The sequence below is a fragment of the Drosophila innubila genome (assembly GCF_004354385.1).
Source record: "Drosophila innubila isolate TH190305 chromosome 3R unlocalized genomic scaffold, UK_Dinn_1.0 2_E_3R, whole genome shotgun sequence".
Lineage (NCBI taxonomy): Eukaryota > Metazoa > Arthropoda > Insecta > Diptera > Drosophilidae > Drosophila > Drosophila innubila.
Genome location: NW_022995380.1, coordinates 3,827,108 through 3,944,730, shown reverse-complemented (window position 1 = coordinate 3,944,730; position 117,623 = coordinate 3,827,108). Strand labels below are relative to the sequence as shown.

The 117,623-nt window shown below is 35.9% G+C and overlaps 11 protein-coding genes and 1 pseudogene across 18 annotated transcripts; 6 read left to right on the top strand and 6 right to left on the bottom strand.

Moving 5' to 3' along the window:
* The first annotated feature begins 5,808 nt into the window (after positions 1-5,808).
* LOC117789426 (myosin-G heavy chain) lies at positions 5,809-25,438 on the top strand. The gene is made up of 10 exons (XM_034628450.1): positions 5,809-6,011; positions 10,710-11,626; positions 19,319-20,010; positions 20,698-21,452; positions 22,006-22,225; positions 22,298-22,566; positions 22,632-22,793; positions 23,024-23,219; positions 23,304-23,390; positions 23,560-25,438. Exons 2-10 carry the CDS (start codon positions 10,777-10,779, stop codon positions 23,734-23,736), a joined length of 3,408 nt encoding a protein of 1,135 aa, XP_034484341.1. The 5' UTR covers positions 5,809-6,011; positions 10,710-10,776; the 3' UTR covers positions 23,737-25,438.
* Positions 25,439-27,019: 1,581 nt separating this feature from the next.
* LOC117791214 lies at positions 27,020-30,161 on the bottom strand. Its single transcript, XM_034630904.1, has 4 exons — positions 29,967-30,161; positions 28,664-29,062; positions 28,423-28,595; positions 27,020-28,330 (listed from the first exon to the last, which is right to left on the bottom strand). The coding sequence occupies exons 2-4, from the start codon at positions 29,050-29,052 to the stop codon at positions 27,774-27,776; spliced, it is 1,119 nt and encodes a 372-aa protein (XP_034486795.1). The 5' UTR covers positions 29,053-29,062; positions 29,967-30,161; the 3' UTR covers positions 27,020-27,773.
* Positions 30,162-31,712: 1,551 nt separating this feature from the next.
* LOC117792274 lies at positions 31,713-33,871 on the bottom strand (annotated as a pseudogene).
* A 42-nt stretch (positions 33,872-33,913) lies between these two features.
* Positions 33,914-34,790, top strand: LOC117790712 (mediator of RNA polymerase II transcription subunit 21). 2 transcript variants are annotated; one of them, XM_034630250.1, is made up of 3 exons: positions 33,914-34,038; positions 34,113-34,518; positions 34,659-34,790. In XM_034630250.1, exons 1-2 carry the CDS (start codon positions 33,997-33,999, stop codon positions 34,497-34,499), a joined length of 429 nt encoding a protein of 142 aa, XP_034486141.1. In that variant the 5' UTR covers positions 33,914-33,996; the 3' UTR covers positions 34,500-34,518; positions 34,659-34,790. The 2 variants fall into 2 exon arrangements, with proteins under 2 accessions (XP_034486141.1, XP_034486140.1); XM_034630249.1 differs by lacking the exon at positions 34,659-34,790 and having other exon boundaries at positions 34,113-34,627.
* A 1,009-nt stretch (positions 34,791-35,799) lies between these two features.
* LOC117790964 (protein ANTAGONIST OF LIKE HETEROCHROMATIN PROTEIN 1-like) lies at positions 35,800-37,263 on the top strand. Its single transcript, XM_034630584.1, has 2 exons — positions 35,800-35,948; positions 36,005-37,263. Exons 1-2 carry the CDS (start codon positions 35,870-35,872, stop codon positions 37,138-37,140), a joined length of 1,215 nt encoding a protein of 404 aa, XP_034486475.1. The 5' UTR covers positions 35,800-35,869; the 3' UTR covers positions 37,141-37,263.
* A 999-nt stretch (positions 37,264-38,262) lies between these two features.
* On the bottom strand, positions 38,263-38,915 carry LOC117790654 (stress response protein NST1-like). Its single transcript, XM_034630156.1, has 2 exons — positions 38,826-38,915; positions 38,263-38,745 (listed from the first exon to the last, which is right to left on the bottom strand). Exon 2 carries the CDS (start codon positions 38,730-38,732, stop codon positions 38,280-38,282), a length of 453 nt encoding a protein of 150 aa, XP_034486047.1. The 5' UTR covers positions 38,733-38,745; positions 38,826-38,915; the 3' UTR covers positions 38,263-38,279.
* A 407-nt stretch (positions 38,916-39,322) lies between these two features.
* LOC117791362 lies at positions 39,323-40,309 on the bottom strand. Of its 2 annotated transcripts, none has more exons than XM_034631092.1 (3): positions 40,180-40,309; positions 39,949-40,125; positions 39,323-39,891 (listed from the first exon to the last, which is right to left on the bottom strand). In XM_034631092.1, the coding sequence occupies exons 1-3, from the start codon at positions 40,238-40,240 to the stop codon at positions 39,413-39,415; spliced, it is 717 nt and encodes a 238-aa protein (XP_034486983.1). In that variant the 5' UTR covers positions 40,241-40,309; the 3' UTR covers positions 39,323-39,412. The 2 variants fall into 2 exon arrangements, with proteins under 2 accessions (XP_034486983.1, XP_034486981.1); XM_034631090.1 differs by having other exon boundaries at positions 39,949-40,117.
* A 2,351-nt stretch (positions 40,310-42,660) lies between these two features.
* LOC117790398 lies at positions 42,661-51,279 on the bottom strand. Of its 6 annotated transcripts, none has more exons than XM_034629837.1 (7): positions 51,160-51,279; positions 49,971-50,076; positions 48,809-49,194; positions 48,632-48,743; positions 48,379-48,518; positions 46,101-47,643; positions 42,661-44,946 (listed from the first exon to the last, which is right to left on the bottom strand). In XM_034629837.1, the coding sequence occupies exons 2-7, from the start codon at positions 50,015-50,017 to the stop codon at positions 43,833-43,835; spliced, it is 3,342 nt and encodes a 1,113-aa protein (XP_034485728.1). In that variant the 5' UTR covers positions 50,018-50,076; positions 51,160-51,279; the 3' UTR covers positions 42,661-43,832. The 6 variants fall into 6 exon arrangements, with proteins under 6 accessions (XP_034485728.1, XP_034485726.1, XP_034485729.1 ...); XM_034629835.1 differs by having other exon boundaries at positions 51,120-51,196; XM_034629838.1 differs by lacking the exon at positions 51,160-51,279 and adding an exon at positions 51,124-51,141.
* Positions 51,280-54,329: 3,050 nt separating this feature from the next.
* Positions 54,330-67,501, top strand: LOC117790399 (tyrosine kinase receptor Cad96Ca). Its single transcript, XM_034629842.1, has 10 exons — positions 54,330-54,484; positions 58,256-58,512; positions 59,431-60,252; positions 61,798-62,044; positions 62,211-62,299; positions 65,965-66,104; positions 66,174-66,279; positions 66,379-66,518; positions 67,072-67,213; positions 67,277-67,501. The coding sequence occupies exons 1-10, from the start codon at positions 54,358-54,360 to the stop codon at positions 67,499-67,501; spliced, it is 2,295 nt and encodes a 764-aa protein (XP_034485733.1). The 5' UTR covers positions 54,330-54,357.
* A 3,072-nt stretch (positions 67,502-70,573) lies between these two features.
* Positions 70,574-71,481, top strand: LOC117792264. Its single transcript, XM_034632325.1, has 2 exons — positions 70,574-70,751; positions 70,853-71,481. Exons 1-2 carry the CDS (start codon positions 70,574-70,576, stop codon positions 71,479-71,481), a joined length of 807 nt encoding a protein of 268 aa, XP_034488216.1.
* Positions 71,482-73,608: 2,127 nt separating this feature from the next.
* Positions 73,609-107,876, top strand: LOC117792226 (coiled-coil domain-containing protein lobo). The gene is made up of 9 exons (XM_034632280.1): positions 73,609-74,187; positions 74,257-74,385; positions 105,305-105,664; positions 105,726-106,440; positions 106,498-106,679; positions 106,740-106,955; positions 107,017-107,238; positions 107,302-107,496; positions 107,565-107,876. The coding sequence occupies exons 1-9, from the start codon at positions 73,768-73,770 to the stop codon at positions 107,808-107,810; spliced, it is 2,685 nt and encodes an 894-aa protein (XP_034488171.1). The 5' UTR covers positions 73,609-73,767; the 3' UTR covers positions 107,811-107,876.
* LOC117792227 (protein distal antenna) lies at positions 77,152-80,368 on the bottom strand. Its single transcript, XM_034632281.1, has one exon. The coding sequence runs from the start codon at positions 80,366-80,368 to the stop codon at positions 78,206-78,208; it is 2,163 nt and encodes a 720-aa protein (XP_034488172.1). The 3' UTR covers positions 77,152-78,205.
* Positions 107,877-117,623: the final 9,747 nt, after the last annotated feature.

Genomic DNA, 117,623 nt, shown 5'->3' with positions numbered 1-117,623 from the left:
CAAAGTTATTGATTGCAATTTGAAATTTTCATTCAATTAAATTTAAATTTATCGGCTTGGCGCCAGAAGCTTAAACTATCGGCGAATTAAGGCTGCCACACAATTCAAATACTGTGGCGCCTCCTTTTGTCTGTTTTGCGAAACACTAGCCAGCAGCTATAAAATGGATCTAAGCCGAACTCAACGAACTCTCTCATTCGTTCGTTTTTTTAAAATTTATTTTTAGTTTACTGGGCAATTTTTACGAGGTCGTCAAGCCTCGAGAAGAGAAGCTTTATAATTTAATTCTAAACCAAAATAAAAATAAATTTGCAATTCGGCAAAACTCTAAAATAAAATCAAAAACAATGTTCTTAATTCTAGCTTTAAAGTTAGTGACATGACCAAAATAAACCGCAATTTTGCAGTTTGATTTTGAGCTTTTTCTAGAATCCAAGGCTGCCACACCATTTTTGGGCTTAAGTTTTTCACCCCGTTTTCGACCTCAAAAGAACTTTGTGATTCCAATGAATGAACGAACAATGGGATTGGAACCAACTGAACTTTATGCCAACATTTGCAATCAGGGATTTTAGTTCGCTCGTTCACTTTTGCGATTTAGTTCCATGGAACTTAATGTGAACGATTCGGGCAAAAGATGGCTGCTTTATTTTTCATGGAATTTTTTGTTGCCGTAAAATGAGTACGTTCTGTGTATTAAAACATTGTTGTGTGAATACGTGTGAGTACTAGTACTTAATCGTGCTCAATCGGCAATTGCAACTAAGCTGAGGTGAATAAAAGAGTAAATAACAAATGTGTGACAGGTAGCAAGAAAAGTGTCGAAAATTCCACAAAAACCAGCAGCCAGTTGTGGGCCACATATAAAAAAAATCCACTGTGTGTGTGAGTGTGCGTGCAAATGTTTATAAATAATTTATAATATTCGAAATGAAAATGTGCATGTGTACGATCGGTGCTTGATGGTCGACCAGCGTCGACGTCGTCGTTGTCGTTGTCGTCAGCAGCATCAACGGAGCAGCAGCATTGGAGGCGTAGTGGAATGCCAGACAGCAGCAGCAGTCGCCGCAGCAGCAGCAGCAGAGCAATAGGAATCAGGTAAGGTGTAAAAATGTGAATGTAAATATATGTATGTATGTGTGTGCTTGTGTGTTGTGTATGTGTGTGAGATTGTCAGATTTTTGTGTTGTTTTGACATAAGGACTACCCAACGCCCTTTTTGAGCGTCGCGCTGTCTGTCTGACAATTGTATCTGTGCGTGTGCGAGTCCATATGTGTGTGTGTGTGGGTGAAAGTGACGAAAGCTTGCGCAAAAAGGATAAAGCAATTGAATGGCAGGCTGTGTGCTCTGTGCCAATAAGAAGCAGCTTCCAAGTAACGCAATTTGTGTGCTATCTTCTTCTATCTACTGTTTTTGTTACGCACTCAGGGACGCGCCTTAGCAGCTGTCTGTGTTCGTTTGTGTGTGTGTGTGAATGTTTGCATAATTTTCATTTGCTAAATATTGCGTAAATTTTGCGATGATGATGTCAAAATTGCATGCAAACATAAAAACAGCAACAAAATTGGCAAAAAATACAAATTTTTGTTGTTGTTCCATTGATGAAGAGTACAAATAAAATATAGTATGTGATAATACATACACTAGCTTTGATTTCAAATCAAAACAAGCTTTATGCTTGTTGTCTGAGGTCAAACTATAGTCATACATAAATGCAAAAGATTTTTTTTTGATACATATGTAATATTTGTATGTATGTATATGCACATCTTAATATTGATACATTTGTATTTGTGTATCTTATTTGACATAGTCAAAAATAAAATAAAAACGAAAGCAAAAACAACGGGCGCCAATAACAACAACATCAACAACAACACTCAAAACAACGCATTTTTCTTCATCAAGCAGCAGCAACAACAACCAAAACACCAACAACAACAACAGCAAAACAAAAACACGTTTTACAACTCTGCGCTCCAATGGCGCGCAATTTTGTTGCTTTTGTTGCCGTTTTAGGCTTATTGTGAATAGCAAACGAGGCTCCACATTCACACACACACACAAAGACACACACACAAACACATGCAAAACAAGCGGCAGCTCCATGAATGACCAAAATTCAATACAGCAACAGCAACAACAACAACAACAGAAAACTGCAAACTGTGGAAGCGGCAACAACAATAATTAACGGCAATAACCGAAGCGTAGCGCATCGTAGTTTCCGCTGTAGTATGTATATGTATGTGTGTAGTTTTATTGTTGTTGCTGTTGTCGGTTTTAGTGGTCAGTTGGTGCGTCGCAGTCGTCGTCGTCGTCGTCGGACTTCGGCAAACATTTTCGTGCGCTGACGTCACGCATTGAAGTCGGTAGCTTCTCTTATTTTTGTTGTCTTTGCAGCGGCTACGTTGACGTTGACGTCGATGTCGGCGGCGCCAAAGCTTTTGGTTTATTTATGTATTGCAATTCGCGTGGGCGTTATACCCAAGCTCCTGTCTGTCAGACTGTGTGTGTGTGTGTGTGTGTTTTAGAGTGGAGGAATTGCGTGAACTTTTTTTGCATTAGTATTTGTATGTATTTGTTTTGTTTCTTGCTGATCTCGTAATGGTCAAGTGTAGAAACGTTTTCTTTGTTTACTTCTTTTCGAGTAAGTTCCCTTTATTGTGAGACCCAGTACTAAAAAGTACAAAAATGTCTATTAAGTTAAGTTAAGTGATATTCATCATAAAGTACATACATATACACATTTAGTCAACTAATTAAGTTGCAAAATTACAAATAATAAATAACATACTTATGATAGTATCAAAATCGGTTAATATACTCGAAAGGTATTCAAAAATCATTAAAGTTCCTGGCTGTAGCTTATCCTACTTGCTTGCGATAGTTTTAACGTATGACGCGATTAAATTTATTTAGAGATAAAATACAGAATAATTAATTTATAAAGAAATTAAATTTAATATTAAGTGTAAAATTACTTATTTAGTTAATTTATGATTATTGCTAACAGTTTACAATGCAAACTTTACACTTATAAAATTAAAATAAAATTTGTTAGAAAGTTAACAATTTGTTTATTATTATCATCTTTTTGCATTGCTGGACTTAATATAGTCTATATGCATTTTATTTACATACATATATTCAGATTATTGCACTGTCAAATTACTTTTTTTTTATCATATTTAGCTTTTAATAATTGTAATCAATATGGCATTCATTATTGATTCACAACAATAATAATGTTAATAAAAGTGAGAGCTTATCGTTATCTAAAGACTGTGCATAGTATTCAAGTGTTTTTTTTTTTTTTTTATCAATTATCATGATGCGTGGGCTTTCATATGGAATATGGAATATAGCAGCACCTGTCGTTATCGCTATCGTTATCGCAACTACCACTAGACATGCCAGTGAGAGAGAGAGGGGGAGAGTGAGAGAGAGCGATACATACAGCTAAAGCAAATACAATTTAGTTGTTGCTTTTGATTTCATTTGCAATTTTTGCTTTTCGTTGTTTGTTTTTGAGGTGCACATACTTGCATATATACATAAATGTGCAATACGGGTATATACATGTGTATATTTGTACATATGTAAGCAGTTTATTTTGCGCGTGCATATTTGACCTGTGCTTTTTGCTTGTTTGTTTGTTTGTTCCTCTTTGTTTGTTTTGTCTGAAATTTGTGCACATTTTATTTTTAGCACACTTTGGGAGCTCACAATATGTGTGCACATGCACGTCATGTGAATGTGTGTGTGTGGTAAAAGGGCTTTATTGTTGTTGTTATTGTGGGTCGAATTCCATTGCAAGCATCCTGCGCATGTTGATGACGTCAGCTCTCAATTTCTCTTTATCTCTGTTTGTTGCAAATGCAATTTCTCTATTCACATTCGTTTGCTAATATTGCACAGTTAGAGATGCTTATCTGAAATGGGCGGAGGCGGGGCGGTACGAAGTGTGGGGGCGTAACTGTGGCTTGCAGTCGCCAAGTGCTAATTGCATGCGCTTGGAAAAAATGCGCATTAAACGCCAGAAGCGAAAACTGGCAAAATATCACGAAGTGAACGCGACACCGCACAACATAAATAACACACATACCCTGTAACCATAAATTGCCTAACTAGGTAATGCTAAAAGAATACAAATTTGTTTAACAAATAGTATTATCTACGATTTTTTATTGATCCGACCGCGATTATGAACCGATCCAATTAAATTATCTACCCCTCGAACTTGAAATAAATAGAATGTTTGCATAAATTGTATACCTTATATTTGGTAAAATATTTAACTTTATTTAGATTCGTTTCTAAATTTCTATTTTTCGAAACAATAATTTAGGTAGTCCTTAATAAAAAAAAAAAATGGAAAACAATCAGGAAAATAAAATATTTTTTAACAACAATATATATATATATATATCATAGATCTCTTAACTGAAAAATAAGAGTTGAGCCAATAGGTTTCAGCTCATACAGAAAAAAGGGTATTCACATACTTATTTGCAAGATTATAGCTGTCTGTTCACGTAAACGCACATTGCTTTATAACTGAACGCAGGGTATTTAGTAGCCCTAACCATTTCGTTATTGTTTTTATACTTTTCAATGCAAACAGTAACAATAACTACAACAACAACAAATTGCCTGCAAATTACTGTGAAATGTAAACAAGCTAAACAAAAGGGGCAAAAATTGACAGACGAGACATGTCAGACACAGCAACAATATCAACAACAATATCAACAACAATAACAACAACAACAAGTTGAAAATTAATTAAAATTGCCAGCAGCAGGAAAAACAATTAGAACGTATGTAACGAACTCGAAAAGGAATAGTAAAAGTTTCAAAGGAAAACGAAATTGAATTGTAGATAAACTTAAATAAGCAATTTCAAAGGAAACAACAAATGAAATAAGCAAAAATTAATTTTATATACAATGCCTTTGTTTAATTTGTTTTAATATGAAGCATTTTATTGGATAATTTAAATTAAGAATTTGAAATGCAGCCTCTACTTTATTCAAAAGGATTTATGTATATGTCTTTTGCGTATTATCAAAAAAGTATTAATAAATTAATAAATGCTTATAAAATACATATTAAAATAATTTGATATTTGATTTCAAGCTTTCTTGATATAAACAACATTTAAAACTAAGCTTTTAAATTAACAACTGTCTCGCTTCCACATTAAAGCTTTCACAGAGTCGTTGTCCACATTTAAAGCCAAATGTCGCATTTACCAGCAAATTAAAAAAACAAAAAAAAAATCGACCTTTTCTGACTTCTTTATTTTGTCGGCCAACGAATTTGGTCATAAACCACTAAGAACAAAAAAAAAAAAAACAAATAACTTGAAATGTCCAAAAGAATCGCACAAAATTAAGCAACATTTTGTTGCTTTTGTTAATTAGGCTTTCGCAATTAATTTAGACGGCAACATGTGCTATTAAAAAGTAACAGCAATTAATTTGTGTAGCATGCGATAAGTATAAGACGTATACGATATTTATATACAAGCAAAACTTCATACGTATCGCATGCGAGAAAAGTCCAAGGATGACAAGACGCAAAGTATCGATATGTATAAGACTTTTACTAGCATAGCTGCAAACGTATTGCATGCGAGAGAAGTGCAGCGCAGCCAAGACGAAAACGCACTACTCACACACATATACACGCGCGTGCATAAAGAAAGCTCGACTCATTCTCTCACTTCGTAATGCGCTCTCTCTCTCTCTCTGTCTCGAATTTGAAAGCTGCTTCAACTTAATGCCGGTCGCGACTTTTCAGTCAGTTGGAAACTTGCAAGCAAAGCGCGCGGTTTAAAAAGCTCGCATCGCACATGCGCAGCTGACTTGAAGCGCAGTTGAAGTCGCGCGTCGCGTGTTAAAATTATTGCCAATAATCAATTGCAATTGTTTTTTGATGCAATCGCTAATAACAATAATTAAAGTGTGCAAATGCATGAAGCATTTAAGAGCCAAACCCGATTGTATAATCAGCTATAAAATCTTTTTAATAATTCAATGCATGCAAAGTGCGAAATTTGTGTTGTTTTGCCCTCAAGGAAACAGCTCTCTTTCAATATGCAAATTATGCTCCTAATTAACATGTAAAAGCTGTCAAAACATTTGCAAAAAAATAAAATAAAATAAGCTGTAGATACTATGAAACTATATAAATATGATATATGATTTCTATTTATTTTGTGCTTATTTCTTTTTGTGAACTTGAAGTGGCTTTTTGGCTATCTGGTGGCGCAATGACCTTTTGTGTATCTTTTGGATGTTAGCCAAATTATAGGTTTTGGGTCAATAGTGTTATGCTGATAGTATGGCGTGAAATAAAACATACAAGTTTATTGATATTACGAGAAAAATTAATATTATAATAGCATATTTAAAGTCAATGTAAATAAAATGTATTTATATAGAGTACTAATATTACGATTTCACTAATTGCTAGAATTTATGTATTTTAGTTTTGCATTGTCTTATACATCCTTACCAAGTTTATTAAAGATCAGTCTACTTTTATCATTTAAAGATCAGTTGAAAATTTATAAACCGGGCATTTCAAGAGTATAAAATTCAAAGCTTCGTAAGCGGCTTTTTACCAATTCGTTTTTCAGTTTGAGTTGCCTGGTAATTTGTTTATAAGTCTACCTCCGCCGCTGTTTCCTCTCACCTAATCAACGCACAACTTCTTTCAATTGCATGAATCATTAGCTCGTGCAATTGATTTCCACGCTAATTTCGGAACGACGTGCAGAAATTGCGAGACAAGACTTTGACAAAATGTTCGTGGGTTGTAGCTGTTTTAGCCGCCAGGTTAAAGCCATTTTCAATTTTCCGGCGCATTAGTCATCGCTTCGGGTTCGAGTTGAAGCCTTAAACTGTAACTAGTTTTCGCCAGCTTGTCTCTCTCTTTCTCAGTCGTCTTGCCAATTTTTGTAGCTAATCCACATAAAATATCATCATCCTGAGAGAGTTGCCAAGAGCCAAGTGAAAGTGGACAAAAAGCGCCCGTCTAAATAACAACAGTTACAACTTCAATACAACAACATCAACAATTGCAGACGCGTGAATTAATTTTTGATGTTTTTTTAACGGCTGTTTGTGCATTGCTTTTTTATTTATGCACATATTTTCCATCTACTTAGGCAATTTGCCATTCACTGCACACGGCCAAAAACCAACAAAATTATAGAAAGAAGAAAAAGTTAAGAAACAAAGCAAACAAATATACGTTAACAACAAATAACCAAATGAATGCCCAAGAGCCAATGGCGCATTTCATTTTTCAATTGCGCATGCGCCGCATTTCATTTAATTTTTTCATTTTGTTTTATGCTTTCGTCTTATTTCATTTTCTTTTTCTTACACTTTTCAAGTGTACGTGTTAAGACGGGGTCTTTTAAATGGCTCAAAATGTTTGTAACGCATCTTTGAAGCTAATTTTCTGTTATCTTTCTTGGCTCTCAACCAGATATATTATCTTAGTAAATAAGCAATATCTCAATATACAAATAATTTCCGCAATTGATCATTGGACTCTACAGCGTTTATCTCATTATTATCCTTCGTGGTCACATTATATCAAGTGTTCAAAGTATTCTTCTTCACATACATATTTAATATGCATTTATATTATACTTTCCTTCTTTAAAGTTAAGGAATTGTTATTACTTTCAATGAAATTAGTGAATAAAATCTTCGTTGTACTCCACAGAAATGTTTTTTCAAAGAGGCATTTTGTTAAATGTATGTCTGGCATTTAATTAATTGTACACTTTTTAATTGTTAATCAATTTTAACTGCAACTCCGACCTGCCAACGGCAACTGTGCAACGCCCTACAAAAAAAAAATGTAAAAAACCGCAACTTTCACTGCTTAAATAATAACATATAAATAAATGTGTATGTATATATATTTGCTACTTATGTAGTTATACCATAAATATATATGTATCTCAGCACATATACATGCAACAGATAAAGCCGCGGGCTTACCAAAAAATGAAAAATAAAAAACTTTGCGAGCCTGAGGATATCCGCTGCGTGGTGCTTCACGCATTTTCATTGTTGTTTTTGTTATGGTTGTGGTATTGTTTTTATGGTCTTATTGTTTCATATTATTACCTACTTTGTTTTAACTCAAGATCAGGTTTTTTTCTTTAACTTTTATTTTGATTTCGCTTTTCATTTTGCATTTTGTCTGCGACGACGACGACAACAATAACAAAACTTGTTGTGTCATATTTTTGTTTTTTTTTTTCTCCTTGTTGTTTTTAAATTAGTTTGTTGTTGTTTTTATTATTTATTCAACTTGTGCCTCTCTTCTTTTGACGGCACTTGAATTTTGTTGCACGTTTTTGTCCGTTTCCGAAAAAGAATTTAAAATTGGGTCTCTTTCTCGATAAGCAATCACTTTCCACGTGCTCAATTTTTAGGTTCAGCTCATTTCCATAGTTAATTGTTAACAGACGCCCTCCAAACGTCTCACATTTGTAGATGAGAGTTCTTAAATGTGTAGAAAGTGAAAAGCTCTTGGGAAAACATTAATTAAAGCGGCATTAAATCTTGAAATTGTTTTGAAAAGATCAAGTTCATCAGCAAAGTTAACTGAACCCAAGTTGAACTTAGAAGTTAGAAGCCAACCAGTTTAAAAATGAAAATAGGCTAGTTATTTAAACTTGCAAATGAAGCGACTTCAGATTAAACTTAACTTACAAATTACAAGTCTATATCCAAATCCAAAAATAAAATAAATAAGTAAAGATCTGTCATAAATGTAGTAATAATGATAATTAAGACTAGAACCATACAAAAATAGGTTTTTTTTCTTTCGAAACTGGTTCACTTGAACTGCTGTTCATATACTATTTTTGAACTTGTGTCCTCGCCTATTGTTACATTTTCTATTATTTTAACTCTCTGGCTTATAAAAACAATGCACTATCACAAATTCACACCCAATTAACACCATATCCAGGTCCACATGCCCGCCAGACATTCGTATCTCGTATTTACAACTTGATCAGCACATTGTGTCGACACTAGTAACATTTCACCTGATTATTCGCATGCTTTCCCACAAGCTGCATACCTGCCTTGAATAAAATATAATATATACATTTACATTTATTAGTAACTATAACAATGGGCGTTGTCTGCGTTCCCACGCCCAAAATAATTTTGTATATAAAGATATATATATATATTCGTATATATAAAGATGTATTTGTGCAATTTGTATGTACGCTTTTTATACGTACATACGTTACACACAATTCCCGTAAATTCCAATTCAATTCAAGCGACTTGAATCGTGTTTTCCCAACCCACAATTTAGTTGTTGGCGTTAAAATAATATAAGAGGCTCGACAGCTAGATACCCAGTCATTCTGATTTATATCATAATTCATTTTTAATTTTTTGAGCTAGCATATTTAATAGTTGCTATATCAAGAATACACATATACACATATTTTTAAGCCTTTTTTTTTGAAGCACAACCCCAAAAAGATAATTTACTATTTTATCCACTTTAATTTATTTTTCCATTATTAACAAATATCTTATAAAAAATGTATACATATACATTCTTTAAAGGTATAACAGTGTAACAAGATTTTCTTATTGTACAGGGTATACAATGAAAAAAGCTAAACTAACAGAAACTTTAATGAAAAGAGCACAATACGTACTCCAACTATTTCTATATGTATTTATTTATTAGATGTGCTTTTAGCCGAGTTTTTCGTGGCTTTCAACTCAGTCACAGTTACAGTTAATGTGGCAAATTGACTTCGACAAATGCCAAAAAAAGGCAACACAATGACTATTATTTCTACTCAGTGAGTAGTTCTCCCTCCATTGCCGCTGCTCCATCTAGTTGACAAATATGGAACATGCCTCGGAATCAAAACAATTTCTGCTGTTTTCGCTGCTTTTTGTTTCACTTTTTGCTATTTTTTTTTGCGCTTCGGATTTTCTCCATAGATATTTTCCATTAGAGCTCGTCTTTTTCTTCAGCCGGGTATTATCATCATTTGTAGTTCCTTTATTGCTTTTGCTTTTTCTACATTGATTTTATTTTATCTTGCCTCTTTTGTTGTCGGGGGGACCAAATCGAAGCGCTTTAAAAAAAAAAAAAACAACTTTAATTAGTATTATTACAAAAGAAAACAATTTGCAGTGCACATTGTTTGCTTCGGCATTAGCCTCAATTCAACTAGGGCAGAAGAAAAGAAAGAGAAGAGAGCAGATTCCCATTGTGGATGGATTCAATTGTTCATAGATATTCTTTCTCAAGTTTACATATTTAAATTAAATAGATAAAACTATCGTTTAACGCGATTTGTTTTTTCTTTTCAACGAGTGTCTAAATTTTGTGACTGTAATAAATAAAAATCCTTTACCTAAAAAGTATTTTAAAGGTCAGATTCAAAATACAAGATAATAATTTATAATAATAAATAATTAAGTTAACATTGCAAGGGCTTATTACATTTCTTTTAAAAATAGTTGAAAGCACTAAGTGTTGCGAAACATAAAGTAGAAATAATCCAAAGTTTAGCTGTCGCTTTAATATAGTGTCATTGCACCATAGAGGTACAAATGTATTTTAAATCAAACATTGCGCCACCAAATGCTAATTGAAAACTAAATAAATATTTAATCAAAAGTGAAGTGTTGGAAAAAATAATTAAATAAGTAAAGTTGGAAAAGGGCAAACGAAATGCCGCATGGAACATGGTGACAACAATAAAGATAACCTGCGATGGCGTCTTCATCCAATCCAATTCGTATCTCACGCCAACGCAAACGAATGCTGGAAAAGGATCAGGATCAGTATCAGAACTAGGAGCTGCAGCAGCTGCAGTTGCAGCAACAGTTGGCAGCAGTCTGAGCAACGAGAGTGACAACTCACAGACGAGCAGTGGCAGTCAAACCACTGGTAGCAGCACCACAAATATCAAAAAGTCAAATCGATCCACCTGCAGTCGGCATCATCGAGGAGGAGCTGCCTCAATCACAGGATCACAGGATACGCGCAGGCGTTATTATTATTTTGGCAGCAAGGATGTCTATTGGTGCAAGCAGAGTCTGACCCGCAGCACCAGCAGCTTGGGTCACCGAGAGGCAATTGCCACTGCCACAACCACCACCAGCAGTGGCCAGTTGATTGCCAAGGCTCGTCGCCGACCTCTTCAACTGTGCAGCAGCTTAAGTGCCGCCTATGCACCGCCAAAGCGCAAGGAATTCTACTTTTGTGATAAATATGCACCAACGGGAAGTGGCTCTGGCAGAGGCAGCACCACATTCACCAACCCCTCATCCACATCAACATCTGCTCAGCCTATCGATGTGCGATTGCTGAACTTTCTGCGCAGTGCACAGCGCAGATTTCAATCAGTAACAACAACAACAGCAACAGCAAAACCAAAGTCAGAATACAACAACAACCGTAGCAGCAGCCGAAGCAACACCAAAGAACGTTCATCCGCCAGAAGCAACAACAACAACAACACCAACAACAACAATAATAGCAACATCAGCAGCAGTTCCTTGCCACTTATCATCAGCACAGATGATTGGTTTGGTTAGTAACAAAATTAAAATTAATTTATTTTATAATCAACAATATGTTCTTTAATTATTATTCAGATTCTAAAGATATTAACTTCGAATTTACTATTGGAATAATTCCCTTTAAATAATGTATAAATTATCCTGACTAGAAAGTTCCCATAGAAAGTTATCTGAACTTTACTTTAAGAACTCTTTGAACAGTTTATCAAAAAACTATCGCTGCAGATTATTATTTCAGTTATAACTAAAACTTCTAATCAATTATTAAAATTTGCGCACTTAAAATTTGATTTTAATGTCTTAATGATTATTAGGTGCATAAAGTTTTTAAATAAGTTTCAATTCTATTTAGATATAATCAGCATAATTTTTTTTTTTTTTTTTTTACCATATTTAAAGGTATAAAATCAAATAGCTGAAATTGCAACAATATCAATACATCATTGACTAGTTTAGTCTTCCGATAAACAGGGCAAGTGATTGAGTGCCCTATTATCGTGAGGTGTAAAGGATCTCTTATTATTTCGTCCCAAGCTTTTAAACTGACAATATTATTAAAAAACACCGCAGTAGACGCAAAAAAAGGCACATACATATTCTAAACAAAAAGCAATAACTGCAACTTTAGTTAAATTCCCACTGGGTACAAACACTGTTTAAATAATGTTGATAGGCTTCTCAGCTCAAACTTGATGCTAGGAAAACCAAAACAAATATAAACAAAACTCATCCACAAAATGTCGTGTCGAGGTGCTGGGGCTGCCCATTTGATGCTCTGCCCACCTGACACACCTAGTCAGGTAATTAGTACTTATATATAGTACAGATACAGATGTAGGTGTATGTATCAGGTTTGCATGTTTGCCTTGTAACTTGGCTTCCTTCTTCCTGCTGTCCGGGTGTCTGCCGGCTGTCTGTCCGGTTGTCTGCTTGCGGTTTTCCTGCGCCGCATCGCATTGCATGCAATATGCAAATTGTTGGCCAAAGAGCCAGCGGAGCAAGTCCCCTCATATTAGGTCTTATGGAAACTCATCATGTGGTAGTATCACGCCATCATCATGATCTTCATCATCGCCATGCAGTGGGACGCCTATCGTTTCATTCATGCCTTTTGTTATGCTACTCCTGACTGACTAACTGAGTTGACTAAAGTTACCTCTTTCTGTCTTCCATTATAATTTTACACTTTCCAGCTCGAAACTACACGAAATGATTGTGATGTGCCTCCTTGTATTTACATACATACATACATACATGTCTGTGTTTTCCCCTCTTCCTGCACTATGTTCACCTTGTTCCTTCCTTAACTCACACACAATGAGGAAGCAATACAAAAGATTCTCACGTACTTGTTACCTCTATAGGTGTTGAACTGTATTTTCTTTCTATTCTTCCTCTTTGTCTTTCAACTCTTTCTACTCTATTTTATCAAATACAATTTCTTCCCTTCATTCTCTGTGTGCCGTGACGTGAGTTTGCCCCTAGGGTAGTCTGTCAGTTAGCTAGTTAGTTGGCTTACTAGTTGTTGGGCACACATCACAGAGCAGAACACAACTTCTTTATAATAGGCCAAACAATTGCTGCTCATCCATCCGAAGATTAATTACTCCTTAATATTTGCTGTAGTATATATAGTAAGAAATAATATAAGCAAAATAAGAAACTCAATATAGAAAGGCAACGCAGAAGCCGCCTATTTGTTTAAATTAATCCAAATTAATTCATAATACAGGTAATAGAGGCCATCTTAATAGATTAAAAAAGGGTCCTTTTCAGATACATTAATATTATCTCATCAAATCATAAATCTTTTTATTGCCTCATCGAGTGGTTCTTATTGTACCCCTTTCAAAGTGGATATTACGTCTTGCAATTGAAGACTACGGACTGTTAAAACCCAAAACCCACCATCAATGTCAACCCAAAGCAAAGGGGGCTCTTGACTGGTTTCGATGTGATACTTTAATGTTGAATTTGGTTTACCAAGCGCAACGATGGTAACTTTATATGCAGTGGAGCACTTGCGACATTGGGCACAGGGCTGCTTGGGGTTTTTCACCATTTTTGTAATACCCTATAACCAATGACAATGTAGAGGGTGGTATTTATTTCAGAAGTCAAAACATTTCCAACAAGACATTCCCAATGAAATTGATAAAATTGTGATTTAAATCTACAAACCTTAAAAGCTTACATATTTTCAAACATATGAAAGTGTATTATTTGAGTCGAGTACACTCGATTGCAATGTTTTTATTTATTCTGTTATGATGTATTCTTTTTTTGCGGTCCAAAATTCTTTTTTCAACGAAAATGCAGCATAAGAAGCACTCTGAATTTAAAAAGGAAAACACAAAACGCAATCACGACTAAAAATTATCAAAAGTATAATATAAGCAATAGTATAAAATATATGATTAATATTATATTCTTTATAATTGTTTGATTTTATATTAACAGATTCATAATATAACAAATATAAAATTGTAGATTTTATTTCATTTTGCATTGAGTCTCTTACAAATCTTTATCTACTATTACAATCGATACTGTGTCAATTACTTATTTTCAAATAACTTTCTTAGAAATGGTTAATGGAAATTCTAAAATGATTGGGCAATCAGCTAGTTGAATGATTTTTTTAACAAGTTTATAACTTGAATCATTGTTAAAGTACATACTATTAATATGGGAAATAAAAATTATTTTTATTTTATTTTATTTATTTATATATATATTTATGCACGACTAAAAGCAGCCGGCATAGAAAAAATTACCAAGTATAAAAATTAAGTAAAAGATTACAATTAAAAATAAAATTAAATATAAATTATGAGCTGTAAAGAAAAAAAATTTAAGTTAGATCTGTATATTTCTAAGCTTAATAGCATTCCTCGTTTATAATTGCTGCACATAACGCACTCTTCCTCAATAAATTACGTAAAATATTTATTTAGTTTTCATTTCAAAATCAAATTATCAGTCAGTAATTTTAACTTTTTTTTTAATTAGCTCTTTTGGCTCGTTTGCAATTTGCACAAGCTAATGAGAAGCATTACCTCATCCAAAGCACATCCAATAATATATCCATATAAGTACTGCGCATTTTGCACCCACAGCACTTCCTACAGTACATTACAAAAGTGTGTGTCTCCATTCAGAATATAAGCAATAATAATATTGAAAATATGAGGCATAAAAACAATTGTCAAGGAATCATTTAGGTTTATGCGAATTTTTTTATGTCCGGAAGATGATTGTTGTTATTTTAAACAATTTTTTTTTTCAAATTTATGTTTATTTATTTATTTTGAATATTTTTTTGTTGCACCGAAATTACAATACAGAAATAAACATAAGAACAGCATTTTAATGGATCCATTGACAGCTGGGCAATGCATTGTGGCTAATATATGTATAATTAAATAATATTTAAGATCATTTTTCAAGCAATTTAATTACACCTTATAAAATACTTTGTTTGTGGCCTTAGGTTTACTAATAAAGAGATTCCCTTATTTATTTAACACTTTAGAATCGCGCAACAATCAAAATAACAAAACTAAAAATAAAAAAATGAAAAGTTTAGTTAAGCAATTGTTTTTGTTATTTTGTTGTATTTTCACAATCATTATTTTTCTTTGTTTTTGTTTTGAAGTTTCGCAAGAATCTTTACGGCTTTTGTTTACATTTCGTGCGTGCTTTTTGGCAGCGCGGCCAACACGATGACGATAAATCGATAACACGCAAGCGATAAAAAGTAAAGTGCACACTAACATTTTGGCAATATTCAAGTAAAAAGGCAAAGTGTGAACTGAGGTGAAGTCATCTTGTCATATCATGTCTTATGCGGGTGTCGCCAGCTTAACGATGACAGTTATTTACCTAACTTCCCTTCCTCCCTCTTTCATTTCTGCTTGTGTTAAAAATTACATTCAACACTTGCCTGAGTCGACATCGTTTGTCCGTCAAGCGTGTACAATGTACATCGTTGAATCTATATACCCTATATAGTAAATAAATGACTCATGCCAAACGACATCAAAATGCGTAAATTATGAGCTACAAAATTGGAGATAAAAAGAGACAGAGAGAGGGAGACAGTCAGCAATGGCAACAGCCTGCTTGGCGACGAAGGTCAGTCAGGCTTCAATAAACTAGGCTTAAGCAAGAGTGAGATGCGAAGGAACAATGCGGAAAACTTTTGCTGTATCCTGCAATACCCTGTAATACGTTAAAAACTTCGAAATATTTTTCAGAATCAAATTAAACTTTGTTTAAGTTGAATCTATTTATCTATCTGCTGATATCGATATATAGTCATTAATGACTTAACACAATCAAGGGGTGCCACAGAAAGCGAAACCAACCGAAAATCTCCTGAATCTCCATACGTTTTTAAGAGAGTTTCGGTTGATTTCGATTACTGTGGCACCCCTGTAAAAATAAAATATTTTATTTACAATACAACTCATTTAAACTTTCAAGTGTGTATAAATTACGAGGTATAAGCATTGTAAGCTTGAGTCAGATATTGACAATGTCAGAACGGTCATATCATATAATATTATCACTGAGTAATAACAAAATGCACAAAGTTCTCCATCTCTAAAAATGACTTGTTGTGCAGACATATATTATAATATAATTGCGACAAGTTGTTTGTAACAGGGAAAGTAAAAGTTATAAATTAAAAATAAAAATTACATACTTAAGAATTTTGGATGAATTTTTGAAAATTTTCATGAATGATTATAATTTCTTTGAGTAATTTTGTAAAAACCTTGCTTTAATCAATAAATTTGAGTGATCAAAATATAATCTCATACATGTATAATCATTTATAATTTATATTTATTTTTTATCATAATAAATATCAGTTTCAATTTATTTGCCCGTATTGTTGCATTTCCTTATCAAGTGACACAAAGGACTACTCATGGCAAAAAGATATTAAAATTATTCATTATCTTCGGATTAATTCACTTGATTCTCTTGGGAGTGAATAATATTGGGAAAAACTTATATCCGTAAGCCCTAAGCTAAATGTAATTTTAATCAAATATACAATCACGGTGAAAATGCAAGGATGTTTTTGAAAATTATCATTATGGAGTTATTCTTTTGTATTTATTCCTTGTCGCAAACTCTGAATCGTTACGCTGAGCAGAAATTAATCCATGCTCAATTTAGTATAAACTCGTTTCTGGACAACTGTGAATTCCGAATAATTTTATTAAATTACAAAAGCAAAGTTACTAAAAATACAAATTTAATTTTCTTTGCTTTCCTAATTTTTGTTTCCTGGGTTCTTGTATTCTTAGTATTATTTGCGAATGCCTTTATTGGTTATGAAATATTGACATTCTTTTAGAATCTCTCTCCCGAAATCACTTGTTAAATAAAACCGTTAGGGCAATTACAATTCGGTGCCGCATTGTTAGATAATAATTGAATCGGTTTGGCGTGACTTAGATACAGGAAACAGACGATGACGATAACCACAACGATGGCTATGACGATTACGATGACTGCATGCAATTCCGTTTGCTTCGTATTTTGTATAGTCATGTTAAAAAGCCAATTTCAAATGATATATTATCGAGACTGTGGCTAATTGCAATTGCATGAGTCTGAACAATGTACAGACAAACGGATGTGGATCACAATTTAAATTGGGCAAGGTCAACCAAAAGTCGGGGTTGGTGAATTTGGTAGGCTTTTACCCGTAATCTAAAATTGGTTTAAAGTCTTAACAACCTTTCACACAATCAAAACGAACACCATGCTAAAGACTCCCACGATAAATCTCCGAGACTTCTCTATTATCGTGACTAGAATTAACAAATGAATATGGAAAAGCGTTTCCGCAATGAAATTTACATACAATTCGGAAAATTAACCAAACTACAGCAACGAAAAAAATAATTAAAGTAAGCATTCCCCAAAATACACTTAAGACTCTATTGCGAGCAAATCTCAAAACAAAAGTAAGTACATTTTTATCGCTTTGCGAATTTATGGCTCAATTCCAAATGAAGTTGATGCCTTGAGAATTTTAATGTCAAACCCCGTATGAATCATAGCATCATATAATTTGAAGCGTTTCACGAAATGTAATCAGCTAAGGAATTGCTTAAAAAACTTGTCCAACTTGTAATTGGTCTGTAATTTATGTAAACTAAATTCTTGAAACTATTGTAATAGCCTCTAATGCTTAAGTTTTTCTAAATTTTTTAACAACTCTATATTTGTATTTTCTAAAACTCCACAATATGAATTATAATTTGTCAAAGCGTTCGAGACGAATCTTTTGATTATAAAACAATAGCATTTGGTTTTTTTTTTAAATTGACATTAATCCAAATTGAGCAAATGTTAAACACTCTATTGGTCTGCCAAAACACCTTATTTGTGTATATTTCACAGTTACAGGGTATTAAAAATACGGTAGCTCAAGTTGTTCACAAATTGCGCAGTAAAAGCTTTAATTATGCTTGTCACATGCAAATGTTTTACATTTGCCAAAATTACTTACTCTTTCTCTCTTTCTAATTGTCTCTCCCTCTCACTCTTTTGGGCATTGCCATTTGCTGCGTGGGCGTTGCCACTGCGTTGATTGTCATAGGCTTTAGTTTCGACATTTTCAGTTGATCAACAATTAACATACCAACAACAATTTGTATGTAGTCTATATGTCAGTGCATGTATGTGTCTGTGAGTTACTTACATATATGTAACATACATATGTGCATATAAACCGCTTGAGTAATCATTGTTTAGTATAGTTAAATCACTGATTAGGCAAACGTGCATTGGATTAACTAATCATTCGAGTGCAGTGTGAAAGACATTGATTTTATTATCGCACTTACAGCTCTGATAAACAAGAGACTTGTCGGTTTGATAAAATGCCATAAATAAATGAATAACTTGAATAATAAATGTGAATTGTAATCACAAGTTAATTCTTCACTAAAATAAGTACAAATGCGATTAATGATTTAATGATATTAATGATTTTTTTTTTAGCAAAAAAATTAACAATATAATTGTAATAGTCATTTAGGAATTCAAAACATATAATTAACAAGTTAAGCTTTATAGAAAAATTTATATTATTTACTATATATGATTATTTTTATATGAAATGTGAAAAAATTCAAATAATTGCAATATTTATTTCACTAAGTCAAATCCAATTTAATGGCAGTAAGATGGTTTATAATCTGAAGAAATTTGCAAAAATCCTTTATTTAACTGAAGTTTTTAACACCATTGATAAAAAAAAAGTATTTAGTTAGTCGTTCTTATATTAACAGATCAGCGAAATACTTTATAGGCAACTGAGCTCGTTGTGAATTTTAAATGAGCTGCACTTAAATATGAATTTGAACTTGAAATCCTATTAGAGAATTCATGAGTAATATTTGAGCTGATTGTTGCTAATGAATATTTGCTGTATGATTTATGCATATTTAATGAGTTAAGCAAATAATAACAAGAACATTTGCCCATTGTGCGGTGCCTATTGTGAACCAGTAAATAGTTAACAATTGCTGTTAACTAAATTTGAATGTGTGAGTCTATTTGTGAGAGGTTTTGTGTGTGGTATATCTGTATTGTGAGTGTGTGTATTGTTGTGATTAGATTAGCAATTTGGTTAACAACTGATTAAAACAAACACATTTGACTTTTGCAGACGAAGAAGCAACAGCAGCGAAAGCAACTGAAGCAAAGTCCAAGGAAACGCAATCAAGGAAAACAAGGACAAGGGCAACCGGCGAGGGAGGTGCTCTGATAACCGTGGAAATTAAACAGGGTCAACTGCAGCACAAACAGCAACAGCAACAAGAAACAATTGCGGCTGCTAAGCCGCCTCAAACATCAACAAGTAGAACAGAAATAGGAGCAGGATCCGGAACTGAAAAGGAAGGAGAAGGAGAAGCAGTAAGGAAAGCAAGCAAAACGGTAACCTCAACAGGTGACAATATTGTCGACAGCTGCAAAGTCGAGGATATGAACAGTCACGCGACCGCCACACAGAACGGACAAACAACGGTCGTTGGACATCATCGCGGATTCTCGCAGCCCTCAGTCGCCGCAACAGCTGCGTCCGGTGGCACATCTGGTGATCCATGGTATCTGCAGGCCACCGGGCATCAAATGCCGCCAACAGCCCCCCTGCGACACAATAAACGCCCTGCGCCGCAGCCAAATTCAATGGGTGTTGGCCTCGGCGTTGGTGTTGGCGTTGGAGTCGGAGGTGGAGTCGGAGTCGGAGTTGCTGGCACATCGTTGCTGCATCAGCAACAATTAAGCCAATCACAACCACATATTGTGCCACCAAGCATACCGCCCCATCATCATCATCATCATCGCGACAACAATTTGGTAAGTGGATAAAGCTTAAAATTCAAATAATTCGCCGAATTAACGAACACTTTGAAAATTACTTGGGCTGGGGAAACTTTTAAGTATGTTTTATTTATTTTATAATTCAACATTAATCAGTTGAACATTAGGAATATAACTCAGCTACTTATTTCAATAAAATCTGTCAAAATTAAATTAATAGTGCTTAGGCTGAGAAAGTTAGTAAGCTGTAAAAGAAATTCTTATTATATCGCTGCAGAAAGTAATATAATTTTGTCACGACAATTATTAAATATTTTTGAACTATCGTACAAAAAATGATTATGATTTTAAAAAGTATTATTATTATTATCAAATGAAGACATAAATTTAGTAAATAAATTCAATTCATACTAAAGGGCTTGTTTGACTAGAAGCAAAACGAGCGCAAAATGAAAAAATCCATACAAAAAAACAAAACATTTTTTTTGTTTAGTTTTAAAATTAAGTTTTTTTATCTGCTCTATTTTGAGCGAATATATCACAATGTTAATAAGAGTTGTTAGTTATTAGACTCACTTTCAGCTCAATAAAAATGAGCCATAAGTCTTATCAGTAAAAATAATTAGATATTTACTTATCAATTGTCATAAAAAAAGTGATAATGATATATTGATTGTGTAACTTACTTACTTAACTAACAATATTTGCATCATTTTGTTGCAGCACCAGCCACAGCAGACATCAGCAGCAGCAGCGGCGGCAGCAGCAGGTGCATTGCATCTGTCATCGCATGCATTGAATAGTCATAATTTAATCAACAATCATTCGCCAAAATCGCCCAATCAAACGCAGCAACAGCAGCAGCAGACGACGACAATCCAACAACAACAACAACAGCAACAACAACAACATAGCATATTGTCAACATTTGCACCTTCAGCAGCAGCTGCAGCAGCAGCAACAGCAGCGTCACTTGCTCAATCGGAACAGAGTGCATCGGCGACTGCAGCAGCTGTTGCTGCCGTTACACAGCAGCAGCAGCAGCAACATATGCAACTGCTGGCCAATTGTGCCACTAGCAATAATCTAATGTCCTCCTCGCTAACGTTGCATGCCCCAGTGGGTGCATTGCCACCGAAAAGTTTGGCGCACAGCAACAACAGTTGCACCAGCAGCAGCAGTAGCAACAACATGTTGCTTCAGTCCTCACAGCCAACAGTTGCCAGCACCAGTGGGAGCAACATCAACAACAACAATAACAACAGCAATATCAGCAGCAGCAACAACACTACAACTGGCATGTCCACATCTCTGCACAGTTTTGATATAAACGGCGGCAGCATGGACAAATGGACAAGTGGCTCTACAACGGCCATGAATCATGCATCTCTCTCACCCACTAGTGCACCACAGCAGCACCACCAACAGCAACAACAACAGCATCTGCGCAAGTGCGAAGTCAAACTGAATGCAATGCCGTAAGTATTAGAAATAATTCTGTAGATTTTTTATATATATATCGTAAGCATTTATTTAAAATGTTTTTTTTTTTTGGATTTATATTAAAAGTTAGATTTAATAGTAACATATCAATATTTAAAATAAATATCATAATAACTCTTATTAACAATTTTTATTATAGCAATAAAAAAATAAAACCAATCATCTATTTTTTATATTCAAAATATATATATATTTAGAATTTAATTTAATTTAGTCTAGTCTATACATGCAAAATTTTATTGATGCAAGCAGACAGATTAATAATACATAAACCTACTCACAAAAATTGCTTAATCCCTATTAAGTATAATTAGTTTGTTGAGCTCTGATATATTCTTATTATTTTGTTAATTTAAATTGCAAATAATAGTGATTTTTAATTAAAAGATAATAAGGATCTAAAATAAAAGTTTTTTGTATTTTTCTGATAATAATGCGTATTTAAATTTAGAAATTATTTCAATAATTTTTTTTTTGTGTTCGACGAAACAACCAATATAATTCTGAATATATTTTCTACTAAAACAGATGGTTCCATGGCAGCATAACCCGCGATGAGGCGGAACATTTGCTGCAACCACGCGAGGATGGGCTCTTCCTGGTGCGCGAATCGACGAATTTTCCCGGTGATTATACGCTTTGTGTTTGCTTTCAAGGCAAAGTGGAGCACTATCGTGTCAAATATCTTGAGAATAAGTTAACCATTGATGATGAGGAATACTTTGAGAATCTGGGACAACTTGTTGCCGTAAGTTTATTTGAGATATTGGCATTTGTAAGTAATACTAATAATCCTTGTTATACCCTCTTGTACTTGCAGCATTATGAGGCAGATGCGGATGGTCTGTGCACGCAGCTGATCAATTGTTTACCCAAATTGGGTAAACAAGAGTTTTGCATCAACTCCAAAGAGTTTGTGGACAAGGGTTGGGTCATTCCTGAGTCGGAGCTGCAGCTGAGGGAGAGTATTGGCAAGGGAGAGTTCGGGGACGTCATGCTGGGCATATTGCGCAATGAGAAAGTCGCTGTCAAGATGCTCAAAGACGAGGGCGCTGTGCAAAAGTTTCTAGCCGAGGCATCGGTCATGACGTAAGCATCCAAGTGATAAAAACGAATAAAACAGTTCTGAATCTTAAGTTTCTTATTTGTTGCAGCACGCTGGAGCACGAGAATCTGGTCAAGTTTATTGGCCTTGTTTTTACCAGCAAGCATCTGTACTTGGTTACGGAATACATGAGCAAAGGATCGCTGGTTGATTATTTGCGTTCTCGTGGACGACAGCACATAACCAAAAAAGATCAAATCAATTTCGCTTTGTAAGTGTTGAATATGCCACAAGTTGGTGCACAAACATGTCGACAAAAAAGAACTTTTAGTAATGGGATTTTAATTAAAAAATTTAAAGAATTATGTATAATTTAAAATTAGAAAGTGAAAGTGTAAGGGTAACTAAAATATTAAAATATTTGGCATTAGAAAAAAAAATTGTAGCCTAGACAAAAAACTTGTAAAGCTCATATTGAATAATTGTACATAAATTTTACAGTGATACTGCCTCTGGCATGGAGTATTTGGAGGCCAAAAAGGTTGTGCATCGCGATCTAGCCGCTCGCAATGTCCTCATCTCAGAGGACTGTGTGGCCAAGGTATCAGATTTCGGTTTGGCACGCGAAGAATGCTATAATCTTGATGTTGGAAAGCTGCCCATCAAATGGACGGCACCCGAGGCACTTAAAAATGGCGTAAGTTGGGCAATAAAAGAATTATCTGTTATCCTATCAAAATTATGGCTTTCTAATCACCATTTGATTTATACATTTCTCTAGCGCTTCTCCAACAAATCGGATATGTGGAGCTTTGGCATACTCTTATGGGAAATCTATTCATTTGGACGTGTGCCTTATCCCAGAATTGTATGTGTACTAAATATTAACAAGCAAGACAGGAAGATTTTATATCCTTGCAAAGCCCTTTATGTCAATTTTATTATTGCACACGTGACAATATTTAAATACATTTTGCATAGATATAAAATAGATACAATAATTGACTTCAATAATACAATGATTATTGCACTTTTAGCCACTGGCGGATGTGGTAAAGCATGTCGAGGTTGGCTACAAAATGGAAGCGCCTGAGGGTTGTCCAGCCGAAATCTATGAGATGATGCGTCAGGCGTGGGAATTGAATCCAGCAAAGCGGCCAACGTTTGCGGAACTCAAAGTGAAGCTGCAGCACCTGAACATTGCAACGGCGTGAGATGCAGATGAAGAAGCAGCTTTTTAGATTTAACAACTAATGAATAATGGATGGAAAAATATTAAAAGGACTTCATTTAACACTGACATTGACATTGACACAGAACACTCAACACTGAACGCAACAATTTTTCGTACCAATAAATAAATATATTTATATATATATACATATATAGACGTATATAACTAATTTACAACAATTTATTTACATATATAATTTATGCAATAAGTTTTTTGTAAGCGAAACCCAACACAATCAAGCAATGTTAGTGAGTTGCGCCCAGCTAACGATTTAAATACTAAAATATATATCGACATTTACTTACATTATATATATACATACATATATACATAATAAAGGTATATATACTGATATGCAGCCCTGTATTTCTAAAATGATTAACCAACTGCAAGCGAGAAAGGGCAACTGTGTAGTTTACTATTTACGATTACGATTACAAAATTATTAATTATTATATACATACATATTATTGTGTTAATTGTAGTATCCCCTCTTAACTTTCCTCATTGTATACATTTCTTTCTCTCTCTGTCTATATATATATATATGTTATAGAATACGCATACATATGAGCGCCCAAAGCAGGACAGTTGTTAGTCCTTGTCAGTGGGCGCAATTTCGTATAACAATATTGTTTATTGATCGTTTTCTTTTTTGCTCTTTTGTAATCATTTTCTGTTTGTAGCACAAGCGACACAGCAACAATAAAACTTGTACAACAAGTTGCTGAATAACAACAAGAATATAATAATAAATTAATCAAATTAGTTAAATTTAGTTACATTTACACCTATATATTTCTATGTCTTATCAAAATGAGAGAAAATTCAAAAACAAAACAAAAAATGGCAAATTGGAAAATCGAATTGAAGAAAAGCGGCTTTTCGCTGCGCGTCCTTAAAAAAAAAAACAGCAACAAGAAAAGAAAATGAAAGAAAGAAAACACTTGTGAAAATATGCATTACATAAATACTACTATATATTAACATAAAGTTTAAAGAAAACTCTTATATACTTAGCATATGTGGCATGATTAATGTTTAATAATCATAAATAATACTTATTAAATTAATACGCGCAATTTTCCATGTACGTACGTCTATGTATAACCACGAGTCCCAATTGTTTAATTACTCTATCTGTCTATATCTTTGTTTATTACATACTTCATTTTACCAGAGGAATCTCTTTGAAACTTATATATATGATATATCAAAAAACATTCATATATATATTAAAACGCCGCTTTAAAAATATTAGTAAAAACAATAAGAGAAATTGTAATTTATTTATAATTATATATATATTGCTTAATACTTAAAAATTTATATACTTAGTGTTCTATGTTTCGTTTTCCATAAGAAACCTGTACAATTTTTTGCTTTAACATTTACTTTTATTTTATGTACAACACTCACACACATATACTATATACACACACGTTCACGTCCACATACATTTACAATTAATTTAATTTTAAAGTTATTACTTTTTTAAAATATAAACCGAAAACAACAATTTTGTCAAACAAATTTATAAGTTAGCAAAAAGAAACAAAAGTTATACACAAAAATTTGCACGAACACGTAATACTTAAATGAAATGGATAGTAAAGAAGTTGGAGTTGAAGTTGATGCTTGAAAGGGATATGAAAACTTTTAATAAAAGTAAAAAATTATAATTCCGTACTGTTTTTTATTGGGAAGTTTGGTAAGAAGATAAGAATAAAAGAAATCCACAAATTGTTATGGGTTGATATAAAATATATATTTTTAATAAATACGAACTTCTCTATTCTACGAAAAATTCAATCAAATTTTATTTTAATTTAGAATTTACTTATTTATAAAAAGGCAGAGTATATTTATTGAAATTCACAGAGTCAATTGCGGCCAATTTAAAACATGATTCTTTGGTTAAAGTGGGGCACCTACTTTAGCGATATATAAAGTACATTTGATGTAACTGGCGAGAGTAAAAACCGGTAAACGCATATTTGGCTGTGTAAAGTTTCTTTTTTTGGCGCTGCAGCGCTACTTGAAATAAACTGGCAACTGTTCATACATTTAAGCAATATTTAGAACGCTTCATAATCAATTTTTGTAAGTATCATACTGCATGGAAACAAAGAAAATAAATATTATATTTGTCTATCTTTTTTATACCAAAACTTCATTTTAGACCTATCTTTCCTATTGCAGCTTTATGATATAGAGGTCCGATCCAAAAATAGAAACAAACTTGATCTCGTACGGTTTCCAGGAACCTACATACCAAGTTTGAAGTCTCTAGCTTTAATAGTCTCTGAGATCGGCGCGTTCAAAGAGACAGACAGACAGACGGACATGGCTAAATCGTCGCGGCTGTTGATACTGATCAAGAATATATACACTTTGAGGGGTCTGCCACGTCTCCTTCTGCCTGTTACATACATTCTGCCAAACACAATATACCCTCACAGTTTCTTACGACAGCGTGTCGACTAATATGTTCATAAGCTTAAAATGCTTTTTGAAGCTGTCATTCTCATTTAACATATGTTGGTTATTTTTTTCACATTTTGCAAGCCAAATAAATCGGGAAAGGAATGGATTCAACTGCAACTTCCACAACAAAACTACACAAACCTATACATTTTTATACATTACTTCCGTCGCTTTTATACAGTTTTTTTTCCATAAAAATTAATGATTTTTTATACGAATGTCAAAAAATAAGAAAATTAGGAAAGACCAAAATTATAAAAATTATTATTTGGAAATAAAAATTAGGAAAAATAAATTGGGATGACAAAAATTAGGAAAGTCAAAATCAAAAATATTTGATTAAAAATCGCGTGATCGAACCATTCATTTCAAAATCAAATTTGTGTTAGACGTCTGATTTCAGTAGGAATGTAAGACATAATACCATAATTCGTAGCTTTGACTTTCCTAATTGTTGTACTCTGTAGATTTTTCTTAGATCAATTTCCTTAATTATGATTCTGCTTTTATTTTCCTTATCTTAGCGACCTAAAATTGTATTCTTTGTTTTTGGATTTCCTTATTGAATATTAAACTTCATTGAATATCTGACTTAGGCATATTTTGTCATGCCTTTAAATAGTACTGAAAGTTTCACGATTCTTAAAAATTTTACATTTGTTGCCTTACCAATTCCAAACAAATATACATTTTTAATAAGCGGATAACATTTGTAAATTTTTGTATCACAGTATAGCTGAAAATGTTTAAAAACGAATTCTTAACATTTCGGAAGGGAATGTGTTTATATTGGTATCACATATACAAATGATCTTAAAATACTTATATTAAAGTATTTCAGTCGTCAATAAATATTTAAAATTTACGTATCTTAAAATCTAAATAAAGTGAAGTCAACATAATAAGTCTATTGCTTAGAATTAAGCAATTATAATTAGCTTTGTAGCTTATTTGATTTAAAATAAAGAAATGCAAAAGAATATTACTATGTTAAATACATATTGTGAACACAGTTGGATTAGTGTCGGCAGTAAAAAGTATTTTTAGGATATATAGTTCGGTTTAGTGGAATCGGCGGAGCTAGTTGTATATCTTATATCTAACTCACATCTTTGCCGTTTTTTTAATGTGATCGATCGACATTAAGGATTACGGGTTACATTTATTTTCGATGAATTCACTTCCTTCTTCCATAGCCTTGTCAATAATGCTTTCTTCAATTCGGCGACTTTAAGTGGATAATGCTTATAGATCAGCCATGTTCCGATGCCAGAGAAAATCAATAGCAAAATAAGACTGATCAAGAATAAAAGTGAACTAAAATTATCATTATTATCTTTAACTTGATCCTTTTTGGGGATTTGAGGTGGTGAGCTAAGTAGAATAGGAATAATAGAGAATATAAATTAAGCAATAATAATTAGCTTTGTAACTTATTTGATTTAAAGCAAAGAAATGCAAGGGAATATTACTATGTTAAATACATAATGTCAACACTGTTGGATCAGTACCGGCAGTAAAAAAGCATTTTTAGGATATATTGGAATTTTCCTTAGCACGCGAGTCTCGCTTAGGTCGGGGTGGTGGAATCGGCTGAGCTATTTGTATATTTGAGATCTGACTAACATCTTTCCCGTCCTTAGTTTTTTCAATGTCATCGATCGACATTATAGGATTATGGGTTAAATTTACTTTAGATGAATTTATTTCCTTCTTGCCTAACCGTGCTAATAATGATTTCTTCCATTCGGCGACTTTGAGTGGATAATACTTAAAGACAAGCCATATTCCGATTCCAGAGAAAATCAATAGCAAAATTAGAGTGATCAAGAATATAAGTGAATTGAAATTATCATTATGAACTTCAACATGATCCTTCTTAGGACTTTGAGGTGTTGTAGTGACACGGATTGTGGGTCGAACAGGACGAATTGGAGGACGGGCATCTGATGTTAATGCAATATCCGAACATGCTCGAAACTCCTCCTGAGGACCACAGCCAACTGCACCATTGCCATCGTCACACATGCCCCAATTATTTCCGGCTACATAACTCCATTGTAGCACACACTGATTACATAAAATCTCTGCAAATGTAAATTAAATTAAAAAAATTATTACAATAACAAAAATTATATTAATTTAAATACTTTTAATACAAGTTAAACTCGCAAATTACCTGGCAATTGAGCTTTAATTTCATAAATGCGACTACCATTACGTGGGTAGAATCGGGTATCCAAATCTGTTGGATTGCGCTGTGAGGGTGAACCACTAATGATTTTCAGTACATTTTTATCTAAACAGATCTGCTTAGCGCTTGGTTCTGGACATAATCGGAACTCAAAATATCTGCAATTAAAAATAATGCATAGTTCTATTAAGGATCTGAATATGAATATTTCGACTTTTTTGATTACCCCATGTGACTGGCGGTCAGCTCAACCCGAATAGTCATGTCGGAACCGGGCAAATAACTTCGAACAATGACACCCTGTCCCCATTGACCACCATTTTCATGTGGTCGTGGTACAGGCAAGTCCCAAGCATCTCCACATTCTCCGCACTTTCCATCATTCTTCTTCCACTGGCGAGTAAAGCCACCGCAAAATAGTTCATGATCATTATAGTCCGGCGGAGTTTGAAATCCATAACGCCAAGCTGATGCTCTACTCGGTGGTTCTATAAGTCTTCCATGTGCATCTCCGCTATTAACATAGCATGAAATAACTATGCAGAAGAGATAAACACATATTTGTGCACTAGACCTGTTGTGGTCCTTGCTGCGAGTTGATTCCCGCCAATTCATCACTTAGCAACTACAAAGAAGAAAAAGGAAGATGCAGTTAATTTATACAGTTAGTCAAGTAATATTTTGATTTGCAAAAATTTCTCAGAACAAGTTCTAAAAATAATAAATAATGAGATAGGAGATGGGTTTAACTATTTCATAAAAACAAGATCATATATGATAATTTTCTTATTTTTTTTCAAAAACACTTCCCAAATATGCATACTTATGTAAATATGTACGTGCTCATGAGTTTACATAAGGAACACCAAATATTTTTAGAACTTTAACGGTTTCACTAATTTAATGCACAAAGAAAACAAAAAACAAGAAACAGGTTTTAAATAAAAATAAAGTTAATGCTATATTTCCTTAAGTTGACCGCAGAACCAAAACCAGTCTGAGGTGCAAATAACTCGAAAAAAGAGCGCGTCATGCATAAAAACATCCTTTTGTGGATACAATTTTAAATTGTTGAAAAGTTTTATTGAAAGACAATACGATCAATGCGAACCGAAGACAATAATTAACACATTACATTATTAAAGTGCAATCAAATTTTACTTTCATTGTTAACTTTCACCCATACTTGGTACAATAAAATTCGTAACTGCATGCTACTGTAAATACATAATGTAAACACTGTTGTGCATTTATATAGATTATTTGTAATTATGTTTTAGTATGCATATATGTATGTAAATAAAATTATATTCAAATGTACGTCTATACATTTAATCACGAAAACTTGCACAATTTTATATACTTTTGCATGTTAATATAAAAACAAAAAATAAGTACGAGTATATACGCATTGTCTGGTGTTGCTCAAGTGTACTTGGCATATATGTACATACTTATATACGCACTAGTATTGTGCACGAAAAAGTGTTACTCACATAAATTTGACTGCTAATTAAGAGAATTAGTACCTTTTTTTTGAAGTATTACTATTATTTCTTATGCGAAGATGCTTTTGCTAATTCTTCTGATACGTTGTATTTGTCTTTAGTCATTCAATGCAAAGTAGTTCACAAATTTGTTGTTGGGCTTTAAGAAATTTGCCTTTCACTACACAGATATTAACTGAGTGAAGAGCAGCTCAGTTGTCACTATTCACAAAATAAAATTTTTCGTCCAACAGCCGCAAAGACCAAACCAATACTGAGTATGTTGGGAACCAAGCATGCGGATTTCAGTTACTTTTTCGGCTCTTTGAGTTGTTTAACTGGTTTGGAGAAATTTTTATAGCAACTGAAGAGCGTCGGTTGAATGAGTATGCTGGAAAAAAGTTATGGTTTCAAGTTGTACATACGCTGTCTTCAACTTCAACTTCAGCTTCATCCAATGTTACGTGCCTTGTGTGCGACATGTTGAGAGTGGTCATGGTTCAGAGCCCAAGGAACCACAGTACTGCTTTTCGTTTCCAGAAGTATTGGGCTTAGGTAACTTTGAATTGTAGCTGTCTTCCCGCCATCACCAAATGTCTTAAACAATTAACTCGACACGACGCGTCGTCGACATATTAAGTAATTAAATAATTGGGACATATATAAATAACTTGATGTTATATTTACTTTCCTCCTATTACAAAGTTACTCTACCAATTAGTTGTATTTGGATAATACTAACTTACATTTCCTTATAGAAAATTTGTTAAGCTACTTTTTTTATTTAATAAATGCAAGCGATATTAAAACACTAAAAAATGCTATAGTGAAAAATTTTAAGAAAATAAATTTTTCAACAAAAAAGCGGAGACTAGGAATTGATTTAGATATAAAGTTTTTATAAGTTTTTATTTTTCGATTAAAAAGGTCGATTAAAAGTCTGGCCCGGACTGCAATTGCAAGAACCTTTCCTTTTATATAGATTTAATACTTTTTTATTTTAGTTTTTATAATGAAAAATATGGAATATGTTTAAAATTAAACTGCTTCTTTTGAAATTGAATTTGCTGTGGGAATTTTTTGACAATTTGTTTCTAAGAGCAGCAGTTTAAAAAAGACCGTTATATTTAAATTTTATGTCAACTGTGGCGCCACCTTTCGGAACTTAGTTCGTTCTTTGATTTGATTTGATACAACTTTAACTGTCAGCTAAAACGTAAGGTAAATCTACTCACTATTTAAACTTATTAACATTTTGGGATCAAAAAGTGTTTAGATGCAAAAATGTTCTCCAAACAATTCTAATAGTGACGCCAAATTTTTTCAAAATCTTTTCTGCTATATATTTTATGATTTTTTGAAAATTTTAAAAAATTACTATGTGTTAATAAACGAATTCATTATATTTCGGAAGCGAATATATTTATATTGAAATCACATATACAAATGATCTTAAAATACTTTTATTAAAGTGTTTCAGTCGTCAATAAATATTTAAATTTAATGTATCTTAAAATCTAAATAAATTGAAGTCAACATGATAAGTCTATTGCTTAGAGTAAAGTAATAATAATTAGCTTTGTAGCTTATGTGATTTAAAATAAAGAAATGCAAAACAATATTACTATGATAAATACATATTGTGAACACAGTTGGATTAGTGTCGGCAGTAAAAAGTATTTTTAGGATATATAGTTCGGTTTGGTGGAATCGGCGGAGCTAGTTGTATATCTTATATCTAACTCACATCTTTGCCGTTTTTTTAATGTCATCGATCGACATTAAGGATTACGGGTTACATTTACTTTCGATGAATTCACTTCCTTCTTGCATAGCCTTGTCAATAATGCTTTCTTCAATTCGGTGACTTTAAGTGGATAATGCTTATAGATAAGCCGTATTCCGATGCCAGAGAAAATCAAAAGCAAAATAAGAGTGATCAAGAATATAAGTGAACTGAAATTATTATTATTAACTTCAACATTATCCTTCTTAGGAGTTTAAAGTGTGGTAGTAACACGAATTGTGGGGGGAACAGGACATCTGATGCTAATGCAATATCCGAACATGCTCGAAACTCCTCCTGTTAACCACAACCAAGTGCTTTAGTGCCATTGTCACACTTGCCCCATTGATTTCCGGCTCTATATTGCAATTGTAACACACACTGATTACATAAAATCTCTGCAAATATAAATATCAAGAACAAAAGCATTAATTTGAATACAAGTTGATATCACAAATTAACCGGCAGTTAAGCTTTCATTTAATAAATGCGACTACTATTACGTGGGTAGAATCGGGTATCCAAATCTGTTGGTTTTCGCTGTGGAGTGAACCACTAATTATTTTCAGTACGTTTTCATCTAAACAGGACTGCTTAGTGCTTGGCTCCGGACACAATCGGAACTCAAAATATCTGAAATAAGAAATAAATGCATAGTTCTGTTAAGGATCTCTGAATATTTAGACTTTCTGCCTACCCAATGTGACTGGCGGTCAGCTCAACCCGAATAGTCATGTCGGAACCGGGCAAATAACTTCGAACAATGACACCCTGTCCCCATTGACCACCATTTTCATGTGGTCGTGGTACAGGCAAGTCCCAAGCATCTCCACATTCTCCGCACTTTCCATCATTCTTCTTCCACTGGCGAGTAAAGCCACCGCAAAATAGTTCATGATCATTATAGTCCGGCGGAGTTTGAAATCCATAACGCCAAGCTGATGCTCTACTCGGTGGTTCTATAATCTTCCATGTGCATCTCCGCTATTAACATAGCATGAAATAACTATGCAGAAGAGATAATAACATATCTCTGTGCTTGACCTGATGTGGTCATTGCTGGGAGTTGATTCCCGCCAATTCATCACTTAGCATCTACAAAGAAGAAAAGGAGCAGTGCAGTTAATTTATACAGTTAGTCAAGTAATTGTTTTGACAGTGCAAGCAAATTCACATATTGCTAAATGTAAATAAGTTTTTCTTGGTTACTGTCAAGTAATTGGCTTATAGAAGTCTGTAGGCCAAATTTCGATGCCCTAGCTCCTATAGACTATTGTTTATTCCAACGATTTTTTTTATATCTATCTTGACAGAACCGATTCATGCAGTGACAAAATTATATGTTAAGGACAATTTATACTTTGATTTTGCGGAATTTTGAATGTCCTGTTCCTAACAATAGCTTTAATGACAATCTTTTCAGGTTCGGACAAAAAATACTAAAAATATGCTAATAATACAAATTTTAAGAAAAACAACTTTTAAACCCCAATAGCAGGGATTAGGAATTGATTACCATATACAATTTTTAAATATTAAAAAAAAAAAAAGACATTTAAAATAATTTCTTTTTAATTTTTATAAGTCAAAATATGGAATATGTTTAAAAGAAATAATAAATTTCATTGAAAAAGCCCGTTATATTTAAATTTTATGCCAACTGTGGCGCCCCCTTGTGCCTTTCGTGAGAAACATGAGTACGCCGACTAACATAGGTAAATGGCAGCACTGGTCAGCAAATTAAGCCAGATGGGAAATTTTTACTGGATGGGCAGCCTGAAAAACAACGGCACATTTTGTTCACTGAACTAGTCGTTCTTCAGAGTTGGCGCGTAATTTTAATTTGCGTATTGAAAATGCCAAAAATGACATAACTTTGCAATAAATTAATTATAAAACTACATAAAATTACGGTAGTAGCTTCAATCAAGGTTTGAGGCTTTTCATCCTAAAGGGATAGAAGCTGCCAAATTTAATTCTGAAAAAATATTAGAAAACGCAGGATATGCCAACAAAAATTTTTCAAAAATTTTAGAGATTCTAGCTTCAAAATTAAGAAATTGTCCAAAGAATGTGGAAAATTTTAAAGTTACCAATTTTGACATTTGACCCAAAGTGGTGCACACTTCCAGATCAGCGAATTTAACAGGGTGGCAGCCATTCGGCCGTGTGGCAACATTTGGGCCAGGTGGCAACGTTTTTGGTGGAAATGACCGAACGATTTGATACAACTCTAAATTGTAATCAACAAATGTTATTTAGTTAAAATAAGAAGAAATATTAACTATGGCAGACAGACTAACGCAACTACAGGATACTGTGAATCAAGTATATTGCTCGAACATTACTAGATGTTTTCAAATACATATAATTAGCGTAATTAATTTTTTCATTTTGTTTAGCAAGCCGAACACTTTTGCAATGCTATTGGAGTAATTCAGCAGACCTCGTACCCAAGCAAGTTTGCGAATTTTGACAGAACTGGCTCCCAGACGCCTATACAAAACCCGCCGCAGGAGGACTATGCACAGTTATTTGCGCAGCTGATTGCACGTTGCGCTAAGGACATTGACACATTAATTGAGTCATTGCCCAATGAAGACAGCTCCATTGAATTACAAAACTCTAGTCTTAAAAGGCTCGAAATCGAGAACCAAGAAACTGCCGAGCAACTGGAACAAGTCGTTCAAAAAGGAGAGCTCTTACTGGAGAAAATCCAGAATGCGTTGGGAGACATTGCTCAAGCTCAGTTAGATATGCAAATAACATTAAAACCTACTTTGCAGTAATCTGTTAGTATGTAGTAATAAGTTTTAACATATGCCTTGATAATAAAACGGTGTATTCTAATAACTTATGTTCTATTGATAAACCGACTTTACAAATACCCAGTTTATAAAGCAGCTCAACTCTCAAATGCCTTATTTTTTAATTCCTTATTTTCAGAATTGTAAGCTACTAATTTTGCGAATAAATCTTGTACTAGATTCGGCTAAAATTTTACATCAGTGACCAACGTATTTCTTATTAAATGATCGCGTTGATGCGATGTTAACGACCTCAAACCTCTCGAGGTAAAGTAAAGGATTTGGTTGCAATCATTCAAAAATATTACGAAGACGGCTTAAAGCATGTTGCCTTAATTTAACCACTGCAAACTGAATTGAGATTAAGAACGGAAATTTATTTTTATTTTTTATTAACTAAGAAATCAAAATTAAATGTTGTCAATAATAATAATAAGTAAGTATTTTTTGTTTTAACATGTCGTCCTCCACTAAATTTCATCATGGGTACGCACCAGATTTCCATGCCGAGAATTACTGATATCCAATTTTGTGTCGAACGATATTAACTTTAATATACTATACATTATGGTATAAAGGTACTTCTAATAGCCCTTAAAAATACCTTTACATATGTCTGGTTTCCATCCTTTGGAAACTGTAAGATTTAGCGATTTTCGGGTAACTAGGTATCCATCGATTCGTTTTTGTTTTTTTTTAATTTTATCCATAAGGCTCCGGCGGCGTCATCCGCTTAAATAATTTAAAATTTGTCCCCTCCAAATAACACCCTCTTATCGCATGAAATAGGTGAGTTAGTTACCAAAAGTCTTGTGTATGCACTTTTTTTATGTAAAATATACCTTTGTGGTCACACTACACATTTTGCATAGAGCAGCTGATGGGCGAAACCAATGTGAATCTGCTTATGGAAGACCTTAATTGTGTTTTAATTCAAAATTTGGCATATCGCAGAGTTTAAGATAAGTCTTAGTAGTTGCATATGTAAATCAGCTGATTTTTTTATACGGCTTGAAAAATGACCGACGGGTTTCTTTAAATCAATTTAGTTGGCTTAATCAAAGTAGCTTAAGCCAATGTATAAACATGGCAAGAATCGATGTGGCTCAACTCGATTTTATTTTAAACGACTTAGCTGGCGTATAAACTTGAAAGGTCTGCACAGTAGGGCTGCATAATCATCGATATGTTAGTGGAAGCATCGAAAACAGAACAAAACAACGTAAATACGTTGCAACTCTGGACAATCTGCTGTTTTTTTTATTTACATCTTGGTTGCGTTGATTTTGAAAATTTATTTGACTTGTAGACTGAATTGACTGAAAACGACTGTGCTACCAGTTCTGAGAAAAATGCCGCTTAAAAGAGTCAAGGATACTGCCTTAGAATTTAGAGCAAACGAAACAATTCGTGAAATTGAACTTGTAGAAGGTGTGTATAGAATTCTGTGTTGATTCATTAATTTGTTTATATGAGAGCATTTCCAGATGTTTGTCACCCCAACCAAATTGATTCTGAAATTGACGAAATTATGGATGACTTTCTAGACGATGTCATGGTCATTTATTTTTGCCGCCGGGGAATTGGCCTTAAAGTGCCCAAACCCATTAAATGGCGGTACAATATCCTAAGTTCATTTAATGACGAACATTTTTATCAAATGCTGCGCGTTTCACGAAATCAATTTGCGAAATTGGTTTACTTGATAAAAGGGGACAAAGTATTCGCGAGATATTCAGCTTCTCATAGGCAAATGCCAATAGAGTTACAGCTTGCAATTGTGCTGTTTCGTCTCGGATCATCCGGAGGCAACGCCTCAGTGCGAAAAATAGGTGAAATCTTTGGAGTTGGTAATGGTGGAACCGTGGTGAAGATAACTGAAAGGATGTTCACAGCAATTTTGCGTTTGATGCCACAGTATATATATTGGCCTGATGTTGTCGAGCGTCAACAACTTGTAGAGCGCACGTTTCAAGAGTTACCACACTGCGTCGGATACATCGGTACCAGTGAAATAAAGCTATTTGAGAAACCAATCGAAAACCATAAAGTTTATTTATCTCGCCAACGCATCTATTCTGTGAAGCTACAAATTATTTGTGACCATAAATTACGCATTAGAGACACCGTTGCTGGAAGTCCGGGAAGCTACCCCGACTATAAAATTTTTATAAATTGTCCAATTGGCATAAGCACTGAGACCTATTTGTCGGGAGAACAATGGGTTGCAGGGGACTCTGCCTACCCACCGTCAAGCTTTTTGGTTACCCCATTTCCCAACGATTCACAGAAAATGAGTCCAAACAAGCTAAGATTCAATCATAGACACAGCCAGTACCGCGCCAGAGTTCAGAACTGCTTTGAGCTCCTAAAGGAGAAGTTTTCTAGTCTTAAGGAAATACGGCTTCGATTAAAAGACAAGAAAAGTGCAAAATTTCTATGTGAGTGGATTCTTGTGTGCTGCGTTCTTCACAATATTTTATTAGAAGATTATGACCCTCAAAATCTTGATAAAGAATTAAATACGAACTGCACTAAACGCACTGAGACTGAATCCTGTAAATTCTATTCTTTAGCATCTGAAAGCAAGCGTGAATTTCTTTGTAAACAAATGTTTGCATAAAATATATTAACACTATACACACAGCAGACGTTACAACGTTGCAACGCGTTGGTTTAAATTAAGATCTCAAACATGTTATATATGTTATGTGTAAAACTAAAATAATAAACAATTACGAAGATATGCAGTGTGCCGTTTTATTAAAAACCTCTGGTCCCCACATACATTTATAGTTCTGATTTATATTTCAGCTCAAGTTCTAACTTGAGAATTCGCTCCTTCTGCTCCAACTCGAGTTGCTTAAATTGAAAATCATTTTCCATTCGACGTTCCTCCAGTTTGAACTTGCGCTCGTCCAATTCTAGCTTGCGCACCTCCAACTTCATCATGCGATCTGTCTTGGCAGCTTCCATTTTCATCTTTCGTTCCTCTATATCTAACTTCCATTTGTCTGTGGCCAGAATGGAAATACTATTCGCATAGTTCATTTTGAGCTAATCCTGACAGTACTTTGTTGTTAAATAAAAAAGGTCGCAAGTTTGAAATATAAACGAAACTCACACGTGTCTACAAAGTTGGGGGGACTCCAGAAACTAATTTACAAGTAAAAAAGCTGTACGCAGCCACGGTTGCCACTTCACGAAAGTTTTTGTACCAGACTTGTGGGTGTGCTTTTTGATGTTTACTAAAAAAATCGATTTTTATTTTAATATAAAGTAAACTCAGATTAATTAATTCGATAGATCGACCTTTCGGCATGTTTGTTCTAGTTTATTATATTTGTACTTTGCGATAAAACTATATCAATAAACTTTTAAAAAAAAAGTAATACAATAAATAATTATATAATTATTTCGCGACTGATATTAAAAATGGCCTCAATTTACATAATACCTTTTATGGGCCTCTTTAAAACTGTGAATTTAGGAGTAAAAGTGTAGTGAGATGTAAGTTTTCATGTAATAATTAAAACATAAACTTTAAATAAAATTGAAATCCGATTAAGCCAATAAAATAAAATATACCAACGAAATAAGAAAAAAATATACTACTTTTGGTCCAAATGTACGCCGAATATGGCAGCCGTGTTTGTAGCTGTGCAGTGTGGCCACATTTAGATTTGATCTCTTCAAGTTTTAGAGTCTGAAAGGCATTTCTGTTGAAGTTTTAAATAAATTTTCATATGTGCATTATTGAATTTATTGCTGTTCTCTGTATTTAAGCTCAAGTTCTAACTTGAGAATTCGCTCCTTCTGCTCCAACTCCAGTTGCTTTAATTTAAAATCATTTTCCATTCGACGTTCCTCCAGTTTGAGCTTGTTCTCCTCCAATTCTAGCTTGCGCTCCTCCAACTTCATCATGCGATCTGTCTTGTCAGCTTCTGTGTTCGTCTTTTGTTCTTCCAATTTGAGCTTGTGCTCCTCCAATTCAAGCTTGCTTTCCTCCAGTTTCATCATGCGATCCGTCTTGTCAGCTTCTGGGTTCGTTTTTTGTTCCTCCATTTTGATCTTCTGCTCCTCCAACTCTAGCTTGCTTTCCTCCAATTTCATCATGCGATCCATCTTTTCAACTTCCATTTTAGTCTTTTGTTCCTCTATTTCCAACTTGCGTCTTTCAACTTGCTGCATCCATATGCTCTGCTCATAGTTCATCTTGAGTTAATCCTGACAAGACTTAGTTGCAAGAGTGGAAGATAATCTAAACACGTAGCCACAAATTTGGGGGACTCTTGAAAATAATTTTCAAGTCGAGCAGTTGTTCACAGCCAAGGTTGACCACTTGACGAAAGAATTTTGTACCACATTTATGTGGGTTTTAAAGGTCCGTATCGAGTAGACCAGAAATCGTGTTGATAGGTCTAAACTCCATATATAAAACGGTGCCGTAATAGGATGAATTTGACAACTATTTCATAGAAAACTTTCGGACGGTGAAAATTTCTGATCTCCATTCGGGCCATTAATATGATATGTACTAAATAAAATATTATTTTTTATTATTTATATTTGGTATTCGCTTAAAACTATAACAAAATTAAAATAAAATAATAATACAAATAATAATGAGCATATGTAAAGATATGAAGCTAATTGTAATAATTAAAATCCGATAAAGCTAAAAAAACCTAAAATCTGTAAAAGAAAGTGATTAAACATACCAACGTAATAACAAAAAAATATACCAGTTTTGACCCAAATATACCGAATATGGCAGCCGTATTTGTAGCTGTGCTGTCCCTACATTAAGATATGATCTTGTAAAGTTTTCGGGTTATAGCATTTCTGTGTAAGTTTTAAGTAAATCTTCATATGTGCATAACGTGTTAGTGAATTTATTGCTGTTCTCTGTATTTAAGCTCAAGTTCTAGCTTGAGAATTCGCTCCTTCTGCTCCAACTCCAGCTGCTTTAATTTAAAATCATTTTCTATACGACGTTCTTCTAATTTCAGCTTCCGTTCCTCCACTTCTTTTGCAAACAAAAACTGCTCCCGCTGCAGCTTAAGTGTCTCTCTCTCCAACTTGAGTCGATCCTGACGAAACTTCGTCCTGCTTGCCTCCATTGACATCAGCTCTGTAATATAACAGTTCTCGGTTTCTTCGTTCGCTTTCTCGAGGAATTCGGCGTCGGGGAAATCATCCATTGTAATCGGGGGATTAATCGTCGATTCCTCTTCGTATTGTGGCATGTCGTTTGTGAGCACGATGCTGCCCTGCGAGCCCTGAGAGTCGCAAACAATCACTTCTATTTTGTTGCCACCCGAAAATATACTGTTCAGTTGATCGTAGTGAGGACATATTTTGATCAATTTTGCTGTTAATATTAAATGTATGAATTATGTTACAATACTCTTAAATCATTTTACTGTACCTCGCAGGGCGTCGCCTTCTTCCATTTCATCCCCAGCAGACTTCCTGTACGTTTCGGCCTTTTGCCATCCGTTCTTTAAGTGACGAACTTTATAACGAATTAAGTTCCAGGTCGCATCTATTTTGGTCGCGGATATTAGATTTCTATAATAGGATTGTGCAGTTGGTTTCTGAAAATCTAGCATGTTAGCGAATTTTAGTCATAGCAACTCAAACTGCGCGCCATTTTTACCTCTATATTTCGGTGCATTTGCATATAATTCAATATAGTTTTGACTTCCCTCTCTGACCATTTCTTTGGTTCAATCGGCCGATTGCGCATCATTTTAGCCACTGCGATTAAGCAATAATTCCTGGTTTATTTATTTTAATAAACAAAATTAATTGTTTTGATTTGCTTTTTTTTTCATTTTTGTTTGCGAACAAAAAAACAGCTGTTGACGTAACTTCAGACTTAATATATCGATTAAAATATCGCATCTCTAGTGTTGCAACACTGGCAAACTCAGAATTTAAATTTAGTTAAATGCAAATTTAAAAATTCAATAACTTTGAAAAAGCTTAATAATTTGATGAAAATTAAAAATTCGAAACTAGATAAAATTACGGAAAACATTTTAATAAAGGTTTGAAGGTCGTCACCTCTCGGGGAGAGAAATTACAAAATTCAACTCTAAAAAAAAAAAAAAATATCAAAAAATTTTGAAAATTCCAACAAAAATTATGCATAAATTTAAAAAAATTCAAGCTTTAAAATTAAGTAAAATTCCAATTTAGTTGAATTTTCAAAGTTGCAACTGAATTTTTTTTTATTAAATTAGAACAAGTTGCCAGATCGGCAAATTGGCATCCTTTGGACCTGCTCAAAGAAACCGTCGAAACGCAACAGAAAAGTCAAATTATTATTATATTTATTTGTTGGACAAAATCAAAAGTATACCCGCCAATGTCCCAAGTAAAAGGTAACTAAATTATTGCAATAATTTGTCGTTTACTATAACTAAACTAAATTATTGCAATAATTTGTCGTTTACTATAACTAAACTAAATTATTGCAATAATTTGTCGTTTACTATAAATAATATAAGAATTTTAAAAAAGATGCAATTTCGCCGCTACTGCTCAGATGTTAGCAACAGTTTGCGAGATATTTATTATTATTGTATTATTACGTTTTATAAAGTTATTTTTAACATTAACATCTATCGAACTAAAAGGTGACAGCGATGACTCCGTTGTGGAAATTCCCTGCAGCCAAATTATTCGTTAGCCGCATTAAGAATGACGATGATGATTGTTTATTGAAAGAGATCAAGGATGAACCAAGATGCTCTACAGCAAGGAATAGCTAAAGCACAATCTATGAGGAGTGATGAATCAGTTGTGGAAATTCCCGACAGTCCAATATACCCCGGTGATAATGCTCACTATAGTCCACTTGGGAAGATCAAAGCTGAGCCGACAGAAAATGAGAACAATCCGTCGCCGTCTTATGCAGATTGCAAGAGTGAACTTAACGAGGAGAAACCAGGTCCATCTCTATTAAAAGAAGCAGGCCTTAAAGCTGACATGTGAGCGATGAGAATGCCATCTATGTGAGCGACGAGATTTACGACAGAGAGAAGGCCAATTTCTATGCGCTTGTCCAGGAGACGATTTCCGCTGAAAAGCAACGTGTAATACTGGAAAGCCAAGGCAAGGATAAAAAAGAGCTGCTCCAAGCTGAAAATGAAGTGCTCAAGTTGAATGAACGCCTCGAACTGATGTCGCAATATATGGATAACCTGAGGACAGGAGATCAAGATCATGCGGCTAAGTTAGAGAAAGAAACCCAGTTGGAAACTGATGAGAAGCCCAGTTGGGCACATCTCTATGCGGGCGTCAATCGATATCGCCATAAGGCTGAGGGATCGGTGGCCGAGTTTTATCAACATAAATCCAACATTATATCCGGCCTAAAGGTGAGTACAAAAAAAAAAAAAGTATGGTACAATGTAAAAATAGAATCGAGTGGAGAAAGAAATAAAAATCGAAAGATTAACTAACTATAAAAACAAAAAAGAAAGGGTATCTTTGTTACCCTTGCATCTGCGCTGTATTCAATTTTGGCTGATCGTTCCTATGACAGCTATATCTGCAAGATTTTTGTATTCATTTATTTACGTTTTACACCTGGTGCAGACGACAAAAACTTTTTTAAAAAAGAAACAAATGTATGAAAAGGAGAAACAGTAAAGTTATAATATTTTAGAAGTAGCAAGAAGATAAAAGTACGCCTATAGAACCGATTAGGTTTAAGGCTTTTTATATTCGTGTGCTTTGGGGAAGGTGGCAAAATAGGGTTAATATTTCAAACGACGCTAATATATTGAAATTATGTAAATACCGGGAGAAGTAAAAAACAATAATTTTTTTTTGTTTGAATTTATAACTAAATTTAAAGTTAGAAAAAAAAATTGAAAATATCTCAAAAATAAATATTATTTTCTTATATCAAAAATATAAGGATCTAGAAGAGGGGCAGCTGCTCCATATCTGAGAATGCCCTTGAATCGAATTATAATACTGTTATGAAGATATGAAGACAAACTTTCCTATAATTTTACTGTTTTGCCTTATTAAATCGGAATAGTCGGATTGTCACTCAAATATTTTAATTGCACTGATCTCACTTGTCTTTGCTGCATTTTGAAAATTAAAAATGCAGAGAACATTTTTTTGACACATTTTTAATGCAATTTTCATAATAAAAACCATTTTAAACAATAGATAATTCTTGTGCGATGAAATTAAAGGACCCCAAATTGTTGTTATCAGGAAACAACAATTTAAGATACATTTTAATTGAATTGAATTGAATGCGATATGTGTTTGCACATTGCATTTTTGGGTAAATAATTCAAGTGTGCTCTCTAATGTTGATTGATAGAATTTAATTAATAGGCTTATGGATAAGCATACATAAATATGTACGATGTATTCTACACATTGATATACTTGTACATACATACTTATGTACGTATTATTGTTTGCTCTAAAATTCGTATTTATGTTTACATTTATTTGCTTATACTACTAGTTAGAAAGCAGGCCCTGTTAACTAGTTTAGAGTAAGGTTACAGTTCTACAGTTTAGTGCAGTCTGCGCGGTAGTATGTACTCTTAACGGTATATCTGTATGTACTATACTCACAATAAGAATACATGTCTAGAAGTGATATCCATTAAGATTAGTAAGGCTTCATCAATAGGTTTTATACATTCATATCTAAAATATCAACAGTTTCTTATGTCTAATTTAGTTTAGTACAAGTTCTTAGTTTCTAATGCTATTATAATGACGAACTTTTCTGTGACTCAAATCCGCATTTGCATTTAAGAAAATCTACAAGTTCGACCCGAGTCGAGCTTAGACGACCAGCAGATACCCTGTACTTAAATTACTCGTATATATTTAATTACTTGAACACATACAACGCACTTGCTACTTAGTTGATACTAAAATTAGTTTCTTGCATAGCCTCTGCGTTTTCTTTCCATCCTATAGTTTTAAAGTATTCACGATAGAAGATAATTTATTAAACTATATATCTGTTTTAATAAGGGGGATATAATCTCAGATTAATAAGAATTTGTATAATCTTTATGGGTATTCCTGTCTTGTGAATACTTATTTACATTATAAAGGGTTGAAATTAATTTGTAGAGTACCTTAGCATTTAGCTTTAATAGTTTGACCTTTCTAACTTTTAGATACATAGTTTTTTACGATTGTTTAGCTATCATGTGGGTATTGTACAATATGAGCTTGGTTTAGTCCTGTATGATTCGTTCACATATAGAGCTCCTGCTGAGTGGGCAGCAGTTCCTTAGAGGAATCCGTATGCTAGCACTTCGGCATGAAGGACTTGCGGGAAGGCAGCAGGCACATGATGGATAGGGCCATAACCATGTGCCAAATAGAGTGTACGATGTGATAGTTCTGCTTGGTCTGAAGAAAGGCATAACATACCAGACCCACCATTACCAGCACCATTCCGAAGGGCATGAAAATAATCAGGTAGCGTCGAGCTGGAAACCACTTGCGAGTCTTGGCGCAGCGTAATCCCCAGCTGGTGGAAATGAGACAGATGCCGGTTAGGGCTGGAGCTAGGAATACCCAGAGACTCTGCTTGTTGAGCTCTGTGCCAAAGGCCAGCAGGATGGCTCCGAACATGTGGAGCAGGGAAACAAAATGCTGGGGCAGATGGGCCATGGCAATAAGGGTCACCCAAATGGCCAAGAGGCCACAATAGAAATCACAGAACTGCAGTACACCGATCTTGACCAAACAGAAACTATACTCATCTTCACCCGAGTCGCAGGCATGATAGAAAATCGAGAAGAACATGGCAAAGAAGTAGATGACACCCTCGGTGTAGTAACGACGTCTGAATGCCATGTAAATACTCGGAATGAAGAGCAGGTTGCTCAGCGTGAGCAGCAGCAAGGCCACGAGAATGGATATGCTCGATGGCACCTGGGAGTCCTCAGTGCAGTCCCAGCCACGGTATCCCTTCATGCAAACGCACGTGGAGAATACAAATCCGCCGGACATGTAATGATAACAGCGTCCAAAGCGACCACAACGACCTGCCACACATGGACTGGATGAGATCGAAAAGACCACCGAGGTATTGCAGTTATCCAGGGCAAAGTGTTGCTCCGTCGCCGACTTGTGATGAATCTCGAACAGACGTGTCATTTCCACATAATCCGGCGTACATTTAAAATCCATCATGCACTCTTTCACCTTCAGCGTCTCCGTTTCGTTCATGCTCGCCAAACAGTCCCTCGACCTGACGCATCTCTCATATCCTTCAGCGTTTCCGGCACAGGCGCAGGGAACTCGCATTTCCCGAAGCAACTCAGCGTGTTGACGCACGAATTCCTTGACGCTGTCAATAATGGTAACCCGTGCTGTTTCTGCCCCATGGCAATAGAGACCCATCGTAACGTACCTGTAATTAAAGGCACATGGGAGAAAAAATGTTGACTTAATCACAATAATTTAATGTGAAAATACGAGTGGTATTTAAAAAGTTAATTAGGGCATTCAAATAACGTAATATAGTTGTATTTGTCAAAGCTTAAAAGACTCGCAAAGAACTTAAAATTCAACTTAAAAATATAGAACTATGGTTTTAAGTCTGCCGTGAAGCGAATATTTTTTTGAATTGTAAAAATCAAGGCAACTATTGCAACTAATCTGCACATTTTCACAAAAACATGTTACATTTGTTTGTCTATTAATCTTTATTACCAGAATCAAAGTGTATTCTTTTCATTTCCTGTAACTTGTTAGTGCATATTTCGTCAAATCATCATTGTCAGGGTTGCCAAACAAAAAGCCAGCCGAAAGTCTCCCAAAAATGTATGGAGGGTTTCGCTTTCTGTGGCACCCCTTTATAATACATAAACTCAAAAATTAAGTTACGCTTAATACGAGAAAAAAAACTAACTAGAAAATGTTTCTGGCAGAAAATTTTTCACAAGATGTGAGTTTTTGAATAATTTTAAGATTAAGATTGCGGTTGACATATCTCTAACAAAATGCTCATACGTATAATAACACCCTGTACTCGTAAAATTAAAGGCTATATTGTATTAGTTGCTATGTATGTACATTAGGGTGGAGCAAATTTGGCTTTTTTTTATTTTCGAAAAGGCTGTACCATCAATGGATGATACGATATATACATTGTACATACGTCTAAGAGAGAAGGGGGCGTGGCAGGCCCAAGGCTATATTGTGTCTATGTGTACGAGCACGAGACTATAAGATAGAGAAACCAAATTTCGCATACAGAGTTCGATGAACAGCTCAAATATATTTAAGATTTTCCCCACGCGCATTTTTCCCCCGCAACATAAAAAGACCCGTGTAAATACAGGTAAGAGTAAGAGACTCTAAAATCAGGATACAAACGAGTATTTTCTCTACGGACTTTCGTTTTGTTTCACACATTTTTGCCCCGTTCCTTTCCCAACTTACACTATAAAAGCTAGAGACTCAGCACTTTGTTTATATATCATAGTTTTCATAGTTTTATCTATAGTTTCTAGTTCTATATCTACAGTTGTTAATATAGAACTCTTGGTCGCTTGAACTTACCAGAGCCCACTTTCGGGAAAGGGCACATGTATAAGACCCATGAGATCGGTGTTGTTCACAATACTGGAGGCATGCATCAGACGCTGGCCATAACGGCACTTATCCGGCCAGGTGGGAACTCCGGGTTCACCTAGATGCATGCAGACAATAATCTGCATGCTCTGATTGTTGCGGGACATCTGTTCCTGGCCCATTATCAAGGTATTCTCATCCAGTCCAGCGACTAGCTTCTCGGCCAGAATGCCGCCTCTCTCTGATGGCGATGAAGTCGTTGGTTGTGGAGTCTTTAGTTCGTTGCTGAACCGAAGATCATGCTTCATGGAGATGGCAAAGCTAAGAGTACCACCTATATCATATACATCACCCAGTTCAAAGGCAAATCCTGCTGCAGATTGGGCGGTCAAATTGAGTAGAGCAGGAACAGTGCCATTTGTATCTGGCTGCAAATCAAAGTCGAACATGAAGAACTCCCGATAGCTCTGCCGGAGTAGGGAGTAAAAATCCATTCCACGAAATCGCACAGGACGCCAAGAATTTTCAGCATCGCTGAAATTTGTGAGTGGCGATTGTGACTTGGTGGTGTCAACTTGTGGCTCCAATTGTTGGAAATCTATTTGCAGCATATACGAGACACTGTGGACTTCGTTGCTTTCAGCTTCGGTTCTGTTTTGTTGTCGCCATCTCGACTGGGATTGTCTTGAGTCGACTCGATTCATTCCAGATATTGATTCCGTTTTCGGAACAGCATCTCCGGCTGTTACCTTATTAAGAGTTGGAGCGGAAAGTGGTGCCGGACCAGGCCAAAATTCATCGGGTGTGCTTAAAAACTTGAGAATGGCATAGTGCCATGTGCTGGGCTGCACATAAAACTCTATTGAGATTTCCTCCGTCTGATTTGGGCTTATGACCGTTCGGTGTATGTAGTTATGTTCGTTGCCATTCAAACTTTGGCCCCCATTGCAGCTGGGCGGGAATGCGTTCGCCTGGATCTGAAAGCTGACGTCCGGACACTGAACACACACTTCGCCGAATGAGATGCGTGCGGTCGCCACACCAATGTCGTCCGGCACATAGAACTTGTAAATTATTTCATTGTTCGTGGTCGACTTGGTGTTGCCATAGTTGTTGTTGTTGCTGTTGATGATGTTGTTGATGTTGATGTTGATGTTGTTGCTATCGTTGTCTCTGTGTATGTCAGTTTCTGGCCTCGACCCCAATATGGCGTTGGTCGCGTTCTGAACTGGCCCTGTGTCATATAGGGATGTGGCATGCAGTTGTGGCGACTCCTCATCTTGTTGCATCGGCTCCTGCAGTGGCCCAATGTCCTCAAAAATTCGACCACGCTCCTCTTCAGGCGTCGGATTGACTAAAATTGCATAATGACTTTTGCCGCTCCTGATGCCTCTGTGTGGCTCTTGTTGGAAAGGGCCAAGTGAACTGGTTAGATTGCCGTTATCCACTTGGCCATCATTTATGATAATCGGATAAAAACGTGACACTGATAACTCAGCCAGCAACAAGGTATCACACGATGCGGCAAGTCCTGAAAAATAAACAAAAAATTCAAATAAAATAAGAAAACTTTAATCAAGACATATTCGGAATATATCCTGCGGCCTTAGATACCCTAACACTCACTGACTTTTACTGCTGAAAAAAGCACAAATTTGGATTTACTGATGCTGAAAAAGTTGTTATATCCTGTTCGGTATTGTGAAAAATTGCATACTCTTATTTTATATACTCTTCATGAATTTTCTGGAAAATCGAATATCTTTTTTGGTAAGGAAATTTTAGTAAGGAAATAGTTTCTTGCATAACATTCGCATTTTATTTTCGGTCGTGAGAAAATCAGGGTAGATCCGACCTTCCTTATATATATAACAGTATGACAAAACCGAAGCTCTTAAATTTTCACTTTATATTGTTTTTTTTTTTTTTTGACTTTAGCTGTGGGAGGTCGGTATTCAATATTTAAAATAAACATGATCTGCCTGTTCTTCTGAGGTTTCTACATATAAAATTTGCTGTAGATATCTCTTACCACATCTTACATCTGTTCTTTTATAAGGTGCGACGGACAAAAAGACAGACAAACATGACTATATCTACTAGGCTGTTTAAAAATTTTAGTATATACTTTATGTGGTCTGACACGCCTTGTTACACCTTTTATAGTACATACATACAGTTCACAAACTCAATATACCCGTAGCACAGGATATTAATACAGTTACAAAATCTTTAATATAGGGAAGAGTTGTTTATCGGTTATTACCTTGCTGCTCAATGCGATCATTGTTGGGATCTGTCCAACTGATAAAAGCTACGGCAAACCAACTGCCAGTTTGAGGACCTTGTATGTCGATTCGCTGTTGTTGCTCATTCGATTGAAACTGCAGATTATATACCTTAAATCTAAAATACAAATGAAGTATTAATTAATGTATTTTAATATCATATACGAAATAAATAATCTTTTAATGTAGAATCTTAGCTTATGGAAATAACAAGAATCAAGCCAAACTCACCTTTGGTCCGAGTCTAGAAAATTTTTTGGAAAAGTTATATTTTCTGGACTTATCACTGGAAAACTGTTCGCTTTCAAATGTAGGGTTACGTCCTTAACTTTGCACTTGCTCTCTGAAGATATATATATATATATATAGGGTAAGCTTGTATAGATGAACATTTAAATGTTTACTTACGAAAGGCACTTTTGGATTCTTCAAAAGCCTTAAAACTAAAATAAGCAGCTCGTGAATCTGGTGGAACTTCGAAATGGAGTATCGAAACATCTTTGTAGGAGGTGTACTTGAGAAGCGAGTTGGATGGCAATCGAACGGTAAGTTTCTGATCTTCTCTTCCATAAGTCTCCATTTGATCCATTTTCTCGAGTTGTGGATCATTTACCAAATATTCATCCTCAATCGACTGCTGATGAAACTGCATATTAGCATCAATCCTGCATAATCTCTGGCTAAGATGTAGAAGCACAAGGAGTACAATGACATTGCACCGGGCACAATAACTTTTTGAAAGACTCATGATTATCCTTTTGTCAGACGATTTCGTATTTTTGAACACAGAAGCTCTACAAAAGTTAAACAGAAATTATGATTCTTGATTATTCAGTATGTTTAGAAATGACGACTTTAAAAAAGCTGTCTTTGAAATTTTAAATTCTAATTTATAATTGTACTTCTACTGCACATTACTTTTTAAGTTTTAAGCATTGACATAGACATGACAATAAGTTACTTTTTATATAAATGCAAATATTCAACACTGGTTTTAAATTTTAAATCAGCAGTGTTTCTGCCTTCTGTGAAGAATATTCCTATGATTCTGTTCTTATTTTCACGCATGCAAGTACCTATCTCTGTATTTTGAAATTTCCTCTATTTATGTATTTCCCAGAGCACTCTTACTCAGAATTTTTTTTTTTTTAATATATACGTACATATGTACAATTATTGGCACTGCAACAATTCAAGCTTTACACCGCTGAGCATAATACGATATTCACTTTGTAATAATAAGTAAATATAAACAATATTACAATAAATAAAACAAATATGTACGAATATACACAGCTTAAACACAGAGCAACGAAGTGCTTGAAGAGAGCTAAACGTTTGAACTGGAGGCCTTTCAAATTTCCAAGTAGTGCTCCCCTGAACTCGCTCTTATCAGCGCAAGCGTAATAAAATAACAAACGATTCTTATCACATTATTAACAAGCAATTCGAATACTGTACTTCCAGAGTGATCGACTAATAAATACACTAAACTGAAGTACGAATGAATTTAGTTTTAAAGAATTTAAGTTTTTTAAAAGGTGATTTTACTTAGATTTAACTCACTTACGCAGTTAGTATGCTTGAATGTATAAAGGTAACAAAGAGAATAGTCATGCTCTTTCATGTCCGTAATTGGCATCGCAAAATTAGAATCCGATTCATAATTGCTGCATCTGGAAAAAAAACAAATGAAGTTCAATTCTTTTTATAAGTTCCTAAGCTTACTAAAAATAGACTTTAAGGTAAATAGTAATTTTTAAATGTATATTATTCAATACAACCTGAAAGGTATTTAAAAATAAAGACACATTATAAACAACATTTTTACGGTAAATTTCTGTATCGTTCCATATTTAAATATCGTTTTTGGTAATTCACAACCAGTGTTGTTTATATAATTTAAAATTGAGATTTACTTAATTTCAATTGTGATGTCGCGACAAAAGATCTCCAACCCTATAAGCTGCATACATATGTACATGTACGTATGTATATAAATTTAAAGTGCCACAAGTGAACTCTAGTCAATTTGCTTTATTAAAGCTGCACTTATATATATATATATATATATACATATGTAGCATAAGTACATATTTTATAGTTAAAGTGCTCAGCATTGAAAGTGAACATTTTATTAAGTACACACATACTTATGCATTTGTATATGTAAACATATATCTGATCACTCAATTGCTTTGTTTGTAGATTTAAATACCCAGTCAGCATGTATGATTTATTTATTTACATTTTAATTCATTTGTATGGCTTTCTAGAATTTTTTTCCTTATTAGAAAAATAAATTAGATTACTACCTGTAGAATTTCCAACAATTCTACACCATTAATAATGAGCAAATCTAAAAAGCCTAATATACACGTAAAAATAGAGAAAATATATAAATTTTGTAGTGAAAAGAGGTAATAAATCTGCTTAGTGTCTACTAGAAAATAAACACCTTTTTTGTTATCATACAACTTTAGTCATGTCACCAGTTACATTTACAGATACACATTTGCACATACAATTTATAATCAATAACTGCCATTATAATCTCGTCCTGAAAGCTATGACAAGGTATTTTCAATTCAATTCAGCATTTCAATGCTATAATTGTGACCTATTGACAGTAATAAGAATTTGCAATCACATTTGGTATAATTACGCGATGGAAAGAGAGTTAAACACAAATGAAAATAAAAATGAACTAAATAAATACCGACGAGGAGCGTCCACATTCGCGCCACTCAGTTGTTTACCTTACGTCACAACAACACACATTGCACTGACTGTCGCATTTCGCGTCGACAGTGTCGCTGTGTCGCACTGTGCGGCTAGCGACTTTGCGGTTTTTTGTTGTTGCGGCCTATTTTTCGATTGCAGAGCAAGCTGGGTGACTAATGTGTCATTGCACAGTGGGACGGGCAGGGGGAAATACTGGCTGTCTAGTTGAGCACTCGCTTTTACAGATAAATAAGATTGTTACACCCCAACAAAGTGTTTGACAACAAATTCATGTCTTTATTCCATAGTGAGCTAATGACACAGTCGACAAGTCAATTGCCTCTTCTCATTGCACTGCACAATCGCAACTAATAGAAAACTTCTGCAAATTTGTGATGGAGCACAAACAGGAAAGAGTGAAGTGAATGACAATTTTGAGTATATTGCAACAATATAACTGATTGAGAAAGCTGTCTTGGCGATTTGTTTTGGCTGTATCGTTGGCAACGCAGGCTTTATCAACCACAGTGGGTCAATGCATTGAAAAAGCCCATACAAACAAAAGCTTGTATGAATGGAAAGTGTAATGATTAAATGTACAAACATTATCTTGACAAAGCCTCATTTTATCATAGTCTATTTAAAAACAAACTGAGATATATTTTAAAATTTGATATTTAAATATCTAATAGTTAGTTTTATTAAAAATAAGATAAGTCATAAAATTATATTAAGAATTAACAATAAAAATTAATATTATTATTATTATATTAATAAGGAAACCCCAGAAAAAACCAATCAGATCAATAAATATAAAAAGAGAAAAAAGAAAACTGAGGCCTTAACTAGTCACTGAATTAAAAGAATTAATTATTTATATTCAATTATTAATATTTATTATTAATAATTAATTAATTAATAAACATCTTGAGATTTGAGACTAAATCTCTTAATCTGTAGACTTTAGTTTTGGTTCCTGAAGTTTACTGTCTGCATACATTTCTGTTGCTCTCTTGTTTCCAGTCACACAAACATAAAGTCACCACTGTTAGTCTGGGGGTTGCAGCAATTGTTCTCCCAATTGATCACTCATACACATATGCACATATCTTTAGATGCAAGCTGTCTCTTTTGATCACACATCCATTGACAACCCTGTAAAGAATTTCTTCTTGTGAATTGTTCATGCACATTGAAACAACTGTTGACTGTGGTCATGTATATAAATGATGGGGCTGCAGAATTCACTGCCTGCAGCGTACTCTTCCAATTTAAGATGCATACACACACCCACATACTCAAACACATTGAAAGCATAGTAGCGAATCCGTACACTGTTCTTTCTCTTTTCGGAAATACTGCTCTTCATCTCGACATTGAGAATGCGTTTAAATATGTCCCATTATTGCTTATGTAATTTTGCATACTTAAAACGAGTTTGACTACCTGTTCGGGCTCTTATTTAAAGAGGTCGCCAAAAAAGTTAATTCGATAATAAATAATAAATCCTTCAAATCAAAGAAACTCCCAATTTAAATTCTCCTAGTAATTGATTTAACGCGAAATACACATATGAAAAATTGGAAAGAAATGAAATGATTAAAAGTGGCATTTAACTCATAAGTGTCTGCATATAAATAAGTTAGTGGAATCCAACGAGCGGCAATGCCTTAAACTCCACAGTAAAGAGCGAATTAAAGAGAGCACTTGAGAGCGAGAGCGTGACGGGTAAAGTTTGTTGCTTTTCGTCTTCAAAACAAGTTTTTCGTATTCGTTTTTATTCGACGCAAAGCTCGAAAGGCTGATCGTGAATTAGTAGTCAATGTACCGTCTTGTTATTCACATCGCTTGTTTCGTATCTTTCGGAAGAGTCGGTTAAAACGCACGTCGAGAAAGTTTTGTGGATGCCATACCAGTTACTATTTCTTTGTGTTGAAATCAAACACGTATGTACTCGTATGTATGTGTGATTGTGAGAACGTGCATAGCAAAATTACATATATTAAAAATAATGTAATGTAATTAAATTGAAAAAGAAATGTACAAAAATATCTAGTTCAAGAATAAAGCTTAACTAAATATGTGTAAACGAAACTTTGTGCATGTGTCTATATATTAATGTCTTTGTGTGTGTGTGTGTGTCTGTGTTGTTGCTATTATTTGTGAGCGGCAATCAAATCGTTAATTTAGTACTCGTGTTACAGCAACCACAGCTAGTACTATTTGCTGCAAATACTACTAAATACTACTCCTACTACTACTATGTATAATATGTAAAGACAAGATGTTCATTTCGTGCTTGAGTGAGAGTGACGTCATCGTGATAAGTTACGATAATAATAATTAGTGAAGTGAACAGATTATATTGCTCTACAATTAATTCTTGCGAGAAGGAGTTCAATTAGAAAAACTTTTTAAATAAAAAGTTGCGAGTTGCGAAACAATTACTGAAATAAATAAACGAATATGTTGTTGCCTCTCCCTTACGCTACGAATTTAATATGTCCGTCTACTCATTGGGTATGCCCAGCGATTGCGCCATGCAACCGTATATGACCAAAAGAGAAATCGTCAAACCGCTCGCCACTTTCCGCTCTCCGCTCACCGTTCCCCATGGCCAGCAATACCATTTTCCTCCAGCCAAGTTGGATGTGTATGCCTCCGACAAGGTGCCATCAACGGTTGAACTGGATTTTCTTACCTATTCAACTGGACTGGTTGAAGGCTATCCAAGCAGACAAGTTCAAGATAAAATTCTCAATTCACTTAACTCTTTCATTCATGCATTTACTGCATTTATGCATTTCAAGAGATTCAAATTTCATATTAAGAGATGCCAATTTATAAAGTGCAACTTTTGTTCTGTCCTTTATGCATTCCCTTTACGAAGAAAGCGAAAACGGTCTTAATACCTTGTCGATTTGGCGAAACACCTGACAAATGGAAATTTCCATTGCCGGTTGCATAAGGTAAAACACACACACACATGTTGGCTTACACGGCCGAGAGGTCGGAGTCGCCAGGTGAGGGACTATATCGGGATGCACTCGCGGCTAAAAGAATGATTTTTGGATTGGTTTAGGGTTATTGTTGTTGTTCGCCATGTTCCTCTGTCTGGTTTCGGTAGCTTTCGAAAAAGCGACTGCGATGTGTATTTTTAATTGAAATTTCAACTCTGCGCTTGTGTCCTTGGATTCACTGACAGGTTTACCGCTTTGGCGGTTGATGACACAATGGATTATACCCGCGGGCGGCCTTTCATCTGTAATCGCAATTACCCGGGAACTTCGACACCAAGAAGTATTTTTTTCAACATCCTATTGGTGACAGCGACAATAGACTTATTTTTAACACAAAACGGTAAGTTTTTAACACTTCTCTAAGTCAGGTTTTAAGATTGAATTAGAACTGACCACCTAGAAAAGCCTGTTATAATTTTATTTTTTCAAGTGCTTTCTAATGTTATCTAAAATATAATATAGTACTAAATTTGAAATGAAAAATTATACATAAGTATGCACATATAGTTATAAAAAGCAAATGAAATTGTTATTCAAAGATTTTAAACATCTCTTATATCTGATTAATCTTAATTGAGAGCACACACTACTTGCTGGGTAATCTGATGCACGTAGCAGGACTTAAGTGCCGATTATCACACATTTCTACATATAGAATATGTATGTACGTAAGGAGAACCTTTATGTATGTAAGTGCATCCTCACCCTTTAACCCTAAGCAAATTACAATTTCCTTTCCTTTATCGGTCTGTTATGTGGTAAATTAGTTCAAGGTCAGAACCTCCTTTGTTGATGCTTTTCATCGACATTGATGCATTGTTCTCTTTAATTCAAATGTGCGACAATGCATATTGTCAAATAAGTTGTAATGGGAGTCGAATAGGACTCAAGGGAGAGCTTTAGAATTATGTGTTTATACTCTATGAAAAGGCGACACTGAGTTAACCGTACATTGCACTATAACCTGGCACGGTATAAAGTTCAACTGATGACGAAGTCAACATACTTTGGTACAATGTACTTCATGTTACGATGACAAGTTGTCACGGTCAAGGTAAATGACAAATTTTGGTTTCATTTGCAACAAATTGCTCAAACGAAGTCACAGAGTCGCCCACCGACTACAACAGCATCTAGTGTGGGATTTCAAGAGCAAAAATAATTATAATTGTTGCAAGCACCAATTGGCCTATTCGTACACTCGAGTTTTATTGTCTGGCCCAAACGCCCTCAACAATAAGTCACAAATAGCAATTATTCGACAAGTGACAACACAAAGCAATTCATTGACCCGGTAGCAGTTGCTTAATTTTTGACAAACAATTGCCAATTGCTGCAAATCTGCTTTTGATTCGTTTTACCGAAGATACTTGTTTGTTTTGCAACTGTTTGCCAATCTGGTTTTCAATTTCCTATAACTAAATTTTATATATTCGTATATTTAATCAAAATTGTGAAATTTTAATTTTTATATTCAGAACAGCTATGTAAAAAACAATATGAGGAAACTCCTTAAAATCAATGTTTTGGTTCGAGCCTGTGTACATTAATTATTATACAACATTTTATTTAATTTTTTTAATTGCTATTTATTTTACTAAATTGCTTAGCTTAAATTATTAATTAATATGATTCCCAACCTTTTTTAATAGTGTAAGCTAAGAAAATATTTTTGTTAACTGTTTGCAACAAATCTCTAAAATATTGCATCTGGGTTGGTCCTTTAAATTCTGAATGAAATTGGTTCTAATCGGTATATTATATCAAATAGCTGACATCATTATATCATATAGCTGCGATCATTCGAATATATAACCTTTTTATGTGAAATAATATTGGACTTTTTCGTAGACTACGAATTTAATGGACGTTATTTGAAAAAAATAGATGTTAAAATGTGTGTAAATTTACATATTGTACACGGTGATGATTCATTGGTTCGGTATCATCCACTTATCAACTATTTTTGTTTTTTACCAAAATTATAATATTTGTAGTTTTGTGACTTTCAATGGAGGTCAATAATTATTTATTTATCATATTTTATGTATGCATTAGAAGTAGCATCCGCTTATATTTATAAAATCCGCTTCAGTAAATGAAGAAGAAGAAAAAACCAAACAAACAAATAAACCAACCGGTTTGGAGTATAAGACCCGGGTAAATGCAGAGCGTAAAAAACCATATGTATCTCCCACTCGAAATTTCTCTCGCGTAAATTTGAATACACTTTACACTGATTCGCAATGCTCCCTTGAAGGCTCACTCCCCGCACTCATGAGCTTACATCGGAGTTGAATGTGTATCTGAAGGTCGTCTGGCAAATGGTTAAGAAACAACCGGTTTGCCAACCGACAACTTGAACTCTCAACGCAAAAGGCTCCGTCTGCCAGTTGCAAATGGTAAATGTTATCACGTTCCGTCGAGTAAATCCATTGCGTGTTAAAATCAACTAGGAAATCTCGGTACACAGTACACAGCACTCAGTTCTCTGGGGATGATTATTGTTGGGCATAACGGGCTGTAGTGCATTCTTGCATTATCAGCTTTGACTATTGTGCCCGCAGCACGCCAAAGAGGGTTTCCAATTGTGCACATTCCTCCCTCCCTGCATTCCGTTTCTTCTCGGCATCTGCCCAAGGCGTCAACAAGTTGCTCCATGCACACGACTTTTCCGTGTACTTCCTTAAGTCATGTACTTGATGCAACTAGTTTGTCAGCCACTTGAAATGCCTTTCATCTACAGCTCAAATCAAACTTATTCATAATATGGCTGAAATAATATTGACAATGTTAAAGTTTGCATATTTAAAGGAAGTTATGTGCAAACATTGTTTTTATACCCTGCGGCCATTAAAAAAGGGCAAAATGGGGTATATGGGTGCTGTGCAAATCTACTTATGGAACTTTTACAAGGAGAAAACTTCGAACATATAGAATAACATACCATTTATATTCTTGAGTCGATTTGTTTGATATATATTAGGAAATCCAAGGGACTAGGCACAGGGCATCTTGTAGTCGTACTGTCTGCACTACGTGTTCTACGTTCTTACGTGTCACTCTGTATTAAGTTTGAACCTGACTTAACACTCTAAGCTGTAACTTTACAGTGGCTCACAACTCAAAGGAATTAAGGCCATTTTAATTTTCGCCTGTATCGTGTATGAGGTCAAAATTTCCATATATTTATTTATATCTTGGACACGGACTGCGACCTTAAAAATGTTTTAATTTTGCTGAACAGTGTAAGAGTGCAGATGCATGTTAAGTTATTTATGTAATCAATTATGTACATGTATGTATGTGTGTCTTACTTAATCGTGATGTAACAGATTATCGATTGAACCAAAGTGAGGGTCATTTTTATACAGCGTATTCTCGAGCTGCAACCAAGTGAAAGTATCTGCAAAATTGAAAGTGTATCGAATGACAATCGGGTCCCTTAATTATAATGCCAATGCAGAAATTTGTACATTTTAATTCAGCGAGTAAACACAAAACTATTTTCTAATATTTAATAATGTAACTACAAAGCTAAAATTAATACTTTTATTTAAAAGTAAAGTAAATTAGAAAAAAAAATTGGGAGTAACTTTCAATATAATTAGGAAATAAATATTAAATACTATTATAAAAAAAAAACATCTTCACGAGCTCAAAATTTCTGATATGCAATTTTTTAAAGAACTATAAATTTAAATTAAATATATAAATATTATTTGAAACGAAAAAAGCCTTTTCCCGTCAAACTATCGGTTTTATGAAAAGGTGGTAGAACAAACAATTTCAGATTTATGATAAACGAAAATTCTCCATCAAAACGTCTATCTCAAAGCTTTTTATTCGAAGGTAAATGCCATTGAATATTTGTATCATGAATTCCTTAAAATGAATTTCCACAATGAAACAATTTTTTAACTAAATTACTATTTAAGAAGAAAATTCCATGAATTGATGAACTCGATTTTTAATAATTTTTGTTCTAGATTCTGCTTCTTTTTTTCATACCCCACTTTAATATTTTGAAATATACCATATTTAAAGTTTTTTATTAAGTATGTTTTTTTTAAATCTTACAAAATAATTTTGTTTTTAAATATGATTACAGCTACAGCACAGGAGCAAAATGCACCGCCAATTCTTTATGTTCGGGAACGGAACTGGCGAATCTCCGAGGCAGAGGAGGTGGGACAGATCATTGACCGTGTACGCGCTGAAGATGCTGACGGTGATGATCTGATATTTGGAATTGAGCCGCGATTTTTAACTCCTGGACAACAGAATTCCAACAACCCAAATAAACTGCCCTTTCGCATAGATCAAGATACGGGCGTGGTCTACCTTAATGAAAGCCTAGTAGGACGTGTAAGTTTAAAAAAAATTTGAATTTTACCCGTAAACTTAATTATTATTTTCATGCCCTGTGCCCATTTAAAATGTGTCTGGGAGAATGTATGTAACAGGCATAAAGTATATATATTCTGATCAAGATCAACAGCCGAGTCGGTTTAGCCATGTCCGTCTGTCTGTCTGTCCTTCTGTCTGTACGTCTGTCCGTCTGTTTGAACGCGTCGATTTCAAAGACCACAAGAGGTAGGTTCCTGAATTACATACGCAGATCAAGTTAGTTTTTATTTTTGGATCGGACCACATTATCATATAGCTGCCATAGGAACGATAGGTTGAGCTTTTAGTATGAAAAAGTTTTTTTGTTTTTTCAGATATTTTAACCAAACTGATAGAATATGCATCTGGGCTGGTATTATACAACCTGACCAAATTTGGTTCAAATCAGTCCACTATATCATATAGCTGACATAGAGGAGCTCAGTCGAAAATTAAGTCTTAGTGAGAAGAAGTTGCTTGTCTTTTGAGATATCTTTACCAAACTGATAGAATTTGCATTTAACTTGGTTTTTTACACCTTGACTGAAGTTCGTTCAAATCGGTCAACTATATCAAAATGCGGTCATAGCCATTTAGTCATTTAGTATTAAAAAGTTTTTTGTTTTTTGAGACATCTTAACCAAACTGATAGAATATGCATTTAAGTTGGTTTTGTACATTCTGAACAAATTTGGTTCAAATCGGTTCCATATATCATAGTGCTGCCATAGAAGCAATCGGTCGAAAATCAACTTTAAGTACAGAGTTCCTGGGCATAGGGTTGTTTTATCATTTATTGGTTGATTATTTTTAGTTTTAAATAATTTTGTATAATAATTTATAATAAGAAAAAAAAGAAAATTCTAACGTAATTCTTTATTTTTTTTCTTTTTGCAGGCCGGAGAGAACTTTCTTATCTACATAACAGTTTCAGATGGACGTTACACAGCAAAAAATGAAGTATTTATTAACATACTGGGACGTCGGGAAAGCAGCGGGTATCATGGTTTCGGGTCCCGTTCGCCGCCCTCAATTTCGAATGTTGTGCAGAACATTTCACAGTTTTTGCCCTCATTTGATCAATTGCCCGGCGTACAGTCGATAAGAAATAGTTTGCCTAATCGACGGCCGAGCATCAATTTACCGCCTGGCTTTCCAGCAAATAACGGTGGCAACTTTGGGCTGCCTTCGTATGCTAATTATTATCCACCACCGCCACCACCACCATCGACACCTGGAGAGGAGAACGTTATCGATGAGCAGCCGTCGCTCACATCCACATTGCCGGAAGCAACAAAAAGCTCAATTTCAACAACGCCGCGGAGTCGCACCAAGTTGACACCTATAGCTAATCACACTTCCGGCAATGCGGTGTCATCTCAGCCGGAGTCGGAGTCTGAAGCAGCGAAACAGGATGAGAAGAGCAGCATAACTCTCTTCACCATCAAGTCATCCTCCATTCCAATTATTGTAGGCGTTTGTGGCCTTCTTGCTGTGGTTGTTGCCATTTTCGGATACCTTTTCCGCCGTCGGCTGTGCGCCATCAGCAAAACACTGAAGAAGTCCAAAGAAAAAGAGGAATTGGCTAAAAAGTCGAATGCAAACAATTCGATAGCCGACGATAGTCGCAATTCGATGGTAATGCAACAATGGAACGGTCCTGTTGCCTTTGCCAATCGATATGTGCCCTGGGAGCGGGAACAGCAGCTGGCGATAACGGTAAGAGGATACCGCGTGAAAAGAGCATCGTCGGTACATCGGGTATTACATTTATTCATTTCCTTACTCGATTTCTTTTAAGTTGAGTACTCCATTTTCAAGCATCATGAATTGTTTATGCATCCATTTCACAACCACTTATCAAAGTATCCAGTGTTAAACTGGGTCGATCACAACCCCCAATTACTTCAGGGGATGGTTGTCAGTTTGCACGCTGAAAGGAATCGAAAAGACAGCTACCCAAGTACAGATTTAAATATCAGTGTCTCTCTGTCTCTGTCTCTGTCGACCTGTCATCCATTGTCGTCACGTCAGCCACGATTTGACAGGTTAAAGTAGCTCCCAGCAACATTGCATCTGTATTCCACGCCAGCTCCTCTCACATTCTACTTTGTTATAAAAATGCAAATGCAAAAATGCGAATTCGCATTCTGTCACTCATGCTGTGACCACCACTATGAGAGCGCTCAGTTTCCACTTAGTTCCCCAGTTAAAAGTTACCGCACTTTGAAATATCTATTATGAAGTGCTATAATTGTAGTATAATGATATAATTGTTATTTTTTAACAAAGGAAGAAACTTCTGTCTGGCATATGAAAATATTGTAGTGCCGATTATGGAGTTTAATTATATAATTCAAATGAAGTCGAACATGTTTAAATAAGATCTGACAAGTTCTTTTATAAAAAGCAGAATATCAAGGCAGAACTACCCAATATTGAAGGGTCTTATTTTATAGAAGACATTTGAAAGTATAGAAGTTCTTAAAAGAATTAAATTATATTAAAAGGTTTCTTTGTGAGTTGTGACTTAAAGTAACCAATAAATATTGCATATTTTTGCTTTTTATAGGAATTTTTTGGATAGCTCACCCAAAAAGTTTTTAAAGTAATTGTTATTGAATTTGTAATCAAGATAAAACAAAAAAATTAATTAGTATATAAAAAAAATTAATAAAATACTAGATAAAAACGAAATTCGATATATTTCGTTATATTTTTGCGAATCAACTTTTTCAATGTGGTATAAACAATTTTAATTAAGGTAAATGAAATCTCAAATATCATATAATCCATATATATCGATATTATCGTAACAAACGAACTATATTTCTGCAGTCGATCGATTATGACGCCAAAAAAAAATTAAAGATTATAGATTTCTTAGTATGATAGAAAATAAACATATTCATGGCAAAATAAATCTCTCAATATGTCCTAAAAACAATAGTGATCCATTCTAATTGTGTATATAATAATATTATAATATTATAAAAAATAATAAAGAGCCTCCAAGATTATAGATTGGTTAGCAGGATAAAGACTGAATAAATATTATTGAAAATTCTCCTGTATAACGCAATAAAAATACAATACTTTTTTCAATCTATATTGCAATAATATTATCGCGAACCACATCGATGACGCTGTCAATTTACTATTATCGCGACCATCGGAAACCAACCAACCAACCAACCAACCAACTAAACAAACTATCAACCGAACAACCAACAACAATGTCGACCACCCATTGCGGTGTCATAGTCAACTTCGCAACTATCAACAAGTGTCGCAAATGGCGGAGATGTTGCAATGGCCGCATCCGCAATGGGAGCTGGCAGCCCAAGTGCGTCGTTACCTACAGGACGAGCGGCTGTTATGGAAGGCGGCGTTGGTGGCGACTCCAGCTGCGATCAATGGGAATTCCCAAGACATCGATTGAAATTTTTCAACATATTGGGCGAAGGCGCCTTTGGGCAAGTATGGCGCTGCGAAGCCACTGACATGGATGGTAAGTCCTTGCTTATATAAAAGTGTTTTATATGAAAAAATATGAATGCTCGAATGAGTTTATGAATACGTGAGCGAATCGCCTTAGCTGCAATCTCAACATGGGCACATGAATATGAATATGAATATCTTAACAAATGTATACTTATGAAATTTATTGCTTTCAGGATCTGGAGATGTCACGACAGTTGCTGTGAAAACTTTAAAGGAGAGCGCAGCAGAAGTCGAAAAGAAAGATTTACTTTCCGAATTAGAGGTAAGAAAGAAATTCAAAAGTAATCTTCATCTTTTGCATTTGATTATCTTAAAATGCATACTATAATTTCGCACTTTATATCCATTTTATTAAAACTTTCAAAATAATATAGTTTATTATCTAATAAAAAAATAAGATAAGTTTATGGTCTCGAAATCAATCATCTTGTCAACTGAATACAATTGTTAAATATGTAAGAAAAATATATATGGATGAAAATTACGCAAAAAGTGTTTAAAACTTAAATTGGCAAAATGGCAACTTGCTGATTTTTTCGGTCGTTTTGTTGTGAACTTTTTCCGTGTCTCCCTTAATTCGATGGTACTCTTACTTCCCGTTTTTGCCTTGTCTGCCGATGCCATTGCTTTTTATTCTCACACTCCTAGTTGGCTGGCATTCGTTAACTGGGTTACTGAGGGCTTTTTTGGCCGGTTGGCGGGGCCTGGCATTTGAGCTTCTAGTTAGATGAAAAGTTTTTTAAATTGAAAATTAACGATGCTGAAAAGTTTGGAAAGAATTCCTTTCAGTACCATGCGACTTGCAGACTTTAACACGCCACCAAACCTCGTCTCCGTCTTCGTCTCCGTCTTCGTCCCCGGATCCTGCCAAAAGAATTCACAGCACAGCTGTCAACATTTCTCTAACGTAACAGATTTGTACTCGTAAGTGCGTGAATGTGTGTTGTTTTGCTTCTTTAATGCGAATTTAAAAGAACACATTCATGGCTCTCTTTAAAGCGTTGCAGCTTTATTTATTTCGACGAGATACATTTTTAAATAAAGTCACTGTTATAGTATGAATACCTTGAAATAAACCATCCAACATAGAAAATCTTTCCAATTTTATGCTAAGCAATATAAATATTAACTTAAGAAATCTTTCAACATTTATATCAAAATTGTTATCAAAATTTAGTTTGCATACCACTTTTGATTTTTATTTAAGTTCCAAGTAACTAGAAGTGAACATTAATTTGTGCAGAGCTCAAACTTTATTAAACATAAGTTATAAATGCATGTTTTTCCTATTGGTTACCCTATTACGAACATTAATTATAAAACTTGCTTCAACGGCATCCGAGTGCCTTCTACTCAGTAATTGCCTCAGGCTGTGGTATCTGTGGTACAAGCAACAACAAATGTCAATTTGTCTTATCTTAATTTGATCTTAAATAATTTAGGAACGCGTTGCGAAATTCGGTAATAAGCATTAAACCTGACCTAATCTGATTTTTGAAAAGTTAAGGGAAATTTCTGTAGATAAACTGTGAAGTCTTCACGCTTTCATCTTTAATTCTTTAATGTAAATGCGTTAGGAAAGTTGTCATTTATAACATTCAAGTGACTTTAAATAACTTAACTAGAAAAATAATCAACAAGTATTATAAGTTTTCAATTTAAAGATAGATAAGTGTTGAGTACACATACATACAATATTCGATATTTACCTTTACGTATTTTTACATCCCTTAACTGCAATTCTGATAATGTTTGTTTGGGCTGATATTACAGCGACATTATTTATAAATTAAGCTGTTATCCTGTTTCTGGGCATTTTGAATGTTTTGTTTAAGTGTACACAGTATTTAAAATATTTTATATACTTTTATGACGAGTCTTTAAATTTAAATTGACAAATGCAAAATGACATTTTTAACGAGCACACAAAATTATCGCAATTTGCACAAAAGTAAACGCGAACTTCATGATAACACTGTAATAGATTTAACTTAGTTAACGCGAGTTCACAATATTTGATAAAATTTCGACAATTTCATATTGAATTAAAGATTACGCATAATTGAACCGTACGAAACTGTATGAAGGAGGCTGATTTAGGGAAATGACATCGTCAGAGAGCTGACAAAATTATACAGCTGACTAACGAAATTGACGGAGACCGTTGTCTGCCTGCAGACAATATGAATTTGACTCGAACTTCCGTTACCGCATTATAACTTTTTGTGTATGAATCAGCGGAAAACCGTGGAGCACAAGCACGGAATTAGTCCGGATTCGGATTCCCAAACGACTTGAAGGAGTCTATGCGCTGCAACGCCTTGAAACAAACTGATTCCTGTTGCTGTCTACCGTGGAACCGAACTCATCACTGCGACATCTCGACGGAATCCCCTCTCAATGACGAGCACAATAAATGTTTGGCTCTCGAAGAGTGAACGGACTTGCGCAGTGAGTGGATTCGGAATGGAGTCCTGCTCAGCTGGCTGCAGGCTCCGTTGATTAAAAAGGGGAGTTGACATTGACTTGGACCAAGTTTTGGGTAATATTATGGCTTGCCTTAGACGGTGTTGAGTTGCCGTTTAACTGGCATCCTTCATCATTAAAGGCGCATTTGCTGGACCCGCATGTAGCGGACGACACTCGCAAACACAGCACAGGGATGTGGCAGTATATCATGTTTTGCGGATTACCCCAGCAACAAAGAATAATTGCACTTTAATTTTACAACAATGGAAAATTATTAATGGTCCTTTGGTCCTTGTCTGTGCTCAATTCGGCTCGACATAAACTTTGCGGTTGCGGTCCAAGTTCCTCATTGTGTTGGCGTCTGGCTTCGTCCTCTGTCCGCTCCTCACTTGGCCCCTGTTGCTCACATGATAGATGCATCCTTGGCGTGAAGTTGCAATTCACGAATAGAATTATGTGCCAAAAACTTGCAATACTTGTAGATCTTCTTTTTATCGGCTAACCTTTATTCTGCCATTTGTCGAAAATACTTTGATAGTTATGAATATGGGCACATGAGTGAAAAATAGCTAAAGTTATAAAAAAGTTATTTCCTAGACAAAAACGCTTCAAACATGTCGAAATATTTAAATTCTTAATTAGAAGCCCAAAAATTCCTTTATTTTTAAGACCACAAACATAAAAAATAATTTTCTTTATTATCGTGGTTGCTACTGAAAGCGAAACAAACCAAAAATCTCCCAAAACTCCATAAATTACGTAAATTTTCAAGCCAACAATATTTACTTTTAATTAATAAATATATTTTTTTTATGTATATTTTATTTTAATTTATGTACTTAGATTAATATTCGTAGTAGTTTTTCTTTTATAAAATTATCATTATCAAGAATGAAATAATTAAGACAAGTTTTCTTGATTTTAGAAATTTTTAATCAGTGTACTTTATATCAATCTAGGATCTAGATTGTCGATTTAAATTCTAATAGTGTGGCAACTAAAATGGGAAGTTTGCAAATTGCGTAATTTGTAATTTATTTCCGCAATGCGATCGATTCATCCGCTTATTTCTGGTGTAACAATTGAATCGATAACCATTTGAATTCAGCAAAGTTTGTAATTTTTGTTTTCGATTCAAATTTATTTGAAAAGTTTGCCTGGGCAAATAGTCAAACAAGTCGTCGAACAATTATAAACTTCGCCTCTGACCTTGTTAGCAAGAACTCGAGAGTCTCTATTCTCTTGGAACTCGAAACAAATTCACATTGAAATACAATTCGAAACTCTGGAAATATACCAGTACTCTGCGGTTACTTAACATACATGCTTTTCAATCAAGTAGTTAAGCAGATTTCTTAAAATACAACCGATAGTCAGTGGTGTTATAAAATTTATTATAATTATTATACATATACAAAAATGTATTCATATGTTTTACAACTGACGTTCCTCCTTCAGGTGATGAAGACTCTGGAGGCACATGTAAACGTCGTTCGTTTGCTAGGCTGTTGCACAGATAAGGATCCGACTTTTGTTATCCTTGAATATGTAAATCGTGGAAAGCTGCAAGCCTACTTAAGAAACTCAAGGGCAGAAAGGTACGAGTAAATGAGATAAGAAAGCTTTTTTATCAAGTAATTCTATTTTTGTGACTTTTCGCATTGCAGACATTACGGAAATACACACGGCAAATCAAATATTCTTACGTCGGGCGATTTAACATCATTCATGTACCAAGTTGCCAAAGGAATGGATTATCTCACGTCACGCGGGGTAAATCATATCATGACTGGATTTAAATTATTCTTTTTTTGTTGTTATTGTTTAAATAATTTTATAATTATTTTATAATTTTATAAATATTTATTGCAGATAATTCATCGTGATCTCGCTGCGCGTAATATTCTAATTACCGACGATCACACCTGCAAAGTAGCTGACTTTGGATTCGCCAGAGATATCATCACATCTAAGATCTACGAGCGAAAGAGTGAGGGAAAACTGCCAATAAGGTAAATTATACTTAATTAAATTAGTTTTAAAGGAATCTGTATAATTTGCCAGAAAATATGGTACCGAATATTTTCTTCAAGTGTCAAGAATATTCTATTTTTGTTGGTTTTGATTTTCATTGTAATTGAGAACAATATAAAGCTGTGATTAAAACCGTAATCGTAACCGTAACCTTTAACCGGTATTAACCGATTGAAGTTGGTAACCGTAGCCGACACAAAACATTTTACTATACCGAATCCGATAAACCGAAATAACCGGCTAATAACCGATTCATAACGGTTAGTTTAAGTTCAATTCAGCATTAAATTCAACTATGTTGTAAAGCTGTTATCATCGTTTTTCAAACTAATTTTGATTTTTAATTTAAATATTGGTCTTTTAAGACAGATTATATTGAAATCAAAGAATTTTTGTCTACCGGAATCTTTTTTGAAACCGATGTACAAGGATACAAACATAACCAAAACCTTAACTGAAACCGATATTCGAATCTGTTTGATAACCTGATATAATGTGATATTTAATGCAAAAATAATGTTTATTTTATAGATGGATGGCAACAGAGTCACTTTATGATAATATATTTTCCATAAAATCGGACATCTGGAGCTTTGGCATACTAATGTGGGAAATAGTAACATTAGGGTCAACGCCATATCCAGGAATATCCGCCGCTGATGTTATGCGCAAGGTAAGCTACAAACAAATTGATGTCTTATAGGACAATGTATTGTAACTGTTTAATCAATGGCAGGTGAGAGACGGATATCGCTTGGAAAAGCCAGAGCACTGTCGAAGGGAACTCTACAATATAATGTACTATTGTTGGTCCCACGATGTTAATGAGCGACCCACATTTGCCGAAATAATTAAAATGCTCGACAAATTATTGCACACTGAAATGGACTACATCGAATTGGAGCGTTTTCCTGACCACAACTACTACAACATTGTTAATCTCAGTGGAGAGAAATTGTAAGGTCTATTTGGATATTCACAGTACCGAAACGGATCTATTCACTGCCACAAAGAGCTTTATTATTGTATATAAATTAGGTATTGGAAATTGTACTTACCGTGAATGTAATATTTTCACCGAACACGTTGATATTTCCAACAATCCAAAATGTGAACAAAAATATTTATGTATGTATTTTATTTATTATTACGCTGTTAAAAAATATAAATATGTTTTTAAGAAAATACTATAAAATAGTTACTGACATTTTTTATGCACTCCTCTATAAACACTTTGATTTCGTATTTTACACATAACGGGAACTGTTAAGAGTCCTACATACAAACATACATATATACATACATGTATTCGCACAAAGTTGCATTTCTTGATGAGTATAAAAAAATGGGTATGGAGTAAACACAAATTTTTATTACCATACAAAAATATTCATCATCAAGTTTATCTGCATGCTACATACAAAATTCACATCCTTATTCAAAACGAAAAAACACTTGTAGTTGCATTTCAACGATTTTTATATAATACATATTATTATTTATATGTTAAGGTTTATGTAAATAAAGAAATGCGCCGATTCGTCGAGTATATGGCCGCGTCGGAAAACAATAACAGACTAAAGGACAAGTTGTTCGTTCATAAAAAAGAGACTACATATACGAGATATGTGAATGCACGTGGCATTATTGTTTGAACAACGAGCACAACAACAAAATAGCAGCATTCTTCACTCATACTCATACAACAATAATCTCAAATGGTAATAGTAGTAGTATATTTGATATTTTTAGTACGAATGTCCTTTCTCTCAGAGAGCAACTGTTAAGCTCTCGTTGGGAGAATGGAAGCTGTGGCGACTCTATTTCAATTAGAACATCAAGAATTAATTGTATTATTAATCAAGTACGAGTAAAGCTGAACCAAATGTACATATGTTCATTCTCATAACTTTTACTCTTTGTTACTTAATTATTCAACTGATTGTGTTATAAATACTTAAGCAGGCTCCAGATACCCTGATTACAGTCTCTCAGAAACAGAGAAAGAGAGACAGTGAGAGAGAGTGAGAGAGAGACATGCGCACATACACAGACCAATGCCAAAAAGAGAACTTATTTCAAGTGTCAAAAATTGTCCGAATTCACAGGGCCAATATAAAGCAGGCCTTAGGAATTATTCGCCAGTTGAATTAACCAGATACCAGATACCATATTGCCAAACTTACCGAAATTTTCTTTTGGGAGATGCTAGTGCATCAAACATAGGCCTCGAATTACGAGGGTTACTTTAAAACTATTCGGTATAATTAAACTTATACAATATAATAGTGAAATGATAGCTTTTTCTGATAACCTAAACTATGACTAACTTTAATAGTAGGAATAATAATAGAAATTAATAGTAAACAATTTTGATTTGTTGTTTCAATTCTCAGCCCCAAAAAAACAAAAAAAAAAACACCCTTTATAATGTAAAAAAAAAGAGATACTGGAGTGGGAGGAAGGTATATCAAGCAGATCGACATTTAACACGCTTTGAATAACGTATGTTCTCGATGAGGAAGACAACTGAATCTGAACAAAAATATTTGATATTAATTTCGAAAACATAGAATTTGGTTCTTTTTCTATTGCCAACTTTAATAATCATTTACTAATCATTCTCTATTTAATTGTTCGAAATGATAATAAGAAATGCTTTATTGTCATTATTGAACAGAGAAAGTTGTAATTTAATTGTGCAATTCATGTTCGAGAAATAATATGTATTTGTATTAAAAGTTGTACTCGTAAGTATTAAAGCGAATACAAATTGTTTTGCCAGCATAATCCACTTCCGTCTTATCAAAATACAGGAAAGCATAAACTTGGCTATATTACAGTCGCGACATATTAAACACAAGGTAAATACACCAGGCACGCGACGTTGCAACGTTGACTGAAGATTCAGACATTGGGCCAAAATGACATGCATATTTATGTGTATTTTTGTATTTTGGTAGTACACCGCATCCGTCATATCGTCAGCCGGAATGCGGCCAGTCGTCTCCGTTGTTAAGTCTCAACAAACATGGCTAACTGATGGCGTCTCGTATTATCAATAGATACTTTTAAAGGAACTGTATGCAAAGAGTCGAAATAAATCAAAAAGTCAAGTGTACACGTAAATCACGAGACTCTAAAAATAGATAATTTAGAATTTTAACTATTGTTTAATTCTTAATTAAATATGTTGGTTTTAATTTAAGATAGTTGTATTTACACTCACTTAGAAGGCACATCTGGTGGTGACTGAGTGTCATTTATCATTAGAGGCGCCGGATAATTATATACTCGTACTCGTATTGCCTTCGCGTGTCGCCCTGCACCGCAAATCGCATTTACATTATTTATATTGCATCAATAAAACCCACATTCAGGCATAATTAGCGACACATTTGTCGACAGAGACCAAGAGGACGAAGACAGTGAGTGAGATCGTCGCTGTAGATCCCTTTATGGCTGGCGCTAGGATTTATATGCACTTCCTTTCACATTTAAAAGGCGAGCAGCTACCTGAGACGATCACGATCATCCACTTACAATATGAGTACATTCATGAAACACTCGTTCGGCGACACAATTGCATTTTGATTCCCCCGCTCGTGTCGCAGTCGCAGTCGCAGTCTCCGATGATTGTTACCTGTCTGACTGGACTGCACTGCACTGGACTGGACTGGAGTGGACTGGACTGGACAGGACAGGACTGAAGTTCATAAGCGTTAATTTCGCTGTTAGCTGTTCTGTTGCCTTTTAATTGCCACTGCTTGCGCTAAGTGTTACCAAGAAAAACAAAGCCAGCATCGTTCGATTACTCCGTCTCACCCGCTCACCCGCTCACTCGCTCACTCGCTCTCTCTCACGAAGAAATTGCGTGTCCCTTTTGTCTGTCCTTAAGGGTCTGTGTGTGGTTACGGCAACTGACATGACTCCGAGCTTAGCTCCGATCCGGAATGGTATTTAAGGAGCTGCCTCGGCAAAGAGCATTTCATTTTGAAATCTACTGCGCTCGACACAACAAGTGTAGCTAAAAATGTATGCAAACATAAGAATTTTAGTAATTCTGGTGCTTACGTCACATCAGAGTTGCTTTGGATATTACATCAGGAATGCGGAGGAGTCTTCGGCCACAAAAAATGTGGGTGCTGCTAAAAATCGCAACGATGAATGGGGAGCATTCCAGAATACGCTAGGACTATCTCAAGAGAAAGGTGTGTGTTCAGATACAATAAAAAAAGAATCATAGAAATGTCTTCGACTCTTCTTAACACAGATTCAATAACTAAATTATTTCCATTCTTTAAATTTGTAGTTGAACTACTGAAGTCACAGAAGGATCAACAGGGCACAAAGGAGTTGCTCAATCGATTCATCAAGGAAAACCCAAAGTACCTAAGTACTACCAATAAGAATACAAACACAAAGGCGGTTAAACGACCAGGTTATCAATTCAATCGACTTCTACGAGCATTGGTGAAGAATCTGAAGAACTCGAACCGAATGCTGAAGACATCCTTCAATTTCGAGCTGGCCGACAGACCCTTGAAGCCATTGAAACGCTCTCGTCGCAAGATTGCCGTCAAGATGGTGTCGGACATGTCCTCGGAACGGGTTGATCATCTAATTAAAATGTTCTACGACAAGCACAACATTCAACCCTCGGACTTCTATAATGATAGGATTAATGACTCCAATGACGATGGTGATTACAGTGATCCGGAGATGACACGGCGGACACAAATGGACGCTGATTTCGATTCGGAATACGACTACGACAATCTCTACGACGACGAACGTGACGTTGCCTTAACTGCCAAATCCAACCAGAACTTGGAATATGGTTCATTCCAGGATCTCATTCTTCAGGCGAAAAGAAATCAATGGGAGCAGGAGAGTGAGGAGACAAAGTTGCATATTCCCCATAATGATCATTTCATTTGAATCAGAATCTGAAGTTGATCTAAAGAACTACAATGGGTGTTCATATGCTGGCATTGAACCTCAACTCAATTTGGAATTCTTAATCATAAACTTAATCTTAAACAATTCTCAATAATGCAGTTTCAACTGCGCGTGTTTCGATTCTAAAGTGAAACATTTTTTGTTAATAACTATTAATTATTTATTTGCTAATATTCTAATACCTATATAACAGTTTATATATATTTTTGAATATTTTAATATTATTATTATTTTAAATATAAATTTAATGAAAATGTATTTTAATTTGTATTCATTGCACATGATCTTATACCTATGAAAAAACGGAATTGATATTTTAAAGTGGGGGTATTATTTTTCGAAGTTAATTTTGCTATGGTACATTAATACGCCTGTGAATTGGCTCATTTAAATATTTTATACTTAAGATAAACAAATTTATAATTTATAAATAAAAAAGTTATAAATTGTATATTAATCTTATATTTTTTTAATTTCGAATTGAAGTGGTTTTGTCATAATTAATCTTTTTGATTTTATTAATAATTGTTTATTGGAAAATTTGACATTTAGTTTTCCTAATCTTCCGAATTTATAACATGATTCAGCGCCACCTATAGTTTGTCAGTAAAAGTAATTGAGTTATAAGCAGTCGTACAGTACAACAGTTATATATTTAAAAACGTAATTCAGAGCCATCTATAGGTTAGCAGTGAGAGTAGTTAAGCTATGAACCCAACAAAACTGTGCTTCACACTTGAGAATTGTTGAGTGACCCCTAAACTGTAAGTGGAATTAATTAACTGATTGGAAACATTCGGTGGTGTCGCAGCAAAATAGTTTTCATAACCCTAGTTAAATATCCTGCAGCCCAGATATAGTAGGAGTTTCATTCAGTTTACTTTAAACTTATTGAGCAGAACTCAATTAACAATAATTTGTTAAAAAACAAATTGAATTAGGCAATAAGAGTTATGGAATTCTGAACAGTCGTAGAGTATAACAGTCATTCTTAAGCGCCATCTATAGCTTGGCAGGATAACTTATTAAGTGATAAACGCAACAAAACTGTGCTACACACTTTAGCAATGCTAAGTTCCTCAAAAACTGTAAATAGACTGTGAATTGACTTATTTAGCGGAACTAAACAACTGATTGGATATATAATATTCCACAACACAGCATCTTTACAGATTTAGTCCAAACATATTCAGCGGAACTTGGCTAACAATTATATGTATTTTAAAATTAAGACTCAACGCCATCTATAGTTAGTTAGTAAAAGTATTTAAGTTATCAATTGACTTAAACCAATATAAAATTCAGTGTTTTCAAGCAATCTAAGAAAAATAAATATGTTAACCTTCGTACAAACTAAAAAATTCTTTTGAAATTAAAAAGAAAAACCCTTTTTCGAGGTTAAATTCAAGTGGCACAAAACTACTTTTCAATTTAATATACAATGTATAAATTATTCCTTAAAAAATGGTCGTGCATTCGGCACTGCTCATAAAGTCATTTTTTGACTTAAAGGAATCGGAACCATTTAGCGCATTTGTCGATTTTTTTACTTTTTTAAGAAATTGTTGTTTTAATGAGAATAATGATGGCATCTCTTCAGGTTTAGTTGGGTTACAAACCAAGCGTATTCCGCGTATAGAAGGTGAATAAAACGTACAGCATCTAGCAAGTATACAACCCTTACATCGTTTTTCAACAGAACGTTACCATTTACACAAACCCATTTGGGAAAATCAGCTTGGCATCGAAATGAAAGCGCCATCTATCGATTCCTGTTTAAACAAGGTACATTTGGTAATACCTTCATTCAAATGCTGAGTGTTTTAAAACTTACAAATGTGGTGAAATTAAATATTTTGAAAAAGTTTAAACTTAAAATTGTTGTTATTAGTTTGCATAAAAAACATATGAGCAGCAACTATTGTTTTAGCGATAAACATTTCATATGTTGTAAAGTGTAAATTAGAAAATGTTTAAAAATAAAATATAGTTGTTATGTTGATATTAAGTTGTCCAATTATATATAAAGTTAATTATGTTTTGGTAAAACGATATATTGTCCAGAAAGTAAGTATTGTTATTAAGTATAACTTACTCTTTTATTCGAAGCACTTTGCTTTATTCGTCAAATTTAATTCACTTTTCTTGAACTGTTTTATATAGTTGTATAATTCAGACATTGTCCATAGTACATTGTTGTTTCTATAGCAACAGGACACAAATTTATTGCGAACAGAAAACACAAAAGGGAAAGTCGGCTTAAACATGCCCAAAGTATTATTTCAAAAGAATAAAAAGGTCTCGGGTCCGGTTGATCCGTCTAAACATGCTGCCAAACTTAAGGAAACTGAGGATCGGATGAGTGAGGCTGTAGAGTATTCTTATCTGGATGAATATGAATATGAGATGGAAGAGGCAGAGACTGGATCCGACAATATCGAGAGCGAATTGAGTTTATCCGAGGGTGAACCAGCTCTGGGTATTGGCAAAATAGATCTTTCATTCCCCGAGACAACGGAAGAGTTCCAAAGCAGCCCCCAATGCTATCCCCCCTCATACTACACACTATCTCCAAAGGAGCGCCTCCTCCTGCTTTACGCGGAAAACTTCCGGAAACAGTTTGTTCTCAGTCACCCACGACGTCGTGCAATGGTTTTGGCATTGCCTAACGAATGCAATGTGCAGGTAAAATTGGCAAATAAACTACATACTTGTATCTGATTAAGAAATTACTAAATATACTTGTGTTTGCAGAAGTTTGTTTGCACTACGATAAGACCGACGGCATTTGCGTATTCCGAGCTAATTTCGAGCGTCGAAGAAATTGCCAAATTTGTGGCCGATTTCGTTCAGTATGAACCAATGCCGGACCCAATAAATCTGGTAAGACTTATTCTTTATATTTTATACATAGTAGCTAGACTTAAAAATACCCTGGGCCCAACTCAAAGATAATTTCGAGGTATCTGCGAGCAGGCACATAAGAAAAAAAATTTTAACGATAACAGTTAGTTTCACACATTCCCTACTCTACACTTAAAAAAAAATTCATCGCAAAGTTTGTGGGCTAAAGGGCTTATTTGTTTATTTGTTTTCGCCGTTAATTAGTTTTCTGCAATAATATAAAGAAAAATTCATCAAAAACTCTTACTTTTGCATCTTCTAAAAACATATTTTTGTCACTAATTTTAAGAAAAGACACACACATATATGTTATTATGAATATAATAAATAATATAAAATATTAAACATTAAACATGGGAAATTCTCCAGAAATGTCAACCGCATCCAAAAATATAAAATTGATCAAAAACTAACATCTTGTGAAATTATCTTCCAGAAACATTTTCAAGCTACTGGTTTAAACATTTTACACATTATTTAGTTCATTAGTTTGAGCATATCGACTGCATCATTGAATAAATTAAGTTTTTCCATATTTTGCTTGTTTTGACAAAAGTTGTCTTCTAATATGGAGTGTTTGTATTACAATGATTTTGTTGACGATATCTTTCTTTAAGGACGAAAAAATAAATGAAAATGCAAAGAAAACACTTCAATTCTAGCAATAAAGTTTCTTAGTGGCATAAAAAGTTAAAGTATAATTCATACGAAGTAAACAGAAAACATTGTGGAACAAAATGTCGCGTGCGAAAGTGATTGGAGTTAAATACAAAAATAAACTACATAATATTTTTGAATCAAATAAAATACAATGTTAAGATGCATCAATGCACAACATTTTAAAACTAGTCGCATTAAAATATTCCCTCAGGTTTAGCTGAAATCAGTGTTTGAATTGTTCGTAGCTAGAACGACTTCTGTTTTGCGTCGTATGCGAATGCCTTGGTTTATTTTGTTTATTTCTTGAAAACAAACCATTGACCAAAATAAACCTTAACTCCAATTATAGTGCTAATCAATAGTTGCATATTTCGCCTTTTGTCAACATTCAGAAATGTTTTGGCATATGTTTTTTTTTGTACATTGCTAATATATTGAACATTGTACATTGAATAGAATCTACAATTATTATCCCAAAATAAATGAGTTGAATATCTGATGGAAAATAACAATAACAAACGTCCAGTACTGTTAATCTATCATATTTTAAAAATGTACAAATTGTCTATGCTTCCAATAGGTCAAATATTTCAGAATAATATTCGCAACTTCCTCGCGATCCAGACGTGTCATTGTCCCGTAACCTATATTATCCAAGATTAAATTTTTTTATTTATTTAACTAACATTCCAACGTACCAATGACTGATTTGCAAATTGATTAATCCCCACTTAACCCTGTACGTGTCTTAATTTATAAAATTAAATTTTTATTATTAGTGAATTAATTTAAACTTGAAGTGATTTTAGTTTTAAAAAGTTGTACATTTAATTATATTGATATTGAAATGTAGTAGCTTAATTTTAAATTCCATTGCATTTTTAACAAGTTTTAGATAATTCGGGAGTAGATTCTAATGTCAAACTGCGTGTATACAGAATGGCCTTTCATACTAAATTGTAAGCAAATTTAATTATGGAATCTTATATATGAAGTAAAGCAAACCTTCAACCTTTTCAACTCTGAAGCGGAATAGCACTCTTAATATCATACTTAATTGCATACTTTTAGGCGCTTAATTTTCTTAATAACTTTAAGCAGCCATAAATACATAGCATTATATTTATCCAATCTTTGGGCTTGGTGGCGTGGCTCTTACTGATCATGAAAATATACAATTTTTATACCCGTTACTTAATCTCCGACCCTATAAAGTATATATATTCTTGATCAGCATCAACAGCCGAGTCGATATAGCCATGTGTGTCTGTCCGTCTGTCTGTCTGTCCGTCTGTATGAACAAAAGGATCTCAGAGACTATAAGAGATAGAGATACCAAACTTTCACTCACAGACTTCTATATACCCCACGCAGATCAAGTTTGTTTCAAATTGAAGCCACGCCATCCTCCGCCCCCGCAAATATTGTAAAACTGTTCGTTCATCTGTATACAAGGGGATCTCAGAGACTATAAGATATAGCGTAACCAAATTTGGAACACAGGTTTCTATATACCTCACGCAGATCAAGTTTGTTTCAAATTTAAACCACGCCCCCTTTCGCCCCTCAAGTCGCGAAAAACCACCACACCCACAGTTTTTAAGATAATACGGTTTTTGTGATAATTATCTATTAGTATTATCTATTATCCCACTGAATCGCATCAAGATCGGACAAGTAGAGCGGCGGTTATGGCAAATTAAACTTTTCAGAGAAAAAAAGTATTTTATCTAAAGCACTTTTATATATATTGAAGTCAGTAACGGGTATCCTGTGGTCGGGATCTCGACTATAGCCTTTCCGACTAGTTCCTGTCCAAGGAAAACATTATTTCAATTCTTTACGAGCTATATTTTCTTCTCATCCTTTTTTCTCCTCTCTGATCTACGTATGACGTCCTGCATTGCCAATTCTTTTTCAACAAACATTTCTATAAAATCCATTTTGAAGTTGGCAAATTGTGAATGAAAGCCTTAAGTTTTTTGAGCCGTATATAAATACTTACTTGATGTAATGTTAGTAGTTCAATTTTTCTCCACATCCTAAGTAGGATAAGTAGATTATTTAAAAGAAATAGTCGAAAAATTTCATAAAAATTGTCTAATTCAAATGTTTTATTAAACATGGTTTCCAAATGAATACGTCTACATTTATAAATTCATAAATTCATTTTATTTGAATATTTGATGGATTTCAAATTGGTAAAATTCTTATGAGCACATGTTTCAATATTTGCATGAGTATTTTAATTAATAATAAAAAGTTTCTAATATCAAATCCGATCAATACGATTGACTCGCTTCTGTCCGCCTAACTGTTTGTCCGATCGTCCGTCTGTCTGTCTGTCTGTCTTATAGTATTATTTTGTTCTTAGATATATGTACTATAACTAAAAACTTCAAGCATTAACATTTTTCTAGTATGCATAAAAACATTAAATATCTGTTTATTTTGATATAAAGAAAGATAAGTTCAAATAATGCTAAGAATAATCGAAAAAATGCATGAATCTTTACCAGTATTTACAAGATATTATTCTTTACCTATGTCTAGTTAGTTAATACAAGGCTAAGTACGAGTGTATGTGTGTGTGTGTGTACGTGAGTAGTTAACATAAAGAAGACTTGTGAACATTAACCAAATGCAATTCATAGTTCAAATTCGAGCATCGGCTCTGGATCAGCTTACAGTATAGTTAAAACATACATACAGATACACAATTACATATACATATACATAGATACTTTAATGAGATGGAAGAAATTGTTTACTCTAAGTCATTCTGTACATTCTCATCACTGCTCGAATCGGGCTCATCGGGCTCATCGGTCTGTTGATATTCGCCCGTTATCTGGCAGTCATCGGGATCATCGTCGAGATCGAGGTCACAGTGTACAAATTCGTAGGGAGGGAAGATCAGGGAGCTGAGCAGGGTGGCCGACGATTGATAGACGGCTGGCGTGAACTGTTGACATCTGTTGGCGAAGTTCGAAGAGATGCAGCTCAAGTCACCAAGCTTCGATTGGTTCCATCTTCGCCTCTCCTCCATATCGAGCTCAGTCATCATCTTTCTCGGCTCCATTTCGACTGCATCAATGGTATCCGTGGCTGGCTCCGAAAGCGCCAACTTCGGCTTGTCCTATTTCCGGCGACGCGACTTGTTTCTACTTGAATCCTCGTGCAAATTGTCATCATTCTCGGCCAGACAATTGCCCTGTCCCGAGGGCGTATCACTGCTCGATTTGATGGCTGCGATCAGGAATCGCAGTTGCATCAGTTGAACGGCTGTCACACGTGGATTGCTGCAGTTCTCCAGCCACTGGAGAAACTTCTCGCCATGCCGGATTGCCACCACTTCCTCGATGTCCGCACTCTCCATGTCCATGTCACCAGTGAAGTTCATGTACTTGGCGCGTTCTTCCTCATCGGTCTTATTCGAGTTGTTATTGTTGTTGTTGTTGCTGTTGTTGCTGTTGTGGCTGTTATTGTTGTTGCTGGCACTGACATCGTTGTTGTTGTGGTGATGATGATGATGATGATGATGATTATCACTTGTGAAACTTGTCTCGGAATCGCAGCCAACATCCGTGTTAATGGGATTCGTTGAATTGTGGGATGCACCAATCTTATAGATGATGTTGTTCAACACACTCTTGCAATCCTCCCCGACAGTGTTCCCCTCGGCATTGCTCGGCTTCGTGCCCACCTCCGCACTCGGCTCGGGACTCTGCTCGCGACTGGTTGGACTTGGGGATGCCAATGTGGGACTAGGGGTGGAACTGGAGCTGGCTGTCTTCACTGATTTCGCTGATAGATCCTCGGGCTTTCCGGCTGCTTCACCATCTGCATCGGCATCGACATCAGCATCGGGATCAGCATCGGGATCTGTCGTCGCATCGTTTGGTTCCATATGGTTATGCTCGTTGGATGACAGACTTCGAACCGACGGAGTTCCAGTTCCAGTTCCAGTCTCTTTAGTTAGCTGTGAGTAGAGAATGTTTTCAAACGGCGGCTTGGCGATGTCTTCCATGTGCGAAGCCTCTGCGCTGCCGGATGAGGCGTGATGTTGTAGGGAATTCGCTTGGAGAGCTGCCAGTGTGGCCGCATTCGGATTGAGAGAGTGTAGACTGGCGCCAAAGGCCTTGCACCAGTTGTACCATGCTGTGTTCTTGTCATCCAGACTACCCGATGGTGTCGACGATGGAGTTAGTGGAGCCGATGGAATGGGTGGAGTGTTGGCATATTGATTCATCTGCTGCTGCTGTGGTGTGGATGATCGGATGGGCGGACTGGTGACGCCCATTGACACTGGCGGCGGGTATAGGCTGTTCAGGCCGAGCATCGCCTGCTGTGACTTGAGCCAGTAGAGCAGAGGATCATCGGGCAGGCCCGACAGAGGTGCCACACAGCCCACGAGCGATGGCGCCAGGGAAGGACTCGGACTCTTGATGTTACCACTTTTGGTGTCACAGTCGGATGGAGTCAAGCTGTTGCCCGATGGCTTTTGCTTCGCCCAATTCTTGACGGACAGCGCTGGAGTCCTCTCCCTTTCCCCGCTGTCACTGCGCGGACTCTGCACCTGGGATTGACTGACCTGAGCTGGCTTTGGATTGCGCAGTGTGTTGGCTGTTGCCGCAAAACTGTTCAATCCGGACATGGCCGCCAATCCGGGGTTGAGCTGGGCCAGCAGATTAAGGTTTGAGGTTAGTTCATTGAAGCTGATCGCTAGCGGGGATTGGGAAATACCGCTGAGTCCGGACAAGTGTGTAAGACTCGACAGTGGACTAATGGCATTGAGCGATGGATCCGTCTGACCCGGCCGGGAAATATCTGCACCAAACACTTTGTTCTTCACGGCTCCATTGAAGCCCACATAATCAACTGGCAGTCCGTTGTAGTTCATGTCGGATAAACTCTTATTTGTACTATAGTCCAAGCCATTTAAGGGCGAGCGCTTGAAGGCCAGTTCATCAAAGTTCATTTTATTCGAGAAGTTCAATGGCAGGGAATTGTTGTCCAATCGCTGACGCTTCTCTGGTGGCCCCAACAGACCAGCGGAGCCATCCAGCTTATCCACCAATGCATCGGCACACATTTTATCAGCCGCCGATTGGCGGGACATAAAGCGGAGCTTGTCCTCGTTCTTGCACCAGCCGCGCAGTGTCGACTCCGGCACACCAATGTCCCGGGCCACCGATGCCTTGGATTCGCCATCATGGATGCGCTGGATCGCATGGATCTTGTCCCGGGGGGTCAAGCTACGCAGTGGCCGCTTGCCCTTTGTCCCCATGCGGATGTTCATGTGGGAATAGCTGGAAATATCCAACTTCAAGCCGTTATCAAACAGTTTGACTTCTGTAAGAAAAGCAAAAGAAGAACATGATTAAGTTTCAGATAAGTTAAAACATGTATAGACTATAAGATACCCTAAAATCAGAACACAAAATATTGCATACAATTAGGCGTTTATTAATAACATACATAACTAGCGATATGCCTACCTAATCTCAATGAGACTTGATACGATAATTGGAAATATTAAAAGGGTGCATACAAAATATTGAATACAATTAGGCGTTTATTAAAAACAGACATAACTAGAGCTATATTAAACCGATCTTAATTATACTTGCAAATATTTAAATTGAGTGTTTACCATTAAAACAGGAAAATATGAACATGATTAAGTTCAGAATGACTTAAAACTTGTACAGTCTATAAGATACCCTGAACTCAATGTAAATATACATTAATTGTATTGAAAATATTGCATACAATTAGGCGTTTATTAAGTTAGATAAGTTAAAACACTTATAGACTAAAAGATACCCTTTACTCAACTCAATATACATTAATTGTACACAAAATATTGCATACTTTTGGGCGTTCGCGCTGCTTTCAACGTAAAACAGCCATAACCTGAACTATATTTTACTGATATTGATGAGACTTGATATGATAATTGGAAATATTGAAAGGAAGTTTTATCTACAAGACAGTGGGTGTCTGTGTGCCTCGTGTGGTTGCTCTAGCTCTCATAGGCTGTTATATCTGTTGGTTCAGTCCAAGATCGATTGGGCTGTTGATGTGGATCAAGAATATAGATATGTTATATGTGTTACGTTATGCTATGTTACATACATTCCAACGAATACAATATACCCATGTAATCGACGAGTAGCGGGTATAATTAATTAAAGTGGGACTGTGGCACACTTAAGATGCACACGTATCCACAGTACGCATATAATGAATGCAGCACATAGCCAAAAATAATGCGTTTCCATTCGCTAGTGGCAAATACATGGCATGTACATATGTTGAGCGAATGCTCAATGCGCGCGCCATGTACTTTGCCACTGGGGTTGTTGGGGCCACACGGCAACAGGGCGACACGGCAACAGGGCGAGTCGCATGTTCGCACGAAGCTCCAATAAAATCGCGTCGCGCTTTAAAGTTTTACGGACAGCTCGCGAGGTAGATGTAAATAAACCGCACACACACACACAGGCATACACACTCGCTCGCACATACCAATACAGATATCAAAAATTCTCACACCGCTCACTGAGTTGTATTTGCACGGCGAAATGAACTGTGGCACGCCCCCATGCCACCAACAACTCGTTGTACGACGACGACGACGACGACGACGAGGTCGTTGGAATGCCAAAAATGAAAAGGCCTGAGTACACACACACACACACATACAAGACACTCACATACACGCACACACACAGAGACAATGGAATATGCTAATTGGTGCGTTGAGTTCGCGCCTGCTCCAAATTGCAGCACACACATACACAGAAAGAGACACAGACACAGACACAGACATCGAGCCGCGAGAATCTACGAATAAGCAACAAGAACAAACCATTCGCCAACGTCACCATCGTCACCATCGGCGGCGGCTTCACGAGTCCCAGAGCCGAAGCACACGAATGCCACGATTTATAACTTGTTTACCTGCCTTCGTGTATGCGGAGAACGATAACAACAACAACAGCAGCAGCAGCAGCAGCAACAACAACAACAACTGCGACAACGACAACATGAAACTTTTCGTGGGAAGCTCTCGCTTGATGGCAATTGGCAAAAAAACAACCCCATCCAAGCTCAATCAGATGTAGCCTGTTGCGTTGCCCCTTACCACCATAAAAGCCAGCAACATTAACAACAACAGCAACAACAGAAGCAGCAGCAGCAGCAGGAGCAGGTGCAGCATTGCAATTTTCAGGAAGTTGAGTATGAGAATGGTTTGTTTCAAGCCCAAATATCCAAGCCAGGTCTGAAGCCAACGTTCTCTGCAATATTCAAGCCTTAAGTGGTTATAGGTTAGACTCAAGATGATGGCAGCCCGACGTGTCTGTATCTTTGCAGCAAAAACAGAAGCAGAAGCAGAAGCAACAGCAAAAGCAAAAGCGAATGACAATATGCTCCGCCTCCGTCTCAGTTTAGCAAGTGCGAGGCATGCAAAGGAGCTGCTGCTGCTGTTGCTGTTGCCATTTGAAGGAGCGGGACACGCGATTTTAAAATGAAAAACACGTTTTGCGCATGACTGACACATGATTTCTTTCTTTTGAGCACGCACACAAGCACACAAACCTGGACACACACACACACACACACTAGCACGAACACGAACACACACAGCGACATGCAAAACAAAACTTGGAGCAGCAAAGGCGGCACTCGAGTCTCGAGACTTGGCCATGTGTGTGTGTGTGTGTGTGCGAATGGCGAGAGTGTGCAAAGAGTAAAGAGAGCTATGACTTAAGAGCAGCAAAAGGAGTCAAAGAGTAACAATTAGTGTGCTCAGAAGAAGCTGTAGTTTGCTGTTGTTTTTGATTGTGTTAGCCACAAAAGCCAGATAGTGAACTAAATAATGTATACAACAAATATATATACATAAATTTACTTAAGTAATTATTTTGACAATAGATGAAATTCACACACTGCAATATATACTCGAGCTTGTTTATTTTTTAAATAAGTTCCAGTCAAAGGATCTCATTATTAATTATTATGAAATTGTCACCAAATATAGTCAATGATAAAGAATTAAGTAACATAAGTGATTTTTTTATTATGCCAGAATACCTACTTGATTCATAAATAATTTTAATTTTAATGTTTGGACAAATAACTCAGCTATTTTTTGTTAATAAAGTACTTTCATTTCTAGTCTCACAACTTTTATTAGGTTTTCTTTGCTTTTAAAATCCATAAATATATTGTACATTATTAACACTTGAATTAAAAGTACAATTAAATGAAACGTATGAATATTGGGAAAGGACCATCAACAAATGATAGCATCACTTGATATTGATATAATTATATACGGAACTCACACATACATCAAGTGGGAGTCCTTAAACCGTTTCACATTGAAACATTAAGAAGTGTTTAACTGGATTACTGCCATTAGCGATGACTATTGTGGGCATTCACGTTTGTGCCCTTAACCTTCAATTCAACAACCTATATACTTGAGTATATACATACATATGTATGTTACATATGCACATAAGTAGATGCATGTGTGTATGTGTCTTTGTGAAGCACACTCGCAGACATTGAAGCTCATAACCAATGGAGTGGCAAATAACTGTGTCGGCTGTATAGCTGACCCCCCTTTACCATTTCCCCTCTTCCCCGCACACTTGCCACCAAACACATATCGAATAAAACTTTTACAACTGTATAAAAATTGCAAGGTCTTTTGCCATTCAGCAGCAGCAACAGCAGCCACAGCAAAAGCTAAAGCAAAAGAATTTTTACTTTCTCTTTCGAATAGTGTACGTCCGTCCTGCTGCCCGCCCATCCGCCCGAATCCCTTGCCCATTGGCCATGGCCAAGCCCGGCGTGCCATTAAACTTTTCACGAACCGAACTGGGACAATGTATGGAAAAAAATCTAGTAACAACAGAAAAAGATGAAAGAAATATATGTGTATAAAAAGAATTACAGCAAGTTTGTCCATATGTGCCGATGTCCGTCCATATATATCTATATATCTGTGTGTGTGTGTGTGTGTTCGTCTGTGAATGTGTCTGGTGCTGCTACTGAGCACCACACTGGCTTACATACAGACATAAACACAAGAGTTTCCTTACATACTCCTTCCATACATACATCTGTAATGGCCGGCCGGCTGCCTGCTTATTCATATATGTATGCACACACACACACACATATATATATATTTTTTTTATTTGCCTGTGTGTGCTAAAGCTTGTGATTTTCCTATATACAATTATAATTTTATTGTATTTACTATTTTTATCGTCTCTTTGGCCTCGTATCGAACTCAGACACAGACTCAGACTCAGACTGGGATTGTAGGAGGCGAGATGGGATGGGATGGGATGGAATGGGGCAGGCAGGACTGGTCAGGACAGTCTGGTAAATGCAGGTCAACGACAGGAACTACTCGCAGTGTACCAACATCTACAACTGTACGTACATATCTATGTCTGACTGTCTGTTTATATGTATGTGCAAATGGTGGGAACAATTCCATATCCTAATATGTATGTGCTTTTTTTTCCTATCTGCGTGTGTGTGTGGTCTATTTCTGTTTGGGTTAATTCTAAAAAGAATAAAATGGCTAAAAGAGTCATTCCAAATAAAAAAAAGTTTCTATTGTCTGCTGCCAATTGTAGCATGTGTTAAGTGGGAATGGCCAAAGGTCACAAAGTCACACCTGTTGAGAGTTCATCACTTTCGAAATTTTGATATCAGCAATATTTTCTCGATATCTTCAAGCTGCGTTCTTTTCATATTAAGGTCTTTTTTTTGCTTTCTATCACAAGATGATTTCCTGATATTTCTGATATCTAATATTTCTGTTTAGTCTTTTTAGATATACTTTTAAAAGTACTCATATTAGCATCTAATATCTGAGGATAATTCCTCCTTACAATGTCAAGAGAACGAATATTTTGGTATTAGTACTCATATTTTCTTTGTCGTGTATATGGATTTTTCGATAACTGCTTATGATCTTGCAGGAGAAATGAATATTTTGTGAAGGGGTTGTAAAATATATGATGTATATTACTAATTTGACTAAAAGAACTGATCCAACCACTAAGAGCTTAATGACTAATCCAATCTATAACTTGTTTAGTTCGACTCTATACTTAAGTCTTTTTATTAATATGATACAGTAAAAAAACAAGTGGGAAAGGCTAAAATCGTGATCCCGACCATAGGATACTCGTTACTTATTTAGATATATAAAAAAGTACTTGCGGCGGCACAGGAGGGCGTGGCTTAAATTTAAATCAAACTTTATCTGCGTGGAGTATAAAGAAATCTGTTTGCCAACAGTCTTATAGTCCCTGAGATCCTTGTGTTTATACAGACGGACGGACCGTTTTTCGCGATTTACGGGCGCGGAAGGGGCGTGTCAAAAATTTGAAGCAAACTTGACCTGCTCCAACGAATTTGGAGTCTGTTGGTGAAAGTTTGGTATCTCTATTTATTATAGTCTCTGAGATCTAGGCGGTCACACGGACGGACGGACAGACGGACATGGCTATATCGACTCGGCTGTTGATGCTGATGCAAAATAAAATGCTATATACCAGTGAAATTTGTCTAGTTACTCTATTGATACTCAATTGACACTTCTAGTATGCATAGCTTTCTCAAAATTTGTTTATAGTCAATTAATCGAAAAGTTTTGAAAAAATTATCGTAGGTTACATAATCTTAATTCTACAATAGAATATTTTTCTACTTTTCTGTGATTTGTTTTAACATAAATTTGAAACATTTAATGTAATGAATAGACTGTCGATTTTCTTTCTCCCATTTCTTTCATATTAAAGTCATAAGATAAGCTGTGTATTTGTTTAACAGTGGGAGAGGCCGTTCATATTATTTTAGTGCACCGATTTGCATTAAATCATCAGAATATACATCTGGGTTGGTCTTTTACGTGCTGACCAAGTTTGGTTCAAATTGGTCCACTATATCATATAACTGCTAGGAAATGATATTAGACCAACAGTGTCTGGAATACGTCGTATATTACAAGTGGACGCTTTTTATTTCCGTTACTTAAAAAAAAACAAGTAAAAAGGAATACTGTGTTCGTTGGAATGTTTGAAACAGGCAGAAGGAGGTATCTCTGACCCTATAAAGTATATATATTCTTGATCAGCATCAACTGCCGATAATTTCATGTCTTTCCGTGTGGGAGCCTAGATCTCAGAAACTATAAGAGCTAGAGCAACCAAATTTTGTAGACAGACTTTTAGAGACTCCACTCTGACCAAGTTTGTTTTTAAATTTTTGCCACGACCCCTGCAAATCGCAAAATACCACCACACCCACGAGCTTTAAGATATAAAGCTATTTTTGGTAATCGTCCTAATTTCATCCTACTTCATCGCATCAAGATCGGTCAAACCGATTAGCGGTAAAAGCAGTTTTAATTTTTAAAGAAAAACAAGCTCCTGAAAGTATGTTACTGGAATATCTCTAGTCGGGGTACCCTTTTCGACTAGTTTACTAAATATATTTATATATATCTATATTCAACCATAAAAGCAAAAAAACATTAGTAAACTAGTCGAATTCATTAAATGAATTTATTACAGTGATGCTACTTTTATACTAACACCCTAGTCACAGTGAGAAAAAAAATTGACCCGCTCTAATTGACCAACATACAAATGTATAACTAAATCCGCTAAAGAGTCGTGTGTTTGAGAAGATTTCTTTTAACTTTCTTACCTTTGAGTGATATCGAACACATTTGTTCTAAATTGCTGTCGGAATCATAGCGACTTCAGTTATTAAGATTATTACTAGATATATGTTAATGATAGCATAATTGTATGAATATATATAAGGATATGAGATAGTGATATTCCAGATTTTTAACAATTTTATTTTCGAAAAAAATGCACATACGATGCTTTCGAGGAAATGGATCGAATATATTTCATATTAGATGTTTGGGTTATTTTATAGAAGTAGCTATATATGGCGCCCTTTCGACAACAATCAACAATATATATACAATTCCCGTTTTTTAGAGTTTCATTAAGCTAAAAGCGGGTAAAATAATTAATAATCAATTAATTAAAATACAGTTTATTAATATTTATGTGGTCAATTAAATCGATTTCTATTAAATGATATGTATTATGTACTCTATTATATAATTGATTCTCTTGCTGTCCAATTCCAATTTAGAATTAAATTGAATAATTTTTAAAAGCACATGCTAGAAATAAAGTGTATAAATTAACGATAAAAGAGATTTACGATTCGGTTTACAATATGTATTCAACATTTTTACTTATAAAATATATAATGTATTTATCTTCTAATGAAACATTGGGAATATTATATTTAAAACAATTAGATAAGCAACACTGAAATTCGTTTGATAGCACTTGTCATGGAAATTTATTTCTTAGGTCAAAATTTCATACTACATAATACTAAGATTATTTGAAACTTTATTAGGTACTATTTTATAAAACTTTGTTAAGAGATTTTCACATATATACTAACCTTTTTTGGGAACCTTAGCGAATAAATTGTTGTAGAATCGTCTGAAGATATACGACGATTCGATAATTCGCAATAAATGTTTGTTTTTTTTTTAGTTTGCACCTTGTGAGACTTTTAAATGTTTTGTTTTTCACTATTACTTCCTAAGTTGGTTGAGTTTTGTATTGTTTAATTAATATTTTTGTTGTTGTCGAACTCCTTTTTGTTGTTTGTATTTTCCTTCGTGTTTTAATTTATAGTTTTAAGTAATATTCAAAACTTTGGAAGCACAATTCTCGATATAAATATTTATGTTTATGGTTCGATATAAAACGAAATTATTCCGCACATAATCTGTGATACATTTGTCGAATCAATTAGCTGACAATGTGAAGTAAATCGCGAAAATCAGCCGCGACAGCGCACACGGTGTTTGAGCGACCGGCTGTCGAAAGGATATGACCGCTTTGCCGTTCACAAATGTCCTGCGAACCTAAACAGCTAGCGTCCGGCGACAAACTACCGCGAGTCAGCGAGCGCAGAAATCGTGAGCGAATTTTGATTTTAGCGCGGCGAATTTCCGCACCACGAGCAGTTTCTCCTGAGCGCGCCCGCTCTGTGTGTGTGTTTATGTGTGTGAGTGTGTGAGTGTCTATGCGAGAGTGTGCGTAAGTGAGCGAGCAAGCAAATACACGTGTGTGAGTTTGTTTACACTCGTATGGTCAGTTTTGTTGTCGTTATTCTGTTTCTTTGCGCCTTGTCTTGTATGAGCGTATGCGTGTATGCGTGTGTGTGAGTGACTTTGCCGCTCAGCGCGCTCTCTCGCTCTCTTCTCGTTTGCTGTCTCGCTGTTTGCGTATTCGCGGCCTTTTTCGGTGACAGGCAAATGTACAATGATTAATAACGACCAAGACGGCAGCGAAGACGCAGCCAGAAACTCTCGCTGCCGCTCGCATCGGTCAGCCGCAGCACAGGCACAGCACTGCCCGTGCCATCATGCCGTGCTAAGGGACAGCCTGGACAATAACAACAACCATGCATGCATATGTATATACAAACATACACATTTAGATACGTACACATATACAAGAGCACACATTCGCACGCAATTTTAGACACATAGGCATCGACGACGACGCCGACGACGACGCAATGTTCGTGCGGTCGGCCAGTCGGCTTGCTTTGCGAGTAGAAGCACGGCGAGAGGAGGCGAGGTGAGCAGAGACGAGGCGAGGCGAGGAGCACATCCTTCTTGGCCACAGCAGGCCTACTTTCTTCTGGTCACACTACTTGTATTCAAATCTTGCTCAATGCGGACTTGTATGTGTGTAGTACATACACACACACACATACTATGTACACAGGCCTCTACTTATGTGTGTAGTTTTTTGTTTCAGATGGATGGATAGATGGATGGACGGATGGATAGATGGATGGATGGTGGAGTAAAGGCGAGCGAAATCGAATGCTGCGTGCACCGTTGGCAAAATACGAGTTATGTACACGTATGAGTGTGCGTGCGTGTGTGCGTGTGTGTGCTCAAAGTTGTTGGCGGGATGCAGAGTTGTTGGACAGTTGCGATACAATGTCTTAGCCCTTTTTTAGCGTTCAGAAACATGGACAGCGTCAGAGACAGAAACAGAAACACGACATGAAGAAATTTCGCAAGACAATCACCACAGATGGCGGATGCGGATGATGGGACACGAACATGGGCCTAAATTGATACCGCCAACGGCAACAGTGTTGCCTGCTGCTGTTGACTTCTTGGCGCGAGAAATGTCCGCTAAGAGGTCCTTGGGAATAGAGGTCCTCTCAGTGCGAATAAATATAAGCAAAAATTAACCATAATCAATACGGTTGAGTTGTTTAAGAATTTAGTTTTTCTTGTTTATCCTTTCTTTTTCGGCTCCTTTATCAAGTTGATGTGTCCTGCTGCTGCTTTCGTTGTCATTGGTGTTGGCTCAAGTCAAGTTTTCATCGCTTTGTTGTGATGTTTGCCCATCATCGGGTGTTTACGATTACTCATTTCTCTTTCCGTTCGTTGCGTTCTCTCTCGCGCTCTCTTTCTTCACTGTGTTGGGAGAGCATTTCATCTCTGAGAGACTCTAAGGGAGCTGAGCAGCTGTTCTCATTCGAACTGAAACTGTTACTGTGTTAATGTTGTTGTTGTTCCTTGCTTATAAGTAGCCTCCATACGTAACTTCAGCTGGAGTTTTCCATCACGATGTCAAGTTAAATCAAAGTCCTTTAATTACCATACGTGTACACCTTTCAATTAGTCTATAAATAGCTGATTTCAACAAATTCACAATTATAATTTTCTTGGTGGTGTCAAAGATTTGATGACATTAGAGAATTCATAAATACCCATAGTATGTCAAGTAATTGTTTGGCAATGTAAATAATTCACATATTTGATATTTGATATTTATGGCAAAAAGAATTAATTATCTTCTAAAGTATTAATTATTAATCAATTATTTGACTAGCTGTATGTATACATATGAGTGTGTGTTTTCTGTGGGCTTACGTCGATTTAATTAATTACCATAACTATTATAAATATATTAATTTATTTTATATTCATTAATTGAAACTATGTTAATAACTATCATTTAACAGTCGTAGTCGTGTCAAAAAGTACTACGCCGGATTGATTTTTCTACTTTTATTTTGCTTCATTTGCTGTAGCCCAATTTATTACCTTTTTAAAGTTTCTAAAATAAATATTCTGTTCCCTTAAGAATATAGACTAGGTCTTATTGGCTTAAATATTTATTATGCTGTAACGAGTCTGCTGATAAACAATTTTCAGACACATAATAATTTCGAACACAGGAAAAACTAGTCGGAAAGGCTGTAGTTGAAATTCCAAATAAGCTAGGATTTTTGATCTATAAAATGCGTCGAGAACATAAAATTCTTAAATTAAGAGAACACATCTTGATTTAAAGGACATTTTAAATAAGACCAATAATAAATGTTCTTAAAATTAAAATAAAATAATAATAAATAAAAATTATTTTTTACATTTATAATATTTTTTATTTATAAATTTTAATTTATTTATATTTTACTCTGTTTTAGTAATTTTAATTTGTTACGATAGGATTCGAACCGCCGCCTACTGCTTCACAACTGAAGCGGCCTCTCTAAGCAGAGCGCCACGGTGCAACTATTTGTTGGATACGAAATAGTACCTATTTATACTTTCCTATCAATTTAAGATTTTTATTCTTATATTAAGACTTTAATATTTTTTAGATTAATAATCTTAGTTTTAGTAATTTGGTCTTAAAATAATCTTATTTTAAGAACAAAATATTTAAGATGAATGTTCTTGATCTTAGAAGTTGGTTTTTTTTTTCAGTGTAAGCGCCTTGTTACAGGATATTCTTCTGTCCAACGCGATTGTGGTTACAGAACTTCGTGCAAGTAATTTCAACAGTTAGATGAAGTTGTTAGTTTTTAGTACATAAACAGGATCAAATTTAGTACATATTTAAGTATGTTCCTGATCAACATAAACTGCATAGCATATCACGAATTCAATTATTTGCTTACCAATTTGTGTATGCACAATTCATGGTAATATCGAGGAGCATATGTGTGAGCTAAACTTAAGTAAATGAAAGTCGAAGATGTTCTAATAGCTAAATATGTATTTATGTGTGTGTGTATAAGTACATACTTTGATGCCAATACACTTAGCATAAGCGACTGCAAGTCTCTGCCGGTCTCAATAATAACAATGAAAAAGACAACAACAGTTACAGCATAAAGATGTGTTAAGAGAAGTCTCTAAGAATAGCTTTCAAAATTTCAGTTAACTGACAAATATGCATGTGATTGTACACATAAGACTATACCTATATCTGGACAGAGCATCGGCAAGTAGCACAAGAAGTATACATATACCGCTTACTAAAAAGCAAGCCGGCTGTTTCATGGGTTGGGGTCAGGGGTCGGTTCATTCGCCGTGTGCTCACACACACACACACACACACACACACACACACACACACACATACACTGACATATACACTCGGAGATTTCAACATCCTTAGCGCAAATTTCGTTGCAGCGAAAATTTAGAGTTGCTTTATCGCAAGTCACGTATGGATATACATAATACATACATATGTGTATCCTTCAGATTTTCATCGACGATACCGCCAGCCATCCCATGGAAGCCGGCCTGTGAATACCGACTGACAGAGCGACAGAGCGACAGTACGACCAACCATTCGACCGACCGACCATTGTCCACCAAGGCGAAATTTTCCATTTTCCATTTTCGTTCGTTCGGTTCGTTTTGGTGTCGGACTTTCTCTAATATCTGCAGCTTCTTGCCCAGCTGCTTCAGTGAATGCCCATCCAACGGCCGATTTGTCGTCCAGCATGGCCGGCTAGCCTCCCTTTCCCTTTCCCTGTCCCCTGTCCCCTGCCCATCCCCATTCCCTTTACCTTTCTCATCCCCATCCCCACAGTCAAACGGCTTGGTGTTGGTGCGTGTGTGCGCACAATTACGAATTCGTCGTTGTCGTTGTCGTTGCCGTTGTCCTGAACTAAACTCGATTCGCTTTCAGCCATACTTGTTGTTGGCAGCCTCGCTGTCACCGTTGCCCAGCATCATCAACCCCACCTCCTACCAACCCCCATTCCCGCCTAGCAACTTCCGCTCAAACACACACACACACACACATAAACACACACAAACACACTGGCACACTCACACCTTAGAACGAGTTTGCTGCGTCGGCGAAGGAAAATTTCGCGTGAATTGAAAGATGAAGGCACATGGGGCAGGACACTGGTCACCAACGTTTACTCCGTCGATTCTCTTCGTATGTGAGTATCTGTGTGTGTGAGTGTGTGTGTAAGCGTATATTATGTGTATGATTTCGAGCACATATCCACCCACCATGACCAGGGACTCGACTTCTTCTCGGCATTGTCTTCATCTAACAGTTTTAAAAACAAAATTTTCAATTTTGCGAGCTGAAAAGCTGTGCTTTTATACCTACCAACTGCATATACATACATACATACATACATATGTGCTCACACACACACAAGCATGTATGTATATAGAAAATACAAAAAACATCATTCTTATATGTCTTATACGCATGTCTGACCGTTTCCCAGATTTCCCTTCACAGGTTTTTGTCAACGTCTTTTGACTGAAAACCATTTTCTTAACAAAACTCGGCAAAGTGAATGTACCGAGTATTTTCATATATGAGTGTGAGTGAGAGTGTGAGTGTGAGTACTTTTGGTACTCGAAGTATGATTAGTTGATATTTGAAAGATCATTTCTTCAACCTGTCGTCGCAGTCTAACACACAATACTACTGAAGAAATAGTTTAATCCCTTCTCAAGCAAAAGTTCGGTATAGTCGAGATAGGGAGTTACTACCTGCCAAACACCCTACACTCCGATGTGTGTGTGTGCGTGTGTGTGTGTGTGTCCGGCTTGGTCTTGTTTAAGCTAAGGCGATTTGAGCAGACGAAAACCGCAGCTCTCGCAAGTTGTTATATTCAGTTCGTCCTGCTCGAAATCCTTTTCCTTGGGTTTCGTTTTAGACCATGCTGTGAAATGGTCAGAGCTCTAGCCATAGCAATGTTGGCTTATTGTTGTTTTTGTTGCCGTTGTTGCTATGATTTGCATATCGTAGTTCGTAGCTTGCTTTGTTTTAATGCGTCTACCTCTTGCCTCCGCCTTTACTTCTTGCCACCATCATTGCCGAGGCTTGCCGATGTCCGAGCTCTTTTGTCAGCTACCGTTACCTGAGTCCGTATATGTATATGTGCATGTATGTGTGTGTGTGTGTGTGTGTGCTTGTGTGTGCGCTTTCCATGTCAGACTGCCCAGGATGCCGCGTAAGAAGAAGGCAAACGTGCAGGCCGAGGCTGGCATTTGTCCTTCCAATCTAAGCTAAATGCTCCCACTGCCGTTGCCATCGTCGTCGTCGTCGTCGTCATCATCATCGTCGTCGTCGTCGTCGTCGACGTCGTCGTTGCCATCGTTGCTGCTGCAGTCGAGTCGAGTTGAGTCGAGAAAACAGAGAATTTGAAACAATTGAGGCGCCAACGGAGGGAGGACATGGCAGACGCAGCAATTTCGACCACCAACTACTGACCACTGACCGACTCGGACTGCATCTACACCGTGCTTACGCTTAGCATAGCTACTAATGCACCAGACGGAGACAGCAGCTGCGTAAGAGTGAGAGATAGCGAGCGAGTGAAACGCAAGAATCCCACAAGTTGAACAGAGACAGCAAGAACTTTGGCAAAAGCTCTTAGCAACGTGCGGCCGAATCCTTCTCAAAATTAAACTATATGCAGGCAAGGAAAGACATGAACACTGCGTCCACTTGCGTCCAGCATCCTGCGTCCTGCGTCCTGCATTCCCTTTGTCCTGGATCCTGCATTCTGCATCCTGCTCCGAAAACCGTTCGCCATTCACCATTCGAGTCTCAGCCACATGCAAATAACGCAGACACATGCAGTTTTTCTTGTATCCTTTGCTTGACCCCCCCATTCCTATCCACCCATCCCTCCCCTCCCCTCCCTATCCTACTCATTGCTCCTGCTTCTTATGTATTCGCTCGAGCTTTGTTAAGATATTCTTTGGCTCTAAGATGGACGACGCTTGATACGAGCAGAAGCAGCAACTAGGCGTTAGATACTTTTACACACACACACACACACACAGATACACAGATACATAACATAGATACACATACATTGCAGCAAGTTCAATCAGCTGCTAATTGCAAGAGTGCACATACCCCAACCCACAGTTGAGTGTGTGTGTTGTGGCAACTGCAACTGCAACTGCAACATGAGTTTGGGATACTTTTGCATAGCTTTTTAGCCTGATCCAGATCCCATGCTAATCTATTGCCATTGTCTATATAATATCATATTTATATATGAATCACTTCTTACAGTTCGGGGAATTTCTCAAAAACAAGTATTTATTAAAAGTTACCGCTGACTTTCATTTCAAATATATACGGCTTTTACTTGGTCTAAATATGAAAATATATACGTATGTATATTTCGTACCCTTGTGCTGTTTAAGTCACTAGCTCGACTGCCGTCCGCAGTGATCCTGTTTTTTAGATAGAAAAGCTGGAACCAAAGATTATTTACAGTAACCAATGAGAAAGTATAGCCTAATCTATTATGATGTTCAACTAATTACCAAAACTTCCCAAAGTACGTTATACTTAATTTTTTGTTAATTTGACAATCGCATATAGCTTTATCTTGATACATAGAAGGCTGTAAACGTATCTGAGTTAGTTGAGCCCTCTCAACTAGAAGATACCCTGTATTCAGCTCTAACATGTTTATTATATATATTAATTTATCTCATTTCTTTAAAAAAAATTATACTTTTTTAAATTATTACACTAGAAACAGGCTGTAAACGTATCTGAGTTAGTTGAGCCCTCTCAACTAGAAGATACCCTGTATTCAGCTCTAACATGTTAATTATATATATTTATTAATTTATATTATTTCCTTAAAAAAAATTATATTTCTTTAAATTATTACACTAGAAACAGGCAAGATATTATACACATGCCCATACACGCTCCCTAGATAACGCCGTCTCATAAATAAATTTCTTATTTATTATCCAATCGTTATGAAATTTGAAACATAATCAAGGCTGCAAATCTCCAAAACTTTGTAAAAGTTCGGTTCGGCTGCTCGAACCATAGAGCAAGACATCGGTTCGGCTCGCTAATTGGCTTATGTATCCTCTTAACCCAAGGTTTGGGTTCGAACCTTGGTTTAATTTCATACAAAGAAATATTTTTATTGTTATACATTTTTTTCTACATTTTGAACTAATACAATTTTTTTTTAAAGAAATCAAATTTTGATGATAATTTAACTTTATTTGAAGATATAAGTATGACTTATTTAAATCCCAAGTCTCAAATAATTGTAATTATTTTTTTTTCGAACATAGTAAATAATTTCAAGGTTGATGCTCCGTTTCAGGCTGTTTAAAAACCCGAACTGAACCGGTTCTACGAGGTTCGGTTCAGAACCGGCTTGCAGCCTTAAACATAATAAAAGAACATATTAAAATGTGTGTATGTCAAAAATCAAATATTTTTAAATTTGTTCTATTATGTTTGTTTGTGTTTATTTTAAAAAATTGTATCTTATGCCTGTCACATTCATTTGCTCTAATTAATAAAATTCTATAATACACTTTACAAGGTATATGAGAGCACGTTTCCGTTCTATCATTTAGAACGTAGTTGGTAAAATCAAAATTCGCAATATTCAGCGCAAGTCAATGATGTTCTCGCCTTTCTTCCGCTGTCGCACCCAATTTTATGTACGAACTCGGATTGAGATTTGCGAAACGCGATGACGATGCGACATTTCGATTTTGCCTTAGCCGGGAAATTGCCGAGAGGCCGTGGCTGAAGAGACTGACTGAGGGTACTACAACAGACAAGTGCAAATTTGCCTGTGTGTTGGTAGAGAGACATGCATGCACACATACATATATACATATATATATATGGAGAGTGAGACATCTATGGATTTGAAAGGGTTTTTTCTTAGCTTCTTGTTGTTGTTTCATTATCGATACTGCAGTACAGGTAGAGGTAAAATTGGCGATGCTGAGCGACAGAGAGAGTGAAAGGGAGGGAGGAGAAGAAGAAGAAAGGGCTCAAGTGTCATGTCCTTTGCAGTCCCTTGCACTTGTCGTCAATGAAATACAAGGAAATATTGCTGCAGCGATGTAAAACACAAAAACGCGATTTGGCGCGCATTTAGAACGGTCGCCATGGACCTACATCATACATATATACGTGAATACATCTATGTGCCAGTTGGATACGTGACAAACCATAACTGTATGTTTGGCATTAATAAAAGGGCAAACTCACAGATCAATAATTATTTATTAATTATATTTCTTTGCAGAAATCTATAAATGTTTACTTGAATTCAATAGAAATGTCTCGAGTTTTGCCCAGATCAAACTAAAGACTCAAACGTAATACAAATTGACAGGGGGTCAGCGTTCTGTGTCCTTTTTGCTGAAAAAGTCACGAGCAAAAGGATAAGGAAATGGGAAGGGCGAAACTCGCTGTCGGTTCCGGTTGAACGCACACAATCGCGAATTTTCATCAAAATAGAAAACAGCAGCATGTCGCGCGGTCAGCATTACGAGTTGCCCGTTGCCAGTTGCCCGTTGCCAGAGTTGCCATCGTCGTCGTCGTCGTCGTCGTCGTCGTCGTCGATGTCTGCGACAAAACAGTGTCGTCTGTGGCAAAAGGACAGGCGGCAAGACAAGGAGATTCAAGGCAATGGCAAAACGTGTAGAAGGACCTTTCCCTGCATCAATCAGAGCACAACCCCGCGCGCCAATTCAGCTAAAATCCGCAGTCGCCACCCTGCGGCAAAGCAATAGCGACGTCAACAGCCGCAGCCGCAGTCGCAGTCGCAGTCGAAGCCGCAGCCAAGCATCACACATCCTCGAAAGTCAGCCCTTCCCCTTCCCCCTTTCCCCTTTCCCATTTTCCCTTCCGCAAATGCCATCTCCTATAGGCATCGCGACTTTCAGCGTATGTAGAACTGACACTGACTGACGGACCGTTGAATGTGCGGATGCGAATGCTACACACATACACACAAGCACACACACATACACATATCTCTCTATTGGTATATGTATATGCATGTGCATATGCAATGAAGGTATACCTCCAGCCCATACAAACTGAACAATGGATGGCAGCCCACTTGAGATCAGAGCAAGTGGCAGGCGGTGCTGCAATGTAACCTGGCCCAGTCCACAGTCCCACTCCACAGTCCACAGTGCACAGTCCACAGTCGTAGCCAAGCCAGTCCAAGCCAAGTCAAGCCATGCGGCCGAGAGAGTGGCGCAATTTTGCGTCAGTACCCCTACCCCTACCCCCTTCAATGCTCTCCCCCTTTGGCTATAGCTTTCGTCTGCGTCATATTGGCACAAAGAAAGACCTCTCGCTGACTGGCAACGGGCAACGGACAACGGACAACTGGCAGCGACTCCAGACTCACAGTCAAGCAAAAAACTTAACCATATACGAGGAGACAGAAACAGCAAGAGAGAGAGAGAGGGAGAGAGCGAGTGAGAGAGGGGTAAAAAGTAAGAAGAGAGGTAGACGAGCTAACGACGATTCAGTGATGGCTCCGGTTCTGCCTGTGGCACTTTCTCCTGTTTACCATGCCCCATGTCCAGTTTAAAACGTAGACCATCCGCGAGAATACTACTCGTACAACATGAGTCGCAGCCAGTTCCCCACTCCATGCCCCATCCTAAGCTGGGAGATGCTCTGTTCCTTTATATAAACACACTCTCAGTCTGAGTCCTTGCACCGACAAACGTCTGCCTGGATTCGCACACTTCTCTTCTAACCTGACGATATTCTTAGCGACTTTGAAGTATTCAACTCTGATTTCTCTATTCCAATTATTTGTTAATCATATATTTGTCTATCTTTTTAGTCTGTAATAATTTATACTAAAAGATTTTCATTGTTTCTATCGTTCTTCTTGAAACGTTGGATTAACTACACATTTGAGAATCCCTTTAAATTAAAATATGAAATTTTATTCAATTCATTTATTATTTTATGAAGTTATATTTTATTTATTTAATTTTAACAATTTATGCCCAATATATAATGCTCAACTTTCGCACTTTACTTTCACTATGAGCTTGGTATATATTTAATATATATGTCAGTAGCAATCTGTACATATAATATTATACATTTTATAATTTTATATTTGTATACTTTTCTATATTAACTAATTTTTATTTTAAAATATAAAAATTTTACTATTTATATAGTTGCTTTTAATTTTTAACTGTTACATTTTAAATGGGTTTTCTCTTAATTTAAAATTATACTTATTAATTTGTATACGAAAATTATTGCCGTTGATTGTTGCCTCAGTATAATCTTTATATATATATTTATATTTCACTTCAAACATTTTGTGTAGGGGTCTTTAATCTTTATTGTTTTTATTCAAATAAGTACCAATCTGGGTTTCAACTGGGAATGACATAGTTAGGCAACTCCTGCTGCAAATTTTTTTTGATTCACTCTTCAGGTCTAGACTATTAGACTAAAATAGTTGTGGATATAGCCACTAGTCTCTTTCTAAATTTTTCTGCTCGATTAACCTACTAAAGTTGCAGTATCCGTGACCATTTTTAAAGCAACAGCAACACCCACCACCATCATCGTCAGTATTGACATCGACATCTCCCCACACTTCAGTTGTATGTGATTCCCCTTCACGTCTGCCGCATGGGTCAAAACTTCATATGTGAGATCCCTTCACATCGCGACATTTCCGTGCCAGCGCGAATGGGCACATTCCGGGCATGATGACTCCTTTTCATCCCCCTTAACACTTAAAGGAGACCCCGACTCATATGGCAATGGAGATGATGCTGACTGTGACGCGAATGCGGACGCGGAAATTGTAGGCAATGCGATGGGACGTTCAAATGCGCGAGTGCCATCAATAAGAACCATACGTGTGTCCTTATTTTAAAGGATATTTCACTCTAGGCCTTTTCTCTCCGCTCGCTCTATATATATCTTTCTCTCTCTCTCTGTCTTTTTCTGAGGCATAGGGAATTAGTGTGCTTCGCATTAGTAGCGTAATATAATCGCGCATGATGGAGTCTGCTAACGCGGCGTAACGTGACAAATGTGTTTGATTGCATCAAGAGTAAATGACTAGAAGATACTCTGTAAGCTTATGTAGGAAAGAGCAATCGGTGCTCTGTCGAAAGTTTTCCGCCTATTCGCATCTAAAAACCCGATATCAGTTTTAGAATTTCTTCACTGATAGAAAAAACACATAGTAAAAACAAATATAACCGTATTTTATTATCTTTGATTTCACTAGAAATCGTATTAAAATTGAATATAATAAGCTTTAATTTAACTAAAATACTAAAGTTAATAGCAAAATAGTAAAACCAAAGAGAATACACTTAAAATTATAAATACCATATTTTCTTGAAATTTAAATCATACTAATTTTAAATCGCGCAAAAAATAGAAAAATCGTAATAGCATTGATTGACAAGAAATAAGAAAATATTTATTTTTAAGTCCGGTGGCTCAATTGTTAGAGTGGCCGACCTGCTACAGAAACAACTTTTTCAGTTCGAAGGCCTGGGTTCAAACCCGACTCTGTGCCAATCTAAGGAGAAGAGTCATGAATAAAATTAAATTGAATAAAAAGTTTTTTTAATTAAAAAAAATACAAAACAAAAAAAGTAAATATTAAAATTTCACATCATTTTTCTATCAATGTTCTTAAAAAAAGTGTTATCCCATTAAATACCGGAATCGGAGGCTAGCCTTAGAGAGCTCACATACCTTATAGTCCGTTCGAAGACCTAGGTTCAAACCCGACTCGGTGCCAAGCTCATAAGAAAAGTCATGGATAAAATTAAATTGAACAAAAAGTTTTTTTAATAAAAAAAAAAAAAACAACACAAAAAAAGTAAATATTAAAATTTCACATAATTTTTCTAGCAGTGTTTTAAAAAAAGTGTTATCCCATTAAATAACGGCATCGGAGGCTAGCTTTAGAGAGCTCACATACCTTATAGTCTCTGAACTATATACTTAAAGACATTTTTTGTCAATAGGTTGATTTTGGATAGTTTATGCATTTTTTGTTTTGTTTTAATTCTTACTCAACTAGTCTGCCAGCTTTAAGGCTTAAACTTATTAGTCCATCTGCTTTAATTGGTATACTAACAGTAAGTTGTAGCTTATAGTTTGTAGGCTCTAAAACAGCATCGGACTTGTGCTCCGAGTGCTTAGACTGCTCTTTTAGTTATGTTTGCTAAGCGTCACGCCGCGGTGTCAAGAAGTCGCACAAGCAGTCAAGCGACATCGTCACTTGGATGTCGAGCGAGCTAATAAAACGTACAAAATACATGCAGAGTCTTAACACTGAGCGCTTTTTCTGTTAGTTTTATCGCCAAGTCGTCGTAAATACAAACCACAACAACATTGCAAATATTTTATGTAGGTCGCGACGCGTACCTCTCTAAAGCATTGTATAAGGTAAGGCCAGAGAGCTTACACATTTTTAAGAATGTTCGCTTCAACGGTTTAACCCTTAGATCATGATTTTTCCTCGGTTAGCGGTCCAGTTTCAAAAACCCTTACACTTCTAGCTTTAGAAAGAATTGAATTTAGGGGTATTTAACTGTTGGCATGCTGAAGATATCTCTATATTTTATGTTATACAGAGGCAGATAAATCGATGCCATTTAAACCGAGAGTCGAAGAATGTTACGAAATGTGCAGTTCATTAAAAATACTCGCTCAAAAACCAGAGATTAGAGGAAAGAAAGCAAATGCCGTCGACTTACTAACGTCTTTATCTTTTGGCGACACTTTGATGGGACTGCAGAGAACTATGTGCATACTCGTATAATAACAAGACCCATCCTTGTGGATTAATACACATACTCCTACCTAGTAAATATATATGTCATTATTAAGAAAAAGATGTACACAAAGGTCTGGGCTTGGGCTTGGGATCGAGTTTGGGTTGGGGCTTGGATTTGGGTTTATGTCCGTGGTCCTTGGTCGTTGGTGACTATGTATCATCATTGCCTGTGATTACGACGGCGGTTCGGCGCGTATTATGGTGGCTAGTGTTTATGCCATGCATCCTTTTGTCCCGAGGACAATAACACTTCCGTGCGGACCATTATCATAAAGGGGTTAAGTCGCTGATTTTCATCGTGTGTGCTCATTTAAGAACTTACACAACGAAGCGGCTTTCAAAATGCGGTGGCACAAGGGGCAAGACGGGAATGGGGGATGGGGAATGAGGATAACACTCCCGCAAGTGCTCGAGGATTCGCGCTGAATTTCACCGCTTTGTTTCTATGCTCTCATGACAAAGATGGCAGCGGCTCATTATGCGCCCCGATAAGCGATGTGCCTCCCACGTGAGTCCTTTGCCTCGGGTTACTAGTAGCATACGGGTGGATGTGGATGTGGACGTGGATATGAGTGTCGCTGTGGATGATGTTGTCTTGAGAAGCGCTGCATCACCATTTGACGGCAGTCATCGCTTGCCTCCTTCGGCTACGAATTCTTCAGCGACAGCCTCGAAATTTGTCGCGACAGTCTTTGTTATTTGCCACCCTTTTGTCAATGTTTTCCTTTCTTTCTGTGCTGTTCTGTTCTGTTTTTTTTTTTTGCCCGCTTTTGGTGCAAAAATTTTTGCATTTTGTTGTCGGGGTTTTTTTTATACTTTTGCTAATGTTGTTGTTGCTGTTGTTCCCTCTGAAACTCGGATGGACATTGCCATTTGTGTAATTTGAGCTGTGCCCCCTGCTTAAGTAACCAGGCGCCTGTTTCACGATGCTTTCGTGTGCGTTTCTTTCCTTTTGTTTTTGTCATGTTCCTTCCACCGTTCAGCTTTGTTGCCAATGCGAATACAAGGCTTGATCCTAATTTAACACGTTCGAATAACCTTGAAGCGTTTCTTATTTCGCGCCACCGCCAACGGTGAACAACAACAACAACAACAACAACACCGACAAGTCACATATACTTAAGGGAGAGAGGCAGAGAGGGAGAGAACTCGCCCCGTGCTGCGGATTCAATTAGACGCTGTCGACGACTTGGCTGCCAGGGAGAATGGTTTTGACCTCGAATGCCGCGATGTCTCGCTGTCCCCCTCCTCTCTCTCCTCTCTTCTCACCCTTCTTTGTGATGACTTTGTACTACCACGAACGCCTCATTGTGATTCTTATGGCTTCACGGGGATTTTGCATTTCAATAAACTTTACGAAAGGACACGACGGGGCGCGTTCACAAGGTCTGCACAAAATGCTATAAAATCTGGATACTAAAATCACACGAACTATATAGTTGAGCTCACAAATCGGTCAGACAAGCATGCATGTACTTCTTTCAGTAGTAAAACAATATCCAAATTTATAAAAAAAAAAAATTGAAAAAGAAAACCTGACAAAGTTTGATTACAATTTTACACAACTTTTATAAACTTAAGACTGAGACACAGACAATGTTAAATTAACTTGTTAGACCCCGTACTTAAAAAAAGTACAGGGGTCTATTGGGTTTGTTTTAACGAATATGTGCGAAACAGGCAGAAGGAGGCGTGGCAGACCCTATAAAGTATATATATTCTTGATCAGCATCAATAGCCGAGTCGATATAGCAATGTCCGTCCGCCTGTCTGTTTGTCTGTATGTCTGTCTGTCCGTCCGTCTGTATGAACACCTAGATCTCAAAGACTATAAGAGCTAGACATACCAAACTTGGTATGTAGGTTCCTCTATATTGCAAGCAGATCAAGTTTGTTTCTGAATTTGGCCACGCCCCCTTTACAGCCTATAAATCGACATAGAAAATATAATATCCTAATTATAAGAACAATTAAAAAGCTAGTGACACCAAATTTGGTATGTAGATTCCTCTATTTTGCAGGCAGATCAAGTTTGTTTCTTTTTTGAATCGTACCACTATATCATATAGCGCCCATGGGAACAATCGGTCGGAAATCATGTTTTTGTATGAAAAACTTTTTTGTTTAATGGGATATCCTAACCAATCAGACACAATAAGCATATAACTTGGTTTTATAAGTTCTGTCCAAAGTTGGTTCAAATCGGACCACTATATCATATAGCTGTCATAGGACCGATCGGGTGAAAATCAAGTCTTAGTAAGAACAACTTTTTTGTTTTTTGAGATATCGTAACCAAACCTATAGAATATGCATTTGAGTTAACTAAATATTTTTATATTTTTTCCATTATTAGTTTTTGCCATAGTAAGTACGGGGTCTCCGACAGTCGAGTATGCTCGACTGTAGCACCGGCCGACTAGTTTTTATATATATTATTATCTGTATAATAAGATAGATAATATACTATCTTTCATTAAAAGAACTTTGTCTCGACTCATTTTTAGTTATGTGGGAAAAATAACAATCTTAAAACCATTTGTGTAAAAATTCATCTGGAACCTTATTCTTTACCATAAGAAAAAAATCTTGATATTAGAAAAATATAGGCCAATTAAGATTATACGATAGCAAAGACTTAAGAAAATCAACAAGAAAAAATAGGGATATAATGTGAATATTTAGATTGGACTATCTGTAGGAGAGATATGTTATACATGAATATATAATATAAAACGATAACCTCAAGGCCATGAAGTCATATACAGTTAACAGGAATGAGTTTTAGTTGACAATGTTAAGTGTTTGTCATAGGCAATGCCGCCCACTTGGCAAGCCCAAGAAGTACAAAGAAACGTCAATGAATGTCGTCCTAGGTACCTGGCGAGATCCTCCAATAATAGAAGGACTCGCAAGGATTTCGCTACGCTTTGCGACATCATTTGTATGTATATACTTGTAGGTGTGTGAGTACTGAGATACTATTTTTCTGGCAAATCGCTGGATAGTCTCGTTGGCCCGTGTTATAGGGGAATTGTGATGAATGGGACACGGGTAAATGGCCAGGACTCATGCGTATGCGTATACACCGACACGGGATATAAATGCAGCTGCGCAGGTAAACGGTCAGGTCAGAGATAAGAAAACACAGTCCGGATTAAGGATGGGTGCGATTTACAACTTTGTCTCAGCTTGAGACTGTAACAAACCGACGCCTGTTTCGATTCCTACAATGCGGACACCGCAGGACATCCGTCCGTACCAACTAATTTGAAGAAATCATATTTACATACATATATGTAAGCAAGTATCTATCTAAAATGTTAAGTATAGTAGAATCAAATATTAATCTAAATAAATTACATGTAAATCATCTAGTCTGTTCATCAAACTCTACTCACGATTTTCACTGACTTTTCTAAAGCAATATTTACTGTATTTGACTGCGCACCAAATAAAAACGAGTCCTTCATTTCACTTCCTGCTGTGTCCGCAATTTCTGACAACCTTTTGCCCAGGTTCATACTTCCTTAAATAGGTAGTAAAAGGTGTCCTTTCAGTCCCATGCTGCGCAACAGTTTTGGGCGACATTTCCTAGAACCGTACGTCTCTTTTTTTTCCTTTAGGTATTAAACTAATCTTTGGCTTTGCAGTTACAATTTTTGAATATCTAAATACTTTTCACTTTAAGATAACTACACTAATCATTGTTATTATTGTTTAAAGGAATGTATATGCAAAAAGGAATCATTTGTCTCTCTATCTCCCACATTCTCTATCATATTCTTAAGTTCTCGCGTCTTGTTAATTTGTAAGTCATGTTAATATTGACTTTTGTGCAGTTTGATAGTCTTATAATGATTATAAGTGTAACCAAGTAAATATAAACTTTTCTATTTGTTTGAAATTCAGTAACAATATTCAAGAATTCACAATAAACTCTGCTTTGCACACATGTCTTACTTCTCTTTTCAAATTTGATTGCTTAATAATTATTATTAATTTAAGACAAAACTACTTAATTCAGACAAGAACTAGAAATATGTTTATTTTGGAAATAACACTTACCTTAAACGGTTGCCGATATTTTCTAAAGCATAAGTATTTTACTATTAAATACCATGAATATAAGAGTTTTATTAAGATTATATAATTTTAATTATTTGTTTATACTTAGCCGACTCGTTTAATATCGCCGGATACGCTGCTACGAAAACGACGTGGAAATTCATATGAAATGGCCACATTATTAGTAAGCATGCTTATTGGAGCTGGACATCCTGCAATGGTTGTATCTGGAGTGGCACGTGAAAATACGGTTCAAAATGATCAACATAATGTGCCATATCCGTATCCTATTGATGAAGTCGAGTTTGTGGAGGAAACAGAGGAGAAAGAGGAGAAGAGTGTAAAATATAAACTGAGACCGTTGCCCGATTTGGAAAGTCATCTCGAGGAAAATATGGCCGAAGTCCATAAACAGAGAGCTGAGGAGCATAATCGATTGGAACAGGAGCTATTGCGGAAACAAATGGCAGTACGTATTAGCAAATTTTCTTAACATTATAAGTACTTATGCAGATCAAATTCTCCAAAAGGATCTGGAACTCTTGGCAGTCGATCGATATCATTATCGGCGCTCTCACGCTTGGGTTGTGATTATAAATAATGCACCTTGGAGCATTAAACCAAAAATAACATATACAGATGTAAATGGGGATGTGGTGGAAGCGCCACCTAGCGGCATCTTTATAGAACCCTCCACGGGTTTCATCTGTGAAACAAACTGTAAACAATACATTCTGGTGGACAGCATATGGAATCAGTATAACTACTATGTGAACAAGCAAACATATCAGAGGGTTGGCGATCTGCGTTGGGATTTACGGGACCTAAACGACTGGGAGCACATGCTACCCGGTGAGCCGCCAGAGATGCGTATATACAATGTCGGATCGGATGAGAATATAGCAGAGGATGAGCAGGACGTTAATGATGAGAAGCATTTGGATGCCATTTGCAACTGGGTAAATCGACTCCACATCGGCCTGGCCGACTATGAACAACGCTTTCCACGCTCCGAGAAGCAAGTCCAGTACAAAGGAGCTATACACGAGCGTTTCTCTCCCTATTCCCAACGTGATGGCAAAGTAATGCAGTTGACTCTGTTCAAGGATGATAAATGCACAGAGCCAAGGATTCGCTATGAATATTTTAAGAACCGCATTGACCGAATGATACATCTGAAATATGACTATGAAACTGACAAAAGTGAGGAGCAATTTATGAAGGGCCGTGATGACAGCTTGAAATGTAAGCTCTTGTTCTGTAATATAATATAGTATTTAATAAATTAACAAAATGTTTCAGCTGTGGAATATTATTCGGACACCTCGCAACCTAGAAAATTGTATTTCGTTGCAAGTTCTAGGTTGGATTCTTTGGAAACGATTGACTTAAGCCCAGGCTCAACTATATTACACTATAAGGATCGTGCCGACAGGTGCTGGTATAGGGAGTTTCTGTTTAAACCAAACGGAGGCGTGCTTAAAGTAACTTATAACATTCTCTCAATTAAGTATTTATCTCTAATTTATTTCTAAATTTTGTAGAAAGTATTTGAAAGATTTCAGCAAGCCGATGAAAATGACATAGGAACCAACGATATTGCCAGCAGGACGTTTATGTTCCAGCAAAATAAAATTGTGCTCAAGTTCCATTACACGTTTGGAGCTCTGACTGCGACCACAGTCGAGTTTACGAAACCGCCAAAACCGGATTATGGCAAGGAATTGGTTTATGATGAGAAACTAACAAAAATATATAGGGTACGAATTATCTACCTGGCATGAATCGCTATAGAATCCTTTATAAATATGTTTCTTTCAGGCAAATCCACTTGATCCAATACGCACAAATCTGGAACTATATAAGCTGTTGTTGGAACAACTTCAGGCCGAGGATCAAATTATAAAGCAGTTTGAAAAAATACAGGACGATATCAGCAATATATTTGATCTACGCAGATGGGAAAAGATGGAGCCCAAACTAAAGTTCAGTCTATTCGACCCGCTTCGCAATGGAGCTGCCCGAGCAATTAGGATGCAACAGGTATCTCTCCCCAATTACCTTAACAAATATTATAGTATAATAAAATTTGTTAATATCTTTTAGTATAATGAAGAAGAAGAGCAAAAGCGAGAAATCGCCAGTAAGCCAGCTGACTTTTTGGCTCCTTATTTAATTCCGTACAAGGATCAGGAGCAGCTAACTCAGGAGCAATCCATGGGTGCCTATCACGCCTGCCTAAACGACTTAAAAACTCGATTCGTCGTCCTACTTAACAATCTGCAACGACAATATGAAGACGTAATATATAATATACATCTAATTCTTTAAATATTTTTTATATTATTATTATCACATCGATTTCACAGTTAACTAGCGAGGCAAAGTCATTGAATCGTTTCCTCAACAAGTTCGAGAATCAATTCGATAACTTTGACTACAATCGTTTAGTACAGCAGGCTAAGGACTTGGAACTCAGAAAACGTATGGTTCAACAGCGCTTAACCTTAACACATCAGGAATCCCAGAAGAAATACGAATGGGTTAAGGCATCGTTGCAGAAGGATCCACGATTGAATCTGAACGCAGAAGATGAGAAATCATCTGACGATTAAAATGCTAAAAACTTGTAAGAAATAATTAGCATAACTATATGATAATAAAAAAAAAATACAAGTTGATGCTGGGGTTGTTTATAAATTTTTGGGCCGAAGAGTTTACATAAGGACATAATTATTTTTAATATAAACGTATAGTATAGAAATATTTAAATAGTCTTATAGAGTAAACATGATGTAATTCCGTCTAGCCCTGAATATTTCGTAGCCCAACATTTCTACATAAAAGATATATACAAAATGGTTAAGGTAGATGTATATGATTTCATGGGTAAGGGAGAAGGACAGCTAAACATAGTCCGATTCAAGTCACCACCGCGAGAATATTTTGTCCAGATGTAGGCGTGGATAGAAGTCGAACGGTAGCGGATACACGGATAGACAGCTGGAGGGGATGGGATGGGGGTAGAAGTGGAGGCTAAAGAAAGTATGTTTAAGTGGATTCTAAAATGCGAATGCCAATTTCATGGTCTTGCATCACAACAGCAACGCGAACAGCGTCGCAAAAGCAGATCCCAGAGTGTGAGGAAAATTCGTTTCAAAAGTGACCGTCTGAAAATTGGACAAAGTGGCTGCCGCGGCCATGTGTGTGGGTTCAAGGCATACAATAAGGCATACAAACATAGCCGGAGGCAATAACAACAACATCATGCACACACACACACACACACATTCTCATCCCCTCACACACACACTCACACACATAAAGCACATGTGTGAGCGACTTCAGCCTGAGCCTGAGCCTGTGCTGGACGGTCGTCCGTTTTTGGCGCTATACTCAAACCCAAATTCACCAAAACCACCCACCGTCTACTTACCTACCCGTACTTACACATACGAACACACACACACACACACTGACATAGTCGTCCACTTTCACGTCCCACATCCCACGCACACTTTGAAGCGAACTTACTTACATATACGATGTCAGTGTCCGTCCATCCCCCATCGGCGGCGTCTAAATTGCGTTTGTCCCTTGAAAGAATCGTCCTAAGATGAAAGTGCTGTCCCTTGTCCCTTGTCCTCTGTCCCCTGCCCTTGTCCATGTCCTTGTCCACCGCCAACCGTCCGTTAGCATCGCTGAAAATTTGCTCGTGGCATGAACACATGTGGCGTAATTTCGTCGCAGATTTTTGTTCGCTAACTGGACAAGGAGATTGTGTACACTGCAACAAATGCTCCAGTTCTTTACCAAGTAATTTTAAGATATCAATCAGGGTATGACTTCTATTTAAATAGATAAATATTCAATCGAATCGAAAGTACTGAATTACACCATAGAAACATAATTAAATTATAAAATTGACTAAACCGTTATCTATGAATCGGCTACTAATCGGTTATTTCGGTTTGAATAATTTTGGTTTTTCAGTTTCGGCATACTAAAAAAGTTGTTTTGCGGTTTCGATTTCAGTTACGCTTACCTATTTCAATCGGTTAAAATCGGTTAGAGGTTACGGTTTCGACTACGGTTTTAATCCCTGCTATCATAATTGCTGTTTATTCTTACAGTATTTAATAAAAGTAAATTGAGTATAGAGTAAAATCAGTCATAATATTTAATTCGTGGTTAAAGCAAATTGAAAACCATTGACTTTTTTCTAAATTCTGAAAATTTCCCAAGTTCGCTTTATTATATCGCTTTAATAAAATTTATACTTTCAATAATTTCATTTGTGTGCATGTATAGATATGTATGAAAATAATTTAAATGATTAAAAATAATTGTTAGCACTACAAAAATTAACCAATTGAAAAATAAAACTGATCCAACGAAAAATTTACCACTTTGGTACATGTACCAAACGCACATGTGGAACCCATTATGAGTATAAGAATGAGTAAAAGTATGAGTATATGTAGAAGTAGCAGAAGCAATATTGATATAAATTAGACCAGACCTAGAAGTAGCACCAGGATAAAGAAGAAAATAAAGAAGATCAAGTAGTGTAGAAATATAAGTAGATGCAAAATTATATGAAGCAATTGGGTTATTAGAATAAGCATAAGTATACGTATACGTATAAGTTAAAGTAGAAACAGAAATTTAAGTAGCAGTAGAATTGGATTTGGACTTGGAGGAAAAACCAAAGCCAGCACTTGGAGAATCAATATAAATAAAAATACCAATAGAAATATTCGTATTATAAGTATAAGATGCAGAAGAAGTAGCTGTAGAAAATATGTAGTTATAAGTAAGTATAAGACTACGTATTAGTTGAAGTACTATAAGAGCTACATTATCAAATCAGCTATATAAAGAGAATTGTATAAGTACACAATACAATCTTAATAATAAGTAAATACAGTTATCCAAGTAAAACGGCTTGCTTGCTTATTGGTGGTGTTGTCTTTTTTCCTGTTTCTTTTCTTTGAGTGTAATTTGAAAAACATTCACACCGCGCGGCCCCCAAAGCGGCAGATATTCGTGCTTCCTTTGGCGAGCCGTGGGCCACTGTAAGGCCTTTGTCGCAGTCGCCGTCGCCGTCGCTGCTGTTGCTGCTGCCTCGGTCCGCGTACTGTCCAGCTTGGCGTAAGTACAGTTGTGCAAATACACTTCTAGCGGACAGTATCGCGGCCCAAGAATTTGTATTTTATCAGCATCGTGCGCGTCGCGTAGTCAAGGACTCCCAATATTTACGCGAAATACACACACAAGCTCACACACATACAAATGGGTAATACACATGTGTATGTACGGTGTGTGTGTGTGTGTGTGTTTGTTGAAGCAAATGGGATATGTGATGGTGGCGGGAGAGTTTCGCCGACCTCTTTGGATATGTGTGTGTGTGCATGTGTGTGCCTTGGGTGTGGGTTGTGAGAGTGGGAGTGGGAGTGGGTGGGGGAGTGAGAGTGTGAGTGAGATGGCCTGGCAAGGCTGAGGGTTATTGTACGATCCTTTCATTTTAGTCCTAAATGTCCTTCTTTCAATATTTCAAACGTGCTTCGTGACGCGTCCGTTTTGCAGGATGAGCGGCTCGAAGGCGGCCCTTTGTGGACACGGACTTTGTCACCAGCGCCAAATGCTAGCGACGTCGTCGTCGTCGTTGCCGTCGCAGTCCGCGTTGCCTCAGCTTCAGCTTCAGCTTCAACTTCAGCTGTTGTTGTGGCTGTTGTTGTTGTTGTTGTTGCTATTGTTTGCCATTGCCGTCGCTGCTGACGTGTTGTCGTCGCGTCACGGCGCGCTGTTTAGCGGTGGACAGACGAGGGCTTCACGTTGGCTTACAGGACGCTGGGGTTCTCTTCTGTTCTGTACGTCTACTTCAGCGTCTGGGGATGGGGTTTGGGCTTGGGTTTGGCTTTGGGATTGGGACTGGGGACAACTTTTATCACGGCGCATTTATTTTTCTATTCCACTTATAATATATGCCAGAAACAGGATACACACTCACATGGGCATATATTGGATATTTATTTTGTATTCGAACGCGGGCCATCGGACACCGAACGTGTCAGAAGCGTTGGCGGCTGGACGTTTCGACAGTTCGACGGTTCGACGGTTAGTTGAGGGTTATCCAGGGGTCTCTATATGTGTATCGTATGCTTATGTGTATGTGTGCGTATGTGTACTCGTATTTTGTAAGTATTGGGCTTTCACTTGGCTCGAACAAAGGGACAGACGGACACTGAAAAATGGCGAGAATTCACTTGGGTGATTTGCGCGACGTTGTGCACGACTTACACACGCACACGCACACATACACATGCATATCCGTGTGTATATATGTAAGGATAATGATGAAAACATTTCTTTCTTCCACTTTTAGGTTTGCTTCTTACATTTACGTACACATATGTACACATCCCTAATATACCAGATACATATACAAAAGTACATGCCACTCCACAAATCTATTATATGAAAACAAGGTTATATAACTTAACATATTTTTTTTGAAAATTAACGACACAGGTATGACCTGCATTACGTGTATTAATAGATATTCACAATCTAAAAAAAATTTCAATTATGATTCGATTTATGGTTTCATCTTAAAACTGTAAACAAAACAATTTGAACAATTTTAAACACACTCGCGAAATTTAGTCTTGTTTTACCAGTGAATACCTTATTGAACCGATCTTAAAAGAAATAAGCTTACCAACCAGTAATTGTTTTTTCTAAAACTGTGTTTTAAGCTCTAAAGGATTAAAACACAATTCACTTATTTGCTATATTAAGGCAAAAACAAATTTATATGTAATCAAATTATCTTAGGTATGTTGTGTCCAAATTTTAAGAACGCACGTCTAGCGGTTTGGCTATACAGTGCTCAGTCAGTGAGTGAGGTCAAAGAATTTCTTATATATAGATGAAGCCATCTTCGCAATACGTATAACAAATGCCCTAAATTTTTTTGAAGGTTTCTTAATGCATATGAACATAAGCAATTTAATAAAAGAAAGAAAATGATTCATTAGGAATTTTGAAAATTTTCTCTTTTCTTATTGTAAAAACTTAAAGCAAAACATTCTAATTTTATTTTGATCATTTTGAAAGAGGTTATTTTAATTATTTTTATTGACAAACCTAAACGCAATATATTTTCTAAGCTGAGCATCGAAGAGCAAGGGTCTTAATACTGTGGGGCTGATAAATACCGTCGTATGAGATGTAATTCGGTAGTGTGTTAATGTAGTAATCGTACCTGCCTTCCAGTAAGTCGACATTATGCGAAATTGTTGTGTTTGGCCTTAACGCCATCAACTGGTTTGGCTTTAATGCCTGACGACTCGCCTCCTGACGCCTCTTTCGCGTTCGAATTCGCTGTTTATTACCCTAATTGCCCCCGTCTTGGCAACTTTAGCTGGTAAGTGCTTATCTGTGCCCAGTTGATATGTTGATGATGTGTTTACTGCATCTTAAAGTTCCTTTTACGACTCCTTTTATTTATATCCCACAGCAGAGAACCTGACCCTGCTCCCGCATTTCCGTTGCTGGACCTCTTCCTGTCCTGGCGTCAATAAATTTTTATGAGCCATGATGCGGTTGCTCTTGAAGATGCCGTCCAAGCAAACTGATTTCAATGTTTTATGGCCCATATTGTGGCCATTCAAATGGATGCATGTATGTAATTCACGTTTCATTTTGTACGCGACCAAATTAGTTTTCAATTTGTCGGACATTTAATCCAAGTTAACAAATGTACATACTTACTTCTACATACGAATAGGTGTAATAAACTCTTTTTGTTACTTTTAGTCAATTATTTATTATTCATATGCAAAATATTGACTGTCACACACTATAAAATACTTTATTCTATCACATGTAATAGGAAAATACACAATTTAGCACCTGGATATTGTAATATTATATTATATATTAAGAGCTTACTATTTTTTGAATATTTAGTATTGATTAATGTAATATTTTAATATGAATTATTTTAAATATAATTGTTTCCTGTTCATGTTTTCACTAAAATTCTTAGCAAAACAATACAAGTAATTAACCCACCATAAAATTAGGGCAATTGCCATTATATACAAAGATATTTGTGAATTTATTTGTGTGCATATGTTAAGGTAATCAATCGGTTTATGGCAGGCCAGGGACAATAATTTAATTTAAGGATTAGTAACCTGATTATCGAGTTCAGTAAACTTTCACCAATGTTATAATGAGGCGCAGACATAAACATAGACATACATATGTTTGTATACAATCAGAACCCTAATGCATATGGGTGTGTTTGCATTTCGCTTTTGTTGTTGTCCTCAGGTCCAGTCAGACACACTTAACTACTTATGTACATACTTATGTATTGCATTGACATTGACTTTCATCTCATTATAATAGGTATATACGCTTATTTATGACTGCAGTGCGAGTGTGTGTGAAAATGTATGTGCGAGTGTGTTTGTGTGTGTGAGTGTGTGTGTGTGTGTGTGTGGGTATGCGAAGCAAATGCCAACCAAACTGCCACAAGCTTTAGACCAAACAACTTGATTTCCTAATTTAATGATAATGAGCTATTTATGGGTAAATACATTTGTATGTGTTAGTTCCTGCTCTCAGCTGTTGATAGTGAAAGTGTTCTTAAAGTCGGCCGTTTTCAACATTGCTTAAAAGTACATCTACTTATCTACTTGTATATTCGTATAGATGAATTAATATGGTAGTTAAGTAGTATTTAGGTATGTATACTTATGTACATTTAAGAACAGAGATAGTACATACAATAAATAGATATTAAATTACTCTTAAGTGTACATGCGTACGTACTTATACGATAAACAAATATATAAATTAAAAAATTTCATTGAAATCTATCCGAGCTAAAAGAAAAGAAGAGAATATGAAATTGTGCATGTCTGAGGTTTTTCGTACTAAAACCTTAGCCCGATCTACATGATAAAGGGGTCAGATCCAAAGGTAAAAACTTGATTTGCGAACGCTATCTAGGAACCCACATCCCAAATATGAAGTTTTTTAGCTTTTATAGTCACAAGACGATACACGCTACATACTTTTAGGCGACCAAGTTGCTTCAAAACTCAAAACAGCTTTAAATGCCGTTTTATGTACTTATTCCATCTTGACGCGATTGAGTAGGTTATTAAGTATTTGAAAATGTTAATCATTAAAAAAGGGCAATATCTTCAAAACTGTAAGTGTGATGGAATTTTTTGGTATGCAGGGGTGGAAGGACTTGAAAAAATTTTAAGAAAAGCTGGTCTGTTCCGATCACACTCATAGAAGTCTATGTGGTTGCTCTACCTCTCAGTCTAGCTGTCACAGCCTCTGAGCTCTAGATTTTTATACAGACAGACATGGCCATATCAACTCGGCTTTTGATGCTGATACTTTGTACAATATACCAATTTTTTAGGTAAGGGGTAAATTGAGTATCAAAAACCTAGCTACTGCTTATGGGGAACATTTATTTCTCACTCTGAGCATTTATAACCAAACGAAAATAGAAAAACTACATTAATTTAAATTTGAAAAATGTTCTCAGTTTTAGGGCAACTCTAATTTTATTGTTTTTTTCTTAAATATAGAAAATAAGTCTTCTGACTATAGGCTTTCCGTTTAATAGCTATCTTGACAAAGTTCAGCCCAGGTCCGTCTTTTGTTACAGACAGGACATAATGGCGAAATCAGTCAAATTAAATTACACTATCATAAGCCTTCATATCGACAATCATTTGAAGATCCACCTTCAGCTCGAAAAATTTTGATGTTTTCTAAGATATTTCAAACAGACTTGCAGAACATTCAACTTTTTTTTTGCATCGTGTTCAAATTTGTCTCAAAATTGAATAATATATAATATTGATGTCTTTGAAACAATCAGTCAAAGATTGAATAAGGGGCTCAGTAATGATAAGAAGACCTTAAATTTAATTTGAAGCCTGAGTAAAACAATTGCTTTAAAAATCGTAGCATTACTGCAAATTTCGATATTGCTTTACCTTCCCTACTTAGTAAGTATACTAATGTAAGAAAATAAATTTCGATGTAAATGAACTTTGGTATTTCAACTGCAAATTCTGAGGAGTAAATAAACAATGGTTTGGGGCTGAGGCATTTATTCCTTATCCTTTACCATGCGATTACACTGCTCTGCAATATATTAATGTACGTACTCAAAATATATATGTATTCACTCGTGTATTTCTGCAAAATATTTAGATTGTGTGTGCTCTCATATGCATACAATTTAATTGTATATATCATTTCTAAGTACATATTTATTTAGATAACATAATAAAATAAGGAATAGCTAAGGATGAGTTTGTAGAGGACGTATTCGTAGTCTTATAATTGCGTTTCAATCTGGCTTCCTTTGTGGCGTGTTGCGTGCATTTGTCTGTAAAGAATTATAAATTAAAATCAGCAAATTTTCTGCACATATATGGCCATCTCGCTCTGGCATTGCATTGCAGATACGGGACAGACTTACAAGCACACAAACATACATACATTTTATCATTTGCATTGGTATATCACAAGTGCGTGAGTGTATAAATTTTAATTTGCGCACAACCACGTTGCTCCAACTAAAAGTGCAATAACATATCAAATACGCACACATGCGATACACAAATATATGTATCTAAGCATAAGAACCATATACAGTATTGGTTCACAGACAAGAACTCACTTATATTCAAATTGAATAGGAATTTTTACCTGACAGTTGTAATGCTTTATATACACTTAGAGATCGAAAAACATATGCTAGAAACTAATATTTTTAGGATTTGTTCGTAAGAAAAATTTATATTTTTTATATGCAAATATATTTTACAAAACATTTAAAGCCCAAAAGTAATATATAAACTTAAATGTGTTGAATGGTTTTTGCGAAATAATAAGTCGAGAATTTAACAAAAATTAATCTATTGAAAAAATAAGTAGTTCTAAATTTCGAGAGTCTACTGTAGCTGCATACAGAAAGCATACACTAAATGCGGGGGATATCTACACACATAAGAACATACTACAAACACACATACACACATTCTTACGCACTTCTGCACTTTGCTTAGGCCTTTGTCTTGCAAGCTTTTCCTCCAATGCGTCTGTGTGCTTCATTTTCCTGTCCACTCTAAAGTAAAATTACTTGAGGCCAGTTGGCGTTGGTTGAAACAAAAAGATTCGTTTCGAAATTTCTAGCTACGGACAAATACAGACTGTTCAGGACAAGTCGACGGATGGGGATTGGGAATGGATCTTAATACCTAAGACTCATACATGTGTGGGTATTTATGTGTGTTTAGTTGTGTTGTTTCTTTATGTATCTGTATTTACCTCAGAGCACATATGCATACACGCGCACACACACACACACACACACAAATACGCAAATGCATTTATGCAAATGCATCCGCATGCGGATGCGAACGAACTAACGATTCCTTAAATTTCTTGCTGTAGGCGTGTGTGTGTGTGTGTGTATGTGTGTGCGTTTTTGGAAATTCATATACAATATGCATATTTGGCTTTGGCGAATGCGAATGCGAGCGAAAAGCGTGTATGCATCTTTTGCCGCTGTATGCGTTCTAATGTCCAGCAACTGAAAGTTTTCCGAAAACTTACGTTGCCGAGAAACAGCAGCAGGAGGAGGAGAAGTAGAAGAGCGAGAAGATGCAAGAGGAGCAGGAGGAGATTGTTTGGGCTCTTGGGCAGGTGGCAGTCTTGATATGGCAGTCGAGCATCTGGCGTTGCAGAAAATCTACTGCTGCTGTTGCATCTGCATTGTTCTTATGAGTATGTTGTTGCATGCATCGACTTCAGCTTTTGCTTCTGCTGCAGCTTTTGCATCTGCATCTGTATCTTTTGGTCATACATTAAGCACTTGGTCGACTACAGAAAAGATTATTGTGCATAAGTCTGTACATGTTTATATCTATATACTGCTGCTTGTATGTTTTCGAATATTTTTGTATACTATATGTGCACTACAGTCGGCTCTACATCATTGGCCATCGAAGGATCGAGACAACAACATTTTCGCCAGTTGCACACCTGCAAACATATTTATTTTAATTTAAGCGATTACTATATAATATTCATATTTTACACAACCTGCAAATTACATATTTTAATGTTAAATACTTGATCAATACAATAGGCCTTGAAATACTCTATATTAAGTTTGCAAAAATGTTTAAATTATTTAATTTAATCTCATCACATAACCACTTCTGACAATATATTGTTTTACAAATTGCGACGATGCTAATTGATCCTCATAAAATTCGCATTACGGTAAACAATAAACTATAGATGAATAAAACAAACAAAATAATTTACCATATAATATTAAAACAAATAAAGTAATATAAATAAAT

Excerpts from the sequence above, each read along its gene's own strand:
- LOC117790654 (XM_034630156.1), bottom strand. The coding sequence starts at position 38,732 with ATGAACTATGAGCAGAGCATATGGATGCAGCAAGTTGAAAGACGCAAG.
- LOC117792226 (XM_034632280.1), top strand. The coding sequence starts at position 73,768 with ATGCCCAAAGTATTATTTCAAAAGAATAAAAAGGTCTCGGGTCCGGTT. Across the intron at positions 74,386-105,304 it reads TGCCGGACCCAATAAATCTG|CCGACTCGTTTAATATCGCC; the intron begins GTAAGACTTATT and ends GTTTATACTTAG. Across the intron at positions 106,441-106,497 it reads CCGTGATGACAGCTTGAAAT|CTGTGGAATATTATTCGGAC; the intron begins GTAAGCTCTTGT and ends AAAATGTTTCAG.
- LOC117792264 (XM_034632325.1), top strand. The coding sequence starts at position 70,574 with ATGTATGCAAACATAAGAATTTTAGTAATTCTGGTGCTTACGTCACAT. Across the intron at positions 70,752-70,852 it reads AGGACTATCTCAAGAGAAAG|TTGAACTACTGAAGTCACAG; the intron begins GTGTGTGTTCAG and ends TTAAATTTGTAG.
- LOC117789426 (XM_034628450.1), top strand. The coding sequence starts at position 10,777 with ATGGTGACAACAATAAAGATAACCTGCGATGGCGTCTTCATCCAATCC. Across the intron at positions 20,011-20,697 it reads ATCATCGCGACAACAATTTG|CACCAGCCACAGCAGACATC; the intron begins GTAAGTGGATAA and ends ATTTTGTTGCAG. Across the intron at positions 22,567-22,631 it reads GCCGAGGCATCGGTCATGAC|CACGCTGGAGCACGAGAATC; the intron begins GTAAGCATCCAA and ends TATTTGTTGCAG.
- LOC117791214 (XM_034630904.1), bottom strand. The coding sequence starts at position 29,052 with ATGAATTGGCGGGAATCAACTCGCAGCAAGGACCACAACAGGTCTAGT. Across the intron at positions 28,596-28,663 it reads CTGACCGCCAGTCACATGGG|ATATTTTGAGTTCCGATTAT; the intron begins GTAATCAAAAAA and ends TTTTAATTGCAG. Across the intron at positions 28,331-28,422 it reads AATTAAAGCTCAATTGCCAG|AGATTTTATGTAATCAGTGT; the intron begins GTAATTTGCGAG and ends TTACATTTGCAG.
- LOC117791362 (XM_034631090.1), bottom strand. The coding sequence starts at position 40,272 with ATGATGCGCAATCGGCCGATTGAACCAAAGAAATGGTCAGAGAGGGAA. Across the intron at positions 40,118-40,179 it reads AAATGCACCGAAATATAGAG|AAACCAACTGCACAATCCTA; the intron begins GTAAAAATGGCG and ends CTAGATTTTCAG. Across the intron at positions 39,892-39,948 it reads AGAAGGCGACGCCCTGCGAG|CAAAATTGATCAAAATATGT; the intron begins GTACAGTAAAAT and ends TAATATTAACAG.
- LOC117792227 (XM_034632281.1), bottom strand. The coding sequence starts at position 80,368 with ATGAACATCCGCATGGGGACAAAGGGCAAGCGGCCACTGCGTAGCTTG.
- LOC117790712 (XM_034630250.1), top strand. The coding sequence starts at position 33,997 with ATGGCAGACAGACTAACGCAACTACAGGATACTGTGAATCAA. Across the intron at positions 34,039-34,112 it reads TACAGGATACTGTGAATCAA|CAAGCCGAACACTTTTGCAA; the intron begins GTATATTGCTCG and ends CATTTTGTTTAG.
- LOC117790398 (XM_034629837.1), bottom strand. The coding sequence starts at position 50,017 with ATGACTATTCTCTTTGTTACCTTTATACATTCAAGCATACTAACTGC. Across the intron at positions 48,519-48,631 it reads TTTCTAGACTCGGACCAAAG|ATTTAAGGTATATAATCTGC; the intron begins GTGAGTTTGGCT and ends TTTGTATTTTAG. Across the intron at positions 47,644-48,378 it reads TGATCGCATTGAGCAGCAAG|GACTTGCCGCATCGTGTGAT; the intron begins GTAATAACCGAT and ends TTTATTTTTCAG.
- LOC117790399 (XM_034629842.1), top strand. The coding sequence starts at position 54,358 with ATGGATTATACCCGCGGGCGGCCTTTCATCTGTAATCGCAATTACCCG. Across the intron at positions 54,485-58,255 it reads CTTATTTTTAACACAAAACG|CTACAGCACAGGAGCAAAAT; the intron begins GTAAGTTTTTAA and ends ATATGATTACAG. Across the intron at positions 67,214-67,276 it reads CCGCTGATGTTATGCGCAAG|GTGAGAGACGGATATCGCTT; the intron begins GTAAGCTACAAA and ends AATCAATGGCAG.
- LOC117790964 (XM_034630584.1), top strand. The coding sequence starts at position 35,870 with ATGCCGCTTAAAAGAGTCAAGGATACTGCCTTAGAATTTAGAGCAAAC. Across the intron at positions 35,949-36,004 it reads TGAAATTGAACTTGTAGAAG|ATGTTTGTCACCCCAACCAA; the intron begins GTGTGTATAGAA and ends GAGCATTTCCAG.